Source organism: Miniopterus schreibersii, assembly GCF_964146895.1.
Source record: "Miniopterus schreibersii genome assembly, chromosome: 9".
Lineage (NCBI taxonomy): Eukaryota > Metazoa > Chordata > Mammalia > Chiroptera > Miniopteridae > Miniopterus > Miniopterus schreibersii.
The window spans coordinates 1,405,232-1,527,267 of NC_138118.1; the positions used below are offsets into that span (position 1 = coordinate 1,405,232).

At 58.2% G+C, this 122,036-nt stretch overlaps 2 protein-coding genes across 2 annotated transcripts; one reads left to right on the forward strand and one right to left on the reverse strand.

Moving 5' to 3' along the window:
* Positions 1-589: 589 nt before the first annotated feature.
* CNPY1 (canopy FGF signaling regulator 1) lies at positions 590-34,681 on the forward strand (the record flags this gene model as incomplete). Its single annotated transcript, XM_081147703.1, has 5 exons — positions 590-674; positions 9,955-10,067; positions 28,327-28,530; positions 30,185-30,281; positions 34,644-34,681. The coding sequence occupies 5 exons, from the start codon at positions 590-592 to the stop codon at positions 34,679-34,681; spliced, it is 537 nt and encodes a 178-aa protein (XP_081003829.1).
* Positions 34,682-61,902: 27,221 nt separating this feature from the next.
* Positions 61,903-66,070, reverse strand: EN2 (engrailed homeobox 2; the record flags this gene model as incomplete). The annotated part of the gene is made up of 2 exons (XM_081147107.1): positions 61,903-62,219; positions 65,416-66,070. The coding sequence occupies 2 exons, from the start codon at positions 66,068-66,070 to the stop codon at positions 61,903-61,905; spliced, it is 972 nt and encodes a 323-aa protein (XP_081003233.1).
* Positions 66,071-122,036: the final 55,966 nt, after the last annotated feature.

Below are 122,036 nucleotides of genomic sequence, written 5' to 3' on the forward strand. Positions count from 1 at the left end.
GGAGGGGGGCTAGATGGGCAGGGACTGGTAATGACGGGGTACAGGGCACGCGGAGAGTGGGCTGGGGAGGGGCAGGGCGGGAGCCTGGAATGGAGACCCGTGGGGTGGGGGTGGGGGGGTGACCCCCAGCAGGAGGAGCTTCTCTGAAGGACATTCTCTGGCTTGTTGCAGCCCTGTGGAGGTCAAGGTCAAGGTCAAGGTGGAAGCCAGGACCCACAGGCGAGGGTCTGCACTCAGGGCTCTGTGCCCCCAGCCCGCTGTAGCTCACACGGGCTGTGGCTACCCCGCCCCACCCCAAGGCCCACCCGCCACAGGGACCGGGCAGGCCAGGCAGGAGATAAAGGTTGGAGACAAGGATGCGGGTGGGGCTGTGAACGGGGAGAGGACCGTGGACAGGATGGAAGCTGGAGAGCTGGGGCGGGATGGGGTTGGGGCCCGGGGCGGGGCGGGGGAGGAGCCAGCTTCACGCACCTGGACGGCGCAGGTGCAGCCCCTCCAGGTGAGCACAGGTCTCCCCGGCGACGGCGACGGCCACAAGGCAGCAGCCAGGCCCGGCTGACACTCCTTGAGGAGGAAGCCCCGGGGAGGGATGGGGTCCCTGCTCCTGCCCTGGGTCCTGCTGGCGCTGCTGGTGCGGCCGGTGCCTGCCCGGGACCCTGACGTGTTCTGCGGAGGTGAGTGTGCACCCGTGGTCAGGCGGGGCAGCCCCCTCCCCACTGGGGACACCCGCTGGGCAGGCCGCCCACCCCAGGGCAGCAAACGCAAGCCCTCTGGGGTCCCACTCGGCCCCCAATAGCCCAGGCTCAGCGTCCAAAGGATGTGGGAGCTGCTGGGAGCCGGTGGGGCTGAGCCCCCTCTGTCTCCCCCCTCCGCCGGGCCTGGGGTCTGCGGCCTATTTCACCCCTCTGAGCCCCATTTTGGGGGCACTGGCTATGGGGGTCAGGCTGCCTCATCTCCCCTTGAGCACTTTTGGGGCTACTAGTTACTGAGTGTCAGTTACAACCGGCCTGAATAAACGCAAATCCCCCCCCCCCAGGTTTCCTGGCTGTGAATTAGCCCTTTGGACAGTAGAATCCACCCGGGACTTGGTGGTTTAGAGAACAGAGGGCAGGAAGGGCGCCGTCTCATCTTGTCGGGATCGCGGTGTGGTTACCGGTACCCAGGTGATGGGCACTGTCGTGGTGGGGACAGTGCAGGGAACGAGAGGCCGCAATCCCGGGGCAGGAGCTTCAGCGGCTCTGCACCCAGCGTTGACTCTAGCTCGGTGGCTGGCGTCTGCACCTGTCTGGCCCTCGGGTCTCGCTGGTCCAAGCCTCCCCCGGGGGGGCAGTTAGAGGCCTCTTCTCTGACCCTCCTGCCTGCCTGGCTGTGGGATGGGGAGGGCACGGGGCGGGGGGGCTGTGGAGGGTCCTGCGGGTGTCCTGTGTGGGGCCGAGGGCTGGGAACGGGGCGGAGAAGGGAAGGTGGGGCTGGGAGCCCATGAGGACTGTGTGAGCCCCAGAGAGGGGGGACACTGAGCGGGGCGCCGAGGGGTGAGAGCCACAGGGGTGTTACGGAGGAGGCGCGTGTGTAAAAACAATTTTTTTTTGTTAATCCTTGCCTGAAAATATTCTTTCCATTGATTTTTAGAAAGAGCTGAAGAGAGACAGAGACAGAGACAGAGACAGAGACACATCAGTGTAAGAGAGACACATAGATTCTTGCCTCCCACAGGCACCCCGACTGGGGCCAGGGATTGAACCTGCAACCCCTCGGTACTCAGGCTCTAACCACTGAGCCACACCGGCCAGGGCCAGGCTCCTCCCTTAATGATGCTTCCCCAGGTGCCTGCAAACGGCGCCCGCTCCCCGCCGCTCACGAGGGGCCCGGATGGGCAGGCCGCGCAGCTCTGCCTCCGGCCCCCGGCCCTGCGTCCCCTGGCCCTCGCCCCAGCCTCTGTGGAGGGCACTCCAGGACCTTCCAGGGGGCATGTGAGCCGTCGCTGTGACCGGCCACTCCGGCTATTGATTTAACGACAGCCGTCGCTGCGGGGAACTGACCTTATGTTTTCATTTACACTAAAAATGCTTTAACAAGTTCATTCGGAATTGGGCCATGGTGCGGGTCTCCTGGCTTCTGGTCGCGGTCCCCGAAGGAGGGTGACTTGTAGGGTGCCTGCTGGGGTAAGGGCGTCCCATCGCCTCCCTCCCTAAAGAGACTAAGGGACCTCTCCTCCCCGCCAGGCCTTCCTCCCGTGACAAAGAGGCTCCCTGGGGTCCCATGGTCCCTGCCCAGCAATGGCCCGAGATCGTCCTTGGCAGCCCCGGCCTCCTGTCTTGCCGTCCGCTCCGCACCTGGGCCCTGGCCTTTCCACCCGGTGTCCTGTCCGTCCCTCCCGGCTTTTCCGGAGTGTGCGCCTCAGCTAGGGCCTGTCTGCTGTGTAACCATGGACGAGATCCTAGTTCATCAGGAGGCCGAAGCATTCGGGCAGGTGACCCCATGGCTAGAGTGTCGTTGTCTCGATAGGTCAAAGGTTGCGGGTTCAACTCCCCCCTCCCCCCGGTCAGGGTACCTACAAGAATCGACCTGCCCTGGTTGGCGCGGTTCAGTGGTTAGAGCGCCGGCCGGCACCCCGGGCGGTCTCGGGTTTGATTCCTGGTCAAGGGCATGCACCTGGGTTGCAGGTTCGCTCCCAGCCCCAGCTGGGGCACGTGCCGGAGGCAACTCTCTCTCCCCCTGCCTTCCTCCCTCCTTCTCAAAAAAGCAATGGGAAAAATATCCTCAGGCGAGGATTACAAAAAAAAAAAAAATCCGCCCATCGAATGCATCACTAAGTGGAAAAACAAATTGATGTCTCTCTCGCTCTCCCCCTCCATCCCTCCCTCTGTCTCTAAGATCAATAAATTTTTAAAATCACGGCGGCCTGAACGGATAACTCTCCCTGCCCTGTGCCTTGTGGAGACAGGCGGGTGAAGCCCACCTTCTTCACGCGGTTCGCAGACTTTTCCCAGCGTTATCAAGTCCTGCAGAGGGGAAAGCTAGTACTTCACAAAACCCAGAATAAAAACGCTCAGAATGACCGGGCGAGAATGGCCTGAACAAAAAGAGATGCCACGTGAGGTTTAAAGGCCGCGCTGGGTTTCCCGTTACCTGAAGGCCGACCGGAGGGGACCCTTTTTTTTTTCTTTCTGTGAGTACCAGGAATCTTCAGCTGGGCGTTCACCCACATTTCCCACAAAGTCAACAGCCTTTGCTGAGGCCAATTATCTCCTCCCTCGGGGGCGAAAGGCCATGATTATCTCGAACTCAGGGACGGCGGAGGGAGACTGGAGGTAAACAGAATACTCCCCGAAACAGTGTCACCCCCACCAAGCCCTGAGGTTGCGCCTCCTTCCTGAAAGGATACGGAAGGAAAACGCCTGTGGTTTGGGCGCTGGGTGACCAGGCTTTGCCTGTATGATTAGAAACGATCATTCAGCCCTGGCCAGTTGCTCAGTGGTTAGAGCGTCGGCCTTCAAACTGAAGGGTCCCGGGTTCGATTCTGGCCAAGGGCACAGACCTTGGTCACAGACTCAACCCCCGGCCCCGGTTGGGGCACGTGCGGGAGGAAACCCATCGATGTGTCTCTCTCGCCACATCAATGTTTCTCTCTCTCTCTCTCTCTCTCCCCCCCTTCTACTCTCTCTGAAAAGCCATGAAAAAAATATCCTTTGGTGACAATTAAAAATAAAAACTCTCATTTACAAGCTTTTTCTTTTCTGCGCTCCGTCTCTCCTCCTGGCCTCCCGTCCAGAGCACCTCCAGGTTGTTGAAACATGTTCTTCCTCTCACAGCGACTCCGATGTTAGACCTGGAAAATGTAATTTGGGTTAAAACTCGATGGGGAGCCGCTGGTGCGGATGGGTTGCCGTGGTGATGGGTTGGGGAGGGGGAGGCACGGTCGGCGGGATTTGGGTATTTGCAGAGCCTCCGGGCCGAGCTTTGTCTTTGCACCAGCTGGTGGGCCTCCGCCTTCCAGCCCCCCCACCTGCTGCCTCCCTGAATCCCTGCCCAGTATTGAGATCAGCCCCGAGCAGGACATTTCCTGGGGTGGCGGCCAGCACATCCTCACTAACAGAACCCCGACTTGGCCCGGCGATGGAGCGGCCGCCTGTGTCCTAAGACAGGTTGTGCCCTTTCTAGCCCCAGAGGGGGAGTCGCAACTGCTCTAAGCTAAACATAGCGATTTTGTTTCCCTGCCGGCGACTGGGGGGCCAGGCCGTCCCCCAGTTCTGGCCAATGAGAGCGGGAGGAAGCCCGCCAGGGGCCTGGCGCCTGAGACTGTCCCCTGCGAGTAGGAGCGGCCAGGTGAGCAAACACTCACCTGTGACTGTGGATGTAGGAGCCTGAGGAGTCGGAGCTTAGAACCACGGGTGGCATCTCATGACTGTGCGAGGACAGACAGAAGGACAGCCGGAGCTGGGCGTCGCGAGGGGTGGAGTTAACCAACGCCGAGGTTGCTGACCTGTGGATGTGCTGACACGTGGAAATAAACTGTGTCCCCCCCTAATTCACATGGGGAGTCCTACCCCTTCGTAACCATACTGGGGACAGGTCTTTAAATAGGTAATTACATTAAAATGAGGTCTTTGGGGACCCTAACCCTAATGAAGATGAAGGTTGTAATCAATAACCAATGAACTATAATCAATAACTCACAATCCAATATGACTCCTGTCCTTATGCGAAGAGGAAATTTGGACACAGACGTGTGCCCACGGGGAGGGCCGGCCGTGTGAGGAACCAGGGAGAAGACAGACCCGCGGGGCACGGAGCGAGGCCCGGGACGCAGCCAGCCCGCCCGCTCCTTGATCTCGGGCTCCTGGCCCGCAGAACCGTGAGGACACCCGCCCCTGCCGTGGTAGCCGCCCCATCCACCGTCCTCACGGCAGAAGCCTGGGGAAACGAACCCAACGCGGGAGACAATACAGGCCCCGGAAGCCAGTGACGTCATCGCGGACTCAGAATGGCCCCAACAGTGGGAAAACTGGTCAAAGCACCTGTGAGAAGGCACCGTCGCCTGAGACCCAGGCCCCCCATCTCCCTGGCCCTCTGCTTGGGGCTTGAGCCTTAGGGGGCTCCTTGGGGTGCCAGGGTGACTGCCTCCTGCAGGTGGCGCTGTGCGGCGGCAGGAATGAGCATTGGCCCGGCCGTCCCTACGGCCAGCTCTGTGTCAGGGAGGAAAGCCCTCTGGTCAAGTCTCTTTAGCCAGAACGCCGGCCCACGCCCATCGCAGACCAACGGCTGGCAACACCGAGTGTTGAACGACTGTGGTCGGGTTGACCTGGGAAGGAGCCAGTTTCCAGGCACACGTAGCTGCCAGCAACTGGATGAGGGTGGCAGCTGAGGAAGTGGAACGGAAGTGGTAGTTGGGCCCAGCCGTGTGGCTCAGTGGTGGAGCGTCGACCCATGAACCAGGAGGTCAGGGTTCGATTCCAGGTCAGGGCGCGTGCCCGGGTTGCAGGCTCGATCCCCGGTCGGGGGCGTGCAGGAGGCGGCCGATCCATGACTCTCATCATTGATGTTTCTGTGTCTCTCTCCCTCTCCCTTCCTCTCTCTGAAATCAATAAAAATATTTTTTTTAAAAAAAGAGAGAGAGAGAGAAAGAAAGAACTGGTGGTTGGGATGCAGAGTCTGCCCCCACCCGCGTATCCAAACATCACCAATCCTGTCGATGGTATCGCCCCAAGAGCTCTTGAATTCACGAACTTCCCGCGTCTGCTCTTCCAAGCCACAGCCATCTCTTGCTGGGACGGCTGCAGTAGCCAGTCAGCAGGCTTACCTACATGCACCCTGTCCCTTCTAGCCCCTTCCCCAAACTGTAGCCTAAATGATCTTTGAAAAATACAGATCTCATCAAGTCTCACCTTCCTCGAAATGCTGCAATGGCACTCACGCCTCGTCTGAGGCTCCAGGCTGCTCCTGCATCACCCAGTCCTGAAGGGACCCAAGAAGGCTGCCCGTGGCCAGGCACACGGCCCCAGACCACTGATCAGGAACCAAGGCCGGGACCCGGCTCTGTGTCTCAGCAGCTCCCTAGGTGAGTCGGGTGGTCACCTGCGCTTGTGGCCGGAGGAGTGATGATCACACGAGGTCTCTGCGCCCACAGGCTCCTGTTCACGTCCGTGAGCTCGCTGACCCCCGTCACCTGCTGCCTCCCTGGAGGGTCTGAGGAGACGCCTTCCTCCCTGGCCGCCCGAGACCGCTCAGCCCCCTGAGGACAGCGGTGCTCAAACACTGGTGCTGTTCGCCTGCCTCTCCGGCCTGCGCCAAGCGGGGGGCGGTGGAGGGTGCCCGATTCGCAGATTTGTGTGAATGCGTGTACCGCGGTGGGCTCAGGCCACCTGTGTGATGTCACTGACAGCAGGGCCGGGAAGAGGCGCACGTACAACCTGCCCTTGTGAGCCCCTTCGAGACGGCCTCCGGGGACCTTGGAACCTTCTGTGACTTCCACCACCATCTGCTCCCCATTTCCACATCTCAGAGAGACAGAGAGACAGAGAGAGACAGAGAGAGACGGAGAGAGAGAGACAGAGAGAGACAGAGAGAGATGGAGAGAGACAGAGAGACAGAGAGAGACAGAGAGAGAGAGACAGAGAGAGAGACAGAGAGACAGAGAGAGACAGAGAGAGACGGAGAGAGATGGAGAGAGACAGAGAGACAGAGAGACAGAGAGACAGAAAGGCAGAGAGAGACAGAGAGACAGAGAGACAGAGAGAGATGGAGAGAGAGACAGAGAGACAGAGAGAGACAGAGAGACAGAGAGACAGAGAGAGATGGAGAGAGAGACAGAGAGACAGAGAGAGACAGAGAGACAGAGAGGCAGAGAGAGATGCAGAGAGACAGCGAGAGAGGGGAAGGAGGCAGACAGGCTGGGTGTTGGCGGAGGTTGGCGCCGGCTGGGAGGAGGGCGTGCCCTCTGGCTGGCAACGTGACCTGCCAGCCTCCCCAGGAGGCCCCAGTCCTCCGCCTGCTCTAATAAACCCGAAACTCCAGTGACTGGAGAGCAGATTTCAGATTAACATTTAAATTAACGCCGGACTAGAAATCCGAGGCCTGGGTCGCTAGTGTGACTCTGTTAACTTGTTCTGTGACCTGGGGCAGAAATTTAAAATGATCTTTTCTCATCAAGCCGCACCCCCCCCCCCCCGCCCCCCAGCTCCGTGGGGAGGTCAGGGCCGGGCAGACACGGAGGACTCACCCCTCCTGGCCTGGCCTGGCAGCTGCCTTCCGTGCGGGTCACCTTCTCACCTGCAATGTTCTGCTGGGCCGGGGAGCTGGCCCCTCTCTGGCCCTGGGGGCTGGGACTCCCTCCAGGCAGCTGGTCCAGAGGAGAGAAAGGCAAGGACCCCCGGCTACCACCCTAACCAGCAACGGAGCTCGGGGACGTGGGTGACATGCCGTTAGCTCAGGTCTGTGGGGGAGCCTCCTCAAGGAGCCCACCTTTGTCTTGGTACTCCCGAAACTGGCACTGGGCTGAGGGGGGCCCCACGCATACCCAGCGCCTGCCTCGTGGGCCCGGAGAGCTCAGAGCAGCCCCCCTGCCAGGGCCTGAAACAGTCTGCAGGCAGCAGGGAGGTGCTGGGGGGCTCCCAGGCGGGCGCCAGGTCGAGCTGGGGGTTCCGGGAACCTGGGCTGGTCGGGAAGCGGTCCTGCTGCACACAGGCGCCGGGTGCTCCCTAGACTCATGTTCTCCCGTAGACGCCTGCGCGGAGCAGCAGATGAACCGACACCAGGCCGGGCAGCAAGCGCAGCCCAGGGCACCTCGGGGCCACATCCTCTCCCCGGCCCTGTGCCCAGCTCACAGCCGTACCAGGCAGGGCCGAGGACCTGCCAGAGGACCCCTGGTGCTGGCCCCGCTGGACCAAACCTGCCCTCTGGGGCCCGCACACCAGCCTGCCCCTCCCCCTCAGACCAGTGCCACCCTGGAGCCCAAGGGGCCACCGCTCCTCACTCTGACTGGTTCCTTCTCTGCTTCCGAGGGACCAGCACCCACTGTCTTCCCTCCGTGTGGCAGGAGCCAAGGATGCGAGAACCTCTAAAAAATCACTCCCCCCTCTCCCCCACTCCATCTGGCCTGGGCACCAGCCCATGACCTTGGCCATCAGCAAGGACCCAAAGTGGCCCTCAGCATGCCATGGTCACCCTTGCTTCCCCTTACGAGCCTCCTCACGGAGCCTGGTGCCCCTGGTGGATGCTCTCCCATCAGCCCGGCACCCACGGGCCAGATCCCCATGGCTGCTCAGGGTCCCCACTGAGAGGGCTGATCTGGACCATCTCTGCTGATTCCGGCCCTGGGGGCAGAGGGTCCCACTGGTCTGGGTGGTCAGTAAACTGGAGGGAGCCATGCTGGGCAGTCCCAGAGGGGGTGGGGAGTCCCTGTCCAGGTGGGCACCCTTCAGCCACCTGCCCTGGTCCTGACAGCCCGAGCCAGCTCCGTCCAGGCTTCAGCAGAGGGACAGGGAGGGACACGCCCGGGCCATCCATGCAACTCTCTGTTCAGGAAGGTTCCAGACAAGTGGCTCTAGAGCAGGCTCCGTGGCTGTGGCCGGTTGTGAAGAGCTGGAGAGGAAGCGTGTGTGGGTCCGAGGCTGTGGGTTCAAGTTCCTTTCCTGGGGATGCGGGGGACCGGCTGCGGGAGGCCGCGTGTGGCCCTGGCAGTGGGCAGACAGACCTTCCTGCTGGCAGAGGCCTTGGAGAGAGGAGCTGCTTTCCTGGGGATCCAGGGACCCAGAGAGACTGGGCGCCCCTCACTGGACTTACCGTTCCATCGTAGGTAACCGTGGTTACCGACTACAGTTCACACTGACAAGGGTCATCTGGCCAGTAAGGGACGGAGTCAGGCCAGCCTCTGGGGCTTCTCCGGCGCCCGGCCTGAGCCCCCGGTCCGGGTGCTGAAATGGTGGCTTGGGCCCCGGACCTCAGTGGACACACTCACGGGCGTGCACACTCAGAGGGGTGCACCCGGCACCTCCCATGGAGAAGAAACCCGGGGCGGCTGCACGCGGAGGGAAGGGGGGTGCCCCCCACAGCACAGCTCCCCCATGACTGGTTGGCCTTTGTCCTGGACGTAATTGCGATGCCTAATTAGGAAATAGTATTGACCTGAGGGTCACTCTGCGGATCTGAGTTCAGGTTTTGGACACCTCCGGGTTCTGCTGTTCTAACGAAAGTCTCTGAGATACGGTGCCCGAGGGAGACAGACTGCGCGCTCACCCCAGTCACACCCCGAGGCCCCTAGTCCACAGTTGGGCAAAGACGGCAAGTCCCAGGTCGGCTTCCCGCTGAGCAAACGAGGCCTCAGTTCTTGTTTTACGGGTGAGAATCCTCAGCTGGCTGAGGGGCCTGCCAAGGAGGCGGCCTCAAGCTTAGGAGAGCTGAGTCCAGAGGTGGGGGCGGCTTTAAAGTTAGCAGACGTGCATCTTCGGGAGCAGGGCCTCCTCAGGTGTAATCAATGCCATCCGGCGGGTGTCAGGATCTCCGGGAGACACAGAGCGCGGGACTCTGTCTTCTTTAAAAAAGCAGACTTTAGCTTTCCTTTGACTGATTGCTTTTTTTTTTAGAGAGAGAGAGAGAAACATCGATTTGTTGTTCCACTTACTGATGCCTCCATTGGTTGATTCTTGTATGTGCCCCGACCGGGGATCGAACCCCAAACCCTAGCACGTGGGGATGAAGCTCCAACCAACGGAGTTACCCAGCCAGGGTCTAAATAAAGCAGATTTTAAGTGAAAAGGTCAAACACATGTGGCTTAAAGAAACACAAAGGGTACAGGGGTGTAGAGAGGAGACTGGCCCCGTCCGACCGTCTTTGGAAACCTCGCACGTGCTTTTCTGCGGGTACAGAGCCTGTCGGGCTCCCGGGGAGCCCGGGCCCACGGATGCGCGGCCTGGGCGCCGAGCCCGGAGCTGACGGATGCCCTGTGCCTTGTTCAGCCTGCAGGGCCCTGATGGACGAGGTGGAATATGAAGTCACCAAGGCCCGGCAGAGGAAGACCACGGTGGGCTCCTTCCGCGTGAACCCCGACGGGACGCAGGAGAGGAGAAAGGTAGTGGGGAGGAAATTCTGTGTCGGTGTATAATTGCGGATGTGGGCAATTACCAGCCATTTATCCAAACAGCGGTTGGTCTTAATCTTCTAACCTTTCCCTTGTTCGGGGTACCGGCTCTAAATTGCTTCCGAGTCCTGGGGGACGCCAAGTAATCTTTAAGCTTGAAATTGAAGTATCTCTCCCAGCACCTAAATTTTGTGTCTTGTCGCGTCGGAAGACATCTCGGCACTATTGTTCAATCAGGATAAAAATAGCCCTTCCATGGTCCTTGGGAGAGGCCGGCGGGGTGCCCAAAGCGGCCCAGCGGCTGCCTAGAGTCGCTCCAGGGTGGGGCACCCACCCCCGGGCTCCCCCACCTCCGAGATCTGCAGAGGCTTCCCGTGGGGTCAGGATGCAGGATGCATCTCTGGGACAGACTCAGGCACTTGTCCCAGGGGACAGAGGGATGTTTTTCCTTCATGGGGACAATTCAGAGAGCTCTCCCCCCTCCCCCGGGCCCCCCCAGCATGTGATGGCAGAAGGCTTGGGGACAGGGTCTGAAGATAGGAGAGGGAAGGGATGGGGCCTCTGTGAGTCCAGCTCCCATCTCATCCCCCCCGCCCAGCACTCAGGTGTAGGTCCTTAGAGCAGATGAGCTGATTTCGATGTCACCCAAAGCAACTATCCCTGGAAAAGTGACCCGGGATGGCACCTGCGTCACTCAGAGCTAAGCAGACACTGGCCTTGGATCTCCCTCTGTTCTGCCCCAGCTCCGTGCGCCCTGTTTGAGGGCAGATACTCGAGGTGGGCTGTCCCCCTTTCCCACCTCTTTCCGGAATCCTGTGCCCTTCGAAGGGGATGGGAGTGAGCGTCGGAGCCCCTTACAGGAAACTGTGATGTTTTATTGATTATGTTTTTAAAATTTTTGTTTTAATTGATTTTAGAGAGAGGAAAATAGGGAGGGAGAGAGAGAGAATATCGATTTGTCTTCCCACCTGTTCATGATTCATTGGCTGACTCTTGCGTGTGCCCTGACCGGGGATCGAACCCACAGCCTGGGTGTATCGGGGCCGATGCTCTAACCAACTGAGCCTCCCGGCCAGGGATAACCACGATGTTAGATCCCACGGCTCCATTGCAGGCCTCGTTTCCCGCACCCAGGTGTCCCCAGGTGTGGTCACAGCGGCCTCAGGAAGGAGCTGCCCTGGTCCCTGACCCCCCTCACCACCGAGGACCCCACTGTCAGGCAGGGCCGGGGAAGATGTGTGTCCAGGCCAGCGCGGCTTCAAAAGTGAATGGAGTGTTGCCCGGCCGGTGTGGCCCAGTGGTTGAGCCCGTCCCATGCTCTGACCGGCTGCAGGTTCGATTCCCGGCCAGGGCTCGTGCCTGGGTTGTGGGCTCGATCCCTGGGCAGGGGGCCTGCAGGAGGAGGCCCATCAGTGTTTCTCTCTCACATTGATGTTTCTCTCTCTCTCCCTGTCCCTTCTTCTCTCTCTCAAAATCAATTTTAAAAAATCTTTTTTAAAAAAAAAGTGAGTGGAGTGTTGCTGTTATAACAAGTTTAAATGTGGATCACCTGACCCACTGGCCATGCCCCTGGACCAGGAGGAGGGAAGAGGCCTTTCTCTAGAGGGTTAAAGAGCGAAAGGGAGGAGCTGGGGGGCCAGGGGTGGGGGGACGGGCCAGGGATGGGACTCGGGTCCCTGAGGAGGGCCCGGGGGAGGCCCACGGTCCTTTCTTGAGACCCTGCAGTAGGACAGGGAGCCTTTAAACAACTCCCAGTCCTGACGGCAACCGGCAGAGGGAATGTGAGGCCCACACTCTCACGCACACGCTTTCGGGTGGACGGCCACGAGGAGGCGGGGCCGGCGCGGGCCTGGGCCCTCCGTTCCCCGCGTGGCTCCGGGGCCCGGCTGGAGGTCAGCTGTCCTGCCTCTGGCTGAGCCTTGGCAGAGTGGCCTGGATGACCCCCGTCCTCTAAGAACCCACGATTTACCCCAGGAAACCACTGGCTTCGCCCACTCGCAAGGCCCTCCCCGCTGAGGCCCGACCCTGTGGCCCTGTGCTCTCGGGCCGGCAGGCTGCTCGGCCGAACTGGGAACGCAGGGGCCGGCAGCGGGCAGCCGGGGTCTTCAACCGCCCTGCTGCCGGGGGCCAGGCGGGTGGCCTGTGGAGCCGATCTCGCAGCAGGTCTGTGCCTCTGCCGGGAGCTCCGCGTGGTGGTCGGGGGACAAAAGAAACGCTTGGTTTGGGCGGCTGCGCGGCCGGGATGGGCCTCCCAGGCCAGGGGCGTGTCCTGCGTCCCGGCGACAGGGCTGGCCAGAGGGACAACACACACCTTCCCGCCCGTTTCCGACTGCCTTCCCTTCCCATTCTTTTTCCGTGGCGATGGGAGGACGCTAATCCCCACGGCGTGTCCTCAAGCCCCAGTGGCTGCCCTCCCGCGTCCTGCGGGGCCAGTCACTCGTGTCCATCTGGTGCTGGGGCAGGTCTGGGAGGGCGGACGGGGCTGTGACCTGCCGCCTGGGCCGGGTCTTGCCTGCTGAGATTTGGGGGCTACAGTTGTATGTTCTGCCCCAGAGGATGCTCAGGGCAGGGGGAGGGGGAGGAAAGCTGCCCTGTGCAGTCCCCTCTGCCCCAGCTGCTGGGTCCCCTGGGAGGCCACATGTGGGGGTGCGGGAGACGCCCAAGGGGCCGCGTGCCCTCCAGTCAGCACGGGGATTCTGTTATCATTGGCAAACCTGCCCTGTGACTGCAGGCGTCTGGACAGCCCTCGCCCTCGGAGGCCGTGCCCCTCACACCTCTCTCTCCCTCCCCCTCGGGCATTTTCTCCGCTCTCTGTACTCTGCCACCAGCAGCACCGGGGCCTGTCGGGAAATCGCTCGCCCAGTCCCCCTCCAGGAGTATCCTCTGTGTGTCCTGGCTGTGGAGCCCAGGGCCGGTCAGGAGGCCTGGGGGAGCCCTGCCGGCACTGGGGGACCTCCCGGGGCCGGCAGAGCAGCAAGCGGACGGCAGGGCTGCTGAGCTCGCCCTCACCCGCGGCTGGCGTCCGGCCCACTCTCCAGCCCCACAAGGGGCCCTGGCCCCTGCTGGAGGGGACGGCTCTCCGAGTGCCAGGACCCCCCGGGGCTGTGAGCGGGACCTGGGTCAGTGCAACTGGCTACACCCCGGCCGGACTGCCCCCTGCAGCCAAGTCCCTCGTCTTTCTCAGCCTGAGAAGGCTCCAGAGAGGCCAGGAGGGAAACGCAACACGGGGGGACAGGAGCTAGCGTTTGCATGCTGTGTGTGTGCATGTGTGTGCGTACATGTGCGTACGTGTGCGTGTGCACACAGGCGACCAGGGGACTGTCTGTGGCCCTGGGGACAGGCTCATGTCTCCTGCTAACTTGCCACTGGCTGCCTGCGGCCCTGGTGGCCCTGGTGGCCCCGGGATGGAAGGCCCCAAGTGGGGGCTCAGTGCTGTTCCCGGCAGGGCCAGCAGGGGGCCCTTTCCCCCAGGGCTCCAGTCGGGGTCCTGGGGCCTCCACAAGGGGTTAACCCCCCTCCCCCGCCCGAAACCTCAGGGATTAAAAATTCATGGGGGCCCCCGGGGACTGTGGGGCGGAGGAGGGGTGGGCAAAATTAAAAGGGAAGATTATTTTTAATCCTTCTAGTGGGTGTGGGAACAGTGGAGAAAGCAAAGCCGGGAAGGTTGTCCCTATGGCTGGAGGCCTGAAGGACAGACGGACCGCCACCAGGAGCAGGTGACACAAACCCCTTGGCGAGAAAGCAGACGATGCCCCAGGGGTTGCGTCCGTGGCCAGGGACGCCTGGTTTTCATCGCGGTTGACACGGGGGCGTGTGGAGGTCGGGGCTGACGTGGGCTCTGGCCTCCTAGACAAGGACCGTGTGTGGGTCCTGGAGACGGGTGAGGGTCCCCGTAGGCACCCGGTTCTCATGCCTGGGCCGCTCTCTGCCCGCCGGTGAGCTCGGGGGTCTGCAGCCTCCCCTCCCCTCCCCATGGGCGGGGGGGGGATACACTTAAAAATGAAGGGAACAAACGTCAGCTTGGCCGTGGGAGTCCTTTGGGAACCGGCACGGACGCGTCCCCTCCCTCTCGGACTGAGGGGCATGTTCCAGGACTGGCCAGAGAGCTTTTCACTTGTTTTCACTAACAGCACCTAAGGTTCTGGGCGGGGTGGGCGGGCGGCTGAGGGGCTCATGCACCTCTGTTGGGGTTTAGCGGGCGGGGGGAGCGGCGACAGCCGTCGGGCGATGCTGGGGACCCCTTTCCTGCGGTTACTGGGCGAGGCGTGTGCCGGCCGTGTGTTCGCCATTCTGTGTGGTTTATTTTTGGTCCCTCGAAGGGCAACTCCGGGTCTCTAGAGGCGTCTGCTGTCCTTTATCTGTAAGTGAGCTAGCCGGCCCGGGCCCCGCGGAGAATCGGGGCGGCCGGTTACTGAGTGGTAGGGAGACGTTCGTGCGTTTTGTTTTCTGGCTGTAGACTGAGGAGGAAATGAATTTTCCCTTGTGATTCGCGAGACAAACTTTGTTCGTGACGCGCTCCGAGGCCTCGGGGAGCCGAGAGAAGGCCCGGCGCACGCCTGGGGTCGGACCCAAAGACACTCCGTTGGCCTGGCAAGGGTCCCATCTTGTGGGACGGGGTCATTTCGCAGAGATATTGCGGGATTTTTTAATGCAAATTCTCTTCAGCTGGATTTAAGAAACATGTCCAGCAGCGTTTTTAAGAGGAGAAGTTAAGTGACAATACACAGCCACGGCGCCTAAAGGCATCCTGGTTCCAAACCGGGAAGACTGACTTTCAAAGAACAATTTTAAGAGGAAACGACCCAGAGAAAGAACCCGCCCTGGGGCCTGTCCACCCACAGAACTCGCTCCCGCAACCACACGGGTGAAACTTCGGTACAAATCAGCTATAAAAAGGTAATCAGGCTGCCCTGGCTGGTTTGGCTCAGTGGTTAGAGCATCGGCCAGAGGACTGATGGGTCCCGGGTTCAAATGAGGCCAAGGGCACGTGCCTCGATTCCTGGCCTCAGTTGGGGCCCCTGAGGGAGGCAACTAATCAATGTCTCTCTCTCTCCCTCTCCCTTTCCCCTCTCTCTGGAAAGCAATGGGAAAAAATATCCTCAGGTTATGATTAAAAAAAAAAAAAAAAGTCTGTGTATAATTAGAAGCCCATTAACCAATAGAGCATATAAGTGCGTAACTAGCAGGTGGGTCTGTGTTGGGCTCGCCAGCCAAGGACACCGAGACCCGCCGCCCGAGACGGTCAGATTGGTGGGCGGACAGTCTGGTCCCATCGAAATTATTCAGCAGAAGCTTCTACCTGTGGAACTAGGTGCTGCGGCCCCAGGGAACCTGCGACGAAGTCTGCAGATGTTTTTCGTTTTCGTGATTGGAGGGGAGAGGGTGCCCCGGCATCCTGTGGACCGAGGCCAGGGTGCTGCTGGATGTCTCTGAGCACAGGCCGGGCCCCACGACAGAGGATTATCTGGTCTGAAATGTCAGCGGCGCCGAGCCTGGGAAGCTGGCTCTATGGAAATCGGGGATTCTATTTGCTCAGGTCCGAACTGCCGTGTCTGGAGGAAGCTGCGGCTGTCGGTCTACAAAGAATGACCCGCTGGAGCTGCTGTGTTAGGACTGAAAATCATTGCGGCCAGGTTTGGGCCTCAGCTGACGTCAGAGCCAGCCCGGAGCGGTGACACATCCCCAGGTCGTGAAGGTGCATAAAACACGGTGTTAAATCCGGTGAGGTGGCCCTGGCCGGTGTGGCTCCGTGGATGGAGCGTCGGCCCACGCACTGGAGGGTCTCGGGTTTGATTCCTGGTCAAGGTGCCTGGGTTGCAGGCCCCGGTGAGGGCGCATGCGGGAGGCAACCAGTCGATGTGTCTCTCCCACGTTGATGTTTCCCTCTCTCTCTCTCCCTTCCACTCCCTTCCACTCTCTCTAAAAATCAATGGGAAAAAATATCCTCACTTCTTGGGTGGAGATTAAAAAAAAAATCTGGTGAGGCAGTGCACTGGGCTGAATGGCGCCCCCAAATTAAAAATTCACGCCCGCCAGGACCTCAGAGCGACCTTGTTAGGAAATAGGGTCTTTGTAGATGTTTTTAGTTAAGATGAGGTCATCTTGGATTAAGGTGGGCCCTGATCCAATGACTCTCATCCTACAAGGACGTCCGCAGACTGAGGGACACCCAGGGGAGATGGACCAGGGACAAGCCGATGTCACCGAGCATGGCCAGGAGCCACCAGACTCTGGGAGCCAGGCCAGGAAGGATCGTCCCCTGGAGCCTTTGGAGAGAGCGCGCCCGATGCCACCTCCGTGTCAGCCCCTGGCCTCCTGAAGTGTGAGACCACACGTTTCTGCCGCTCGCAGCCGCCCCGTGTGCGGGACCTGCTGGGAGCCGGGCCAGCGGGGACGGTCAGGGGCTCCGCAAGGTGAGAGATGGGAGGCCCGGCCGGTCCGGCCCACGGAGTGTAAACGCCAAACCAAACAAAACCACGAGCCAACGATTACGTATCAGCTTTCCTATAAAGAGGCGTGTTTCTGGGTTCTCTTGAAGATCGGGAGACCGGCCACTCGGCACCATCCCGGCCCCTGTCCCCACGTCTCTGACACTGTCACAGCCCCTCCTGTGGTCTCCCGGGGGCCCCGGGGCTCACCTCTGGGCACAGGTGTTTTCCTTAGAGAATCTTAGGAGACGCTTTAAAGGACCGGATGGCACGTGCTGGGAGGAAAATGGGCGCCTCGTGGTCCTCATGGGAGGAAGCAGTGGCAACCTCACCTTCAGGGTTTGGCTCTAGAGCAGGGGTGGGGACGTCCGGCCCGCGGGCTGTCAATGGCCCTCGAAATCACTTGGTCTGGGCCCCGCCAAGGCCTCGCCAAAGAGAAGCAGTTCCAGCCAGCCCATTAGGGGAGGGCTAATTAAATGTTTGACCAAATATAGCAGGCTAATTCTCTTAAATATATATTTTTAATTGGTTCAGAGAGAGAGGAAGGGAGAGGGGGAGAGAGAGACATCAATGATGAGAGTCATGGACCACCTGCCCCCTGCACGCCCCTTCCTGGGGATCGAGCCCGCAACCCGGGCCTGGGCCCTGACCGGGAATCGAACCGTGACCTCCAGGTTCATGGGTGGACAGTCAGCCACTGAGCCACACCGGCCGGGCCTGAATTACATCTTTCACCTTGTCTCTCAACCCCCACAATAATTTGCCCGTAATGCATTCTCGATTCCGAGGAAACGAAAGAATGGAAATGCACGCGTTAGCGCGATGGGTGTGCCCTTCTCTGCTGGCTCTGAGAGGCGTTTGGAGACCGCCCCTTATTCTGTGACGACCTGAGGAAAGGGGCGGAAGGTTGAGAAAGACAGAGGGTCAGTCGGTCACCTGCACGTCCTGGTGTCTGCTTAGACCAAGGAGGCCTCTTGTGACATCTGCTGATGTTACCGTGTCTGCGTATCAGGCTCATGCTGACTAAGCCTCGCAGCATATGGAAGAGTCTGTGGGAGCCAAGCGGCAGTTTCCAGGCGACATTCGAACACGTGGCTTTGTGCCCGGGTCGGTCCTGTTTTCCCAGAGAGCAGCTTTGAGCACGGTCCTGTCCCCTTGTCCAGGGGGTGAGCCTGAGAGGGTTCCCTGCATCCCCAACACCACCTTCTCCCCTGGGCTCCCAAACACACTCCGCTGTTCCCCGTGTCGGCCGGGACAGACCCGAAAATCGATAACAGCGTCTGCAGTGCTCTGATTAATGCAACATTCTGGTTAAGGGAGGAAACGGCGACGTTGGCATTTGGGTGCACGGGGAGATGAAATGCTATCTCATCCCCAGGGGGAGAGAGGAAACAGGTGATTCGAAACCTCGGAACAGAAAAGACGGACGGTCATCGCCCTGGCCAGCTGCTCAGTGGTTGGAGGGTTGGGCCCTGGACTGACGGGTCCCGGCTTGGATTCCAGCCACGGGCACAGACCTGGGTTTCAGGCTCCATCCCGGGCCGGGCGTGTGCAGGACGCAGCCAGTCGATGCATTTCTCCTCCCGCCCCCCCCCCACTCTCTCTGAAAAGCAATGGGAAAAATATCCTCGGTGAGGACTTTTAAAAAGCAAGAGTAACATTGATCACAGGGCAGTAAGTGAGGGGAGGGAGTGAAAGGTTAGAGTCGCCGAGCACAGGATTGGGGCTCATTAACCACAGCCTGGCCACGCGGGCGTTTCATTCTATCGATACCGAGACGATGGTCGGTGAATGTGCTCCGAGGCCTGCTAGCTGCTCCCTCACTCACCCACGTCCCCCCCCAGGCCCTGAGGGGGATGGAAACCCCTCCGGGGTCACTGGGACCCTGGAGGGCATGGGTCCGGTCCCCAGCAGTGGGGCTGGAGCGCCCACATTGACACCCACCTCCAGCCCGAGGGGCCTGGACTCCACCCGTGGGTCCTTCCTTTCTGAGCCCAGGCCTGCCTGTCTCCTGAGGCTGCAGGAACCGGTTCTCTCAGATTCGGGACGTGAGAAGCCCAGGAGCCAGGGGGGGCAGGGCTGCTTCTTTCTCAGGGAACATGGGCTCCCTGCCCCTCCCAGCTTCTGGAGGTGGCTGGCAGTCCTCGGGGTTCCCTGGTTAGAGACGTGTCCCCCAGCCTCTGCCTGTGTCCCCACAGCCTCCCCTCTGGGCATCTCTGTCTGCTGTCCAGTTCTTATAAGGACTCATCTTGGATTGGAGCCCATCCTGTCTGATTATGACTCATCTTAGCCAATTACATGGGCAAAGACCCCATTGCCAGTTAAGGCCGCATTCCCAGGTGCTGGGGTTGGGAGGCGGGGGACACAGCCCCCCTCTTTTGGGGGACACTGTGTGGCCCACAGCAGGGTCTAGCATTGATGACCCCCAGCTCTGTCTTTCTGATGTGGTGAGGCCCAGTGGGTTTGTCTTCCCACCGCCCCCTCCCACCAGGCAATCTCAGTGATGGGGGTCCTGCCAGGGTGGGGTGACAAGCCCTCCGCAGTCCCCCCACCATGTTCATAGGCTTCAAAGTGGTTGCAGGCTCAGAGCCACCAAGTTGGGGCTCCACTTTGCACCCCTACAGGGCACAGTGGCGGCTGGGCCCTCTCCCTCCAGCTCCACGGTAAAGGGCTAGGGGTGCCCCCGGCGCTGACCTGCAGGGCCCTGCTGCTGGCCCGGGGGCGTCGGGCACTCACCACTGTCCGCCCTTTTTAATTTTTTAAAATCTTCATTTTTTTGCAACTGACTTTTAGAGAGAATGGACGGGAGGGAGGAGGGGGGAGAGAGAGAAACATCGATTGGTCGCCTCCCGCAGGCTGGAGATCGAACCTGTAACCGAGGTACATGCTCTTGACCGGGAATCAAACCCAGGACCCTTCGGTGCTCAGTCCGACCCTCTCACCACTGAGCGACACCAGCCAGGGCCAAGGTTGATTTATTAATAGTCTCTTTTCCTTTGCTACAGATGTAGGCTGGGTTTGGTCTTGATTGGTCCTTATATATATACTTTTTAGAAAGTCACGGAGGTAAAAGAAGTGAGCCAGCTGAGCTGCGTGGGCTCAGGAAACAAGTTACAGAAGCAAAAGGAGGGCCCCTGGAGCTTAGGGGAGAGAGGGGGGCAAGGAAGACGCCCTGGGGTGGGGAGAGGGTGGGGAAAGGCACAGGAGTGCACCATAGAGAGAGAGACGGCTGGTCCCTACATTTTGCACCCCTTCTTTTGAGGCTGGAAGAGATGGTGCGGACCTGGAACCCGAGAGGCATTAGAAAAATGAAGACACAGAGCCTTTTCCTCCGGCCCCAGAGGGCATGGCGGTCTCCTTGACACATCAGGAGGTGACCAATGACCGGCCCCCGGTGCACCTGATGCTCCAACAGTCCTGGTCACCACCCCGAAGCTGACTGGGTCAAAACTGGGTGTTTCTGGGACAAAGAAACGTCAGAGCCAGGAGGAGAGGTGGCATCTCCCGTGTCAGGTGCGCTGCTCGGATGGGACCTGAATTTCATTCGGCAGAGAAAACACGCCCACCGTCTCCTCCTCCCAGCGTTTCTCACCCGGCGCACTTCCAGCCTGTGGGCTCTGGAGCGGAAGGAACAGGGAAGATCAGAAGCTCGCGTGGGAAACGCCACGCCGCGGAGAACGGGCCGAGCTGCTCTGAGGAGAATGTCAGGCCCCGTCACACAAAACAAGACCTTCCTCTAAGACGGGAGCCGAGGCCGTGCCGGGGCCCTGTGCCGCCCTCGGTGGCCGCTCTCCGTCTTCTCGAGCATCGATGGAAGATCGGGGGCTGTGTTTCCTGCGTGACGGGTGGGTCGCCATGCTCAGCCCCGTGGAGACCACAGGAGCGCCTGGCTCTCCCTAAGGTGCCGCCGGGCGCTGCTCTGGGCCGAGGCCGGGCCTCCTTTCCAAGTCGCCGCCGTGTGTTTCTGAGGCCGAGCCCTTGGCCCGGTGCCCTTCTCCACGGCCCAGCCTCTGGCCCCTGGGGGCTGCTCCTTCCAGGCAGAGCCCAGCAGCAGAACGTCAAAGGGCAGCTCAGCCCTGGCCAGTGTGGCTCAGTGGTTAGAGTGTTGTCCTGAGGACTGAAGGGTCTTGGGTTTGATTCTGCCCGGCCAAGGGCATGTACCTGGGTTGCAGGCTCCATCCCCAGCCCCGGATGGGATGCGTGGGGGAGGCAACCCATCGATGTGTCTCTCTCACATCAACGTTTCTCTCTCTCTCTCCCTTCCACTCTCTCTGAACAGCAAAGGAAAAAGTATCCTCAAGTGAGGGTTAAAAAAAAAAAGGCAGCTACGTGCTAAAAAAGGAGCGTTCATCAGAGGAAATGCAAAAGCAACACTTCTGTGTTGTTACCTGGCCCCACCGGATGCAGGGGAAGAGGCTATTTTTGCCCCCGTCTCACAGGCGAGGTCTCTGGAATTGCAACGAGGCCACAGCAGTTGAAGGTGATGCTGATGAGCGTGGGGTGTTGGGGGGCCCTGGGCAGCACCCCCCTGTGCCACACCTGCCCCAGCGCAGAGTAGTCGGCACCTGGCCCTGCTCAGCTGCCAGGGTCTCTGTGGGACATTTGGGTTCTCCGGCAGCCCCAGCCCCCTCTTTGTAAATATTCCGTTTGGTGGCTGCGGGTTAGAGCTTGCAGGGTGTCCGGATGGGGACTTTGTGGTCTGTGACTGTATCGGTGGCAGAGTCACCGTCACCAGGTACCGCAGACTGGACAGCTCAAGTAGCATCTCCCAGTCCTGGGGGCTGGAAGTCAAGATCCAGGTGGGAGCGGGCCTGGCTCCTCCTGAGGCCTCTCTCTCTGGCGCGTAGGCGGCTGTCCCTCTGTGTGTCTGCGCCCTCATCTCCTGTTCCTGTGCAGACCCAGCCGCATTGGATCAATGACCTCATTTTACCTTAATCACCTCTTTAAAGGTCCATCTCCAAATAAGGCCGCATGCTGAGGTCCTGGGGGTTAGAACTTCGGCGCAGGAGTCTGGGGTCATAACTCAGCCCTCCCTGAATTGCTCAGAGCGGCCCTCCCTGCCCTTTGGTGGAGGGGGACAGGCTATCCCGAGGCGCAGCAGCCTCGTCTCACCGCTGGGTTCCAACCCTGGCTCGGCCCCGGGTCCTTGGGCAAGTGGTTCTGTGCCTCAGTGTCCTCACTGGGGAGTGAGGGGTTTGCTGTGGGGGCTCCCAGCTCCCAGCTCCCAGCTCCCAGCTCCCAGCTCCCAGCTCCCAGCTCCCAGCTCCCAGCTCCAGGGTTGTGCTGGTGTCCTCAGGTCTGGGAGCTGGAAGGATGTGGACAGCGACGGCCAGGGGTGTAATGGCCTCAGAAGGAGGACTCTGAGGGCTGGGCTGTGGCGGGATGGTCAACCCATGGGAAAAGGGCTTAGAAACGCTCACCCTCGCCCACTCAAAGCTATTGCGACAATTGTTACAAAGCTATTGTTTTGGGGTAGAATTAGGTGAGCTTTATCCAAAACTGCTTTGTAACAATATTCCAGGGAGAGTTTTTGTAGCTCACAGTGGTGGGGAGCTCCTCTTGGATCCAGTCCTCAGGATGAGTCCTGCCCCAGGGGAGGGATGTGAGTGCTAATGCCACCACTGTGGGTGGCCTGCCTTCAGCGACCCAAGAGCAGACGGTCCCCAACCTCCTGGACGTGACTGAATGCTCTTATCCCCAAGTGTGTGCACTGTGCTCTAATGTGTGTAAAAACAGAGGGACACACACCCATGCACACATGGACACACATGAACATACATGCAGGCACACACATGTACACACATGCACACAGAGACACACCTGGACATAAGCACGTGTCCACACATGACACACACGAACACACGTGTGTGTGTGCGGGCATAGGCACACAGGGGGGTGCATGCACACACTGACCCGCCTATACACCAGGACACACACAATCACATGCATATACACATGAACACACATACACGCAAGTTTGCACATGTGCAAACAGGAATGCACATGGGTACACATGTACATGTATGCACACACTGGCCCACCTATTCACGGGAACACACGTGGTCGCACGTGTGCACACAGGAACACACATGGGCATGCACAGACCTGCACATACACACCCACACATACTCACATGTGTGCACACATGGGCACACTGAGGACACACACACTCATTCACACACGTATAGCCGTGCACTGGAATACTTCAGGAGTGAGGACAGCGGGGCCGCAGGCCCGGGGTAGGTCGGCCTTACTTTTCCCTCGACCCTTTCCTTCCTTTGGGATGTTTGTGTTTTTAACTCCAGCGAGTGTGTCACTTTTTCCACGGAAACTGTTTTTAAGGAGAGTGGGCGCTTTCTCTCTGCCGGTGGGAGCTGGGGCAGGCCTGAGGCCACGTCTGTGGAGATGGCCCCAGAGCCTCCTAACGTCCGGCCCGATGGTCCCTTTCCTCCCAGACCCCGACCCTTCTCGGGAAACCACCCACTCGCCCACAAGCACGCCGGGGGCGAAGCTGGAGAAGCCCACGGTCCTTGCACCCCTTCTGTTTCGGGAGGTGCTCTGCAGACGTGGCCAGAAACACGAGCAGCCACCCGCCACCGTCTTTAGTAACTAGACGGCAGAAAACACGCGGCGCTTGGGGCAGAACCTGTAAAATCAGGACAGTGTTGGGCTTCTGTGAACTTAGCTGATGGGCAGACAAGGCTCATGTCACCAGCTAGTGCTTCCTGGGCCCCTACGGGCCGCAGCGGCTTTTCCCAGTACTTCCTTTTAATTCTCGGTCAGAATCTCAGAAGAGGGCTCTTTAAAAAGCGTGGATTAGAGGGGGGGGCCCCGACCTGTGGCTGGGGTCCAGTCGTACTTACTGAAGGGGAAGCTCAGGTTTACCCCGCTCCCACGGCCTCCGCCCCGGGGAGCACCTCGTTTCCTTCCATCATCATCATCATTTTGAGCCTGCGAAGCCCTCCCGGGAACGCAGCGAGCGCAACGCCCCGAAACGGCGTGCAGGGGGCTCCCAGGCCCTGCTCGGAGCCATTTGTAACAAGGTGACGCAGGGGAACGTTTTTCACGTGGACGGGCCCATTTCTGTTCATTTTACCGAAAATGTTTGAAAATGAAAGGTTTTGGGGGGAGGCTAACAGAGTGCTGTTTAAAATGCGAGGACAGACGGCAGCGATAATTTTGTATTCGATAACGAAAGTAAAGTGTTTTAACTTTAGGAAAAAGTCAGATGAGTGGGATGACCCCCCCATTTGAAGGTCATGAATGAGGATCCATTACACGATTTTTCTCAAATTCTGCTTTGTCCCTGTTAAGTTGAAAATAGGCTCTGAAATGAAAAAATTTAATTGAAATTTCAATAGTTCTGAATTCTGGGCAAATTTCCCCCCAAATCACACTGGTTTTTTTTTCTCATATTTTCGTATTTTTCTCACATCCTGACATGATCAGTCCATAAATAAATAAGAACAGGAAACAGGAAACACTTGTAAAATATTTTATTTTAAGCTTTTCCCATTATCCGAACTAAAGAAGGCGACGTTTGGTGTTATTTTCATACATCGACCGTGTCGTTTGTGGTAAACTGTGCTGAAATCTTCGTATTTTGGTCCAGGAGGTTTAATTGATTGCACAAAGTTGCCTGTTTTCACGTCGAATTCGGTAACTGGGAAAAAAAACTAATATTCATTCTGTTCTACGTTGGCGGGCTCTGGCTCTGGAAACAAAGGCTCCTTAAAAAGCCTCTTATTGATTAAGTCCAGAAGCAATTGTTTTTCCCTGATACACAGACCACTGCATTGAGATGAGCGCCTTCGGGTTGGGAATCATACTCTCTAATAAAAACGAAACAGCCGATGCTATTTGCATATCATATAAAGTGTCGTACAACAAACTCATAGCAGTCAATTAACATAAAAGCTAATTACATATCATCAATTTACGAGAGTTTCCGAATCCAGCTTCCCCTGTCGTAGCCCAGAGCGAGTGGGGGGCGAATGTTCACTTCTAAATATTGACTTTTAACTAATAGCAGGAGGGATCCCCATGTTTTTATGGATGAAAACTTAGTGATGACACCAGATGCAATACTTGCCACAATGCCATTAAATTTCCTACGTTAGCTAAACCTCTAGAGAGGAAATCTTTGCCACCGTGTGAAACTCACTACCGGCCACTCGGCAGCCGAAGTCGTGGCTTCCTAGCTGAAGGACGCCCCAAAATGACCGCGAAGGGGAGCGGGGTCTACCTGAGGCTGCCAGGCTGTTCTGAGAAAGACAGGTGCTGTGGCAAGGACCGTCCCCAGGTCCGGCTGTCACCGTGACATAATTGTATTCCTGCCTGATGCTGATGGCTCTCGAGCAAGAAATTTACAACGAGATTAACAGAGACACAGTAATGAAGGAACGCGGGAGCCCCCGTAATTGACTGTTATTAAAATGTTGTCCTAGGCGTCCCCACGCCTCCCTAACTCCAGCTCACTGGGGAAACTGAAGCCAAAACTTTCAGCTACTTGTTTCCATTTTCGAGTTGGGATGGGGGGGGAGACCTCCTCCCACCCCCATGTCATCGCTCACGTAACAGCGAGCACATGGTCTCAAGAAGCCCAAAGGGGGAAAAACCCAAGCGAAACAAAAACCACCGCGCCTACTAAGTATGATTCTGAGCAGTAAGCAGGTTTCAAAATGAGAAAAGTTAGGATTTTCTTGGATTTTCTTGCTCCAAGAAAGCAATGCAATGATAACAGATCCCTGCCATGTTTGTAACTCACACCGAGGGAGTCCGGGGGTGGAAGCCGTGGCTGTAAGGAAACCGGGCCAGCGAGCCCGTTTCCCCCACACAATGGTGGCGACTCCCCCATTCATATTTTAATGAGGTTGGTATCTCCGAGCCAGTCCTTCCAGGGCGGAGGCAGCCGGCCCGGAAGATTACAATAGGAGCCCCTTTATTGACAAGTACCATTCAGCGTCCTCGCAGCGCGGACTGAAAGCCCTAGTTTTATTCCACTCGTCCCAGGACTTACTGCACCCTCGTAGGGAAACCTTGCTGGGGGCAGAAAAAGGCTCGGTTCTTCTATAACCAAGCTTTAAATTCACTGAGGGTCGTTCAGCTCTGTGGAATCATTTTAAACTCGAATCACATGCGTTTTAATAAATATCCGAAGGGCTGCCGAGCATAAGCAGCGTTTCCTTAAAATTTTTCTTGCGAAATTGGATGCTTGGGGATTTTTAAGTTCAAATATATATATATATTTTATCTTCTGTAAAACAAACTCTACTAGTCTCACTCTGGGTGTTTTTCCTTTCTGTCTTTTAGTGGAGATTGTAATGTAGCATTTTCAGAGGTAGTATCCTGCCAGCAAACATTTTCTACTGTGAAAGATTGTTTACTCGAAGGAGCTGGCTCGTTACATCGAAAAAGCCCGTTAGTTTTCAAGGACATAAACTCCACATGTTGATCCCTCCATAGAACATGCAGGGTGTCCCCTTCCAAAAACGTATACACTGTAGCAGCTGGTAGCTCAATTTTGAAAATGAAATGTATGTTAATAAACACTGCTTTTACAAGTATTAAAAGTGTGTGTGTGTGTGCATTTTTTTAGGGGGACACCCTGCATTTGTGTTAAAACGGGCACAATGCCACTCTATTCGAACGGGTAAAATCACACTTTCCAAATAAGAAAGACAGCCCCGCTTGCTGGGAAGTCTTAATGGAAGGTCTGATTTAAAGAAGTTCCCACCCAGGAAATAAATAAGCCTGGGTCCCCAGTGAGGGTGGGAGCCCTTTCCCAGGCAGACGCCCCGATTTTCTCAGGCCTTCTGTGCTCAGCGATTTTGCACAGGGCTCAGAAACAGGGGCTCAATTTTACAAAACATTTCTGAGAGGGGCCTGCACTCAACCTGGAGCCCCGGGAAGCTTTAGGACGGGGCTGGGTTCCAAAGGCTCCAGGGGCAGGCAGACCCCCCTTGTGTCCCCACCACCACCAGTGTTTACTTTTCCAATTGGGGGAGGGGGAGAGAAGGGGTTCTTCATTACTATAGATTTTTTTTTTTTTAAATGACTCTTCCCTTCTCTTTGAAGTAAAAGGCTACTTTGTAGACACACAGAAAGTACCACGAATGTATTTCTTATGTATCCGATAAGGAACTATACTGAAAGCGCAAGCCTGGGCAGGGAACCCCCACCATGATCATTCTGCTTCATTGTAACTTAAGAATCTGCCCCGGTGTCTTCTCACCTTCCAGCCCCAATAGGTATTTGTAAGTGAAACAACAGCAACAACACATGTTCAGTTTGCTTGTTAACCGATGCTTTTTTTTTTTTTCTGCTTTTTTTTAAGAACAACTTCGATGCGGGAGTGGCATCCTCAAAGGTGTTAAGAAAATGCAAGTTGCGTGTGGGGTGTGCATTGTAAGCCGCTCACTTTCGGGTGTTTTGACTGCAGACATTGAAGAAAAAAACAAAACGAGCCCACGCATGCGTTTTTGAAAACTTGATGTTTTGGCGAACACAGGGGCCTCGACAGCAGCTCAACATCCCGCCGAAGTCAAGTTTGGGGGGAGAAGGAGGGATATTGTTGCAGAGCGCGCGGCGGGGCCTCTGAAAGTCAATTAGTGCTGTTTTTCTTTCCTCTCCGCATGTTTCTTTGAACTTTTTTTTTTTTTTTACAAAGTTGGTTCCTTGAGAGCCGGGCGAGCACGGCGGGGACGCGGCCCGGCCCCCCTGCAGCCGCGCTCTGGGCGCGTCCCCCGCGCGGCCGTGCGACTCCCGGCCAGATGGCGGCGAGGCGCGGAGACCCTTTGTGCGCCCGGAGCGCGCCTGTGAAAGCCGCGCGGTCGCCGGCACCGGAAGGGTTCACACTGCGCCTGAAAGGGGACAATGGGGGCCGCCGAGAGCAACATCCCCGAAATCGAGACCGTTTGTGATTCAGCCCCTTTCACCGCGGTTGTCATGCAAACTTCCTACTTTGATCAGCGGAGGGTGGAGAGGGAAGGAGCCCGCGGAGGCCGCGCCGCGCCGCGTCCGGGCGCCCTTGGCGGGTCCCCGCCCCCTTCCGGAAGGAGCGGGGGACCAGCCCCCTGCACCTTGACCCGTCTAGACGGGCCCCCAAGTTTTTTTTGTTTTGTGTTTTTTTTTTTTTTTTGGTCTCCGTTACCAAGGGCGAGGGGTGCTCTTTGACCCCCGCGCGGGGCGGAGGTGGTGGCCACAGGGTCCTCCGAATCCTCGCTGGATTCCGGAGGGAGAGGGGCGCATGGCGACGGGCACCAGCTGTTCGCAGGGCAGCCGCGCCGGCGACGGGGGCACGGGAGGCTCCGCGTGTGCCCCGCTCCACGCCACGCGGGGGCCACTGCGCGGTGCGGGGGTGGGGGAGGGGCCGGCGAAGGCGAGCTTGGGTGTTGGGCTAAGTTCTTCCGAACTGATGGAGAGGTCTGGAGCCTCTCTCCAGCTCGCCTCTCCTTCCTCTCCTGTCTCCCCCGCCCCCCCATCTCCGCCGAGTGGATGGAGGGTAACCGCCCGTTTCCTCGCTTACTGCCCTGTTCTCCGTGTCCAGTGACTTTTACACAGTATCTAACTCTGCTCTCGAGTTCGAATATGTCTTTTCCTGTCCACTTGCAAACATACGCACTTTTTAAAAGCCAGCCTTCCATCGCGTAAAGAAGACAATCGCGCGCACCTTGCCATTTTAGGAACCGAGCGCGTGTCCCCGTTCCTGGGGGGGGGGGGTGCGCGCGCGGGGAGGGAGGGGGGTCCCCTGCGCATCCAGCCCTGCTTCTTTTAAATACATTCCCGCTAAGACGAGGTTCCTCCCCGCGTTTTCCTGACAGGTCCCCCTGGCCCAGTCCGAGGCCTTCCTGACCGACCTCCTGGACAGGGTGTGCCAGCGGATGAATGACTACAGGCTGGAGCAGGACCCCGCGACCAAGGAGAGGACCTTCAAGCGCTTCGCTCCGAGGAAAGGAGACAAAATATACAACGAATTTAAGAAATTCTCGTTTTACTCCGAGGCCTACAAGCCTTTGAAGTTCGCGGTAAGCTCTCTCCCCAGGCGGGTCCCTGTGCTCCCTGAGCAGGTCTCTGGCTTTATTTTTATTTATTTTTATGTTTTTGCTGTTTGTTTCCGTTGTTGTTGAGTTTCGGGACATTGAGCCTTAGAATGCTATCTGCTTGCTTCGCTGCCCTGCTGGTTCCCGGGGGGACCACGCGTTTAGCGACGTGCCTTTGGAGACGCGGGAGGGGCTGTTCTTTCCCCTCAGCGGACACAGTTCGGTGGTATTTTCTAGAAAGCGCTGCTACGAATCCCAGCGACTTTAAGGCACATTTTGCACGTTGCTTGTCTCCTGGGGGGACTCGGGAGGGGTCTCCGGCGGAGGGAGGTCTCTCACAGGTTCAAATCCAAATTAAAATGAACGTCGTTTTCAAATATTTAAGGCCAACCGGCGAGGGAGCCGGACGCGCCTTGCCCCCGCCCCCCCTCCCCCAGGTTTCACAGAAGGGAGAACTTTGTCCCTGAGTTAATTCAAGTGTTTTAGCACCAACTAAGTTAAACAAAAGCTTAGGCGTGGTGGCCGGCTAAATGCCAAATTTCCTCCCCAATCGTGTTTATTTTGCGCGGACGCTGGCCTCCCGCTTGCCCGGATGTGCCTGGCCAACGGCAGTTGCAATATATTTCCCTTTACAATCCACGCGACGGGGAAGCCTGTTTGAAAAATGCATTAAATTCACGCCTTGGCCCAAATGTCAGGCGAGCTGAAACCCCGAAACCCAGGCTTTAGCTGACTTTGGAAGATTCCATTTTAATTAAAAAGTAAAGGCACTGGTTCGGGGTTAGAAGGTCTATGGGATAGAAATCGCGTGGAGCAAGCGTGCTTGTATTTCACAGGTTTTAAATGAACATAGTATAGTGGAATTTAAATATTTTTAAATGCCAGGTAACATTTTTTAGGGTCTTGCTTAATGCACTCCGGAGATGATTTCCAAGTCTCCAGCGAATGCCCCTCGGTGGCGTCGCAGTTCCTAAAACTGGAACCTCGCGTTTCTCTGATCACAGCCTCCGGTTAGAATTTAAGGTTTTTAGGTGTGCGGGCAAACCTGCGCTCCCCCTGCGCTGAAGAGCCAGGTTTCGGGGGGCAGGGAAGTGAACTTGCGGAGGGATCCCTAACTGGTGTGAAAAGAAACTTCCCCGGGGTAACTGTCAGGCGTGTTATCCACGGTGAAATTAAAGATGCAAGTCTTCTGATTGCTGAGAAAGCTTAATTGTTTCACACTCCGGGTCCTGGTTTAAAACCACAAAGTGGATTATTATGTTACATCGGAAGGAAGCTGGTTTAACCATTGCCAGGAGCTGGCTTCTTTCAAGGGCGTTAAAAAAAAAAAAAAAAAATCCCGAAGGCTTTTCAGCTCCTTAAACAGGGGACGCATTTCTTCCCATTTCCCACGTTCCAATTTAAGGCAGAGAAACAAAATACCACGTTCTCGCGCCCGTCTTTCCACGCGACTCCTCGGGGAGTTCAGTCCCGGGAGCCTGATGCCGTCGACACGCCGGGAAAGGGGTTAATCGGGCGCGGAGATAGATGCCTTGCGCGTCGCGTCGGCAACATTGTTTCAGGTTTCGAGCTGCTACAATGTTGCCGCGACGCCCCGCGAGCGCGCACCTACCCACACGTGCCGTTGCTTTCCCCGCAGTGCGAAGCCATCCTGGAGAAATACGAGGAGGACATCTTCTCGCTGGTGGCGCGGGACGCGCGCTCCCTGGCCGACCGGCTGTGCGGCGCGAAGCCAGGTACCGTGCGGGGTGCGGCGCGCGCCCCGCCTCTCCCGCGCCGCGCCCCGCAGCACCTCTGTTTTCCAAACCGAGCCTGGCTGTCTCCAGGCCACCCCTGCTTCTGCGCTGAATCAGAAGCGACACCCTGGGAGAGAAAACAAATGCACACAGCCACGGGGGCTGCCTGCGTGGCCGGGCCGGGCCGGGCCTGGCCTGGCCTGGCTGGCCGCGCGCGCCCTGCCCTCCGCATTTTAAGTGAGTTCAGAGAGATGTGGTTTCCGATAGTTAAGCGGGAAGCCCATCCTCTCCGGCGAACCCCAAACCCTTTCTCACTTTAAACTTGGAGAGATTTAAAATCTTCCTGGGGCAGGAAAGGAGTCTCTCTGACTTGCCTAGAGCCCGCCCCAACAGGAGGAGGGGGTTTTGTTTAGTAAGACATGTTAAATGGGCTTTGTTTGTTTGTTGGCCTGGGTGCTGGATTTTTTTTTTCCCCCCCAAGTTGATTTCCCAGAATATCTCCTTCTTAAAAATTAATTTTTTTCTGGCAGAGGGTGTAAAATAATACTTGGCTTATGTTCTTACACACACACACACACATGCTCAGAAGCTAGAAAAAATTGCCAAAACTTTACTTACTATATGCAAAGTTGAAACATGATGTTACCATGGACTCCATCAGTTTAGCTAAACATGCACCTCCTAACATTTCAATAATTTTTAATACATTTACAAGAGCGTAGGACACGTTGTGCGGTCTTTTCAGATGCCTTTTTAAAAAATAATTTTATATATACATCAATATATATATCTATGTATACATAGATACAGGGTGTCCTCCCAAAATGTATACACACACTTTGAATAATTATAAAGGCAGGGTTTATTAGCATACATTTCATTTTCAAAATCGAGCTATCAGCTGTAAAAGTGTATACACATTCTTTGGGAGATACATATATACAAATAGATACACACACAATGATTTAGAGCCAGGGGAGTACTTTTTATGCAATTGTGAAAACTTGAAACATTTAGCATTTAGCAATTGTTTATAATAAAGTATAGCCACCTCCATCCACAGTATCAGATGTATTGCCAAGGTTCTTAAAATAATACCGCACCCCTGTGGAGGAATATTTATGTCATCCAATGTTATGAAACAAGAAGGCTGGTTCCGAGCCCCATGAACAGCGTGGAGTTTTCTGATTCCGAGTAGAACGTGGGGTGGCTTCTGTTTAAGACCCAGTTGGGTCGCGAGTCTGAACTGATCCAGCCAGGAGTGTCCAGGAGTCCGGAGCTTTTCTATCCCTGATTTTGGCTAAGTGGTGAAATTCACACAGATGAGATCATAGCTGGCGGTTTCCCAAGAAGGTACTTGTGAGGTTTTCTTGGGGTTTTGGGTGGGCAGTGCCCGCGGACACCTGCGCAGGCGTGGGGAGCGTCCAGGCCCTTCTCCTGCCGGTGCCAGTCCCGGTGCCGGTGCCCTGGCCGCTGGCGCTGGCCCGTGTCCCCCACGGCAGGTGCGGGAAGCTGGCCACAAGGCCGTCGCTCAGCTCTCACGAAGGACTCCACAAAGTTTCTGCAACCCTTTCCTGCACTAACTGCCCCCAATAACAAGATTTCGGGGAAAGACTTTGTCCCCGAGTGTGCAATCTGACTGCGTCTCAAGAATATTAACAATCTCTTCATTCCTTCTGCATATTTATATTGGAAATAGGAATTAACATTAACCTCAGGAAGATGTAGGCCCAAAGCCTAACCCCGAGATCTGCGCAGTGTTACTAATAAAAACATGATTAGATCATTAGTTCTTAATAGCATTTAATTTTTTTAAAACCTGGGTAAGTACTCACACTATACACAGAAATATCAGTGCCTTGGAGAAGACAAGGTGACCACCCCCAGGGAGGGGACGGTCACATGGCCGCTGCGTAGTGGAGCGGGTGGGCTTTTTCACGTTTTGTTTTCCTATGAAACGTGTTTCTGGCTGTTCTAAACTGCTCATAAATTTCAAACTGAAAATATACAGGGGGTCCCCAAAAATGTATACACACATAACAACTGATTCTATTACATTTTGAAAATGAAATGTATGTTAATAAACACTGCCTTTATAATTATGCAAAGTGTGCATGTACATATTTGGGGGACACCCTGTATATTAATTTTTAAAAAGACTCCCGGTCCTCCCAAGGCCCTCACCACTGAAGTGAGTTAACACCACATAACAAGGCTGAGTGTTTTCAACCTGAAAAATTATCGCCATAATTTTTAAGCTTTCGCATAACGGGGTGGTTTCGGGTAACCACATAAAATGTGAGCCTCGCGTCCTGTAGAAAATGCTGGGGGCTTTCCCGCACAGTCACAACTCCACGGACAGGAGCTTCCCACGGCCGCCCGGGAGCAAGGTCTGTGTAAAGGCCACACTCGACCTGGTTCTGCTGCCCAACAACCTTGCTGTGGTTGAGCTCCACCACTTCATGATGTTCTCAAGACATGGCCGCGAGTGTGAGTGTGTGTGTCTGAGTGTGTGTGAGTGTGTGTGTGTGTGCTGGAGGTTACGAAACTGCGTTAATACCTCTTCACCCGGGTCCACTCCGTGTGAGATGCGAGACTCGGAGCTGTTCACTTGTCCACATGTTGCTTTTAGGGAGATAAGTAATGTTTTCACCACTAGGTATTCCTAAAACTAGAGGCTTGATCGGAAAGTTTGCCCCTTCTATACTTTATACGTGATGTCCCCAAAAAATGTATACACACTGTAACAGCGGATAGCTAGGCTTTGAAAATGAAATGTATTTTAATAAACACCACCTCTATAATTATTCAAAGTGTGTGTATACATTTGGGGGGGACACTGTATGTATATTTTACATACATGGACATGTCTATAAATGCATATATGAATTTTCCTTTTTTCCTATTTAATGTAGGCACTCCCCTTTATTTTTAATAGTTATGTGGGAGCAGACGAGGGCTTGTTCACCGACTTTGACAAATGGCAGCCTTGCTGAGGCGCCGCTGATGTGGAAGGTTGTAGGATGTTTAGTATGTGTATCTGAGCAAGCGGATGCCCCCTCCTCCAGCTAATTAACTCATATCTGACTTTAAAATATTAAGATCTCAAGATTCACCCCCAACACACAAACTAACAAATGGGGGGCAACAGAGAAAACATCCGACAAATGTAAGATACTATATTTGGATTTTAAAATAACGCATCGGTGAGATTTTCGTAAATTTCCTATGTCGCCGTTTCCATGAGTGATGAAATCTCAGGGAAGGGCCGGGCGTGTGGATGGGCCTATGGCCCCCACAGTTTATTTACTGCTCAGAATAAAAGTATCAGATACACCTGTCCGTGGGGTGAGGCCGGGAGGGGGAGGGGCTATTCCTGTGGAATCTTTTTTTTTTTTTTTTTTTTGAGGCAAAAATTAAAAGTGAGTTCCTTAGATTTTCCTCCTGGAATATTTTGGGGCACATCACCCGAGCTCCTCCAGATCTTCATTTTAATGTCTTGAAGTCAAAACGCTGTTCTGAAGTCTTAGGAAGACATAAGGTAGGGATGGAAAGATTGGTATATTCGCTCAGGGGAGAGAACGTATCCGTCCGGACTGTGACTGAGGGGACGCTGAGGTTCGCGGGGGTGACCGTCAGAGCGTGTGAGGGAATAGATTCAAGTACACACGTGTATTCTGTATGCACATGGCTTTGCCGCTGAAATCAGACCTTAACGTGTAAACACATCAGGGTGGTGAACTCGTCACGTGATTGTTTCGAATGCAACCGATGGAATAAAGTGAGATTCTATAAAGGTTCAGCCCGCCTTTAAACCGAAAGCCCTCTTGCCTTTTCGTATAGACTTCCCGTTGCGGACAGGGGTTTCACATTCTAATATTAAAAATAATTGCTCTCAAGGTTAGCTGATTCCCCATTGTAAATAAATCGTGTGGCCAGAATAACCCGTGGCCTTTCTACAGAGGGAGGTGGCTGTAACTGCTTCCAGCCGGGCAAGGCGTGTGTGCCGGAGCCCCCGCTCCTTGGACTGAGCGCCAGGTGCCCGGGGCCCCTCCATAAAGGGTCCCTTGGATACTCCACGGCCGTGGGCAACCGGTACAGCGCCTGGGCTTGGTTTCAAAACACTCCAGGAAGAGCACTGGGGGCTGGGGCAAGAACGGCCAAGCACGGGCCAGTGTTGAGGCCAGGTTTGGGGTGCAGGGGAGGGGATCACAACCTTCTTTTTACTTCTGTGTATATTTGAAATTTTCTGCAATATCAAAGTCTTAAAAATGTGCTTCCGCAGGAAAGCGCTTCTTGCAGAAAGTCAGTGACGTACGGCGGGTTTTAAACGTGATGGTGACGCTCTCTCTTTCCCTCCAGATCTGTGTGCGGCGCCTGCCAACCACACTGAGCTCTAGGAGGGACGGCCCCGGTCGGGAGGCAGCCAGGCCACGCCAAGGTCAATGTCTTCCTGTTTTTCACAAGAAATTGTATGTCTCTTGTGTATATCACGTTGTCTTGCGGGTGAAATTTTTTTGAGAATCTGTTGCATCATAAAAAAAATTACCGATTCTTTTGATAGGTGGAGCTGAGGGCCTAAAACAAATGACCTTTGTGGGTTTTGATAAAAATTGGTGTGGCGAGAAAGTATTTAATTCGGTAATAGGAGAAAGGGGAAGCCATTTCATAAATGAAACAAGGATTTAATCATGGGCGCTGGATATTTTATGTACATACACAGGTGTTGTGTTCTATCTGATAAGAACCTGATTTGATTCCTAAATACTCGATGGGTCATAAAATTCATAAAATTTATTGCCACAAACTCCAGATTATATCCTCCGGGTTATATATGGTTCTATACGAACTCACCCTGTATCGAGAATGACACTTAAATTTCTAGAAATCATAAATTTAAAAACTTTCTAATCTCCAAAATTTAATGAATGTGTAAAAAAAATAATAAAACTTTCATAGTGAACATTATTACCTTGGCCTTTCGTATGCATATACTCTGAATTCAAATGACTTAGAAAGTCGATTTATTATTACATCGTGTACTTTGGAAAGATGACTCCAATGACCAGGTTTTGTTTGGCTGCAAACTCTCCAGTTGTGTTTTGGTTTTTAGAAGAATTTCTGCTCACATTTCGGGTGTAGATTTGACTCCTAACTAAGCTCTCATTCTCCTACGTGTGTTTTTGTAGTTGTGGAGATGGGAGGGGCAGGGGGACCTTTTGCAAAATCGCCTTTTGACCACCCTTACTACTGAGAGTAGCAATCACCTCCCTTTCGAACAGCTCATTGTTGCTGCTAAATTTACATTCAGTGGAATCTGACCTTAATTATTTGAAACGGCTGGGTGTATTCTACACTTGCTTGAGAAAAGAAATTCTTGCTGTTGTCAGTGAGAATTTACTGGGTAGGATGTTATAAATTCTGCCCTAAAAGAGGAAAAATCTATTTGCCTTATGTTTCCCAATTGCTTAGAAAGCACACTATTTACACCAGTCAACTCACTCCTCTTCCGGTGGAAACAGTTCTGAAATTTAGGAAAATTTACCATTTGCATTTTCCTCTCTCCCCCACCCCAACTCTGATTAAAAGTCAGGTTTTTTTTTTGTCGGTGTCTCGTATATTTGGGAAAACTGAGGAGGTGTGTGCTGTTTGGATCTGTCTGAAGCTGGTTATACCTACTGTGGATTTTGTAGCCCCAGGAGCCTGCAGCAGAGAGAAAATGGACACAGGATTGAGGAATAATTAGCTCCATCTTCCAGTAGGGCAGTAAAATTGTTGTTGAAAACATAGTCCCTATGTCTTTATGTAAACTTCTCTATTTCAGATGAGTGTAGCATTTCAAATGGTACCTCATCAGCATTTGACTAACTTGGGCTTTCTTGGCAAATGCACCAAAAAGAAACATTGTTTCTTCTCAGGACCAGCCCAGGCCCAAAGCTTCCACTCCAACTGCAACACTTGTGGAAGTGTCAGCAGGCCTTTGCTGACTCTCACTGGCAATTGTTGCAAATTCTCAAATATAAGCAGTGCTCATGCTGACCCGGGAATTGAAGAGAGCTGGGGCTCCTGTTCACAACCTGCGGGATCAGGCACAGGTGCGCCTGGTTTCCAGGGCGATCGCGCACAGGTGTGCCTGGTTTCCATGGTGACCGAGCACAGGTGTGCCTGGTTTCCCTTGATGAGCAGTCATCATCTTACCTCGGAGCAAATAGCTAAGGTTTTGCTAAACAGGACTTTTCAGCCTTTTCTTATTTCCCAGTCAAAATAGTCTTGTCTCTTCCAAGATTTTTGCTATCTCAGGACTTACAGGTTTTTTTCTTTCCAGAAATTTTTTCCAGATCAAACTTATTCAACTCATATAAATACAGGGTATCTCAAAAAATATATATAAACACTTTAACAGCCGATAGCTCAATTGATGTTGCTTTCTTTTCAGATTTAACCCATTGGAATGAATAATCATTCAGAGTGTGTATACATTTTTGGGGACACCCTGTAGTTGTAGTTCGCTACGTTGCTAATGGAAACCACATTTGCTCGATGGACAGAAGCCACTGTGTTTCTCAGGTCTGTCCACAGCGGTTCCTGGGTTTCCCTCTGGTTCGCAGGGAGGTCGAGCTGTTTTCGCTAATGAGCAGTAATGAGGCAGAGTGGCCACTTGCTTTCACATCCCTCCTACCTCACCCCTGCCTTTTTAATGACGTCAGTGACAAAAAACAAAAGTAAAAAGCCTGGAAAAACCAAACAAACAACACCCAGGATGTGACAGAAAAGTTTCTGAGTCAAAGGGAAGCAACCCAATTCTGTCAGAAAAACTTCTGAAGGTGGGAAAGGGGTGGGGCGACGCTTATTAAAATCATGAGTAGAGAAAACATGTTTTGAGGCGGATGGCTTCACATTGTGGTTTTATGAGATGGTTTCTTTGGGTCTCCGTGGAAGACATCTGTGAAGCTGTTCTCATAAAGAAAAGGCCAAATTGGTTGAATGAGCGGTTTATATTTGTTGTGTGGGTTGCTATTTGCAGAGAATAAACTAAGACCAATGAATCCATTTCACTGAGGGCTGCGGAGTGCAATTGAGCCGAAGTCCCAAATGGGAGAGATCGATACTTTATTTACTAAGACAAGCCCTAAATCTGAGACTTGATAGCTGCTTATATTTTTTTAATACTTGTTTCTTTGCTTAGGTTGATATTTATTTATGTATGCAATAGCTTTATCTAAATAAAAAATTTTTTAATTATATATTAATCTTAAAATTCAGACTCATCCTGATGGAATATGAGAAAAAGCTGCTCTTTGGTGTGGCTTTGCGGCCTGTTTTAAAATCAGATACAAATCTGCAAGCTGATCTTAGGTCTTGACACCCACTCTCGGTGGCATATGGCCCAGCTCGATGCCAGAACGCAATTAACCGTGATGCTAAACTGTCACAATAAAAAGGTACCTGTTAGATGTGAGTGTGTTTTCGTTATGATTTTCCACCTATAATTTCATGTCCCTTTATATGTTTCTTAAATTCCTCACATTATTTGTTTCTGGAGCAAGGAATTAAATGATCAAAGATCAAGTGGTGTCCATGAAAGTTAAAGATGAAAGTTGTAAGAATTCATCGCCCTTAAATCTCCCAGGAAAAGCCGCAGTAAATGACATTGTGCATCTGGGGAACATACCTGCTGCCCTTCGCCCTAAGTGTACCTGCTGAGGAGGGAGGGCCCGCTCTTTTCCTGTTCTTCACACAAAGGACACGGCCAATTACATTTAACGCGCTATTAGCTCATTGGTCTGCGGGACCGTCACCTGGAAGCCGAGCTTTGCTTCCCAAGGTCAGCGTGAGGCCAGATACAGGCCTCTGCCCTCCCGGAGGGTGCCCGGGCCCGGGGGACAGGCGGGCAGGTAGAGACGTTGGCACAGAGATGCTCGCTTCCCAACCTACGTCCCCAGGTAGAAACAAAGTCGGGCCACGGGGGGAGGGGGGTCAGCTGAAGCTTCGACTGCTACCAGCTGAGACCCCAGAGGAAAAGTGTCTAGAAACCTCTTTAGTTCCTCAAAGAAAAAAAAATTATTTCTATGTGCCCCATCTTGCTTTTCCAGATGTTCTGGAAAGAAAAGGGTGCTGTGAGTTACGGCACACGTGGAAAAAGTCTCACCTCACGACAGCGGCCTATCGGCAAAACGTAGTCAACCAGATAAGAGTCCTGGCCAGGGTGGCTCAGTGGTTAGAGCATTGGCTCTAACCCGAAGGGTCGTGGGTTCGATTCCTGGTTAAGGGCGCATACCTGGGTTGCAGGTTCGATCCCCAGCCCTGGTTGGGGTGCGTGCGGGAAGCAACCAGTCCATGTGTCGCTCTCACATTGATGTTTCTCTCTCCCTCCCTCCCTTCCACTGTCTCTAAAAATCAATGGAAAAAAATACCCTCGGGTGAGAAAGAACCAAAAATAAAACTGAAAACGGTACCGGAAAACAAAACACGCCATGAGGTTGCATTGGGAATATATTAGAATCTTATAATAATACGGCTCATTATTAGGGGAACACAGGTTTCAAGAAATCATGGGTCAAAATTGTGTCCCTTCCCAAACATAATAGGACCGAGTTCAAGCCAATACAATGAGGTGAGCGATTAAATACAGGGTGTCCCCAAAAATGTATACGCGCTTTAACAGCTGATAGCTCAATTCTGAAAATGAAATGTATTTTAATAAACACCGCCTTTATAACTGTTTAAAGTGCGTGTGTCCATTTTAGGGGGGGCCTGTAGGTAGAACAGAGCGCGTCGGGGGTGGTCCCAGGCGGTGCTGGAGGGAGTCCCGGGCGGGGGGCTCTGCTGGTCTGAGGAGCCGGCAGCCCCGGCCTTGCTCCCCTCGCAGCGGATACGGGTTTGACCAGCGCCCATCTCCTGCGGGGCTGTTATCACACCACCGTCGAAGGAAACGCCAGGTACAAACGGAACCGTTCAGTGCCCAGCGTCAGCTCATTAGGCCCGGCTGAGCCTCGGAAGAGCCTGTAAGTGATGAGCTAAAACATTAATACCCGTTTCAAACCCGACGAGCAGCGACAGGGGCGCCTGCGGGGTCGCGCGGACTCCTGACACCGCAGGAAGGGCTCGCCGCACAGGTGGGGATGTCCCGGCGGCGTGTCCTCTGATACCGGCCGAGGAAGAGTGACGAGGGTCCTCCAGGTGACACCGCCGTTGACGGAGAGAGAGGAGATTTCAATCGGGGGGGGGGGTTTCATTGTGTGGTGGCCACGCTCTTCCCGGCCCATCAGAGGTGCTGACTGAGGCACCTGCGTGCCCCGCGGCGCGGGAGGAAACAGAACCAGAAAATGGACTATCCGGTCCCCGCTGAGGACGGCCCCTCGTTAAAGCGACGTGGTATTAAAACCGGCTGAGATCCGATACAGGGCTCCACGAGTGTTATTAAATTATTACACCTTTAGGTGAAAAATACCCCTCAGCTGCCTTTATATGCAATCAAAGCCCTGATTAAATATTCATGTCCTGAGATTAAAGGGTCACTTGAATGGGTTTTTGTGAAAAGCAAACCCCCGAATGCTGAACAGGAGCTGCTGTGAATTAGCTACATTTGTATCCTTTGTGGATGCCGAGGCCTCGGCCCGCGTGGAGGGCGAGGGGCCTGGGGCTCCCCGTGGCTGCCGCCCGGGTGCTTGGGGTCCGTCGTGATCCTCGCTGGCCGCTGGCCGAGCCACCGGGAGCTCAGCGACTCCTGCGCTGCCGGCTGGGAGCGTCGCCGGGCCTCTGCAGGGAGGCAGAAGCGACCTGGAGAGGGATTCCTGTTACAACAAACACCTTTAAACTGAGCGGAATAAACGCTGCTGGTTTTCCATACGAATGGCTGTGATACATTGAATCTAAGAAAGGAATATGTATACATTTTCATCTTCACCCGAGGATATTTTTTCCATTGATTGGGGGAGAGAGAGAGACATGGCTGTGAGAGAGACACGTCGATGGGTTGCCTCCCGCACTCGCCCCGCCCGGGGCCAGGGTTGGAGCCTGCAACCCAGAAACGTGCCCCTGACCGGGATTTGACCCCTCGACCTCTCGGTGCGCTGGCTGACGCTCTAACCACTGAGCACACCGGCCAGGGCCTTTTCGCCCTTCTCGATGCCTGCATCTCAAATCCAGGACAGCCTTAGGGTCTCTAGTTCCCGTGATTTATTCCCAAACGGTGGCAGTTTTCTGTTGTTACGCAGCTAGGTCACCGCACAGTGACCCCACCGGTCAGGGTGGGCGGCAGTGGGCAGGGACCCCAGCCATCTCCTGGGGAGGGCAGTCTCGCGCCCAGCCCAGGGCTCTGGCTGGCCCCGAGCGGCGGCAGGTGGGGGAGCTGGCCCAGGTTGGCAGCCCCTTCAGCTGTGGCTTCCGGGATTCCCACACTGTCCCGTGTCCCTGCTCTGAGTAGGTGGCATCCTTGAGCCCTGTTGTCCTGTCCGGTCCTGGCCTCAGAGGAGCAGACACCTGGGCCTGCCCCTTAGGCCCAAACAAAGCCTCGTGGCAGAGGCGTGGTCAGCGGCCTTTTTCCCGTTTGTTCTCTCTGACGTGAACCTCGGGCCTTCTCTTGGGTTGGCCGTAAATCCAGGCTCACAGTAAGACCTGACCTAGCAGAGTGCAGCCCTGGAGAAGTTGTCTTCCTCCCCACCCAAGTCCTTTCCGCACAGCCTGGCAGGCCCCTGGGAAGGGGCTCGGGGGTCTCCCAGCACCTGCTGCGGCCCCCAGGGCGGGGACACGCACGAGGGCCTGCACCTCCGCCAAACACCTGGGACCTGCCTGGCCTCCCTCGAGTAAGCGCGCATCTCGTGTAAACGCCCCCGCCGAGCTAAAATGCCAAGGCTGAGCGGTGCCCGGACACCCGCACGCACCGTCCTCTGGACATTGGTTTGCCCCACTCTGTCTGGTGTTGTGCACATGGGCACCTGTCCTTCAACACCTGGAGTCCTGAGGCCCCGTGGTGGGCAGTGAGCCGACAGGACAGAAGGTGGAGGTGGCCGGGCAGAGCACCCTCCAGGGTCAGGACCCCGCGGCAGCCACACTGATTGGCAACTGGCTGTGGGGTGAGGGAGACGCGGAGAGAAACGCCGCCGTGACCGTGAAAGCTGATGCCCCCTCGTGTTAGACAAGGAAGGCCTGGGGTCCTCACCTTCCTCTCCTGAGGGCTACCTGTCCCCAGAGAGCTCCCCCCAAACAGATCAGGAGAGTAGGGGAGACGGAACAGACCCAGGCCGATGGCAGCAAGCAAATGCTGACGCCGGACACGCCGGTAGGAGGACCTGACCTTGGGACCTGTGTTCTCTGGCCGGTGGTCTTCAGTAGGAGTCGGGCCGGGGACCTCTGGGTCGACGAGATCATAGTGACTCTTGTTCTGAGAACAGAGAAGCAGGGACCCCTAGTGGGAAGGTCAGAGCGACCTTGGGGACACCTCGGGGGAGGGGAGCATCTCCCCACACAGCCTGTCGTCCTGGGCCAGTTCTGGGTTTGCAGGATTATTTTCACTTTTTTTCATTGTGAGCCGTACGGAGAAGAATTTTGTCAGCAGAATCTCCAAGGTTCAAAATTCCCCTCAGACGTGCTTGCGGGAGGGTGTGTGCCAGGGACATGGGTCCACACTGTGAGCCCCCTAGTGACAGGTGACGCTGCCTCCAGGCTTGTCTGGATTCTTGTTGTTCTAGGAAGGTCTTGGAGAGCCTTGGGTTTGTGTTCTGATGGCGCCGTCCGAGTCCAGACCAGTGCCTGTCGGCCCAGCATGAACTGGCACCCCCGTGGGTGAGGCGACCCGAAGCCCCCTGTCCCCCTTGAGAATGCCCTTGGACAGAAGTCAAGTGAACCTGGACTGACCCAGGCCCCTCTGAACTCGGTGCTCAAGCCGCTGGGTGATGGCAGGTTTCCCGTCCTAGCGGGGCGGTGGTCGAGCCCCTGTGAGCCCTGCATCCCTCTAGTGATAGCTGGTGATGAACATGAGCACAGCCCTTTACAGTTTGCAAATCCCCTCCTCGGACACCGCCTCACGTGGCCCTCACAGCGCCCTCATGTAGAAATGCAATTATTATCTCCACCTGTGGATGAAGACACCAGGGCCTGGAGAAACATGAGTGACCAGGGCCAGAGGCCCAGGTGTCCCGGCTGCAGCACCAGTAGGCTCCCCGGGTGGGGGTGGGGGTGGGAATCGGACAGGACGGTCCCCAAGGTCCCCTGATTCTGACGTAGAAGCAGGATGACAGGAGAACCGAGAGCCATAGGGGGCCCTGGATTGGTTCATCGACTGCAGTTTCCTTTGCAAAGAACAGGACTTTGGGGGCAGCGTCGCTCCCGCTCATGGAGGCAGGTCGGACGTGGGCTTGTCCACCGGTGACGGCTTTCTTCAAGATCACGACAGGAAAATGTACGTCAGCAAGAGGCGGGTGACAGTGTGGGTGTGCGGCTGAGCGTGGGAAGGGGCAGCACAGCACCTGCCATCCTCCTGGGGCAGGTGGGTTGTCCAAGTCACCGAGGCCACATGTGGCAGGTGGTGGTGGCCAGACACGGTGCCCACATCCGAGTGGCCCAGAAACCATCCATTAGCAACCGGCTGCTCTGGACATAACGATGTAGGATGTCACCCCAGGGTTGGCCTCTGATCCCCTCAAGGCCATTCCGTCCATTGTGGCCACTGTCAGAACAACACTTGGAACTCACCTTTGCTCCCTAGAACCTATGGTCCTTCAGCAAACCGTCAACATCCCTCTGCCATGGGGCCTCGGGGAGCCTCGGCCACACTCTTCTTCCACGAATATATTTAAATGCATGAAATGAAAGGCACCAGATCACACGGAAGCCCATGAGATCGGAATTGTTACGAAATGAAGTTTAATTGTGATGTGGGTTTCTTTCTGGGCATGTGAAAGAGCAGGGCCGAGCAGCAGTGACGTCGTCATGAGCAGAAGCGGCGTCCTGTGATGTCGCCTGCAACTGCCGCGTGACGCGAAAACGTTGGTGATTTAAGCTGGCGACCTGGTCACGGGCAACGCCGCATGCCCCTGTGACATCATCTTGTCTATTTCGCAAGGAAAAGATGGGACGCATTTCCGCTAGAGACAGGTTAGCGAGAGCAGGGGCGAGTTTCTCCCACCCCAGTTTGCAGAACCCAGATTAAGAGGTCCTCCCCGAAAGTGAACAGCTGTAAGTAGTCCTGTTTAGAGGGGAAACTGAGGCACAGAGAGGCTAACAGCGAGTCGGAGCCCCACACAGGACCTTTTGTCGACTGTGCTGACTACTTGGCCCTCCTCAGTCTTAAAATAATACTATCCCAGCCCTGGCCAGGGTGGCTCCGTTGGTTGGGCCTTGTCCCACGCACGGAGAGGTCATGGGTTCCATTCCGGGCCTGGGTTGCAGGCTCTATCCCCGCCCAGTAGGGGGCGTGCAGGAGGCAGCCCATGGATGTTTGGCTCTCCCCCCAAATCCACCACCTCCCCAGCCACACCCTGCTCCTGGCTCACACAGGCACCATGGACCAAGGGCTTCATGGCCCCCCACCAACCTAAGCAGTCCGTGCTCGGCCCCGCCTTGCTTCCCGCCCGTGTTAACCCTTCCGGTTCCCTCGCCGTTACTCCTGCCCCTCCCAGGTCTCCGCATCCCAGGACTGGCTGTGACCAAGTATTTAAAAAGCAGGCTGAACGTAATGTGAAATCATCACCACAGTAACTGTAGTTATCGGCACCACACACCATTGCCACGTTTTCTGGTGGGGAGAACTTTTAAGAGCTACTCTCTCAGCAACTTTCAAATATGCAACACGGTGCGGTTAACTGTAGCCACCTGCTGTGTGAGCTCACTTCTGAGTCCCCTACTGAAATGGATACAATGTGTCAGTTGTACCTCAATGAAAGTAAAAAAATAAATACTGAATAGAAGCAGGCCAAGCCCGGGCCCAGTGGCTCAGTTGGTTAGAGCGTGGTCCCTATACGCCAAGGTTGCGGGTTCAAGCCCCTGGTCAGGGCACATACAAGAAGCAACCGGTGATGCATCAGCAGGTGGAGCGGCGCACTGATGCTTCAGACCGGCCGAGGGGCACCGGGGGAGAGGCTGAGCAGAGGGACCGGAAACCCGGCCGGCGTGTGACCCCGGGCAGTCGTCTGGCCGGTGGCTTCAGTTCCCATCCTCTCCTGGACTGGGTGACGCTAAGCTCTTTAGATTGCCCCAGGATCCCAGGAAGTCGCCACTCTCCTCAGTGATGTTTGTGTGGATACTTTGTTGCTGTTTGTCCGTTTGTTTTGCTCATTTTTGCTCGGGCCCCCAGCTTTCTCCCTCCTCCACCCCAGTCCTGGAGGGGGGTCCGCTGGCTTCCACAGGGGCCTTCCCCGGGCTGGGAGCCCCGCCCTTTGCTCCTCTGGCCTCGGAGGGATGCTCTTCCCTTTTCTTCCCCTTCTGTTTCTCTAAACTGTTTGCACATTTGAAAAAAGACTTCCGTCGCCTGTCCTCTCCCGCTGCACGGGGGCTACAGCCCTGCTTCCTGTGGCCCGGATGCCTGCCGCTCCCCATGGCAACCGTGGGGCCCCCGCTGCTGCTGGACCGCAGCCGCTGGGCCAGCCCAGCCCCGGCTTCCCCTCCTCGGAAGAGAACAGGCTCCAAGGGGCCGGGACCAGGGGGTAAAGGAAGGGGGTTCGGACCCCGGCCCGGGTCGAGGTGCGGAGACAGCTCTGACCTCCGCGTCCCAGGCCAGTGGCCTGCCAGGCAGCCAGGGGAGTGTGGTGAACACAAAGGCCCCGGCTGCTTAGTGACACCGGGCAGGTCATTGGAAGCAGGTGAGAACACCTGAGTTTCCCCTCCTGTAAAGTGGTTAAAGATTTTATGGGCCCCACAGCCCTGCCGTGAGGAGCCCAGGAGGTAACTATAGAGTTCGCGTGCACGCAGTGACGTTAGTTATAAGGGGACCCCACAATTCGTCCTCAAATGGAGCCACATAAGAGGGGCGGCTGGAGTGAGCACGCCAGGCTCAGTCGCTATTTCTGGACTAGAGAGGTTTGAAGCAATCGGGCTTCTATTAGACAAAGGGAGACCTGAAGGCGAGGGTGACCTGATAGGTCTGGCACCCAAGGGTCCGCGGGGCACAGGAGGGTTAGAGACCGGCCGTGGCCAACAGGTGGCCGTATGGCTGCAAAGCTCAGAGCCAAGTGAGAGGGAGGAATGTTCTGGAGAGAGCCGGAGGACCCTTCGGATCAGCTTCCTTTTGGGGAAAGTGGGGAACCCTCTGTGCCCCTCAAGGCTGCTGGAGGGGAAATGAGATCAAGAACTGGCAAAGCCCTTCGACAGCGAAATGCCTGATGCACGGGAGGATCTCCAGCTGTCCTGCGTCCAGGGCCAGGTGAGGTGTGCCCAGGGCTGCAGGGACCTGTCTCCAAAGCAGCTGAAACCCAGGGGGCAGGAGCCCAGTGAAGGGTCAAAGAAAGGCCAGTGAGGGGAAGACAGGGGACCCAGCTCGTGGCCCTGCACCTGCCGCAGAGCTCGGGGTTGGCTGTGCCTTTGGACTAATGAAGGAGGGCTGAGCAGGGGCTAGGCTGGGCACAGAGCCCTGGGTTGAGCGGTCACTGCCAGGGTCCTGCACAGCCAGACTCACCAATTAGCTCTACAGACGGAAGAAACAATACGTGTGAGGTTGTGTAGCCAGACCCACAACTACCCACCTCACCCTCCTCTCCTTTCAAAGACGGACACGGTGACCAGTTCGAGGCTGCCTGGTCGGTCCACTGCCCAGCTCCTGGCACCCAGGAGAGACCCCAGGACTAAGTTCTCCAAGAAAACGTGAGTACAGACAATGCTCCTTTCTGGGGCCACCTCCTCTGTGCTGACAACCGGCTTGCAGCTGAGCAGGGTCTAGACAGTGGGGAGGCAAGCCACAGAGTGACACGGGCCGGTGGCGAAGGGACCCAGGGATGGACAGAGCCTCACCATTTAGCACAGTGGCCACAATGAAATAAAACAAAAATTAAGTAAATGAAATTTATTTATTTAATTAAATAAAATTAAATAAATAAAACTAAAAGCCAGCTCCCTGGTTATTCCAGCCACATTTCAAATGCCCAAAAGCCACCTAGTCTGGCGGCCAACACACCGGACATTCCCATCCTCAGGGGAAGTCCCATGGGACAGAGCTGGGAGGAACGGGCTTTCCACAGGCTCCTCAGGGACACGGCTGCCCCAGGGTCCAGGTCTCCTTCCCCACAGTGGTGTCCTTTCTGAAAGTCAACTTCCAGACTCTTTGCAGAATGCACTGTGTTTTGGGGTCTCCATTATAGCACCCTAGCTTCACATAGCTGCAGCATATTTGTGGGAGTATATATTAATATATATATATCTGTGGTGTATGTACTTGTATATATATTTTCATGTGTATGTATTTGTATACAGTCAAACCTGGTTTCTCGAAAGCCTCCCACCTGAAACAACTCTCTTCTCAACCTGACAACCCTTTCATGCTGACACCTGTGTGATCACTCACGCGTCTCTCAGGCGACAAAGGAGAGAATTCGAGAGTATGAGTCAGTTTACTGCTAAACCTCACGTTGTTAACAGCTCAGGAGATTGTGCTGTGAATACTTTCGTGTGGTTTTTTTGCTCTTGTTGCTGCTTATTGTTAATAAGTTTTCATTTTTTACTGTGTGTTTCATGTCCATTTTGTTAAATTTTCATTTACATTTCATGTCCTTTGTGTTTTTAGAGTGTTTATTTATAGAGCAAATAGTACACTCAACATGTACTGTATATAAGAAAGGTTAAAACGGAATCGTTTAGGGGAGGTCTGGAAAGGATTAATTCAATTTACATTATTTCTAATGGGAAAAAATGATTCGGTTTTCGAACAGCCTTCTGGAAGGAATTAAGTTCGAGAACCAAGTTTCCACTGTATATATATATTTGTGGGTATATATATTTATACATATATTTTTGTGGGTGTATGCATTTTTGAACATCTATGTTTGTGTGTATACATATATACACACATATACCTTATGCCTCAAATAGGTGTGGATCTAAGGTAATCGATAAATGCAAAGTCCTTTAAAATCTCCACTGACCTGCAAGTCATTGTTCACCTCTGTTTTCTCAGAAAGCGCTAAAACTGTAGCTACTGTCAGGTTACGGATCTTGATGTCTCTGGGTGTTAAAAAAAAAAAAAAATCCTTTTACCCGAAAAGGCTGGGAAGCGATGGCCAGTGAAGCAGGGCACGTGGGGCTGGAGAGGAGGAACAGGTGGTGTGGGCTCCACAGGGTGCTGGCCCCTGACCTTGGGCTCAGGCAGCAGGTCCTGGGGTCTGGCTCTCAGAGAAGGTGATTCACCGCGGACAAGGCAAACCAGAGTGTGTGTGCGTCTGGCCTGGGGGTGCAGCCCCACAACTTGATGAAGAAAACACCAGCCCTGGGCGTGCTCAATGGGCTGGGCATCATCCTGGGCACCGGAAGGTTGCCCGTTTGATTCCAGGTCAGGGCACGTGCCCAGGTTGCAGGGCTCAGCCCCCAGTAGGGGGCGTGCAGGAGGCAGCTGGTCGGTGTTTCACATAGATGTTTCTCTCTCTCCCTCTCCCTTCCTCTCTCTCTAAAAAAATCAATACAAGCCCGGCCGGGCGTGGCTCAGCGGTTGAGCATCGACCTAGGATCCAGGCAATCAGGGTTCGAGTCCCGGTCAGGGCACAAACCCGGATTGCGGGCTGCAGCCGATCAATGACTCTCATCATTGATGTTTCTATCTCTCTCTCTCCCTTTCCCTTCCTCTCTCTGAAATCACTAAAGATATATTTTTTAAAAAAATCAATAAAAATATTTAAAAGAAAAAAAAAGAATGGACCATAATGGGGAAACTGAGGCACGGATGGGTTGAGAGACACTCCTAGCCTCACACGCTGGGCAGGGGCAGACTTGAGATTCAAACCCAGAGTCCTGCTCTTGGCCTTCCTGCCAGGCGCCCTCCCAGAGGCGCTCGGGGGACAGAAAGCGTGCACACCAGTCCCCAGGCCTCCCGCTCCCTCCCCTGAGGCCTTTATCCGGGCTGTCAAATCGCAGGAGATTGTGTGCATGGTTCTCTCTGATGTGCAAACACATCCCCTGGGAATTCCCGTGACAGCCAAGAAATTCATTCTGTCTCGCTCACCCAACACCTTTCACTACGTGACACTAAATCGTGGTCCTCTCTGTGCCTCAGTGACTGGGACACCGTGAGCAGAGTCTGAGTTTGCTTAGCAGGACCTACAATATATGTGCGTCCCCTCCCACAGCCCTGGGCCCCCAGGTCAAACGACCTGGTTGTGACCCACAGCCTGGGAGGGTTCTCGCAGAAAGACCCCCCCCTTCCCAACCCCCTGCTTAGGGTTCCTCCAACCTGCCAGGAGCAGGAGAGACCTGGGCATGGGCAGAGGGGCCCCTGGGTGGGGGTGGGGGCCGACCAATCGGGGCAGAGTTCTGGAGGGACTCCTGGCTTTTCAGGGGGACTGTGGCCTTGGGAAAGACAGGATAATGCAATCGGGGTGGTGGGCTGTGAGTATGAGGTGGGGAGGGCCTTCCAGAAAAGGAGGGCCAGTGGCAGGAACCACGTAGGACCCAGGGCAGAAGGGGACAGTGAAGTACCTGCAGCTTCCTAAAGCCCAGAAAGAAAGACCCATCACTCCCCCTCCCAAGGGGGGAGCCTGATCAGGTGAGTCTCATAGGCTGGCCAGTTTTCATTACATCTGTGCCCAAGGGCAGGTGGTGACAGGTAGCCCAGAGGGCAAAGGGGCTGTGTCCTTCCTGGGGTAAAAACGGGACCCAGAAACTAGTGACAAGGGACAGTGAGCTCTCCCTGGCAGATCAGTAGTTTTCTGCCACCGTTGTCCCTACTGGGGCCTCAGGCACTGGGGAATAGGCCCCCCTGGCCTAGAGCTTCTGGGGTCCCCCTCACCCCATGCTGGATACCCTCAGCTCATCAGGCTCCTTGGGTCTGGGTCTGTGGCCCCCTCCCCCACCGGCAGGCTGAAACTGCCCATCCCCTGGTCTATCAACCCCATGTCCAGTCTGGCCCTACCTGCAGGGCCCCACCCCCACCCCTCCAGCAAGGTACCTTCTCGGCCTTGGCCCACATCTGTCCCTCCAGCCTCCACAGAAGCCCTCTCACTCCTGGTACCCCACCCCTTCTGGCTGTGCCCCCCACCCCATAGATCCCCCATGTGCCCCTGGGGGTGTGGGTGGGGGACCACAGACAGCTATCCTCCCAAGCTCCAGGGGTTAGGAGCACTGTCTCTCCTTGGGCCTGTTTTAACATCCAGTTGACCTTGACATCGGTCTCCACAGCCCCGGGCCCTGCAGGGACTGCTGGCATCCAGCATGCACAGGCCTCCCACCTCCCCACCCCAGCTCTGGACGCCTAGCCATCAGCCTCTGTCGTGGTGCACACGGCTCAGCGGCCACCTGTGGACCTCCATCCCCCAGCACCCGGCCCCAAGGTCTGCCCAGCTGCAGCCACTGAAGCCCTGCTCACCTGCCCCCTAAGCAGGGCAGCTTCAGGTGGCCTCTAGCCCCTGGTCTGGGGGAATATCTGTGTCCTGCACCCCCAGCTCCCCTCACCCCTGGAACAGTAGGGCCGGTGGGATCCTGTCCCAGAGCCGCCGGTTGGACACAGACCCTGTGTTTCCCAGCGCTCCGGGGGCTGGGTGGGGCCCTGATGAACTGTCCACGTGGGGCTGAGCCCAGTCCCAGGCATGGCGGGTCAGGGATGCCAGAGGCTGCGTGACTGCCCACGGCCAGGCGCAAAGAGCCCTCCGGGCACAGCCTCTGGATGTGGCCGTGAGGTCCCGGGCCCTCAGGGCACAGCCACGCCTCTGCCATCGCACCTGTTCCGCCCCTTCTCCATCCAGGAGAGACCCCGCTACCTGATGGGCTTTAAAAGCGTCACCAAAGAGGAGCCGGGGGAGTATCTCAAGGGGTCCCTTGCTCCTACTGCTGTTGGGGGGCGCCCCCAGTCCTGCCTCCCCCCAGGTCTGAGCGAGGGAGGCTGAACCTGGTCTCACTCCGCCGGTCCCAGCTCTGTCTGGCGCCACCACGGGCTTGTGACTATGCGCGGCCATCTTGTTACTCTCTTGTTACACGGACTTGAAACATTGTTGCCTGTGCTGTGTGGAGACGGTTAAGCACAGGAGGCGCCGTCTCTGCTCTGCCGGCTTCCAGCCGGATCCTGAAGGATGGAGAGTGGAGGCCGCCCATGCGCCGCGCGCCCCCGCCCGTCGCTTCCTGGGGGCCCCGCCTCCGCGCCCCAATCCCACGATGCGCCTCCCTCCCTGGAATGAAGGCGACAGGTCCAGAGCCCGCAGTGGGGGGAAGGGCAATGACCCGAGGGCCGGCTCTGCTCCATTCGGTCATTCAGGGATCCAGGCGGACTCGGGCGTCATTGCCCTGTGACGTCACTGCCCTGTGACATCACTGCCCTGTGACGTCACTGCTCTGTGGCGTCACCGCCCAACCTGGGACGTGTAGAGGCGGCAGGAAAGACAGAACCCAGGGAACTCTCACCGCTCTTATGACCTTGGACCTGAGGGTCTAAGTGGATCTCTTTGTCCCAAGACCATTGGTCAGTGCGAATCTGGGCTCCCTGACTAACTCCCAGGGAGGCTGGGAGATACACGGGCACCCGCGGAATGTTTGGGGGGCACCATGTCCCCGCCAGTTCATTTTATTTTATTTTTAAAAGATTTTTTATTGATTTTTAGAGAGGAAAGGAGAGGGAGAGAGGAACATCGATGTGATATGGCTGCCTCCCACATGCCCCCCACCAGGGATCGAGCCCCAAAGCTGACTCCCAGCGTCCATCACGGGGACTGGCTCCTGGGGATCGGCTGCACCTCTGCCTGCCCAGGGACCCTCTTGAATCAGACAGCCACCTTCTGTTCTGTCCAAACCAGAACCTACAACAACAGGGTGTGTGACTGGGCTCCTGGCACCTGGCCGTGTGTTGCGTTCCCTGTGCCTGTATTTTGCAGTCTCCCCGTGAGGCCTCGAGCTTCCAGTTTGAGAACCGCAGCTGCAGACTTGACTGGGCCACTTACGTGAGCTGGATTCACTCACACGGGGTTAGTAAGACAGTAAAAAGGATGGCAATGACGACAGCTCCGCATGAACACCGCGTGCTGGGCACCCACTGGGCAGGTGAACCGAGGGCAGTGTTTCTCTGTGCCTGGCTAAGTGCAGAATTTCAACCCCCCTCTGGGGCAGATGAAATTCTCCCTCTTCTTGGGGACAGCAGGGCACGGAGCGGACCAGGGTCTTGCCAGGAGTCCATGTGATTTCCCGGGCAGGTCTGGCCGATTGCAGAGCCGGGGGGGGGGGGTCCTCTCCTCCTGCAGCTTGAGCCTGGAGGAGAGTGGAGGAGGGGCTGAGACTCACCCAAAACAGCAAAACCCGGAGGACAGCACACAAGGGTTTATACCTCGACATTTTTACAATGAAAAGACCATGGGTGCCTTGGCTGGTGCACTCAGTGCTTAGAGCATCATCCCATGCACCAAAAGGTCAGGGGTTCAGTTCCCGGTTGGGGCACATGCTGGGGTTTCGGGCTGGAACCCTGGTGGGGGGCGTGTGGGAAGCAGCCATATCACATAGATGTTTCTCTCTCTCTCCCTTCCTCTCTCTCTAAAAATCAATGGAAAATCTTTTAAAAAGAAATAAAATAAAATGAACATACCCTCTCTCCTTGGGGAAGGGAAACAACAAAAAAATAAAAACGGGACTACATCAAATGAAAAAGTTAAATAAAGAAACACCGAGCACATAGTAGGACCTCAGTCAATGTTAGGTGTGGTGATTATCGATATCAGAAAGACATAACAGGCCAAGCGTCTGGGAAACCTGGCCACTGTACTAAAAAGCGCAAAGAGGCACTAAGGATGCCCCTTAAAGGGGTGGAGAGAAATGAAAGAGAAAAGGGGGGACCCAGGACATTCCTCGCTGGCATCTCTGGCCACTGGCCACTGCCCTTCACACGGACTCACTGCCCTGGAATTCTGAGACCTACCAAGTCCCCTTTGGGCACGTTCAGAAGTTACCGTGCAGGAGGACGGCTTCATCCCCTGAAGGAGGCGAGAGGATGGCAGAAATGGACATTCCGAAGTCCTGGCCACCAGGGACAGTCTTGGGGGTGGGGGTGGGGCAGGTGGAGGCAGACACCAGCCAGGCCTTCCCAGTCCTGCTGGGGTGGGGGGGCTGCTGGCAGGCTTCTCCTCACCCCACAGAGCCACCTCGCCCCCCTCCACTGCCTCCCCTGGGGGCCCTGGGTCAGCCCGGATGCAGGAGGCCAAGGGCTCCTCTTTGCAATGCAAGGATGTGAGGCGCTTTAGTGGGAGGCAGGTTTTACGCCCGAGGCAGAGGGAATCTAACACACACTGGAGCAGAGAGACAGAAATTGCCTTTTAGACGGCTGCCATCAGCAATATTTAGCACAGACAGGTTCTGCAGGGGAGTTTAACCTTCTGTAACCTTACAGCCAAGCTCTCTGGCTCGCTCTCTCTCCCTCTCTCCCTCTCTCTCTCTCTCTCTCTCTCTCACACACACACACACACACACACACACACACACACACACTCAGATGTTCAGACATAGCTGCGATCGTGTGCGATATTTTACCACCACCCCCTTCTCGGAGGGGGAGCTCCGCAGACTGACGGCCTTTCTTCTATACACACCTGATGTCTTACCTAGGCCTACGTGCCCATCCCACGTGGTCCCGCAGAACAGGGACTGAAACTCGGAGATGCAAAAAGCTGGAGCTGCTTGCTAACCAGGGCGCTACGGCGAGTGCGGCTGGAGCTCAGCAAATAATTAATAGTAATGAAAATTGACGTTGTAAAAATTGAAGTGAGAGGGGCTGATAGCAAAGAATTGGTTTGGTTGTCAAACCTCGGGCCTAGAGGGAAGCAGATTGCTTTGGAGGATCTTTTAATTAATTTCAGAGTTTCCCTGATTCTTCCCCGCCCAGTGAGCCCAGTTCCTTTCTGGGCCGGGAGGATGCTCTGTGGAAAGAGGGAGGGAGGGCGGGGAGAGATGAATGCTGTCAGGAATCGGCGCATCCGGGCAGCCTCTGGAATCTCCGCCCCCAGCCCCGAAAGCTCAAGCTGGGGATGACTGGGCCCAAAGCTGGGGTTCGGCCTGTAATTTTACGTTTCCCACCTATGAATAAACCAGGTCTCCTTCCTCCGTGGCTAAAATAAAAACGGGGATCTCTGCAGTCTGACCAAGTTCAGCCACTGAGCTGCAGCATTAACTTGTATTCTAACAAGATTAAAATATATTTGTCCTGGGGATTAGCATACTTAAGGCCCCCTTTGCCTTTTTCTCGGTTGCAGGGCACTTTGATCTGCCTTCCGTGGCCGGAGCCGGCCTGGGCCCGGCTCCCCGACTGCCAAGTGTGAAATCGGCCTGATGTCATCCCCCATTCTTCCAGTTTACTTCTTTCACCAGTTTAATTATATTTCCGCCACAAAGCTCCGGCGTCTCATTGCATATGCAAGTTTGACTAGGAAGCATTAAAAAAAAAAAAAAAAAAAAAAAGGTGCGATTGAAATACCCCTGTGGAAGGGAGGGAGGAGGGAAGGAGGGGGGCCGGCAAATCTCCCTGTGCAAAGCCAGTGAGCCCCAGCCCTCGGCTGGCTCGTCCCTAACGGATGCTCTTACCTGTGTGACAGTGTGTGTCCAACTTTGTCCGGCTCTGCGCTGTGCCTGGCTCCCTCCTTTGACGCCGGACACAAAGGCCACGGTCATGCCCGTGTGCTGGGCTTGGGGCCGTTCGGCTTGTGGCCCCAGTGGGTTTGTATTACATTCCTTCTCTGACAGGAAGATTTTGTTTCCTTCGAGTCCAGGGATCCACGGGGTGGCTTGTGTCCCTACCTAACGGCCACCTTTCTCAGTTCCCAGTCAATCGCCCCCTTTGAGGCAGATCAGCCCGAGTAAACTCTAGGGCCCACTCAGCGCTGGAAGGGAAGGTGTCTGGCCCGCCTTCGAGCGCCTCAAGACTCAGACAATTGAATTCTGCATCCAGGCCTGGTGTTGTGGCCCTCCAGCCCTTCAGAAACCCCCCAAGGACTGCTCAGAAAGGCCCGCCTGCCAGCGGAATAGGCCTTGAGTTGGCCCCAGAGTGGCACCTGCTAGTGTACCTCGTCTCCAAGGCCACCAGAGCCTCCTCCTGATGGCTTAGGGGCTGGGGGACAGAAGGGAGGGAGGCGGCAGGGGAGACGGATTGGGCGTTACAGAGCCAGCCCTGCCGGTCCTGGGGGCTGCCCTGCGCAGGGCACCCTCCGAGGGCACCAGTGTTCAAGAGAGGAAATGAGCCGCCTGCAGGGGCGGCTGGGGTTCTGACCTCCCCGCCAGGCCCCGGCCCCAGGCTCCATTCACACCCCACTGGAGTGTCTCAGAGGCTGGGGCATTCTCTCTCCTGGGGTGGGGGGGCTCTGGGGACATTGGGTGTTACTTCCATACACACTGCTGGACAGAATAGAAATGCAGATGGGCTTCTTTAGCATTTGAGAGCAGGTCGAGCTGGGAAAGGCCTCCTCGGACAGCCCCCTTTGTCTGAGATTTTCCAGGGTTTTCCACTTTGCGGGGGGGAGCGCCCACAGGTAAACAGACAATAGGTAGCCTGAGTTGACTGCCCCTTCTGCCCTGGGGGTGGAAATGAAGCGCCAGCCCCGTCCAGTCTTTTAAAAGGTCCGCGTGTAGCACCGTTTTTATTTCGAATCATTGGTTCCTGCTCAAACGGGAGGTTAGCCACACGTCGCTCCTTCAATGGAATGATAGAATTATAAAATTATCTCCACGTAATTAATTCAGGATTAGGTTTCATTTCGTTAGCATGTAATCAAAGCCTGTTATGCTTTTAGCTATAGGAACAGCAATTAATTTTAAAGCGTCACTTACACCCTCGCTATTTAGACAAAATAGGCTTCAGCACCACGAGGCCGCCCACTCGCTCTTAGAGGAGGAGCTGCCGCCCGGGTGGCAGGATGAGTGCCAGGCGGGTGGGGGGGGCACACAGGTGCCTGGCAGTGTGGTTTCCAGCCAACACCGTCCGGTGGGATGACCTTTCCTCCGCTTTGAATCAAACGTGTCTGGTGGCCGTGGGACTGGGGCGTGGAGCAGTGACCCCCATAGGAACGGACACTGGAGTAGACCATCAAGCCACTGGGGTCCTATAGGAACCCGGCACAGTGCCCCGCACGCTGTGAGGTCAGGAAACTGGCGGGTCCCGACCTGAAGATGTGCGAGTAGGTGCGAGGCCTGAGACAAAGTGCACACTTAGCAGTAGTTTGAAAAGGGGGCCCGGGAGGCGCGTGTTTTGGGAAAGTGCTAGAGTCCTGGATTTCGGCGGGCCCCATGGACCTCCACGGTTACACGCGTCCTATAACCACGTGGGTGTTGTTTGTCCTGCGCACTCACGATTCTCTCCTGTTTTCCTTTCCTTAAACAACTCCACAGAATCGAGGAAGGTGTGGGCGCCCTTCCCCGATGGGACTGGGCTGTGGATGGGCATCCTGAGCTCTACAAGGGTTTCATTTGGGGGGAGATGGTCCAACTCCCAGTGTGGGGCCCACGCAAAAGAAAACCTCCGAGGAGGCCCTCTAGGTGGATGTTCTTTCTGCTCTGGGTGGGCCGCGGGGAGTAACACGCTGAAGGCCTGGTTACAGAACTGTACTTCCCAATTCCTCTGGGGCTAGGTGATGTTTTACAGGTATTTGCATGAAAAAAAACGTGAACCCTGAGCCATCTGGAGCGGAGGAGTGTGAGCTGGACTTTGGGGCCTGTGGAAGGAGCTGGGCCAGCAGTTTCTTTGCAGGTTTGGGGATGGAGAGCTCCCGGTTTCCGTGCAGACGTCTCGCGTGGAGAGACATAGTGGGAGAGTCGGCAGGGCAGCCCGAGTCCCCGTGGAAACGCCCGCGGGGCCGCCTGACCTGCAGTCGCGCGGGAACAGCGCTGGCGGTGGCAGGGGGCGAGCTGCGCAAAAGGCTGGGTGGTTCCGCCGCGTCCCCGGCTGGCTGCCGGAGTCTAAAGAGATGCCAGCGAGCGCGCTTCGCCTTCTGCCGAGGGGCGCGGGAGAGCAAATCTATCGGAAACCGCGGGACAAAGTTTTGGCCCGAAGGGAAAACTGAGCTGCGACGTGCCGCGGCCGGGGAACGACGCCAGGCGCGCGGGGCCCGGGTCTGGGCGCAGTTGGAGGGGCGCGGAGGGGACGCCGCCCCGGGACCCGGGCGGCGCTGGCTCCTCGGGCCCCTCGGCAGCTGGAGCCTGTGATCACCCATCCAGAGAGGAAAGAAAAGGGGAGTTAGCGCGGGGGCAGGGGCTGGGGGGAGGGCAGGCCCCGCGGCAGGGCCTGGCGGTCCCCGGGCAGACAAAGGACTTGGCGGGAGCGGAGAGCCCCGAGCGCGCGGCCGCAGGGCGTTGGGCGGCCCTTTCCCGGGCAGCGCGCTCCGACCGCGCGGCCAAGTTTCTCAGCTCGACAGATGGGGACGCGCAGGGATCCCCACGCTCCCGGGCCCCACGGAGGACCTGGGCTGCGTCGGGGTCCCTCCGGGGCCTTCCCGAGCCCCGCCGCCCGCGCTCCCCTCCAGACCCCTCCGCGGAGGAGACAGCGCAGCGGGCGGGGGGCCCCCCGCAGCCCAACCGGGGCCTTGGCTCCTGTTCCCTCCGCGGTGCCCGGGAGACTGGGATGGGGGGACGCCTTCCAGGCCGAGGGGGAGCTGATTACAGCCTCTCTTTGTTTCTGGAGGGCAGAGCGCGGGGCTCAGCCCAGAAAGAGGGGCGGGACGGCCAGCGGGGCCGGTCGCTGGCTCCGCACCCCAAGGTTCGCCCATCCCAGAAAACCCGGTCTGGCTTCCCTCGGGGACACGGAAGGCCTAGGGGTCTGAGGACACCCTACCGGTGCCCAGCGTCGTTGGCCAGGCCTGGCACGGCCTGGCTGCGTTGGCGAAGAGCAGCAGGCCCGAGTCACACCTGTTCCCCCAGACTCTGGAGTCGTTCGCCCCCTCTCATCTCCCCCCCACCCCAATGCCTCTGCGGGGGCTGGTCCCAAGCTGCAGAGGTGGCCCTCACCCCAGGAGCTGAGCACGTGGCCAACAGCAACAACTACAATAATAATATCGCCGTCACCGGCAGCCTCACCAGCCAGAGCCCAGCGCGGCGGCCCACGCTTGATTTAATCTCGTAATTAGGAGCCACTTTAATGAATATTATTATGTCATTTCAGGCGATTTCAAGAATGGCCTTTTATTTTTTTTGTGGGCGGGCCGTATAAAGAGAACAGAGTATTAGAGATTAATAAAACCATGAATGGTGTGCGCGGGGCTCGCGCGGCGTGGGCGCCGAGGGCGGCTGGGCCTGCAGCCCCCGGGCCGGGGACTCGGCGCCCCTGTGACCGCCCCTCTCCACGTCCCTCGCCCCACCCGCCTGCGCAGCTCCGAGGCCTGCAGAAGCCTCCTCGCGACAGAAGCGCAAAGGGGTCCCCGGCCCCAGACCCAGCGCGGGGCTCAGCCTGTGTGCAGGGCGGCTGGGCGCGGGTGGGGTGGGACCGTCGGTCTTCCCCGAGGCCTTTGGCAGCGAGGCCCTCGGTCGCCAGTCGCTATTAACCTCCCGGCGCGCGACTCCCAGGGGCGCGCTGCGTTTTCGGTGGAGCCGGGACCCTCCCGTGGCGCTTGGGGAGCGGCCGGGCCGGCTGAGAGCGCGAAGGTCGAGTGTTATTAAACCAGCGGGAGAGAGAATGACTTTCAGCCGAGCGGGAGCGAGCGCACGCCGCCCCCCTGGCCGCCCGGGGCAGCCGCGGGCGTATTTGCATAGATAGTGCCAGGGTATTTGTGAGCCCCGTGCGCCCGGGCACACCTGTGCCCAGCGGTCCGGGAGCCCCGACGATTTGCCTTTCACTCCAGGAAAAAACAGAACAAAAAACGGAGCCCTCTCGGCGATGGGAGTGGTGTCACCCCGTGTGGCTCCCTCCTTGGCTCCCTAAAGAAAGCGCACAGCGGGTCCAGGCTGGGTGCCCGTCGCGCCCGCGTTGATCTTCGGATTCTGACTCCAGCCTGAGGACCCGACTCATCCGACCTCTCCAGGCAGCAAAAGCGGGAGGCCTGGGAGCGCCCTGCGGGAGCGCGGGCTCGGGCAGGCCCCGGCGGCCGCCTCTCCACCGGCCCTCAGCCCGGCCACCGGCCACCGAGGATGATGGACACGGCCAGGCCTGGCTTGGAGGTGGTTCAGCTGCTAAGAGCAGGGGCTTCTTTATACGGGAGCCTTCCTCGGAGGAGCGTTTAGGGAACCGGCCTCCTGCGGCCGGACAATCTGGTCGGCGTGGTCCCCCGACTTCTGCTGCCCCGTTGGTCCAGATCCCAGGCACCCAGAGGCCCAGGTGGAACCCCGCGGGCCGCCGGGCTTCAGAAAGGAGCCTTGGCTGCCCTGCAGGCCCTGCTCTGGTCTCCACTGGCCCCTCCTGAGAGCCGGTTGGCTGGCGCAGCAGGGCCTCTCGGAGCTTAGATTGTATGCTGCTGATTTTTAAAAATGTAATAAACATAGGAGCAGAACCAGAATCTCAGTGCTTCAGGGGTCTAAAATCTCACTCAGGTTAATCCCCTCCCAGAGACAAAAAGGCAAAAAAGAAAAAAAAATTTTTCCCTATGCCACTGCAGGCCTAGTATCTGCTTGCACACCTCTGGGGACAGGGATCTCATTACCTGACAAGACTGTACCTTGCCCCTTAGTAGTGTTATGTTTTGCAAACAGATTTAAAAAAATGATTGTTTATATTGTCGTTTCATTAAAAAGAGAGTCCAATGTTGTTATATTGTCGTTTTATTAAAAAGAGAGTCCAATGGGGCAATAGCAGTAGTGCTGGTGGGCATTTGTTTTTAATCTGGGACCCTCAGAACTGCCAAAGCGGGGAGTGAGGGAGGAGGGAGACTCTGGGAATGGCATCCCATTGGTGACGACCCTGGGGCGCTCCTGGAACCGGGAAGCTGGTGCTCCAGGGCTTCCTGTTGAGCTAGGTCTTTGTAAATTTGGGGAGCATCCCTGCTCCTGCCCAGAGGCTCAGGGACCCCGGGAAGCCTGCGTGGAACAGAAGCAGCCTGAATGATCCCCTTTGGCAGCACGTGATCCTTTGAGTAGTCTCTGAGTTTCTTTTACTGGGAGAAGAAACTATTTTTTTCCAGCCAAGAAAGTTTGGCAATAGAGCAGCTGGGTGTGCAGGGTGGACTATCCTGCGTGGCCTTGTGGAGGTGGATCCCAGCTGCTTCTCTGCTGGCCGGGCGGCCTGGGAAACCCAGGCATCTGGTCAGCTCACAATACGCCTTGGGATGTTGTCCATGTCCTTTACTTTGAGGGTAAAAGCAACAACGAAACATAAAAGAGGAGAGCCGCCCACGTCTGTCCAGTAAGAAGAGTTCCTCCCGCCCCCCCTGGAGGGTGGGTGCCTGTTGCTCTCCGAAGAATTTTAAATATTTATTCAGTGGGATAGCGCCATATTTTGAACAGTTCCTTCTGGTCAGGAGATGTGTACTTACATTACTTTGGTTGCTCTGTGCTCACATAGAAAATATCCGAACGGTCTTCATTATTTTAAAAAGAAATTACCTATGGGGGTGGGCCTGGGTACCCCCGGCGGGACTGAGGCAAAGCCTCCAGTGCCTGCGCTGTGGGAGGAGGCCCATGGCAGTGGCCGGGACTCAGCAACACACCGAGAAAAACTAGTCACTCCACCTCGGACAGCCAGTATTTTACAATAAACCGGGGTTATTTTTATTTAATGTAACTTTCAAGATTTTAAAACACACAAAAAATGCAGAGGGAATGTTCACAATTTCGATAAGCACATTTGGAAGTAGAAACATTCATTTCTCATAAGGTTATAAATAGTTGATACTGGAATTGTAAAATGCACGTGTTTTATAAACTAAAACAAAAAAACAAAACCTTTAAAAATGAAAGCCCAAAAAACTTTGCTTCCTGCGAAAAAGGCATGTCATTCATTGAGTTTCCTAAGCAGCAGATGGTTACTCACAGAATGTTAAATTACAACGTCTTGTCTTTATAGTTTCCTTTTTAAAAAGGTTCACACTAGAATATACAGAGCGAGTGTTGTTGTGGTGAAGTTGAGAGGTTTAAGGCAAAGAGAGAAATTCACCCTCAGTCTTGGGGGGGAGGGGCCGTCGTGACTCCCGCCTGGGCCATGGGCACCCCCGCTGTCCCGGCTGCAGATGGACATTTGGACACGATTCTTTTTCTGTACACTAAACAGAAGACAGCGTGGAGTTATATAGAGAGATAATGTGTTTGTTTATATATATATATGTACTTGGCAGGGGTATATTGAATATATTCAATTTACACTGTACCACACCTTCCAAAAATAAAATGTATATTTAAAAACAAACAAACAAGGAAAGACAAAAAGCGATAAGAAATTATTATTTACACGTTTCCTTCCTTCCTCTGGATCCCGGAGGATTCCAAGAGCCTTTAAAAGTCACGGTAGCCACACGCGCCAGAGCTGGGGGCTCCTGAACACCTGCCTGCGTGAGCACACGCGCGCACACATAGGTACGCACGTGCTTTGTCTCGAAGGAAAGCTCTCTGGAGCAGGGGTGGCCGCTTACAAAAAAGGGGGTTAAAGAAAAAAAGGAAAGGCCAACTCTGCCTGGAGCACTCTGCCTGCCCGGAGATGACCCAGGGGCCCCGGCCGGCAGCTGAGGGGCTGGTGGAACCTCAGCCTGGGCCCTAGAGGGACGAGGGTCACCCCTCTGCTCGTGGGCCCATCTGCCCCTGGAAGCCCTGGAGCCCAGAGGCGGGAGAGTTGGTGCTGGCAGAGGGCAGAGGGACAGGGGACAGGGTCACAAATACAGAAGCAGACGGAAGCACGCAGGGGCCTGGTGAGAGGACGGGTGGACAGGGAGAGGAGGCAGGAGGGGGGGGAGGGAGTGTGGCCAGGCTGAGGACCGCTGCGGGCCCACGGCCCAGCACAGGCCCGGCGACAGGTCACAGCCACTCTCCACTGCCAAGGCCTCCCGCTCCTCCGAGGCTCGGGACAGGCCCGTGGCTGCCGTGGCCGCGGCTGGCCGGGGGCCGCCCCTCCTGCTGCTCTTACCAAGACCACACAGACAAAGTGGCGGAACTCGTAGGCCAAGTAGGAGCTATTTATTCGGTTCACAGTCGTGTGAAATGCAGCAATAAAAATCTTTGGACTTCAGCAAGTTGTTTTAATTTTTTTCTTCTTTTGAAATTAAAAAAAAAAAAGTGTCCCATGACCCATATGGAGCTTAGGGGATTTAAAAAAAAAAAAAAAAAAAAAAAAAGATGAAACCCTAAGCAGCCCCCTTCGCAAAAAAATAAAAATAAACAAATTCATAAAATTAGCATAATCTCATAAACATAAAAAAATCAAAAAAAATATTTTATAGTCAGATATTTTGGATTTTACATCACCTGTAAATTATATACACATAGAATATTGCAGAACCGTCGCTAATACACGATCTTTTCCCTAGGAATGCTGGTATAATCTTTATACACTGGCCCTTTTTGATCGCTTTAAATTATTGCATTGTTTGGCGCGCACAGGGACGCGCGGGGCGGCCCGGCCCGCGGCCTACTCGCTGTCCGACTTGCCCTCCTTGGCCGTGGTGGAGTGGTTGTACAGGCCCTGCGCCATGAGGTGCACGGCGAGCGTGTTCTTGCTGCCCGTGGCCTTCTTGATCTTGGCGCGCTTGTTCTGGAACCAGATCTTGATCTGCGACTCGTTGAGGCTGAGCTCCTGGGCCAGGCTCTGGCGCCGCTGCTCGGTCAGGTACCTGTTGGTCTGGAACTCGGCCTTGAGCCTCTGCAGCTGCTCCGCCGTGAAGGCCGTGCGCGGCCGCTTGTCCTCTTTGTTGGGGTTCTTCTTCTTTGGTTTGCGGGACCTGGGGCCTGGGTAGGCGTGGGGGACAGAGAACACCGATGAGGGGCTGCGGACCCGCCTGCTGGCTCGGACCCGGGTCACCCCGCAGGTGCGGGGAGGACCAGGCTGCGGAGGGAGGTGCCCAAGGTCGCAGGGCCGACCTGGAGGCGAGTCGGGGCTGGGCTGGGAACGGGACTTGGGGGGACTGGGAGCCTGGGCTCACCACCACCTCCACGACCCACCCTGGGGAGTGAGGCGAGGGGCCAGCGAAGTCCAGTGAGGGTGGGAGTAGGGGTACAGGGCAGACTTCAGGGAAACGTCTCCAGAAAAAAGGGAAAACTCCTGCAGGGAAGCAGATCCCCCCAACTTTCTGGCCTGGCCTTTCCCAGCCCTTTCCGAGGTTCTGTCCAGAAATAAGGGCTGCCTGGGCTTAGGGGCTGGGCCAGAGGTGAGGGGAAAGGGAAAGAGTAGCAGGAGGAGCCCTGCCGGCTGTGGAGGGGTTCCCACAGGAACCCACAGGGGACACCCACAGGGTGCCCAGGGCTGTGGGTCCTGAGGCCGGGAGGGGCCCAGACGTCTGTCTCCAGCCCAGTCCCCTTTCTGCCTCCCCCACGGGCCCTGTGGGCCCAAGTTCATTGTTTCCTTGAAGGACAGGGGCACACGTGTCCTTCTCTGGGTGGGGAAGCAGCCCCGCCAACCCAGGCTCCCCCTCCAGCCCCCAACCTCTCCCCAGTCCCCCAGCACAGAGAGGAGACCCGTCCCTGCCCCGGAGCTGACAGCCGCTTCCCGCCCGTCCCTGCCCCCACCGAGGCTGCTGGGGGCCCGGCTGACCTTGGGCAGAGAACCCGCAGTTCTGACCCCCACCCAGGCCCCCTCCTGCTAGGACACCTCGCAGCACCAGAGGTGGGTTTGGGACAGAGGCGGCCAGGCTCACAGGACCCAGCCCCAGGAAGAGGCCTGAGCGAGGGACGCGGGGGAAGCATTTTCTTTTTGTTTTAACTCAGCCTGGGAAGGAGTCTGAGAGAGGAGCCCGGACGGGCTGGTGGGGGGCAGGGGGCTGCACCCCTGGGTCTCTATCTGTGAAGTGAGTGGATCCGCTTTGGGGAGCTCCCCACCCCAACTTCTACCAGGCGTCTGTGGCTGGAGACTGCAAAAGGCTAGACCTCAGGCAGCCCGAACCCCAGGTCCCCACCCCGTCCCCAGAGCACCCTGAAGGGCTGGGGGACTGCCCGCCACCCTTTGCGGCTGCACCCCCACTGGGGCCAAGGGTTGGGGAGACAACAGCTCCAAGGCCGCCCTTCGTGATGGGTTTGGGAAGGTCCAGGGACCCAGCCGCACGGAGAACTTCCTCCCCGCGACCCAGCCAGCTAAGCGCTCTGTCCAGGGAGGTAAACTGCCAAAGAGAGGCCAAGGGCCTGTTGGGCTCAGACCCCTGGCCTTTTAGATTATAAAGCGCACCCACACTCCGGCCCGCGCCCCACACGCACACTCACAGTCAGCATCGCACACACGCGGAGGGCGCGGGCTGGGCGGCCAGGCCTTAATCGGCGGGTGCGGATTCGCCCCGTGAGAGGGGGCTCTGGGGGGCTGCGCCAAGGGACCGAGGTGGCTCCGTGAGGCCCAGAGAGGCCCAGGCGGCCCGCACCGGCTGGACCACAGCAGCCTCTGGCCCCAGCAGCCGGTGTCTCCGCCTTGACTCCCTCCCCCACCCCAGAGGCGCCTGGGGACCCCACAACACTCTTCTGCTCCTGGGGCTCCTGCAGACACGGCCCAGCCCACGAACACACACACACACACACCTTTTTACGGAAAAGAAAAATCTTCCCCCAAAGCAGAATTTTTAGTTTCTTTTCTTCCTGGATTTTCTTTCAAAACGAAACACTCAGGAGTCCTGGAAACACAACCAAACCTCCGCAGGCAAACTCTCTGCCTCGCTCTTTCCTGAAACCCCAAGACACATAAACGTGATCTTACGGGGGGGGGGGATTTAAAAAAAAATTTTTTTTTTTTTTAAGTCCAGGAAGACCCAGCGAGGCTGGCCAGGCCGGGCTGCCAGGCTCCGGCGGGCCACTGGGGTCTGGCGCGCTGTTCCTCAGGCCTCACAAAGCCGCCGAGGCTCCTCGCCGCCCCATTGTGCGCCTCTATGTTAATTAAATATTAACAAAGGAGACAGGCCAGAACAATGGACCGAGTTCCAGGTCTAACTGGAGAAATTTGGGTCTCATCAGAGAGAGACACGCGCGTTTCTGCGGCGAGGCAGCCGAGGAGTGCCTCGGTTGTGCTGAGGTTGGCCAAACGACCCCCCCATTCCCCCGCAAAACAGTTGAGGGTTTGGGGGCAAGGGGTCCGGTCAGAGTTGTGGAGTCGGTGGCCGCCACAGACCCGCGTTGAACGCGGCTGCTGATGTCCACGAGGACTGGGACCCGGCTTTTTTAAAACCCCAGACCTATGAAAAATACACCCAGCACCTCTACACACCCCGTCTCCAAACCTGCCCCCCCTACCCGGGAGCAGCCCGGGGAAATCTCAGGGAGCAGTTCCCTTCTTGGGGGGAGAGGGGAGGAATTGCAGGCCCCCCGGCCCCCCGGCTGTGTGCGAGATGGGAGCTGCGCTCCTCTGAGGGCTCTGCAAATAAAACCGGGCAGAGCGCAAAGGGCCCCGTTCTCAGCCATTCCCTCTCACGATCCCCCCCGCATCCCCGGGGAGCCGCAGCCACGCTCCCCCTTCCCCGGCTGCATCTGGGGTCGCAGGATGAATCCGGGTCTGAGGGTGGCTACCCGTGGGTCCCGGGTCTAGACTGAGTCGCAAGGGCCCGAGAAAGGGGTGAGCGGCGAGCTCCCGGGCCTGTCTTCCAGCCACCCCAGTTTCCCCACCCCATGAACTCCAGGCACGGGGTGGGGAACTCGGGGCTCCGCGGAGAGGCCCCCAAAGGCAAGAGAGAGCAGGTCCCGTCGCTCCTGCCTTTCTAAGAAGTCTGTACCCCCCTGGAGAACCGACGCCGTCCCCTCGCCTCCTGGCCGCAGCCCGGGCCAGCGTGGGCCGCGCACCCTGTCGCTGTGTGTGCGTCTTTGTGTGTGTTGGGGGGGGGGTGCGTCTGGAGTCTTCTTTCTCCGGGTAAGTTCCCGCGCCAGCGCCGCCCGCAGCCCCGCAGCCCCGCAGCCCCGCAGCCCCGCAGCCCCGCAGCCCCGCAGCCCCGCGCCCGGCGGCCGGTCCCCGCGCGCTCACCTGACGAAGGCCGGTCCGAGTAGCGCGTGCAGTAGACCCAGGCCGGCCAGAGCATGGGCTGCGCGCCCAGGTTGGCGCCGGCCTGCGAGCTGTCCGAGTCCGAGCTCAACGACAGGTCGCCGCCGCCCAAGCCGCGGGCCTTGAGCGCCCCGTCCAGGGGGCCGCCGGCGTCGCCGCCCTTCTTGGCGCCGCCGTGCAGCGAGAGCGCCTTGGACCCTCCTTCCCCTTCGCCCGGGGAGTCCCCGCCGCCGCCGCCCGGCAGCGACCCGCCGGCCCCGGGCGCACAGGGCGCGCTCTGCCGGGGCTCGCGGCCGGACCCCAGGAGCTGGTCAGCGCCGTCCGCGCCGCCGCCTCCGTCCGCGCCGCCCGCGCCGCCTTCGCCGCCGCCTCTCGCCGCGCCCGCGCCCGCGCAGCACGTCCCCGCGTCCTTTCTCCGGCCGAACTCGGGCCGCAGGATGTTGTCGATGAAGAAGTTGGTGATGCGGTGCGGGTGCTGGTGGTTGCCCGGCGCCTGCAGGACCGCGGGCAGCATCAGAGCCCGTCGGCGGCCAGTGTCCGCGTCGCCTCCGGAGCCGCCGCCGGGGCTGGAGTCCGGCTGCCGCTGCCCCTCCGCCGCCGCCGCCGCCTCGCCGGGCTTGGGGTCATTCTCCTCCATGCTGGTCACGGCAAATCCCAAACCGGTTCTCCGGGGACCCCTCCAATCAGCCCCCGGCACGTACGCGGCGCGCACGGGGATCCCGGCCGCCGGCCCGCGCCCCTTCCCCGCCGAGTCGTCCGAGGGCGCGCGCCGCAGCCTCGGCCAGGGCTGGGGTCCTCCGAGCCGCCGGCCGCGCTCGGGGCGGAGCCGTTCCGATCCGCGAGTTGAGTTCGAAAACGCCAAGAGTCGCCCCGCGCGCGGAGCCAGGAGCCGCGGGAGTCCGGCGCTCTCCTCGGCAGCGAGCGCGCGCGCGGGCGCCGGACAGTCACAATGGTCCGGCGGGGACCCGGGGCGCCTCCGGCCTCCGCGCTCCTCTCCGCGTGCGGCTGCCTCGGGCTCCGGCGCTGCCGCCGCGGCCGCCCGGGGCTGGAGCTGCGCGCATGCAGGCGGCGCGCTCCTCGGCGCTCACGCCCGCCCGGGCCCGCTCCGGCCGCCGCCGCCGCCCGGCCGCCCCCGCCCGCGCGCCCGGGCCGGCCCTCGAGGGTGCGGGGCGCCGGCGGTCAGCGCGCCCGCCGCCGCCAGCACGCACATGGAGGCCCGCGGGCCCGCGCTGCGCTCGGCCGCCGCCCCGCTGCGCGCCGGGGCGCCCCACGGGCGTGCGGCCGCGCCCCCGCCGAGCCCCCCGAGCCCCGCGGCCCGAGTCGCATGGGGGAGAGGCGGGAGGCCGGGCCGGGCCGGGCCGCGCTGGGCCGCCCGCGCTCCCTCGCCGTCCGCGCGCCCTCGCCGCCAGGCCTCGGCGCCCGCTCGGAAATTTCCAGGCCACTCGGCGCAGCCCGCGACACTTTCACTCTGGATCTTGTTCTTATTTTTAACAGAGCCCCCTCGAGTGACGTCGCGGGCCCGGCTCCTGGACACGTGCCTCGGGCCAATGGCCGCGCCGCCGCGCGCCCACGTGACGCGCCGGCCGGGGCTCGGTGACAGGAGGCTCCCGCCGCCCCTCCCCGCCGCCGCCGCCCCTCCCCCCCTTAAAGCAGCCGCGTCCGCCGCGCCGGGCGCGGGAGCCGGGACCCGCGAGGCCGTGGCCGCGTCGCTCGCTGGGCGCGGGGACCGAGGGAGCCCCCGCGGCGGCCCCTCGGGGTCGCCCAGACGTGCGCCCGCGCGCGCGCCCGCGCCGGGAGGCTGCTGTTTTTTAACATTTCCATATTGTTTACCGCGGGGGGAAAATCCCACAATTCCTTGCACAAAAATGCATAAATCATATTAAACGAGCTGCCGAGATACAAAGGACTTTGGCAGCCCCGCGCCCTTCGCCGGCGGAGAGGGAAGTTGTCACTTACGTTGGACTTGGGCGACCCGGCCGATGCCCGCGCTGAGCCGAGCGCGCTGGCGCGCAGGACCCTCCTCCCGCGGACACTTCGGGTAAGTGCGCGTGTGAGCGCGTGTGGGCGCGTGTGCGTGTGCGGGCGGCGCGAGCGCCAGGCAGGTGCCCCTGGGGACACCCGTCCTCGGGAAGCGCGCGTGTGGACGCGGCCGAGCGCAGGGCCGGAGCTCGATTTCGGCTCCGCGTGGGGCAGAAATAAGGGAGCGTGGGGGTTGGAACCGAGTCGTCCTGTGTGGGAACTACCAGCCGACCACACGCCCTACACACACCCCAAGTCTCACCCGGATCCAGGGGCTCCCAGGCCTTTCCCCTGGTCTTCTTAATTTCCTTTAAGGGAGCAGGGCCCGCCCGAAAGGGGAGTTAGGAATTAAGCGGGGAGGTGGGCGTTGGATTGGTTCTCGCCTCCCCGCCTTTCCCTACCCTTTCTAAACTTCCTCCACCTGCTGTCCGAGGTCCCCCTGGAACCCCCATTTCCTTGTCTCTTCCCCGCCTCCCCCAGGCTCCTGCCCCGCAGCTCTTCTCTCCTAGCTCCATCCCCAACGCACTTTGTCGCCCAGGTCTGCTGGTCCCTCATTTAAAACGCGTGTTTATGGAAATTTGCAAACCTCGAAAACACCCAAAAGGACAATTGTGAGGGTGCAGGAGCATTGGCTGGATGGAAGTGGGGGTGGGGAGGGGAGAGGAAGTGGGGTCAGGTGCCCCAGGACTGGCTGGCTCAGGCGGCTGCCGGGTGCCAAAGGGCTGAGGCCCACCCTGGAGCGCGCTCTGGGCCTGGGACTGCCAGTGGGTGCTGCCAGGAGAGACCGGGTAAGGTCTGGGCAAGCTGCCCTCCGGGCCACCAAAGCTGCCCCTAATCCAGCTCAGCTCCCCCCCTGTCCCCACCAGGTCCTGTCCTCTCTCCACTCCAGCTCTGTTCACCCACTGCAAGCTCCGGGGTGCAACAGTTACCTCAGGCTGCTCCCAGCAAAATTAGCCTGAGGACAAGGGTCCAGAGGGGTGGGAGGAGGCCCTGGACTGGTCACTAGAGGTGGTGGAGGCAGGTAGGTGCTGGGTGTGGGTCAGTTCTAGAGACAGAAGGGGAGGCTCATGGGTCCCCCTTGAGATTCGAGCAGGGTGGGGAAGCCACTTCTCACTTGGGGTAACTCACATCTCTTCCTTGTGTGTGTCCCCCCCCCATTTGGAAGGGTTCTCACCAAATCACCTGGCTAGGCACACACCTGCCAGAGACCTGCCTGCGTCTCCAAAAATGAACCCCCAGCCTGCCTGCCCCTAGGAAAATGGGGCTGATGGGGTTTGTGGGAACAGCCTATGGACACATGTTTAGGGTTCGGGGAAGTTTTCCTGCAGCTCGGGGAACCCTAATCATCACCAGCCAGGGAACAATATCCAATTACTTTGGGTCTTGGGAAGGCAGAGCCGGTGGAGGGAGAGCCCAGGGCCCCGCTCGGCCCAAGCCGCCAGGTTAATTTCTCAGCCGGCCCCTGAAAACCAATTAGGCCGCCTCCTGAGAAACATTTTCCAGTTTCCTGGGCACTGTTGCCTCTGATTGCCTCGGCATTAAATGAGCCCAAGGCGGGGACTTCTGTGCATTCTTTCCTGTGACCCAGACCCCAAGTCACCGCAAGTTCTCTGCTGGTAAACCTGGACCCTGGCCTCCAGGCTGCCTGGCCAGGTGGGGGGAGGGGGGTGCAGGAGGAACGGACGAAAGAGAAAGGAATGAAGAGAGAAATAATTGGGGGGTTGCAGCTCAGGTGTCCCCAAGTCCACCCAAACATTAAAATAACCCGGGAAAGTGCCCTTTGAGAGTGGGGACCATCCAAACAAGCCAGGGGGGGGGGGCAGAGAGGATCCTGTCTTACACAGAAACCTCAAGCTGTTTCTGGAACATTTTAAAACGTGCTGGAGGCCCAACCTGGCCTCCTGCCGGATCTGGGACCCCACCCTGGCTGTGCTTTGGGGGGGGGAAGCCCGCATTTCCAAGCCTCTGCTCATGGATGGAGATGCGGCCCCTCCCTGTGGCCCGCGCCCGGCCCTGCTGCCCTGCTCTTGGTTGGACCACAGCCCGCCCTGGCCCTCAGGGTCAGTCGCTCTGTGCAGCCAGGCCGGCCACTTCCGGATACGCGTGTCTCCCCAGCGACGCCCGGCTGGGGAACCCCATCCCTTCTTCTCTGGGAGGTTCAGAGGGTGACTGCTTAGGGAGAATGGTCCTGGGTCCCTCTGGGGTCTGCACAGACGAGGCCTCGCAGAGCCGGGAAGAGGCCTCTGGATGCGGGGTATTTATAACACCCATGCAAGTGCCACAAATAACCCCTCATCCCCCAGGGCAGCAGGGGGCTCCGGAGACTCTGGGTGCCTGGCCGAGGGTCCAGCCCCCCCATTTCTCTTAAACAAGAAGCCGGAAGAGGGTGACTTTTCCGCCACTCTGCTGTCCCCTCACTTCCCACACTCCTCTAGATGGGCGTGGGGACCCTGGCACTGGGTTGGTAGAGACACCCTGCAATTCAGAGAGTGAAATCTTGACCCCAGCACAATCGGGTGGGGAGCCCCGAGCCTGAAGGACCACCTCTGGCCCCTGGGAGAGCCACCCTGGGCTCCTTGTGAGGCACCAAGACCCAGCCTGGAGACAAAGGGCTGGAGAAGGGGCACCGGGTGGGGTGCGGAGATGTGTCTGTGCACAGGCCTACAGACCTGGAGGCCAGGGACCGCCTCCAAGTAACCCCAGGAAGGAAGGGGTTAAAAGCAGCAGTGTTGGCCGGGAGAGGGGAGAGGGGATCTGGAAAGGGGAGTGGGGAGCTCACCCTTGTGATCAAGACCCGGGCCTGTCCCTGCCCCAGGCCACCCAGGGGCCCAACTCTTCAGAGGCACCCTGTGGCCACAGAGAGGCTGGTGGGTGGGTTGGCAGCAGTGACACCTGGCTGAAGAGGGGGGGCATTGGCATTCCTGGTCTGGGCACTGCCCCCAAGGGCTCAGCCACAGCTACCTGGGTGCTGGGGGTGCAAAGTGGATGAGGCACCCATGGGAGAGTGCCTCTTGTCCGGGCCATGGGAAAAAGACCTCCTTCTGACACTGAGTCCCAGTGCTGGGCTGGGCAAAGGGCGGCAGGTCACCAGAGCTGGAGGCTTTGATGCAGGACCTCCTATAACCTGGTTTCTCCTGAGGCCCACACCCAAACTCACTCCCACGCCCTGGCCCTGGCCCTGGCCCTGGGGGTTCTCCAGGGCTGGGGACTGCCTTGGACATCCTGACTGTGCTTGGGAACCACCTTGTGCCCTGGGAGCCCCTTTCCTTTCCTGGGCCCTCACCCGGATTCACTGCTGTTCTTAATCCCAGTAAAACAGGCCCCCTCTGGAAGATGGGCCACTTCCACCATCGCATCTTCCACGGAGAGACCCTGGGGGGGGCCTGGGGGGAGCTGGCTGGGATCTTTTTTTTTTTTTTTGATCAGCTAGTGCAGGGCCATGGTTGGGAGTCATAGAGGCATTTCCCCAACCTGACACCTCCTGGAAGAGAGATGTCCCCTCAGAATGGCAGGGACCCAGAAAAAAAGGCGCATTTTACACAACCCGGGGGCAAACAGGCTGGTCTCGGGGAGGAATTTTAAGGATAGTGTGTGTAGCTTGAGCTGGCCTCACAGACCCCGCTGAGAACAAAACCCTAGAGAGGGGAAATGGGGTCTGAGAAAGTCCCCCGCTCTCTCCCGTCTCACAACGGCTTACAAACAACGCACAAAATTCTAGTACCCCTTCACCGGCTTCCTTCCGACCTTTGGAAGAAAAACAAGCTTTTCAAAAGCAATGCCACAGCCCGCAACACCTGCTTCCCCTCCCCGGCGGAGCAGAGCTCCAGGCCGCCTGCCTTTCTTTCCCCGAAGAAGACACAGGTTGTCCCAGAGGCTTGGGCACCACAAACTCTATCCGCCGGCTCTACAGTCGTTTTAGAAAAACGATCGGAGCGGCTGGAGGGTCCAGAATTTTAGACGAGTTTGGGAAGAAAACACCTAATGAGCAACTGAATACGGCATCGTGGGGGGATTCTTGCATGTGCCCTGGGTAGGACGGGGAAGATCGATTTTTAACAGTGACCTACGTTTATGTGAGTCATAGAGCTGATTTACAGAGCTGCTTCTTTATCAAATAGAAATATATCAATATTATATCAAAATAGAAATATATCAATTTGGGGGTGTCCCCCAAAATGTATACATACTGGAACAGCTGATCGCTCACTTTTGAAAGCGAAATGTGTTTGAGTAAACACTGCCTTTAGAATTAGTCCAAGCGTTTTGGGGGGAGACACCCTAGATATTAAGATTACGGTTTCACTATAAAGTGGGAAACTAGATTGTGAATTAAGTTTATAGAGTTCCCTGGACTAGGTTAAATGGTTGGCCGGTTCCCCCGAGTTTTATGAAACTGGTCATTTCTTTCGCCTGAGTATCTGGTTGATAAACATTCTGTGTAGAGGATGGGGGAGTCGGGCTGTGTCCCAACCCCATCAGTTCCAGCGCTCAGAACAGAAATGCACTCGGGGGGCCAGTTCTGGCCTTTTAGGAGCAGGAAGGCTCCCTCGTGGGCTCCGAGAAGGCCCAGGCCAGTACTCACCCGGCATCAGCCCGCTCGGTGGGCGCCCGCCTGCCCTATTCACTGCATTCGAGGCCCTGGGCAGCTATAGGGTCCGCTCCCCTTAGGGCCTGGACTCACTCTCAGCACCTCCCCCCTGCAAACCCCATACCCCCCCCTCCTCCCAGGTTCATCTACTGCAGGAAAAGCCCAGCAAAGCAATCTTGGAAAGTTAAGGCACATGGTGCAGGGGCTGTTTCTCTTGGCAGCCGTCCCTCCCCTTCCCCGTCGCTCTAAAAAAAAAATAATTCCATGGCTCTGCAGACAGCCTCTCTGCCCCGCGCTTCATGCGATGGATGGGGTTTCAGACTTGTGTGTGTCTCCCACCAGCTAATCCCCTAAGACACAACAGCCTCTGCCAGGACGGCAAAGTTCGGGAACCGGGACCATCTGGAGTCTTAACGGCGGCCAGCAGAGAGAAACGAGATAGGCCCGAGGATTTCCCACAGATGCAGCTAATGCCCCGAAATTCCTCGGGATTTACACATTCCCATCAACCGGGAGCGAGAAAGGCGAGCTGCTCTAATTAACCGGCTACCTTAGCTCCGGGTCCTCGCTGCCAGGGCTGACTTGGGCGGCGGCGCAGCCTCGGGGTTGCTGATTTGGGGGCGGGGGGGGGGCGGGTAGGGGAGCTCTGCGCCTGGGAGCGGGGACTGAGGGCGCACCGCGGTGTCCCCCAAACAAACCACACACTTTTGCTACGCTGAGGTTTCCCGTCTTATTTGCAGATGAACGACTTGGGCCGCCCCGCGCGCAAAAGCAGCCGCGCAAAAGCGCAGCCTCGCACATCGGAGGTGAAACCCGGGCTCGGTCGGTTTGGAAACCTCGCTCCGCGCTCGGCGGCCAGCATGGAGTTCACCAAAGAGGCGAGCATCTGCCCGGGTCCGAAACTGGGCTGAATGCAGGCCTCGGCCTCTCCACCCGGGCTGGAATCTCCTTTCCGCGGTGGAAACAACTGGAAAGCAGGAGACCGAGAGAAAAGACAGCGCTGATCACGCTCGCGGGCGCCCGGGCGCGAGCAGAGCTCCCTCTCCGGGAACCCAGGCGCCTCGCATTCTCGGGTTCGGGGCTGGTGGGGGCGGGGTGGGCCTTGCTCGGGCCTGGAAACAGGAGGCGCATTGCCGGGCACCCACCGGAGGGTGCTGACCGCTCTGCGGGAGCGGGAGAGGGAAGGGGCCCCGCTTTCTCCGCATCACCCAGGGGTGGCCTGGAGGTGTCCGTGGCGAGCGGGAACACGGGGCTTCCCGCCGGGGGCAGTGGTCTCCGTGCCGGAGGCGCAGGGGGAAGCCCCACTCTGGATTCCCCTGGGCGCGTCGGCCTGGCCAAGCGCGCGCGCAGGCGGGAGCGGGCTGTGGGCCGGTGGTGGGGGTGGGGACACTGGCCTTTGCTCGCTCGGGTGTGACCCGGTCTCTTCCTTCCAGAATCGGCGGCCTCAGTTGGGGTGCGGCTCCTCAACCCCTCCCGGAACTCTCCTCCCCACCTCGCGGCTGCAGCGGGCATCCCTCCGGGGGGCCTCCCCCAGGTGGCCCCGAGGAAGGTTTCCTCCGAGGGTCTCCCTCTCCCCTGGGCATCTGAGTTCATCAGCGAACCCCGGGGTAAGCGTGGTTTTAGGGGAGACTCCTCGGTGTCCTGCGGCGCCCCGAGATGGAGGGAGGGGGCGCTGTGGTCCCGCGCGCGCCCTGCCCAAAGAGGCTCCTGGGGATGCGCCCGGGCCACGCTGCGCGGCCAGGACTCTTGGGGCCTCAGCAAGGGCCCGGGAATCACAGCGCAGAGCCAGCGGGAGGGGGCTCCTGGGGGGCGGACTTCGCCCCCCCCAGGTGCCAGCCTGTGCGCCCACCTCCGAGCGCCCCCTCGGAGGCGCGGCCCGGGGCGGTGCTGGCCGCCGGGTGGGGCCGTCAATGAGCCGCCGAGCTCGCCGCAGCTCACAGATCAGAGGCCGCCCCCGGCCAGGGGCCCTGGTCCACTGAGCCGAGCAGTGAGCGCGCCGGACAAAGCGGGGGCCCGGCCGTGGATCTGCGGGGCGCGGGAGGGGCCCGAGCCCTGCAGTGAACTCGGTGCCGCCAGTCCGGGCTCAGTGGAAAGGTGGCTCTGGGGGAGGCGCGATCTGAAACTGCGTTTCCCGCCCCCTCCCCCGGGACACCCCCAGGCAGGCCTGTCCCTGGTGACCCTGAGCTCGCGGGGCCTCCGGCCTGCGTCCTTGGCAAACCTAGCGTCTGGGCTCCGTCACCCAGCCCATGACGTCCTCACGCAGGGTCTCCACAGCTAAGCAGCTGTTTGGTCCAAAAGCTCTCCCACTGCCCCTTTTAAAATCAGACTCCCTCCCGTTCCCGGTATGGGGGGATCAGGCCCCCACGTGCGCGCCCAGGGGAGGGGAGCGGGTCCGGGAGGGACTGTCAGCAAGCCTGGCCGTCCTGTCTGCGCACCCGGGCCCTTTCCCGGCCGGGCGTCCCCACTGCGCGTCCGAAGCGCTCACCTCCAGGAGGTGCGGTCGCAGCGGGTCTCCTAAGTCTCCCCCCTCGCACTTTAAATGCGCTATTTCTCCGTCCAGCGGAGAAGGGGGAGGGGAGGCTGGGGGCGCAGTGGGGGTGGGGAACTTGCTTAAAAGGAAGGAGAGAGAGGTCAGAGGTTAGAAGGGATTAAGGGCTCCGTGACCCCTCTCATCCCCAGTGGCCCAGGGGGGGAACCACTGAAGCAGGGTGTCCGGAGGTCTTTCATAAAACCTGAATTTGTGGGGAGGGGGTTGGTCTAGTGCAGACACCGAAGAGTGTGAAGGACGTGAAGGGCCAAAGTGGACAGGACAGCAGCGGACAGCAGGGTCTGGGGGACCCAGGCTAAGGGGGCAGAGGCCTGGAGAACAGGGGCGTCCTGCTACCGGCTGGTATTTTTGCACATGGGTGCCAATGTCTGAGCAGGGACGCGGGTAAGAAAGGACTCGGCACAACTGTAAAAAACGGTTGCCTGTGGACCCCCTGGAAGGGTCTCAGGGACCCCAGGATCTGCAGAGCATATTTTGAGAACTGCTGCACAGAACAGTATGTCATGAATAAATGACTGAATGAATGAATGAATGAATGAATGCATTTTACTAGTCTCCTGAGGTGGACACTAGGTGTCCACAGTCCCCTAGCAGCGGATGCATTCCAGAGCTGCCTTGATTTTGGAAGGTGTGGGCATGTGTATGACTTGGCCCCGCGGGTGCTGTCATCAGGCCCATTAATGTTTCCACAGTGAGGGCAGGAACCTCACCTCAGTGGTTCAGGTCGAGCTTTGCCACCAAATGAGATTTGTTTTTGTTTTAATATGTTTTTATTGATTTCAGAGAGAGGAAGGGAGAGGGAGAGAGAGACAAACGTCAATGATGAGAGAGTCATTGGTCGGCTGCCTCCTGCAGGCCCCGTACTGGGGATCGAGCCCACAACCCGGGCCTGTGCCCTGACCGGGGATGGAACCTCCATGTCCTGGATCCTAGGTCGGTGCTCAGCCGCTGAGCCACGCTGGCTGGGCTCCAAATGAGATTTGAAAGTGACTTTCAGCTTTGAACTTATTTGGGTTTTTGGAGTTGTAGCTCTGTCTTTGTCTCCACCCCTCAGGTGCAGCTGGGGACAGAAGGCCAACGCCCACCAGCTGGAGGCCCAGTGGCGGCGAAGGCACGGGACCCCAACACAGGGCCCTCCTGACGCGAGGCTCGATGGCAGCCGGGCCTGGCGTCCAGGTCTGGGGGTGCACCCAAGGCCTCTCCATCTGTGGGTACCCCGCACATGCTGACCAACAGGTCTGATTCCCTGACGCGCCGGGCACTCCCCACCCTCTCCAGCTCCCAGACTTTTCTTTTTTTCAGCATCGCCCATGAGAGCCCAAGTTCCACCAGGGCTTTGGCGGCAGTGAAAATTATAAATTTTTCTGAGATTGAAAAGGAAATTTTGCCTCTTGGCAAATTTGAGTTCTGGGCTGTCTGATACTGCTCGGGAGATGGTTACTGTCTTCAAAACGTTAAGACGTATACGTTTTATCCAATAATACAGCCAGGAGAAACATTAAGTGGGGAAAATGGTTGTGTGTGTTTCTGATTTAAAATTTGATTTCATGTATTGTTGAAACGAGGTTAATTTTTTTAATTATGAAAACTGTATAAAATGGATCATCTTGGTTATTTTTAAAATATGTGTTCTTTTTAAAATATGTTTTTCTTGATTTCAGAGAGAGGAAGGGAGAGAGATAGAAACATTGATGAGAGAGAAACATCGATCAGCTGCCTCCTGAATGCTCCCTGCTGGGGATGGCGCCTGACCCCCGGGTATGTGCCCTGACCCCCAAACCAGGACTCGAACCAGCCACCTCCTGGTGCACGGACGAAGCTCAGCCACTGAGCACACCGGCCTGGCAGAATTTCCTTCCACTTTAAGGTGAATAGTATTTCCTTGCGTGTCTGTGCATCCGTCCACCCCTTAGTGAAGGCCTGGCTCGTTTCCTCCTGTCGGCCCTTGTGACTGATGCTGCTGTGAGCCTGGAGGGCGCACATTTCCCGGAGGCCCTGCTCTCGGGCCTGTGGGGCCTACACCCAGAGGTGAGCTCGATGGACCATATGGTAACTCTACCGACCTGTTTGGAAGACCCGCCGTAGGATCTCGGCAGCAGCCGGCTGCAGCCTTTCGCGTTCCCACCAGCAGAGCACCGGGGGGCCAATTTCTCCACATCCTTGACACTTAACTATTTTCTGTTTGTTTTTTCTATAGTAGCCATCCTAGTGGGTGTGAAGTGACACGAGCTTCCAGACTTTTGAAAAGTGCTCCTTCCAGCCCTGGCCAGTGTGGCTCAGTGGGCCGCGAGTCATCCCCTGCAGAGAGGCTGCCGGTGGGGCCACAGGCCCGGCTCGCGGCCTCGATCCCCAGGAGGGGCTGTGCAGGAGGCAGCTGACAGGTGGCCCTCTCACCAACGTTTCTCTCTCCCTCCCTCCCTAGAATCAATAAAAACATAGTTTAAAAATATTTTTTTTAAAAGAAAAGTGTTCCTTCCACCTAGAATACCCCCACTCAGTGTCTGTCCTGCTGTCCCCCGCCCTGAGCTCCCTGCTTCCTGCCCGGTGCTCCCCAAGATCCATACACGGCCGGTCTGGCCGGTCCTCGGGGGAGGTCCAGGGGTGCAGGCCAGAGCAGAGCTGGGTAACGGGGGGGCTGGGCCCCAAGGCTCCTGTCCCACTCACTTTCTTGGAGGAGGGGACGGTGGGGGGAGGGTGGGCACAGCATCAGGGACAGTGGCACCTGGAGGGGGTGCAGCTGCCCTGATCCCCCAGCCGCCTGTGGCACTGAGCCCTCAGAATTCGGCTCGTGGGCCTGAAGAATTGAATTTTTTAATTTTCATGAACTGGAACCTAAATGTTAAAAAATGACTTTCAGCTCGACTCCTCAGAAACGCCTGCCCCCGTTCGGACCCACGGGCGCGTGGACGCCTCTCGCTGTGAAACACGAGTTCGCCGCGGGCCAGTGTCTGCAGCGGGCACGGGAGCCCCACAGACGAGACCGGCGCTCGGTGTAAAACGGACCGTGAGGCGAAGCCTCAGGGCCAGAACAGTCCTAAACCGCCCAGTGACGAGCGTGTCGCCTACACATTGAAATATTTCGGATGTGTCAGGCCAACTGACTATATTATTAACGTTAACTTTACCTGTTTCTTTTCAGTTTTCTTCCCGTGATTGATGAGTAAAGTTACAATGACACCGTGGTGTTTTCTTTATTTTTTAATTTACTTTATTTTAATTTTTTAAAAACATATCTTTATTGATTTCAGAGCGAGGAAAGGAGGGGGAGAGAGAGAGATGGAAACATCAGTGATGAGTCATTGATCGGCTGTAGCCCGCAACCCAGGCCTGTGTCCTGACCGGGAATCAAACCCCGATCTCCTGGATCCTAGGTCAATGCTCAACCGCTGAGCCACGCCCGGGCGGGCTTATTTTTTTAAAAAATGTTTTTGTTGATTTGAGAGAGAGAGGAAGGGAGAGAGAAACAGAGATAGTAGAAGCATCGATCGGCTGCCTCCTGCTCGCCCCCGACTGGGGATGGAGCCTGCAACCCGGGCCTGTGCCCCGACCGGGAATCCAGCCTCGAACTGGGGGCCTCCTGGTTCATGGGCCCACGGTCAACCACTGAGCAACACCAGCTGGGCCATTTCTTTATGAACAGCTCTGGGGTCCAGAGAATGAGTCTGAGTCCGTCAGGGGAGGGAAATGAGGGGGAAAATATTAAAGCCCCAGACAACAGCAGGGGGAGGGAGAGGCCCCCAGCGAGCCCCAGCTGTGACCTCTCAGCGGTGAGAGCAGGTTTGCTTACTTGCTTTTGGAAGTGGGGGGCAGGGAGGTGGCTTCAGTGTCTCCCCCTCCCCCTGCCCCGTGGCTGCCGGCACAAAATCCCACAACCTGGGGGCTTAGAACAATATAAATGTATTCCCTCATAGCTCTGGGGCTAGAAGTCCCAGGTCATGCTCCTTCGAAGCCTCCAGGGGGATCCTTCCGCCCCTTCCAGCCTCGGGCGTCACCCACAGTCCTCAGCATCCCTTGGCTCGTAGGCACATCCCTTGGTCTCGGGGTCTCCAGCGTCACGTGGCGGTCTTCCCGTGTCTCTCTGCCTCTTTCCCTCTTCTAAGGACAGTCACATTGGAAGGTATCGATGTTCACGTTTGGGGCTCACAGCCTGAGCTTGTCCAGGGCCTGACCCCCCCCGACCTCCTCTGCACACCCAGAAACCCTGCCCCAACCTCCACGCTCCCTGACCTTGGCCCGCCTGTCCTGTGACCGACTCAGTTGTCCTTCATGGTGATCTAAGAAGCAAACGCACACACGTTCAGGCGACAGCAGGGACACATTCGCAGGTGCTGGGGACTGGACTGTGGACATCTCTGGGGACCCGCTGTTCTGTCTGACACAGCAGGTCTGTGGGATCTGGCAGGAATTTCCCCAGAGCTGCATATTTTACCGCTGGCTACAGTGACCGGCCTGTGCCAGGAGCCAGCATTCACGTCTCCACGTCTAGACACGAGACTGAATTCTCTAGGCCGGCGTGTCTCCCCTTGCAAGAGTCACCTGGGCAGTTGTCTAAAAAGCACAGTGTGGGCCCCAATGGAAATCTGCATTAATTTTTTAAAAATATGTTTTTATTGATTTTTACAGACAGAAGAGGGAAAGGGAGAGAAACATGGATCGGCTGCCTCCTGCACGCCCCCTACGGGGGATCGAGCCCACAACCCCCGCATGTGCCCTGACCCGGAATCGGACCGGCGACCTCTCAGTGCGTGGGGCGACGCTCAGCCAGCTGAACCACATGGGCCAGGGCGGCAACCTGCATTTTTAACAAGCTCCTGGGTCATTTTCACACATAGGAAGATCTGATCACCTCTCCTCTACACAAAATGAGTTGTTCACCAGCAAACTGGGAACTAGCAAAGCTGAGGCTCCCAGGCCCCCTCTACTTTGCTCCCCCAGGCTCCAGGGGGCCACCAGCTCCCCTCACCCAGCTACCTGCGTGCTCCCCGTTTGTCCCGACTAGACCGCGGGGTCCGAGAGAGGAGGGTCTTCCCCACAGCTGCACCCTGTGGTGTTGGCCGGCCTGGAGCACCCATGACGCCTCCCACGGACCTGAGGGGATTCCAGAAGCAAAACTGACCACGATTAGCCCTGGCCAGTTGGGCTCAGTGGTTAGAGCCTCCGCCGGAGGACGGAAGGGTCCCGGGTTTGATTCCGTGCCCTCGCTCGGTTGCAGGCTCGGTCCCCAGCCCTGGTTGGGGCTCATGCAGGAGGCAACCCATCGATGTGTCTCTCTCACCTGGATGTTTCTCTCTCTCTCTCTCTCTCCCACTCTCTCTGCAAAGCAATGGAAAAAAATATATCCTCGAGTGAGTCTTAAAACCAACACCACTGACCTTGATTAGGCCTCAGGCCGCCCTCCGGTTCGGAACGTGAAGTGGGAGCCGCTCATTTATTTCAGGCTCATCTGAAATGTTCTGCGCACGACCCCTCTCAAACCCGCCTCCTCGGGGACAGTCGGTGCGCTGGGCTGGGGCCCGGGAGGGGTTCTAGCTACCGATCGTCATTAAGCAGAGCGGCTCTGGGTGCATCCCCACTCCTCCACGGGCTCCCAGGATGAAGGTGTGGGCCGGGTCCCCTCTGCCACGGCATCCCCCGGGGAACGCTCCCTTCCACGGGTGGCCACGGAGGGGGTGTTTTCTAGGCTAATTGAGCCCTGCCCCCAATTCCACCCTCTCCGAGAAAAATCTCCTGATTATCCACGGCGGAGCACAGGGCTTTAAATAGCACCTCAATTTGCTTCCTCACCCATCCCGCAGGGTCTCTGCGGAGGCGCCGTGGCCCACGGGAACCTTCTCCGCCACAGCCGAGAGGCGCCTGGCCCAGGGAGCCGTCCCCGCAGCCCCGCTAGGGACGGGACCTGCTTCCATCTCATTTCCAGGTGGTGGAGAGCCTCGCGCTATGACAATTAAAAGGGAGAAAAAAACCATTTGCATTTTTCCTGGGTGTTAATGACCTTCCAAACCAGCGTTCAATTGTCTGGTTAAATCGCGAGGGCGCACGTGGCATGAATAATTCAGCCGCCACGGAGTCCTCCCCCCCGCGCGGGGTGAACGCCTCGCCGCTGACCTAGTTCCCGAGGTTGAATCCGCTGGCGTTGTCTTCTCTACACACACTCGGTTCCGGTTTGGGGTTTTGGGGGGTTTTTTGGGGTTTTTTTTTTTTTTTTTTTGGTGTAGGTGATTTTTTACCCGGAGATAACACATCCGAAGTATGCTTCGCTGTCAAGGTTTGGGGACGTTAACAGATGAAGCCGAGACCTAATTTGTGTTACAGCACCTGAAGCTTTAAATTTAATTAACTTTCCATCTTGGGCACAGAGGCACCTACTGGGTGGCTGTGGCCTGGCTCAAGCAGGCATCTCAGGCGCACAGACAAAGGGAGACCTGGGGAGTCAGCGGCTGCGGGGGGCCTGCCCACGGCGGGGTTCGGGCCTCACGGCCTCTCCCGTTGTTCTCAATTCATAGACGGGGACACTGCCAGTTGCTTGACTTCGCTGCACAACCAGGGAGTGGACGTCCAGCGAGTCCCTCCTGGCGGGCGAGCCCAGCGTCTGTGTGTCCCCGTGGTCGTCCTCAAAGCGGCTTGAAGCTAAACCCAGAACGTTTTTCCCGGCGCCCAAGGGAAACATAGCGGGTTTAGTTTGCAGCCTCCACTGTCCACGTCGGACGCCCACCCGCAGTCCTGCCACGGGTGACCGGAGACCCCGTGGACATGTGGCCGGCCGGATGGAGACGGGCAGGGATGCGATACGGGGTGGGGGCTGCCTTTCTCCTCCGGCTGCTGCTGCAGAACCCCGCAGAACCCCGCAGAACCCCGCAGAACCCCACAGAACCCCGCAGGACCCCGCAGAACCCCGCAGAACCCCGCAGACGGGGGCTGACAAGCAACAGAAGTTTCTTCCTCACTGTCTGGAGGCTGGAAGTCGGGGTCGGGGTGGGCAGGGCGGGGTCCGGTGGGGCTGCTTCTCACTGTCCTGACGCAATAGGAGGGGCGAGGGGGCTCTCTGGGGTCCCTTTAAAAGGGCACAAGTTCCATTCATGGGGACCCCACCCTCACGACCTCATGACCTCCCTGAGGCCCCACCTCCGGATACCATTACCTTGGGGGTTAGGATTCAACATAAGACCATTTTTGGGGGGTGTGGGGTGGAGTTGGGGGGGTTCAAATATTCAGAACACAGCAGGTGGGATCTGGGATTAGAGATGAGAGATATCAAGTAAACTATGACGTCAACCCAAGAGAAAGGGCCGGCAGGGCCGCTGGGAGACCTGGGACGAGCACCTGGCCGAGGGGACAGTTGTGAGCAAGAGGCAGAGCCGTGGTGACCCCTGTCCGAGGAGCTGCAGGGAGCCTTGGAGGGCTGGACGACAGGTCAGGGACACGCCTTCTGAGGGTGGTTCTGAGAAGGACCCCGGGAAGCCCCGCGTAGACCACAGACGTCACCGTTGTCAGTAGGAGTGGGGTGGCAGCTGGGGACAGGACGAGGCAGGGTCCCCGTGCGGAGGAAGCTGGGGAAGCAGGTCTCTCTCCACCTTGGAGGCCCCACCCTGCTGACTCCGCCACTGTCCTGTGGAGACCTGTGAGTTTCCGATCCTGGAATCGGGCCACGCTCCTACCTGAAGCAGCTTGGAACGGGCAGGGCACCCACACCCGCACCCACACTCACACTCACACCCACACTCACTCACAGCCACACCCACCCCGCACCCACACCCACACCCACACTCACACTCACACCCACACCCACACTCACACTCACACCCACACCCACACCCACACCCACACTCACACCCACACCCACACCCACACCCACACCCACACCCACACCCGCACCCGCACCCGCACCCGCACCCGCACCCGCACCCGCACCCGCACCCACACCCACACTCACCCACACTCACACTCACACTCACTCACACCCACACCCACCCCACACCCACCCCACACCCGCACCCACACCCACACCCACACTCACACTCACTCACACCCACACTCACACTCACTCACACCCACACTCACACCCACACCCACACCCACACCCACACTCACATTCACTCACACCCACACCCACACCCACACCCACACCCACACCCACACCCACACCCACACTCACACTCACTCACACCCACACTCACACTCACTCACACCCACACCCACACCCACACCCACACCCACACCCACACCCACACCCACACCCACACTCACACTCACTCACACCCACACTCACACTCACCCACACCCACACCCACACCCACACCCACACCCACACCCACACCCACACCCACACCCACACCCACACTCACATTCACTCACACCCACACCCACACCCACACCCACACCCACACTCACACCCACACTCACACCCACACCCACACCCACACCCACACCCACACTCACACCCACACTCACACCCACACCCACACCCACACTCACACTCACACTCACTCACACCCACACCCACACTCACTCACACCCACACCCACACCCGCACCCACGTGGCTGCAAGTCTGAGAAGCCGGCAGCCGGCGCCTCTGAACGGCCCCCTGGGCTGCGCACGCCTGCTCTGTAACAGTGTCCATCCCTGGGGACTGCTTTCTGCAGCCCCCCTGGCCAGGTTCCCGCGAGGCCGCTGCCCTCTCGGCCGCCAGTGCTCCCAGGCTCTCCCAGCTGCTCGGGAGCGCGGCTCTGATAAGTCCGTCAGCTCCAGTGGCGGATTCAGGCCACTTGACAGGCGAGTGGCTGCTCTGAACCCCGGTCCTTAGCGCTGAGCCCTGGATACTCGTGAAACTGGAGGCCTTATAGGAAGAAGGTATCTTCTTTTACATGCAGCACAATTCCTTCAAAACCATCTGTGCGGGTTTGCTGAGCTGCTGGAGACCCAGCCAAGGCGCCCCAGGCGGTAGGTCCCAGCTCCCGGGGGCCTCCAGCCTCCCTGCCTCAGAACAGACTTAACTGGTGTGAGAACCCTGGTGTCTGGAATGTGCTTCCCCCACTTTTTATTTTTTATTTTTTATTGATTTTTACAGAGAGAGGAAAAGAGAGAGAGAGAAACATCAATGTGAGAGCAAAACATTGATCGGCTGCTTCCTGCCCGGCCCCTACTGGGGATCGAGCCCGAAACCCAGGCATGTGCCCTGACCGGGAATTGAACCAGCGACCTTTTGATGAGTGAAGCTCAACCACTGAGCCACACCGGCCGGGGCATGATCTGTCCCTCTTAACAAGACACGTAAAAGCACACGTCCCCTCGAGGTGGAATCCCACTGCAGGTCCGCGTCCTATAGAAACAGAGGCCACCTGCACAGGAGGTCAGCGTGTGCTGGGCAGACGGGCTGTTTCAGACACAGTGGCCCACCCCAAGGCCCACAGTCCACGCGGCTATGTCAGGATGGCCGGCGTGGGTGGGGTTGGCCCGGGGGACGTGTGACGTGTGGTTCCGTCACAGCCACCTTGGGATGGATTCCCACTCCTCCAGGCCTTGACGCCGTGGGTGACAACCAAGTCTGGAAGTCTCCACGTCCTCTCCTGCCGGGAGGAGTCCCACCTAGTGTCCCCAGCCCCGTCCCCAAGCGGCCCTGGGGCAGAGGAGGTAGGAGACTCTGCCTTCCTGGGAGGAGTGACAGGCCCAGGGGCAGATGCTCACCTGTCCTTTCAGGTGGCATTGGCCTTCCCTCTGTGTTCACCCACTTTAATAGACAGCATGCCCGGCCGGCGTGGCTCAGCGGTTGAGCATTGATCTAGGATCCAGGAGATCGCGGTTCGACCCCCGGTCAGGACATATGCAGGGTTGGGGCTGGATCCCCAGCAGGGGGCGTGCAGGAGGCGGCCGATCCATGGCTCTCATCACAGATGTTCCTCTCTCTCCCTCTCCCTTCCTCCCTCTGAAATCAATAAAAACATATTTTTAACAAAAATAGACAGCGTGACTTTTCATTATGTGAAAATGTTCCCAGCGCAGAGGTCTTTAAAAGTCATTTTGTGAGAGTAGAGACCCAGACAGGACACAGAGCCCGCGGGTGCTAAGGGCCGAAACCAGCGTGTCCCATTTCAGGACGAGCCCCGTCTTTAAACACAGACCGTTCAGGTGCGGGAGAGGAGGGAGCGCCTTCCGTTTTCATTTCGTTTCGTTTCCATCCAGCTTGGGACTCGGCTTCACCCGTGATCGGTCGGTTATTGTTTGGAGCTAATTAGGCAGCTAATTGGGTGTCGGGCTTTTTAAATTTCCGAGTCGGGCGTAGACGCCTACCTGCGGTTGCCGTGAAGAGAAACAGGAGAAAGCTGGTGATTGTTACGGGGTTCAGGCCCCGGGCAGACGTTTTCCTCTGTTCACGGCTGTGCTCCTAGCGCCCGGGATAGAGGAGGTTCCCGGAAACGGCTGTCGCTTCGGTGTCCGGCCGACACTCTAACCACTGAGCCACTGGCCAGGGCAAGAGCGAGTTCTTTAAAAAGTACAGGCCGCCCCGTAGTGTCCGTCAGCTCCCCCATCCGGCCTGCGAGCGGAGGCTGCACCCCAGCACCCGGCACAGGGTGGCAGTGAGTTGGCTCCCGCCAATATCTGTGGGACGAACGAACTTGGTACAGCGGTTACCGTCTGACCTCGACTGGCTCCCCCCCGGGGGCAGCGTCCTGAAGGAGGTACGAGCGCCCCTGGGGCCACACCTGGGCCCAGCCTGGAGGTGAGGCAGCTTTGGGAAGCAGACAGGCTCCTGACCGCCCGTGTCCTCTCACCCTCCGTGACTTCGAGAGGGGACCAAATGCCCACCTCACCCGCCCCGGCTTCCTCACGTGCCCCTCCTCACTGGGCTCTCCCGAGCCTCCAGCCCAGCAGCACGGGGCACACACATCCCAGCCTTCTGTGCCGTGACCGCGTCCACGCGGGGGTCTGCCTCGGGGTCCTGAGGTTCTCCAGCTCGGGAGACCCCGAGCCACTCGGGCCCCCGTCTTCACAATCCTCCTCTGCAGGTGGGTGAGCTTCCAGGGACAAGGTGAGACTGTGAAGTGAGGGTTGAACCTGGCACGTGGAGACCTGGCTTGGGGGTCTCGGGGGTCTGCAAGACTGGAGGTGGTCCGTCCTGGCAGGTTTGGCTCAGCGGTTAGAGCATCAGCCCCAGGACTGAAGGGTCCCAGGTTTGATTACGGCCAAGGGCACGTATCTCCGTTGGGGGCTCGATCCCCAGCCCCAGTCTGGGCGAGTGCGGGAGGCAACCAATCAATGTGTCCCCCTCACATCAATGTTTCTCTCTCTCAATGTTTCTCTCTCTCATCAATGTTTCTCTCTCTCATCAATGTTTCTCTCTCTCATCAATGTTTCTCTCTCACCAATGTTTCTCTCTCAATGTTTCTCTCTCATCAATGTTTCTCTCTCTCAATGTTTCTCTCTCTCAATGTTTCTCTCTCTCTCAATGTTTCTCTTATCAATGTTTCTCTCATCAATGTTTCTCTCTCTCATCAATGTTTCTCTCTCTCATCAATGTTTCTCTCTCTCATCAATGTTTCTCTCTCTCTCAGTGTTTCTCTCTCATCAATGTTTCTCTCTCTCAATGTTTCTCTCTCTCAATGTTTCTCTCTCTCTCAATGTTTCTCTCTCATCAATGTTTCTCTCTCATCAATGTTTCTCTCTCATCAATGTTTCTCTCTCTCTCTCCCTCTCCCTTCCTCTCTCTCTGGAAAGCAATGGAAAAAATATCCTCGGGTGGGGATTAAAAAAAAAAACAAAAAAACCTGGAGGTGGTCAGCAGAATAGTGGCCCCCAGGATGTCCACAGCCTGGTCCTCAGACCTGCAGTTTGTGTTACCTGATGTGGCAAAGGGGACTTCACAGAGGTGACCAAGGACCTTGAATGGGACAGTGCCCAGGGTTACCCAGTGGGCCCTGTCTGGTCACCAGGGCCCTGGGGAAGGGCAGAGCCTTTTCCAAGGCGATAGATAGTCAGAGGGATGCAGAGGCGCTGGCTTTGAAGACGGAGGAGGGGGCCACCAGCCAAGGAACGTGAGAGTCTCTGGGAGCTGGGAAGGGCCCAGGACTGATTTTCCCCCCGGAGCCTCCAGAGGGATCCGCGTGGCCGAGCCCTGACTTTGGCCCAGGGAGGTCACGTCTGACTCTGACCTGCAGAATCGTAGGTAAAAAGTTGGCATCGTTTCAAGCCAGGGACGTGTTACAGCAGGAGCGGGAACAAATAGGATACGGAGCGTAAAGCTCAGACCGGTTTCCTCCGAGCCTCCCGCAGGCTGTGGAGGAGCCGGGAGTGTACGGTCCTGCTCATTCCACAGACAGGAAGGACTCGGGTGAGGCATTTCCACTACTACCTGCCTCCGGAACGGGGTGCAGGAGGGTGGCTTACCCATCCCTTGCCTCTCCGGCCTCCACTGCAGGCAGGTCCAAGGAGAGATGGTATCTGAGCAATTTCCTTTGCGTGTGCGCTCTGGTGACTCCCGGGCAGGTGGGCCGGGTGGGGGGCAGGGGAGGCTCAGGGCTCTGCAGCTCCCCCAGTCGTGGGTTGTCTCCGGGCCTCACGGGGCTGTAGGGAGCCCCAGGCGGAGCCAGGAGGAGTGCGGTGTGGAAGTTGGAGCCTGGCCGTCTCTGCGGGCACCTGTGGGTCTAGACAAGGCCGATGGGACACAGGTGGAGGGTATTTGACAGTGTGGCCAAATCAACGAACCGACTGCACTTCATCCAGGTCCAAGACTTACAGGGATCCGGGCGGGGGGCCAGCGGAGCAGAGCCAGCCTCTCCCCGGCTGCGAGGGTCCCCCCGAGCCCATGTAGCCCCCCAGCCCCGGCTTAGGGGACTGACCAGGAGACGGGGATCCTCATTAGAAGAGGCCGTCCCCGAGGCAAGGACTCACCCCCACACACGTGCACACACACTCACACTGACACACACACTCACACACATACTAACATATACTCACTAACACACACTCAAATAGACACACGCTCAATGACACGCTAACACTCATACACACTCATACACACTAATACACATACACTCACACACAACACACACATACACTCAAATACACACACACCGCCACACACACATTCACACACACATTCACACTAACACACACATTCACACACACACATTCACACTAACACACATTCACACTAACACACACATTCACACACACACATTCACACTAACACACATTCACACTAACACACACACTAACACACATTCACACTAACACACACACATTCACACTAACACACACATTCACACTAACACACGCTGACCTAGTTCTACCTGGTGCCAGTTCCTTGCCGACCCGTCACCCCAGCCCCCAGCCCCAGCCCTTCTCCACTCTCCTTGCTCCCAGCGTGAGGTGACCTGAGGCGACACCCTGGTCCCCGCACCTCCCTGGAGGAGTCCTGGGCCTGTGCTCGCCAGCACTGCCGTGTGGTGTCTCGGTGACCCTCCTGGGCACCCCCAGGAGCCATGGTGCAGAGGGGACACCCATCCCCACCCACTGGGACCAGCAGCCTGCAGCGCCCAGGGGACTCAGGCGCGTCCTCCGTCCCCACCCCACGCCCAGGGCTGCGGCCACATGCTGACTGCCCGCCTGCCCCCCCCCCCCCCCCCGCCTGCCTGGCGGTCCCTGCTCCGGGGTCTGGGAAACCGTATGAAGTTATGTGCTCGAGGAGCTGACAGCAGCCTCCGGGCTCAACTCTTGATCCGCCTGTCTGCTGACATCTTCAGAACAGAACGGTTTCCGTCTCCCGCTCCCTTGGCCGCGGTGGCGGCCCTCCTGCGGGTGTGGCAGGGCGCCAGCTCCGTCTGGGGCGTGTGGGGAACCTGGGGGGCGCTGTCACACCCAGGGCCACTCGCCCCGCAGGGGAATCTGGGGGACAGCCACCCCCTCCCCTCGGCCCCTCCCCCCTCCGTCTCCCCTGTCCCAGGCCCCCCGTCCCTCCCTGGCAGCTAGTGACTCAGGCTCAGGAAGGTGATAAGTGGGGAAGTCAGGTCGGGGGCTCCGCGGGGACCCGCTTGACGGGCCTCCAGGGGCGGCCTTGGGGGCCTGTGGCGGCTGGAGGGGGCTGACCCGGATTCCTCGATGGCACAAAGAATGACCACGACTGGGGGCTCCTGAGGAGCCAGGTGGGTCTTTGCTGAGTGCGGTGGTGGGATTGGGGAGCAAAGATGCTCGGGGACAGACGGGGGCTGGAAGTCCGAGCTCAAGGTGTGGGGGGGCTGGTTCCTCCTGAGGCCTCTCTCCCTGGCCTGTGACATCCACAGGCGTCTGTGTCTTCATCGCGCCTTCTTATAAGGCCCCCAGTCCTACGGATAAGGGCCCCCTAAAGGGCTCGTTTTACCTAAATTGCCTCTTTCAAGACCCGTCACCAAGTACGGTTACATTCTGAGGTGCTGGGGGTTGGGGTTCGGCATATGGATTTGGGGGACATAGTTCGGCCCAAAACACACCCTTCTTACATGATTTTCCCCTCCTGGGAAGACTGTTTGGTCCCGTCCATAGCATCGCCCAGGAGGACACACGGAGGTGACTGAGACACAGGCTTCTCTCTCAGGGGCTGACGACCGATGACAGTCACGCTTGTGCCCAGAGCAGGTCCCAGTGCAGGGACGGTCCAAACGGGCCTGCCTTCGGCTGGCCCCTAGGGAAGGCAGCGGTCAGTGGGGGGTTGTGGCCGTGGGAACAGGAGGCCTTCCCAGATGTGGCATTTGCTCTGGACCCCGAAGTGAGCAAGTTTGGGCAGCGAGGCCGGAGGACAGGAACCTGCCCTGAAGGGAGTCGCTGGAGGGAGGGGTGGGGCTTAAACATCTTTTGGCGCCCGGGGAACCGTGGGCCAGGAGAGCTGGGGACAGGCTCCCAAGGTCTTGCGCAAGGTGGACCTTCGAGGGCGGTGGGCACTGCACCAGGGCTGGACTCTGGTGCCCCCCTCGATGGAGGGGCCCCAGCTGAGGCTGGCAGCTCTCGAGCCCCATGCCCGGCCCCGGGCGGAAGTCTGCAGCGTGGCCAGCCGTAACCATCATTATGAGCATGAATATATTTTGCTTTTTGAGAACAAAAAGAAAGAAGAATCGAGGGAAGGCGACTGGGCTTGGTTCTAAGGCAGCAGGGACGGTGCGGCTTTGAGCTGGAGGCTGTATCGCGACATTGTGGGGACCCCTGTGCCGGGCTCTGCAGGCTGGGTGCGAGAGAAAACGGACACAGGAAACCTGGATTTTTATTACCTCTCTTAAGTTCAGTTGCACCTGCCCTGGCTGGTGCGGCTCAGTCGGTTGGGTGTCGTCTCCTGCACCCCAAGGGCACTGGTTCCATGCCCGGTCACGGCCCAGGCCCGGGTTGCGGGCTGAGTCCCCAGGAGGGGGCCTGCAGGAGGCAGGCGATCAGTGACTCTCGTCATTGAATATTTTTCTCTCTCTCTCTTCCTCTCTCTCTCTCTCAAAAAGAAAAAATCTGTGGCACCCACCTCGTCAAAGAATTTTCCCCTTTGGTTTTCATACTGTGCTTCAGTCCCCCGTTGAAGGACCCTCAGCCCCGTCATCTCCAGGCTGGAGGGGGAGGCCCTTGGCTGGTGGGCGGCGGGGTGGGGGTGGGGGTGAGGCCCAGCCCTGACCCGACCAGCCCATTGTGCTGTGTTCATCTGGCGCCCAGAATGGTGCCCACCCCTCGCCGAGTCCTCACGCCCTTCCTCCCCTGGCCGTGGGGACAGGGGCCTGCCTTAGGCCTCTGTGGCCACACAGAGGGGACAGAGCACAGCGGGCTGCTCGGGGCCGGATTAGACACCTGCTTTCATGCCAACCGGGCTTCGGACAGAAATGCCACCAGCTGGCGCCTGGCAGCGTTTCTGAGCTGGCAGCTCCCACGTTGGCGCCTGCAGCATTTTCCAGGCTTTCCCACGTGACCTGCGGTTTGAAACGGGGACAGTGCGGAAGGTCACGTGAGGTCGCTCCTGATGCGAGCCGGAGGCGCGGGCGTGACCGGAGGTTCCGGGTGTTTGAATGGAGCGTGACCAGCTCCTAAAGGTCTCAGCTCTCCCGGGGAGCGGGGCTCACTCCTGTCAATCAGTAAACGGTGCTAATGCTGATTTTTTTTTTTATGTCTTTATTGATTTCAGAGAGAGGAAGGGAGAGAGAGAGAGAGAAACATCCATGATGAGAGAGTCACTGATCGGCTGCCTCCTGCACGCCCCTGACTGGGGATCGAGCCCGCAACCCGGGCCTGTGCCCTGACCGGGAGTCGAACCCCGATCGCCTGGATCCCAGGTCGATGCTCAGTCGCTGAGCCACACCGGCCGGGCTGTTTGTGCTGATTCTTATGGCCGACTCGAGGAGGCCCGGCACCCTGGGGTGGAGCTGGGTTCAAGTCCTGGCTCCGCAAGGTGCCGATTGTATGACCGGACACAGATGTTCCTGCCGTGAGAATCATCGAGAAAATGGGCTGCTCTCAGGGGCCCCCTGGACCCAGCCAGTGGCCCAGAGAGGCCAGCATGGTGGCTGCGACCAGGCTGATTGGTGAGCGGGCTCCGCTGAGAGGACTTCTACGTAGGGGACGTGTCTCGGGACATGGAGACCCTGGGATGGGGCTGGACGGAGCCTCACTCTTCCTGTAGCCTCTCCCTCAAGGTCGCCGTCACCTTCAAGAAGTGACATTTTTGTGCTCCCGTGGCCCAGTCTAATTGTCCCTCAATACCGGTCTCCCCACCTTCGTTTGAGTAACAGAGCCCCCCCCAACAAGTGTCAGAGGGACCCTTGACCAGAGAGAGAGCGAGAGCGCGTGGCGGGGTGGCCAGCGAGGAGCTCCGGGCCGTGGGAGAAGCAGAGGCCGGTCGCCCAGGACAGTCCTCACGGGGGCGGCTGCCTGCCTGTGACTTTACTCTCCCCCCTTCCTCCACCTCGAGCAGTGACGGGCGCCACCCGAGTGGGGACGACACACCTGAGCAGGGCGCAGAGCGGCAGGGCAGAGGGGCCTGGACGCCGCGGGACCTCCGGGCGCTGCTGGGGCTCGAGGGCCACCTGCCCATCGGGGCCACGGGGCGGGAGAGGGAAAGGGGGAGAGGAGCATGGATCTGTTGCTCCGCTGAGGGTGTGGCATTGGCGGTTTCTTGTATGTGCCCCGACCAGGGAGCGAGCTCACAACCGTGGTGTATCGGATGGCGCATCGGATGGCGCTCTAACCTACGGAGCCAGCCGGCCGGGGCTCGTTGCTTTATTTTATTATGAGTCGTTGTTGTTAGTCTCTTACTGTGCCGAGCTAGACGCTAAGCTTTGTCACAGGTGTGTGCACAGGAAAGGCTCCGGTTACGGAAAACACCCGGGAAGCGCCGCCCGGCCCAGCGCTCGGTGAGACCGTGACCGTGGTGAGATGCGTTTCAAAAGCACAGCCGGCCGGCCCGGCGTGGCTCAGCGGTTGAGCGTCGACCTGGGATCCAGGCGACCGGGGTTCGATTCCCGGTCGGGGCACATGCCCGGGTTGCGGGCTCGATCCCCAGTCATAGGTGTGCAGGAGGCGGCCAATCAATGACTCTCGTCACCGATGTTTCTCTCTCTCTCTCCCTCTCCTTTCCTCTCTCTGAAACCAATAAAGATATATTTAAAAAATAATAGAATAAAATCAATAAAGATATATTAAAAAAAAAAAGTTTTAAAAGCACAGCCAAGTGGGTCAGCCTCCTGGGGGGGGGGGGGGTTCGCTATCTTGCCGGCTCAGGGCGGCGGGGACCCTCTGTCCGCAGCAGTCACAGGGCCCGATGTTTAGCTCAGATGCCAGGCGCCGCTCACACCTCCCAGCAGCCACCATATCCTCATGCAGCCGAAATCAAATGTCACAGGTTCGGCACAGCTGCGGGGGCACCGAGGGCCTCAGAGAAGCAGCGAGCGGTGTGGGGGGAGGGGGGCTGGGTGAGTCGCCCTGTCCTCCAGCAAGATGGGTGCCGCCGGTCCTGTGTCGCCCCTGAGGACAAGCGCCCTTCGAGCCGACCTTCTGGGGGGGGGGGGGGGGGGGACGTCAGTCAGTTCCTGGAGCCAGAACAGCCTCAGCAGGAAACAGCCTTTGGGTGACGCCCGCTCCTGGGCCCTGCCCGAGCCTCCCCCCACAGCGCCCTGTTGAAGGAACCCGAGACCCACGGGCATCCCGTCTGAGCCTCTCCTGCCCTTGGGGAGCTCTTGGCATCGGCCCCCTTCTTCCCTGTGGGGGCCCCCTGCCCCCTCCACTGAGCCCACCTCCTGCTCACTCGGACCCACTCCCAGGACTTGGGCGAGGCCTCCCCCCAGGAGGGGGTCCCGGGCGGGGCCCTTTCAGCCAGTGCCCGGTGCCTGGGTCCTACCTGCAACCACCCTTGTTCCTTAACTACTTCCACCTGCCATCAGGTCCAATCTAAAAACCCACCCACGGCCCTGGCCGTGTGGCCCAGCGGTTGGGCTGTTGGCTCCCACACGGAAGGGCTGTGGGTCTGACTCTGGTCAAGGGCACGTACCTGGGTTGCAGGTTCGATCCCCGGCCCTGGTCAGGGTGCGTGCGGGAGGCAACCAACCGATGTGTCTCATCTCTCCCCCTCTTTCTCTCTCTCTCTCACTTCCACTCTCTCTAAAAATAAAAATAAAAAAAATTAAAAAAAAAATCAGTGGAAAAAATATCCTCAGGTAGGGATTAGCAAAAAAACAAAAAGAAACAAAAAAAAAACATGATAAAATGGAGACACAGAGAGAGGTTGGGGTTTCCAAAGGGCCTGCTGACTGTCCCGGGTGCCCCACCCCCACTTCTGCTTGGGTGTCTGTGGCGTCTGACTTGAGGCCCCCAGCTTGCTGGTTTCCTGGGCCGCCCTCGGGGACTTAGGACCCCGGCTGGGAAGGACAGGGTGTTACTGACCCTGCATCCCAGGCCGCGCATAGGAACATGGCTTTCTGAGGTTTTTAAAGACCCCACAGCCTCGGGCTCTTCCTGGGAGGCGGGGCCCTGAGCTCCGGGCGCAGCAGGTGGCACAGGACCCTCTTGAGCAGGGGGTGTCACGCGCATATCTTAGTGAAATTGCAAAATGCGTGCCCTGTGCTTTCTATTCGGCGGCCTTTTCCAGGAGATGCGGCGCGGCGGGTTTGCACGATTTTCCCGCTCGGACCCTACACGGCTGTGGCAGGGCTCCCGCTGGCCCACGAGATCGCGTTGACTTTGCATTTGAGTGTCTGTATCCGAGGGATCGGACCCCCACCCTCGTCCCGGTGCGCCAGGCGGGCTGAGCTCTGAGGCCGGTGAGCCATCCGGTGGCGTCTGTCTGGCCGCCTCCGTCCCTCCGTCCGCCTCAGGAAGGCCGCTCCCACGGACAGTCCTGTTCCCACGGGCCAGGGACCTGCTGAGGAAGCAATGAAACAGCCCTGGCCGGTGTGCTCAGTGGTTAGAGCGTCTGCCCCCCCCCCCCGCACTGAAGGGTTGAGGGTTCGATTCCCTGTCAAGGGCACGTACCTGGGTTGCGGGTTCGATCCCTGGCCCCCGAGGCATGTGCAGGAGGCAGCCCATCCATGTCTCTCTCTCCCCCTCCCTCCCTTCCTCTCTAAAAAGAAAAAAAAAATCAATGGAGAAATATCCCCGCGTGAGGATCGACAACAGCGAAAACCAGTGAAACACGCAGCGGTGGCCTGGGGAGCATGGGTGTCCCCCACTTACCCGGAGGGCCTGTCACCTCGGGGTGGTGACGTCACGCCTGCTGCCCTCTACGTGACACCTGTCACCTTTGCTCGGTATGCCCCCCCCCCACCCAGGAGGAAGGTGGGCACCCTGAGCCTTCCCAGGAGGGCAGCTGGTGCTGGGTGGTCCTGGGGGAGGCGCCTCCCGGGGGGGACCCCACGCGCCTGTGTGAGCACCGGCCTGTCCTCCGCAGCAGGGCCAGGGGGTCGCCCGAGCAGAGAGGACAACCCAGGAGTGAGCCACTGGAGGGTTTTGTGTGTGTGTTTCAGTCCTCACTGCGGGATTATTTTTCCCCATTGGTTTTTAGAGAGAGTGGGAGGAAGGGAGGGAGAGAGAGAGAAACATCGATGTGAGGAGACACACAGTGGGTGCCCCGCACATGCCCTGACCTCAGATTGAACCTGCAGCCCTAGGTCTGTGCCCTTGACCGGGAATCAAACCCGTGACCCTGCGGTGCTCGGGGGGCCGACACTCTAACCACTGAGCCACACCGGCCAGAGTGAGGGGTTGTTTTTGCAGACGGATCATTGTCACAGCAGATAGGTGGTCTCCAGGGGACCAAGGCCTGGTCAGGTGAAGGGACGCCCTCATCACAGGAGCGGTCCCCCAGCCTCTGGGCGGGGTCACTCCCACCGGCCCCGCCCCCTTGACCTTGGGCTGCAGCTGGGTTGGGCAGTGGGCAGAACCAGCGGGGGTCGGAGCGGGAGGGCAGTGAGGGGGCGCTTCCTAATCCGGGCCTGTAGGGTCGCTGAAGGCTGGGGCCTCACCCACCTGCTCTCTCCCTCTTGGTCCAGGTGACGGTGTCCCCTCAGACCACGGGGTGGAGACACTCCCTGCCCCAACCACCCGGGAGCCTAAACGGCCACCGGTTCCGCCCTGTGCCCACGCCTGGACGCGCCGCTCCAATCGCCCTGCGAGGCTCATCTCTCCCCTTGGGAACGTGACTGGTACTTCTCACAGTCTGATCAGCAAGGCAGCTCCCTGTCCTTCACCGACCTCCTTGTCACAGATCATCACTGGCCACCAGTCCACGCAGCCTCCAGTCCACGCAGCCTCAGTCCACGCAGCCTCCAGTCCACGCAGCCTCCAGTCCACGCAGCCTCCAGTCCACTCAGCCTCAGTCCACGCAGCCTCCAGTCCACTCAGCCTCCAGTCCACTCAGCCTCAGTCCACTCAGCCTCAGTCCACGCAGCCTCCAGTCCACGCAGCCTCCAGCCCACTCAGCCTCAGTCCACGCAGCCTCCAATCCACTCAGCCTCAGTCCACGCAGCCTCCAGTCCACTCAGCCTCCAGTCCACACAGCCTCCAGTCCACTCAGCCTCAGTCCACGCAGCCTCCAGTCCATGCAGCCTCCAGTCCACGCAGCCTCCAGTCCACTCAGCCTCAGTCCACTCAGCCTCAGTCCACGCAGCCTCCAGTCCACGCAGCCTCCAGTCCACTCAGCCTCCAGTCCACGCAGCCTCCAGTCCACGCAGCCTCCAGTCCACTCAGCCTCAGTCCACTCAGCCTCAGTCCACGCAGCCTCCAGTCCACGCAGCCTCCAGTCCACGCAGCCTCCAGTCCATGCAGCCTCCAGTCCACTCAGCCTCAGTCCACTCAGCCTCAGTCCACGCAGCCTCCAGTCCACGCAGCCTCCAGTCCACGCAGCCTCCAGTCCACTCAGCCTCAGTTCACGCAGCCTCCAATCCACTCAGCCTCAGTCCACGCAGCCTCCAGTCCACGCATCTTCCAGTCCACGCAGCCTCCAGTCCACACAGCCTCCAGCCGGAGGGAGTTCTCCAGGTGCCGTCTCCCCACCAGAAAGGAGCTGAGGGAAGATGCTCGGAGGAGACTCGAGGAGGAGGTGGCCGTGTGACCTGTGACATCAGAGGCAGGGCCTGAACGCTCTAACAGCAAGCCAAGGGGATGGCGAGAGACAGCAAGGGTCCACGGCGGCCACAGGAGCCAGGAAGAGGCCGGAAAGGCCCCGCCCACAGCTGGGCCTCAGACCTCCAGCCTCCAGGCCTGTGAGTGAACGAGTTTCCATTCTGTTAAGTCACCCAGTTTGTGCGACTTTTTTACGGTGGCCCCAGGAAATGGATAGAAATGGGTTAAGTGACAACTGGGGGGCAGGGTGTGGCCAGGGAGGCTGGGGACGACTGTCCGGTCCACCTTCAGCCCACAGCTTGTGAGGAGGCTGCCCAGGAAGATGGAGGCAGGGAGACACTGGGAGGCGTGTAGTCCACACCCCCTCGGGCAGGACGCGGCCAGAGCAGGAGGACAAGGGGGCTGGGAGTCCTTCCTGGGAGGGGGGAGATGCCTCTTGTCACCTCGGCCTCCCAGCCCTGACTGGTACCTGAGACACAGAAAGGGCTCAGAAAAACTGGGTGGCTGTTGGAATCCCTAGACTGGCTGCACCCACGCCATGCCCCTTCCCGCCCCCAGCCAGGGCCAGGGGCACTTTCAGCCCCCTGGGAACGTCCTGAGGGCCCAGCACCAGAGACTTGGAACAGCGACAGGGAGGGAGGCCTTGGCTCTTGGGGTTGGAGCCGGAGAGCTCAGGACCAAATGCAGCTTTATTTTCATGAAGCCTCACAACCCACAGGCCCAACTGGCCGGGCGGGCGCAGGGTGCCCCCCCGAAGCCTCCATCCCGCCCCCCAGGCTGGCTGCTGTCTCAGTGAGAATGTCCCTGGCTTGTTTCAGCTGGAGAAATAATAGTGTTGTTTTAACTTCCCTTCATCAGGTCATTTCTTAAGCAAGTTGCCCCCCCTCCCCTCTCAAGTAAGATCATTTTCTATGTTGCTCCCCCGCTCCCCCCCCAAACACAAGGACCCCAGGTCCCTGGGAACACGTGGGAGGTTGTCGAGGTCAGTGGAGCCGAACGGACATGAGCTCCCACCAGAGAGCGAGGCTGGACCTTTGCACAGAGAACACGTTCCAGCCGGAAGACCAGCTCCACAGAGGAGGCCACCGGGGCCTGGACCGCTGAGAGGCCTTGCTCAAGGTCACACTGGAGGTCACAGGGTCGTTAGTGACAGAGTGGTGTCAGAGGTGTCACAGCCCCCCCCATGTTCCATGGCCCATCACCTCACGCAGCCCCTGGCCCCAGCCCTGGGGACCTCCACCCCCTCTGGGGCATCTTGGGGCTCCAGGGATGGAAAACAGGCCCCAGGACCCCGGGCCAGGTCTCAGCACTGCCCTCGTGCCCGGGGTGCCCGCCTCTTTGTCCCATGGCCGGCTGCAGTGGGGTGGGGGTGAATTCTGAGCTGACTCCTCCTCCCCCCATCACAGAAACTCAATTCCAAGGTGAGGGAGACTGACAGTGACCATTCCCTGCCTCCTCGCTGCTCAGGACTGTCCTCTGAGGCCTGCCTTCAGCCTTGACTGTCCCCATCCCGCTCTGAGCCCCAGAGGCATGGGGCCCAGGCATGGTGGTGCAGGCTCCAGGCTCCCTGGACACCCCTCTCCCCACCCCACTCCTGGTCCCACCCCGCATGACCCACGCAGAGGCCTTGACCATGAACTAGGACCAGGAGCAACTCTCAGCCTAGAGCTAGTGTCCCTCCAGCCGGGTGGGTGGAGTGGGCACCCAGGGGAGGGAGGCCCTGTGCTGAGGGGGGTAGGAGGGCAGAGAGGCAGCAGCCCACCTCACCCCCACCATTGGCGAGGACACAGGGCCGAGGTTGCTGGAGAGAAATGTCCCAGACACAGAGGACAGTGCCCAGGCGGCAGGGTCCTGCTCCCAGAGCTCAGGAGCCACAGCAGGAGCTGCAGCAGGCTTCTGTTTCACGCCTGCGCCCCTCGCGCACACACACGCACACACACACACGCACACACACACATGCACACACACGCACACACACACACGCACACACATGCACACTCCCACTTAAACACACATACTTGCACATGCGCACATGCTCACAGGCATGGGTCCCCCCCCCACAGGACCACAGGGGCTGCACCCCGGGAGATGCGGGGGGCCCGCAGCCCTTGGGGGCAGGGGTCGCAGAGAGCAGGGCCACAGCCTGTTTCCATCCATGTAAAGGAACCTGAAGGACGGCCCAGGCTGAAGACCCTGGAGCAGATGGGGGATGAAGCTGCAGCCTGGAGGCCTGGGGAGGGTGCAGAAAGGGGGGGGGGTGGGAATGTCAGGGCAAGGCCAGCAGGGTGGGGTGGGAGGGTGCTGGGGGCTGAGACCCTCACACCTCCCCCAGCCCCCGCCCCACGGGGCACCCCAGCACTGTATCCCGGGCTCTGCCCAGAGCCCCTCGGAGGCGGAAGATGGAAGTTGGCTTTTGTCTGGCTGGGTCAGACAGCCGTTTAGTGGGATAAAAGCTTAACGCTGGGTGAACACGCAGAAAAAGCGCCGCTGGCCCTCTGACAACCCCATTGTCTGCGGCCTGAGCCCCGGGGTTGGGTTTGAAAGCGCCAAGTTCATGACATTTCAAAGAGAAATGATAGGGGGAGGGGGAGGGAGGGTGGGCAGGAGAAACAAAACCCCAAAACACCGAGATAACATTTGACTCCGTCACCAGGGTGCCCCCTCCCCGCACACCCGGTCAGACCAAGCCCCTTCCCTGGGACAGACCTGGACACGGGAGCCAGGCTGACTGAGGCAGGGTCACTGGGGCTGCCGTTTGTGAGGTGAAGGTGGAAAAGGTGCCCAAAGCCCAGTGGGGCCCCGGGGGGGGGGGCATTAGCAGGGTGGTAGGGGCCGGGAGCACAGACGCCCATTGTCTGCACTGCCCCGCAAGATGAGAATTTGCCAGAAGGGCTTCGGTACAAAATGCGTTTATTTTGCTAGAGTGCTATTGTCTTTTGTTTTTATTATCGTTATCGCCGTATCCTTAAAACAAAAAATGATTTTCTGAGCCGGGGAGCAGAGGGGGTTCCATTTTTAGTGTTTCATTTGTTTAATGTGCCTCCGTAAAAGCAAATAATTCCGGGAGAGAGAGCCAGGAGCCAGGAAATTGAATGTGTTTTGTCTCCAGCGAAGTTTCCCTTGAGTGGTTTCGTTTGCTTTCTGTCTGGCCGGGCAGGCTGTGCGCTGGGACCCCCAGTGTGCAGGGGCCCAGGGCTGCTCCCCAACCTTCGGCGGCAGAGTCTCTGCGCCCCGCAGACCCTCAGCCCATTGGCCACGAGAGCGTCCTCCCAGGGAACAAAACAGGGCCTCGCAGAATCATCCTAATGCGGGGAGAAAATAGGATTAGGCCCGAGTATCAGCAAGGTAAGTCGGATTACCCGCAAGGTTCAGTACCTTCTGGCAGCCTCCTGCGGGCTTTTTAATTGTACAAAGGTAGATGTTTCCCTTCCCTGGTTTTATTTAAAGAGGCTGTTTGTTTGTGCCCAAGAGGTAAATGGTGAGCGATAAGGTTCTGTGTGGAATTGGAAACGGATCACCTTGCAAAATGACATTTCGCCTTGTTCCCTGGGACACGCTCCGTGGAGCGCCGCGTCCCCCCCCCCCTCGCCCGCCCGAGCTTGGCTGACGCCGCTGCCCCCTGGCGGCGCTCTGGGGAAGGACACCCCACGCGAGGCAGAGGGGGCCGCCGACTGCGCCTTCCCCACTGGCGACTCATTTTTAAACACCCCAAGTCGGTGTTTAAAAACCTTAGGAGCAGGGCGTAGATCATTCAACAAGGGAGGAAAGCTTGATGGCAATACCCGGTTGCCGATACAATGGAAATAGATACAGTATCCGTGTTGCATTTGGCCCCTCACAAAGGTGGTCTCAGTTTGCTAATCAGGCTCGTGTGTGCGTCTTCAAGTAACAGAGTTTCTTTGGGGGCGAGACAAAGGAGCGTTTGTCATTGTTTATAACCATTTGGCAATGAACTTTGGGGGCAGGGGGAGCTGCGGTTCCCTGGGTGGCCAAGGCCCCCACCTTCGACCCGTGGAAAGCGGTTGAATCTGATGGTCGACGGTGTTTTCTGAAGGTCTTTTGCAGGGTGAACTGCAGGCAGCAGCCAGAGGGGACAGAATCAGTGCAAAGGGCTTTTGAGGTTCGGGCTGAGAGTGAAACATTTGCAAAGGAAAGAAAGTTACACTGTATCAAAGCGCCCTGGCTCTGGGGGAGGCTGGGACAGGACCACCCGTGGCATTGGGCTTCCATTTCAGACTCTGCAAAAGGCGACCGGCATGGCGTTGGAATGACGATTTCCACAGACAGAGACGGGTGCCCCCTAAATAACGCGCAGGGTCGGAATTCTGGGAGAGCGCAGGGGGTGTATGTCTGAGGGCTCCCGTCAGCACCCCCCCCCCCCCAGGATGCTGCCTTGGGTCGCAGGAACAGAAAGAGAAGTTTGCTTTGCCCGCCTGGTTTAGCTGGCAGCTGAGAGCTTCCCGAAGCCCTGCCGGAGATTCCCTGGAGGTGTCCTCCCATAGTGTCCCCTGGAGACGGCTGAGGCCAGCTCAGGGCGTCTGTAATTCCATTTTGATTAATGTGGTGGAAGGAGAGACAGCATTTTGTCCGTTTTTAAATTCTTTCCCTCTTTTCCACGTTTAAGGGAGCCGTGAGTGTGCACCTCGCTGGTGCCACGACTTAGCGCCTGGCTTTGCGGATTCACGCACCGGCGCCTCTTTAAAAGCTGATCCACAACCCGGCTCATCGCTGAGGCTCTAGAGCCTGGGACGGGCATCTTCTCTGGGGGGGGGGGAGGATGAGACTCGGGACCTGCTGGGTCTCACCTTGGTTCTGGTGACGGGGTGCGTTCCCTTCTAAAGCCCTAAAGGCCCGGAGAGTCTGACCTCTCCGCCTCTCCACTCCCCAGCTTTCAGCTACGAAATCTTCGAGTGGTTTTCCTTAACTGGAGACCATATCCATTCGTAGGGTTTCCATTTTCCTAGGGGTCCCCACCAGTGCCTGAGACTCGGGGTGCAGATGTGTGTGGCAGCAGAGAGAGGGTCCCCCCTGCACCCCGCTCTCCTCCTCCGGTTCATTTTCGCTGGAACCCTGAGCTCACTGTGTCCCCAGACTGGGGCACAGGGGAGAAATGTCCCTGTGGAGAGCCGGCCGGGGAAGGGGAGCTCCAAGCGCCTGTGAGCGACCAAATGTGGGGAAAGCATCAACATATACTGGGGTGCGTGTCCCTGGGCGGGTCCCCAAGGCCTGTTCCCGCCAGCAGACACATTCATTAGAGGGAGACGGTCCTTGTACCTATTTACAGTATTGTTCGTTTACTTAGAAATTAAAAGCAGAGGAGAGCCAGGCTCCGAGGGGAAACCACATCCGCGGAAACTCCCCGAGTTGAGACAATAGGGCGCAGTGCTCGCCTCCACGTGTGTTCCGAGTGGGAGACAGACTGGGGACGGGGGTTCCTTACAAACCGGGTGCTGGAGAGACCCAGAGGCCAGGCCTTTTCCTCGGGGCCTTCGAGTCTCTGCACCCCCTACCCCCGTCTCCAACACCCGGGCACTGGAAACAATGATCGGCGGCATCGCAGAGGCCCCTGCATCTGCGCCCGGGCCCCGCTCCGATGACCCAGGGCCCGGGGCTGGGCGCTGGGCTGGGCGGCCGGTTGCCCAGCGGCGGCCGGGGAAGCGCGAGCTGCTTCCGGGCGCACCGGTTACCGAGCGGCTGCGGGTCCCAGGCTGCCGCTAAGCAGCCCCTGTTTGCAAAGGCCCTGGCCCCGATCAGGCCCGATCCCGAGCCTGGGGGCCCTGGAGCTGTTAAGCTTTTGTTTTTGCTGGGAGAGGGGAGTCTGGGGACGGGAAATGCGCTGGCGAGTAGGGGAAATGTTAGGAGATGCTTGGGAGGGATTCGGCCCTGGAGCCAAGGAGGCCGGCTAAGGTCAGAGTGTAAGGAAGGAGCCCAGCCAGGTGTGCACCGGGCCGCGCAGGGACGTGGCCGCAGGTCTGTGGGGTTGACACATCAGGTGGCCCCACCTTAGAAGCCACCTTCCTGTGCGAGCTCCGAGGATGGGCACCGGGCACAGGAGAGGTTCAGGCGGCCCAGTGCCTGCTCCCCACTGCCTGCCCGGCTACAGAAAATGAGAAAAACTCCTTTATCGGGGGAAAGGCCCCGCATGGAAAGGGAGAGATGGGAGGCTTTGGAAACCCGCCACACTGGTGCTGAGAGCCCGGGGAAGGGTCAGCTCTGCCCCAGTAGCTGGCTGTGGAAATAACTTTCAAAAAAAATGAAGCAAAAACATAATGCTGTAAGTTTGCTAATTTATTTAATATTTGTCTGCTCTAAACATAGCTTCACGCTAAGTCTGAAAACCCCTAAGCTGAGCGACATCCAGAAGTTGTCTCTTGGCCAAGTTCTCGCACCAGGCTCGCCCCTGGGCTCCTCCCTGGGCTCCCCCGCCCCCGTTGGTTGTTCCCCCGGTTGACTGGGACTAACATTTGAACCCCATAAAGACAGCTCTGTGTGGCCAGCAAGGACTGTGTTGAACTCCTTGCCTACGCACGGTAAAAGTTTCCCAGGCAAACGCCAGCCCCGATTCCAACCCGGGGAGGTTCAATATTTGTTTTTAATTTTCTGGCTCAAAAAAATGTTAAGTAACAGAAATGAACCTCTCCGCTCCGACCTGCCTGGGTAGGTGGGGTTCGCATCAGCACCTGCCCCTCCCTGGGACCAGCGCGCTCCGGGCCCCGACACACTGTGCAGGGCAACTCCGGCTCTTTGGAGAAATTTTAACTCGTGTAAATAAAAGGCGAGCACTTGACCTCAGCCAGTTTTGGCGCAGAGGCTTCGAGGGGGCAGGACTGTGAGAACACGCATCCGTGTTATTATCTGAGTAGCCGGATTATAGACAAGTCTAAACAAAAGAATGTATTTTGGGGGAGAAACTGCAAAAGAGCTCGCCTTACAGAAAACATTGGCACCAAGGGCCCCTTCGAGGGTTGTCCTTTTTAAATATAATACATTTACATTGAAGGCTGAATACGTAACTTAACATTTAGAATTCTGCAAAGAATTTCGAGGTTCAGTTCGCCACATAGTTTCGCTCTGTTGCATTATTTAGCGTTTGCCCGTTGATACAGGCCCCTCTGGTAAATTAGGCAAATTGCTCTTTTCTTCTCCGAATGCAACTGAGGGACAGAGGACAGGCACAGGGGTGGAAGTGGCCTGGGGCTCAGCCCGCACACCGGCGGGAGGGGAACCAGAGGGAACCCTGCCCCCTCTGGTCCATTCCCAGGTAAACCAACTGCAAAGGGTTCAAAACACCTGCTGAAACTACTGCTCGCGTGAGATGGTGGAAATCGGTGCTCTGCCCAGAAACCAAATGTGAGCCGTGATGAGGAATTAGTATTTCAACTGTCCTCACGTCTGACTTTTTTTTTTTTTTTAAACAAGTGTGCACTTTCGGGGAGCAGGTCCGGCTACAACGTGGGGAGATAAGGAACGCACAACCACAGCAGCCGAGTTCTACTTGTGTCCTAACCAGGGTGCCACTCGCTCGCTGCTTCTCCACTTGACCCGAGATGCCTCCTCCCTGCACTGGGGTCTCCTGCAGTGACCAGCACAAGGCAACCAGAAGGCACACCCAGGGCCCCATTTCCCCCTAACTTGGGGTGAACTCCTCAAAGCGAATGCCCCTGCACCCCCCAGAGTGACCTGGACTGCTTACAGCATCTTTCGGCCTAGGAGGGTGTGTGTGAAGTCCGCCCTGCCTGGCACCCACACGTCGCAGTGTGTGGGAGGCGGCCACAGGGCTACACCGGTGGTAGTGGGTCCCCTGGCAGCTGGAACCCCTGGTCTCCTCCTCCCTCGCTGTGGGAGCCCTGGGAAGGAGAGAAAAGAGAGGCACAGCTTTCTGGTTCCCGAGGTGGGCAGGGGCGGAGGGGCTGCTAGGGGCAGGTCACTGGGCCACTAGGTAACTCGTTCCGCTGTGTCATCTACAGCCAAGGCCATTTCACATCGACCAGGGGAACCTTCCCGGGTGCGCCTCTCAGCTTCCTCCCTCTGTCTGAGCCCCAGCACCTGGGGGGGGGAGCCCCGTCTGCCCGCAGCTGAGGCAGCCTCCTCTCTGGGCGCCCGCTTTCTGGACCACTTTGTCTCCTCTCCCCATCTTCGGGCTGCTGTGCTGGAGACAGGAAATCCTTGCACCCCACTCCTGTCCCTCTCCCGCCCTGGTGGGGCTGGAGACGGAAAGACGGGGTCCAGTGGGAAGGGGTTAAGGGTATTTCCCTTTTATTTTTACTTAACCCATCCTCTTAAAAAAAGCTATGGGGAGGGTAGGCAGGGATCTTATCTATCAGCTTTCAACCTGGCAGGTAGGGAGGAGCCCCCCCCCCCTTTCCCGACTGTTTGAACCGCTGCTGTGAGACTTGGAGCTGAGCTGCGAGGGTGCGTCCTGTGTCCACGGGGCTGCGAGCTGCGCCTCTGAACCAGACCCAGCTCCCCAGCCGACAGCAGGGGACACTGGCCAAGGGAAAGCAGAGGGACAGGACTTCGGGGCACCCGCAAGTTCCCACCGCCCCTAAGCGACCTTTAAACGGCGCCGATGGGGCTCCTCCCCGGCGCCGCGCTGGGCGCCTCTGCGCGGAGTGACCCGCGGTGGACGCTGCGCCCGAGCGCGCCCGAGGCCTCTCCCCATTCACGTGTCCCCGCGTAATGAATTCGTCCGTTTAGAAACATTACAGGGAATATTGGAATTGACTGCCAGAGGAAGTGACACTTGACCCTTGCATCCTGCGCCCCGGAGGGGACAGCCACCGATTTCAAAATAGCAGCCCCGGAGCAGCGCCGCGAAGCGGTGACCCGCCGCCGCGCTCCCCAACCTCTCCAGGTCCCCTCCGCGGCCCGGGCCCCTTCCCTCCCCGCGGCCCGTCCTCGCCCCTCCCGCCGGGCACGCCGCGTTTCAATCACACTCGCTGGGCTGGCACCGAGCGGGCGCCGGGCACAAGGGACGCGGCGCGGCGACAACGCGCCAACAAGCCCAGCCGCGCGCTCCAGCGCCCCGGGCCACTCGCGCTCTGCTCGCGGGGACCCTGCGGCCCGCGCCCGCGGCAGCAAGAGCTGGGGCCACAGAGTCGCCCTGGGACACAGGGTCGCCCTCGGCTCCCGCGCCCCTCGCACCAGCCTAGGCGACTGCGGAACGAGCCATCCGGGAAGCTTCCCCTTGGGGAGCCGCGGCCTGGGAAAGGGGGTGGCCGGGAAAGGGGGAAAGGGACATAGCCCCCTAAGTGCCGCGCTCCCACGGGGACCCGCGTGAATAAAGGACCGAGAAGCAGAGAGGGAGGAGAGAGAGGAAAAGGGAGGAGACGCGAGGAAAGAAGGGCCTCGGAGCGCGCGCAGGGCGAGGCCGGGGAGCCTGGGGGACCGCGGGGCGCGGATTTGGGGCACTGGGCACGTTCAAACCACAAGCGGGTGCCAAGCTGCGCTGCTTCATGTGGAAGTCGGGGCGGGCGGGTGTGGCCGGGGCGCGGAGCCCGGGACTCGCATCGGGTCCTCCCGCCTCCCGCGCGCAGCGCGACCCGCCGAGGCCACTGGGCCTGGGAGTCCGGCTGCGCCTTTTGTTCTGGCCGGTGGCCGTAATTTAACATCCGATGCCTATTAGAATGACCGCCGCAGCAACACGGGTTTCTCCCTGTTTTGCTACTAAGTAACAGGATGAGCCAACAAGAGCGAGATTTCAAATTAACCATAAAAATTACCAATTGCAATTCATTTAGCTGCCCATTTGCTACATTAAAAAAAAAAAACATAAATAAATGAGGCTGTGTGTTCCGAGGGCTGAGACGCCGCGGAGGGGAAGCGGGAGCCGTGGACCGCAGGCCTCGGGGCTGCAGAGCTGGGGCCTGGCGCCGGGAGAGCGCGGGACATGGGCAGGGTCCTCGGAGGGACCGGACAGAGGCCCTTTGGGCTCCGCAGGTCATTGGGGGACTCGGACGAGGCAGGAGGCCGCTGAGCCCGAGCAGTTTCAGCACCTGAGCTTTTCCCTAGGAAGGGGCTGTGTGGGGGAAGAGGGGTGGCCTTGGAGGGGTGGCCTAGGGGACCCGGCTGGGCCCCAACCAAGCTCTCAGCAGGAAAGTCAGGAAAACCTGGGGAATTGAGACCTAAAATTCTGGGTGGGGCGGTTCTCCGGTGGGGCCTGGAACGCAGGAGTGAGGTGAGGGCGAATTTCGTTCTGCATCCGGAGTGGACATGTTCTGGCTACGTTAATTCCAGACCGACTTCACGGTCACCCCAGGCCCTTTTTTTAGGGATCAGGGCTCTCTGGTGCTGCGGGGTGGATGTGTGGAGCCCTGGTGACCTCTAAAACCCAGTTTCGGCTCTTGCTATTATAGAGGTTTTTCGTGTTACAGACACCCAGGATTTCTAAGTTCTGTCTGAACAGAGGCCTGGTTTGTGTGTCTCCAGATGGATCTACCTTTGTGAACACAGAGGGACCCCCCCTTTGTTGGGGGAGGCGCCTAAACTGGAGTCTCCATCTCCTGCCCCTCCCCCCCCAGCTGAACATCACTCTGAGAACTCTGATGTGCTTCGCTCCCACCAGGTTAGTGTTTTTTAAAAAGTTTAAATGTTTTTATTGATTTTAGAATGAGAGGAAGGGAGAGGGAGAGAGAGAGAGAAACATCAGTGATGAGAGAAACATTGGTGGGCTGCCTCCTGCAGGCCTCCTACTGGGGACTGAGCTAGAAACCAACGGAACCGCTGACCTCCTGGTTCCTGGGTGGACGCTCAGCCACTGAGCCACACCTGCCCGGCTCCCACCAGGTTAGTTTTTTGTTTACTTCGGGAGATTTCGTTCCAGACCCAGCGGGTCTTTGGTGATAGGCCCGCGCTTTCCTCCCCTCTGCCGTGGGGACTCCGTCTCCCCGGTGGAGGTGGCGTTGCCCCACCCGTTCGATCGGCAGGGGGCGCGCTGGGACACCCTCGCGGTGCCGGCCTCCAGCCCCACCCGCCCTACAGCTGCAACGAATGGGGAGCCTTGAGCTTCTCTACCCAGGGAAAGGGGACCCCGCCAGTCCCCCTGCGCCCCCGGGGGCTTCTATCCGACCATGAGGACCTGCCCCAAGAGGCGCGTCCCCAGATTGCGGGAGTGGCCTCCTCGCGAGGAGCACGGAAGAGGGAGCCCAGGGCAGGTCGGAGGCGGGCCCGGGGACCCCAGCTGGCGATGTGCGGGGTTTGGTCCCCGCTGCAGTGCCCGTGTTGTCTCTGGATCGGAAGAAAGAGAACTAGAGAGAGGGCTGGGTTCCCCTGGTCACCTCCAAGACCTGCCGCCTGGTTCTTCCCGGGCGCACAGCCTTTGCCGCTCTCCTTCCCTCTCGGCCACTCCTGCCCGAAAGTCCAGGCCAAGGCCAGAGGCAGACATGCCTTCTCCCCAGAATGTTCTCAAATAAATCCCGAACAAGCAGCCGGATTCCTCCGGAGCCAGGCCTGCACCGGGAACGCGGGAGTAAGGAAGGCCCGTGGAGGAGGCGTAGGCTTGGGGTGCCAGGGGATGCCACTGTCCCCCCCAGTCTGGCCTTTCTCGCCTTCCCGAGCCGGCTCACGGGTTGGACGGGGCGCCAGGGAGGGCGCCTCCAGCGGGGAGAGGCTGGGACGCAGGGGCCCAGGCTTCTCCAGAACCTGCGGAGATGTGGGCGGTTGGTGTCGCCCCGCGAGGCCTTGGCGCTCTGACGGTTCCCAGGAAAGAAGGTGCGCCCCCCACCCCCGCACCTGCAGAGCGCCACACCGCAGGTCTCCAGCTGTCCCCCCACCCGGGACCTCCAGGCCCCAGGGCAGAGGGGCCCGCCCAGCTGAACCCCACGCAGTGGGGCGCGCTGGCCCTGGCAAAGCGGCGCCAAGCGGCCACCAAAGTGCTTCCCGGTCTCCTTGAAGGGGTGCGCGGAGCCAGGGACACACAGGGGTTTGTTCTTCAGCCCTCGGCCAGCACCCGCGGCTCAGATGATGTTCATTTCTCCCCTCCGCCTGGCTCGCTGCGATCCAGGTCCCCGTGCAGGGAGCGGGAGACAGACGCCTTTGTTTGGCTGACAAAGGCCGGAAGGCTCCCCAGCCGGGGTCGTTGCGGCCTGGATGGGGTCCCCCGTCCCTCTGCGGGGTTTCGGGGCTGCTGGGCTGACCCCTCGCGGGTGGGACAGGGGCACCTCCTGGGATCCTGACCGTGTTCTCCGGGGCTCACGCGGTTCCCCCGGGCCAGGCGCAATCCCCGCGGAATCGTAGCAAATATCCTTCTGCCTGCGACACAGGGCCCGCAGCCGGGGCTGGGAAAGTCCTGCGGCCACAGGAGGCCTCTGCTTCCCAGCCGCCAGGTGGAGAGTGGGCGGTGACCGGGAAGATGGAGCCTCCAGGCCGCTTCCAACAATGACCGGAGTTCACCCACCCACTAGCCCCAGGTGGCTTTTCAGGGCTCTGCGTGGATTATTTCGTCCAATCCTTCCAGCCACTCCATTGCACCCACCGGGAAACTGAGGCACAAAGAGCTTAAATAACATGTTCAACGCGGCACAACCAGCAGGAAGCCAGACACTGACCAAGATCTGCCTTTCGAGCGGCTGCAGTCTGCTGCCCACGGGTAACCCCACAGGGGGCCTGCTCTGTGCCCCCCGCAGACCCCCGGCACGGGCCTGCTCTGCACTCAGGCTCCTGGCCTATAAAAGCAGGTGACCCACCTGCTTCACCAAGGAGTGGAGCCGCGCTAACGGGAGGAGACAATACTCGGAAAAGCACAGGTTTGCTCCCACTGGGATCGTGCGGGGTATGTTTTGTTTCCTGGCTCCTCGCGAGGCCTGATGTCCAAGTGTGGGTTGAACTCCTCTCCGCAGCAGCTGCTCTGCCCCTGGGAGCCTCGGGACGCTTTGCACTTTGATGAATTTTAAACCGTTGACGGGATGGATCAAAGGATGTCTGCGGGAACTCCTCCACTGTCAGGGGCTGGGGAGACGAGAGGGGAGGCGAGATCGAGTCCTACAGGGGAGATGGTGCTGGAATCGTAGAGATTTCTGGGGATCAGCAGTCACCAGACTTTATGAAGCACCTGCCATGGGCCGAATATTGCGTTAGGTGCACTGGGCACCGGCACAGGTGTTGGCACAGTTGGCACTGTAGCCCCGCCCCCAGCTTGCTCAGCAGAGGTGCCCTCGGGCATAGCCTCCTAGTCATGGCTTAAATGAATGGAGCTCCAGCAGGCCTGTCTAGAACCCCCCACAGTGTAGCAAAAAACCTGCCTGTGCCCCGTTACCCCCCTGCCGGCCAGCGGCCACGTGGGGAAGCTTGGTGCTTGGAGCTTGGTGCTCGGTGCTGGGCGCTGGGCCGGACAGCACCTCTTGGGTTTCGGTTTCCCACCTGGGTGAGGGAATGACAAGTGATGGGAGGGGAGCCCAGGGGATATATATGGATGTACGTGCACCAGACGGTCACTCTCTGGAACATTCTGAGGAAGACTGACCCTTTCCACACCTTCGGGCGTCTGAGTGAGCTGCCTGCGGCTGCCTGGCTGGTTCCAGGGGGATTCACCTGCACCCTCCCCACCTGCTCTACCTGAGTCCTGACCCCTCTGGACCACACCCACTGACCTAGTCTCTGGCCTCGGAAGCAAGGATCCCCACCTCCCACCACTTCGAGTGCCCGAGTGTGTCATCTATGGACGTCAAGGGCATTTGGAGGGCAGTGGCCTCGGAGAAACGAGCGGCAGAGTGGAGGCTGAACTCTCCCAGGTCTTTGCTGTGGCTCAGAAGCCTCCTGTTCCTGCATCTCCGCCCCATAGACTGTGAAGTGAAACCCAGGACGATGGACTGAGGGACTCCTAGGATGGCCAACCGGGGGCCTGGGAGAGCGGAGCCCCGTCTGCTCACAGTAAGCTTGGGCCCGGTGCTCCAGGCGTCATTCCTGCCCCCGTGTGAATGCAGCCCCAACACTGAGCCTGAACATAGGGGCTAGTCCCTGATTCCCATTTCACAGGTGAGGAGACTGAGGAAACACGAGCTTTGGTGACTTGCCCAAGGTCACACCGCCTGGTAAGTGGTGGGACCTTGATTGGTCACCAGACCATCTGGCCCTGCACAGGGCCACCTGTCACAAAGAGATGGCTGGCCCAAGGAGGAGCCCTGGCCTCGAACGTGCAAAGATGAGACAGAGAAGGGGGCAAAGGAAGGCCCAGCCACCCCCTGCCTGCTGGGACCCAGCTTAATCCTCAGAGCCCCTCGGTCCATCCCTGAGGTGGACTTGATGAAGGACACCTCCAATCTTCCCAGATAAAAGGCCTCAGCTGGCCCCACGTGCCACCGGCCCCTAACCCCTGCGGGGAGGGGAGAGGCCCCAGACCCTGACCCGGCTCCGCGCCCCTGGCCCTTAGCTTTGATCTCAGGAGCCCTAATCCCCGCTGGCGACCTGGCCTCTGTCCATCTGTTTCCGTCCGTGCTCTCCCGGCAGCCCTGCCAGCCTCTTTGGGATTCTTTGGCCTAAACACCTGTTCCCAGCAGTGACTCCTGTTCCCGAGACCTCCTGCCTTCCCACAGGGCGGCACAGACACAGCTGGAGCAAAGCTGTCACCGTGCCCTAGGTAAGCGATCCCCAACCCATCACAAAAAAGTCGAGGGTAGTTACTGCGCCACAGTGAAAAGGCAGGAGGTGTGTGTATAGCACGTTAGTGATTCCCTCCAAAGCGGGGAAATGGTGTTCAAAGTGGAGGTGCTTTCTTATTAGACACCTCAGAAACATCCCTCCCTGAGAAACAAAGGGTCTCGCCGGCTGGCATGGCTCAGGGGGTGAGCATCGGCCTATGAACCGGGAGGTCACAGTTCGATTCCTGGTCGGGGCACAGGCCCGGGTTTCAGGCTCCATCCCCAGTGGGGGGCAAGCAGGAGGCAGCCGGTCGATGTTTCTCTCTCCCTTTCTCCCTTCCTCTTGCTCTAAGATCAATAACATATTTTAAATTTTTTTTATTGATTTTTATAGAAAGGGGGAAGGCAAGGGGGAGAGAGAGAAAAGTCGATGCGAGAGCCGAACATCCATCGGCTGCCTCCTGCACGCCCCCTACTGGTGACGGAGCCCACAACCCAGGCGTGCGCCCTGACCGGGAGTCCAACCTGTGACCTTTTGGGGTCCAGGATGACACCCAACTGAGCCACACCGGCCAGGGCTCATTGTGTTTTGTGTTGTCTGTGCTGAGCAAAGAATCAATACCTTCCCGGCATGACTGAGCCAGGGGGTCCCCACCTTACCTCCTGGCTTGACAATGGCACCCCAGTTGCCTGTAGAACAACACTGCACTTTCTTTAGGGTTCAGGTTTCAAAGCTCTAGAGGCTGCGAGATGAGAGGTAGAGGGAAATCACCTGTGTCCAACCCCTGCTCCTTTATCACATGGTGTGGACGGGTGGATCCTGCTCCCTGATTGGGACCCTGTGGGTCTCAGTATCGTCCAAAAGAAATGAAGCCCTGGCCAGTGTGGCGCAGTTGGTTGGGCCTTGGCTTGTGCAGCGGGAGGTCATGGTTTGATTCCAGGTCAGGGCACACGTCCGGGTTTCTGGCTCAGTTCCCAGAAGGGGGTGAACAGGAGGCAGCTGATCAGTGATTCTCTCTCTCTCCCTCTCCCTTCCTCTCTCTGAAATCAATAAAAAAACATTTTTTTAAAAAAAAGAAAGAAAGAAGAATACCATTTTATCTGGATCTTAAAGGCATAAGGAGTGTGGCCCAGTGGTTAGAGCGTCCACCCGGGCACGGAAGGGTGGATGGTTTGATTCCCAGTCAAGGGCATGTGTCTGGGTTGCAGGTCTACCCCCAGCCCTGCAGGCAACCAACCAATGTCCCTCTCACATCAATGTTTCTCTCTCTCCCTGTATTCCTCCCTCTCTCCCACTCTCTTTAAACATCAATTGAAAAAACACCCTCAGGTGAGGCTTAACAACAGAAAGCATTGCCTGTAAGTGCAGGCTGTTTCTGGAGGTCCGCTTGGCTCCCCAGCGGGGTCTCCATGGCACCTGGGGTGCAGCCCTCCACCCAGAGCCTCCCCAGGACCTGTGTGCTCCCCGAGGGCAGGGCCACCTCAATCCAGAGGCGCGGGCTGGAGAAGCAGCCGCACCCTGGGGTTAGCCCCCCTGATGTGTATCAGCTGTGCCCCCCGTGTGGGCACCTCAGCCTCACCTGGAGCCTCCAGGGACCCTCAGCTCCAGAAGGGCCCGGGAGGGCGGGGCCTGCGGGAGGGCGGGGCCTGCATGGGGCGGGGCCTGTGGGAGGGCGGGGCTGCAGGGGGCGGGGCCTGCAGGAGGGCGGGGCCTGCTTACAGCGTGTGCTGGCACGTGCTCCGGTGATTGACAGCACGTGGCTCACTGATTGACAGCAGCCAGCTCACTGATTGACAGCACCTGGCTCACTGACAGCATCCATCCAGCTCACTGATTGACAGCACCCTGCTCACTGATTGACAGCACCCAGCTCACTGATTGACAGCACCCAGCTCACTGATTGACAGCACCCTGCTCACTGATTGACAGCACCCTGCTCACTGATTGACAGCACCCAGCTCACTGATTGACAGCACCCTGCTCACTGATTGACAGCACCCAGCTCACTGATTGACAGCACCCTGCTCACTGATTGACAGCACCCTGCTCACTTACTGACAGCACCCTGCTCACTGATTGACAGCACCCTGCTCACTGATTGACAGCACCCTGCTCACTTACTGACAGCACCCTGCTCACTTACTGACAGCACCCAGCTCACTGATTGACAGCACCCTGCTCACTTACTGACAGCACCCTGCTCACTGATTGACAGCACCCTGCTCACTGATTGACAGCACCCTGCTCACTTACTGACAGCACCCTGCTCACTGATTGACAGCACCCTGCTCACTGATTGACAGCACCCTGCTCACTTACTGACAGCACCCTGCTCACTTACTGACAGCACCCAGCTCACTGATTGACAGCACCCTGCTCACTTACTGACAGCACCTGGCACCCTGATTGGAGTGACGAAGCCGCGCCCAGGAGCCTGGAGGAAACCAGAGCAGGTACCTGGCAAAGGCTGAGGGGGGAGAGGGGGTAGGCGTTGGGGTTCCCGCTTGTCCTTTCCGGGCCTCTCTCCTTCTGAGCTTTGCACCAAGTCCCGCGTTCGGGTTTCTAACTTGTCGGTCGCACAGAGGAGGGGAGACGGCTGCTTGAGCAGCACCGGCTTGTACCGGGGCACATAGCGCCCCCCAATCACGTCCTTCCCAGAAGCTCAGAGCGGGACCTCATTTGGAAACAGGATCTTTGCAGCTGTCATTAGGTTAAGGTGAGGTCACGGGGGTTAGGATGGCGCTAAATACACTGACTGGTGTCCCCATAACAAGAGAACACAGTCACCCAGGGGATAAGGCATGTGACCATGTGGCAGAGATGGGGTGGCGCATCCACAAGCCAAGGAACGCGGAGGGCTGCGGGCCACCCCCCGAGCCAGGGACAGGAAGGACCCTCTCCTCCGCGGCCCGGCCTGCACCTGGGTGTCTGACCGCCAGCCTCCAGGCCGCTGCTCAGGCTGCCTGGCTGGTGGCCCGGTTTCGGCCGCCTCGGGAGCTGGAGGAGACCCGATGGCGGGGCAGCCAGGCGGGCGCCCAGGAGTCCCCTTCCTGGGGCCACATCACTGCGGTCTCCAGACACCCGGTGTCCTGCCTGATGAAGGTGAGCGCTCGGCATGGGGAGGAGGGTAGGGGGATGCTGGACCCTCCCGCTGCCTCGCCTCCCCTCAAGCCCAGCCCGCGCCTGAGGAAGTCCGCCTGGCCTGCGGGTGCTCCAGGGGGGCCGGGCTGGGGCTGGGGCGGCACAGCTCGCGGGAGGGGACGGAGTCTTGGAGGAAGGCGTTTCTTATACCCGCAGGGCCCAGAGGGGCCGCTGCACACCTCGCAGGGTCACTGGAGAAGCACAGGGTGCCCCAGGGCGGGGACAGCTGAGGGCGTCCCCAGGGAAGGCAGGCCGGGCATGCTGCTTGGGACAGGCCAGCTTGACCGTTCCGCGGGGCCGGGGGTGACTGGGAGGAATGCTGCCTCCTGGGTTCCTGCGCAGACGGAGGCCCGGCTCCCAGGCTGGCCCTTTGCTGTCTGAGAAATGGCTCCCTGGGTGCTGGGGGATAGCCTCTCCCCAGCCAGGAAGGTGGTGAGATGTCAAGTGTCATAACATAAACACACGCACGCCCCGCACACAGTTCCCGAGCGGCTGGTGTGACTCCCGCCAGGACCTGTGTCACCCCGCGTGGCCAGCCGTGCCTGTGACCTCAGAGCTCCGCATCCTGCAGAGGCCGGCATGCAGGGCATGGAGGTTGGGGTGAGGGACTGAGAGAGGAGGTGGACGTGCCCTGTGTTGGTGGCTTTCGCAGGGTTTGTAAAGCTCTGAGTGTCAGCATCGCGGGAGTGCCCGGTGCCCATGGTTCGGAGACCACAGGGGCCCCCGTGGGTCACCCCAGCGCCTGAGGACGTGACATTGCTACCCACCTGCCGCTGCCCCCCCCCGGGTCCTGTAGGAGGCTGCCCAGAGCAGGGAGGCAGCTCTTGACCTTGAGAGCGGGACACGGCCTCGCGTGTGCCAGGCTCCCTTCAGGGGCAGGCACGGCCTGGCTGCACATCTGTCCCGAAATGAGGGGATGAGAGGTGTTGCTGTGGGGGTGGTGACTGCACAGGGGGGGACGGTGCACCCTGGGTCTCCAGCCTGGTCCCTCCACAGCCAGGCTGCTGGGGGCCTCAGGAGGGACAGGAGGCCAAGGCCCGGGGAGAACAAGGGAGGTGCGCTGGTTTAGGGGAGCACAGGGGTGGGGGGGCCGACAGTGCCCAGCCTCCTCCACTCACCCCCCCCCTTCCCTTCAAAGGGCAAGAGCTGTGGCCGAGACATGTGTGACAAAGTGCGACACTTTATCTTTTGTGGACCTCGGGGTCTGCGGCATCTTTGCACAAATGACTGACACTGTCACTTAGGTCCAACATACACTTAGGTCGCCCGGTGCCTAATTATCTGGAAGGGAGGCCAGGGAACGTTCCGCTTGGTCCGAGCCTCCGTGCCAGCGTTTCCCAAACGGGGTCCCTAGAATCTTAGTGTCTCTCGCCTTGAGTGTTGTGTTATGTGGAAAGAAAGGGCAGGTTCCCTGGGAGGAATCGTTGGGGCAGGCCACCCGCTGTGGCTCCTCCTGGGGGTTACGATGTTCAGGGGAGCGTGTTAAAGGCTCTGATAAGTCCTGAAGTTAACAAGCTTGTGTGGTTTATTTAACTGGGTGTTTTCCCTGGAGTCTTGCTCCCACGTAGCCTCTGACACTTGAGTGGCTTACAACATTCAGAGGAAGTGGTCTGGGAGCAAACCAACAGGGCGTTTTTGCGACCACAATAGGGCTCTTGGGGAAAATGGAGACACGGTTTGTCTTCATTGCCTGTGGCCCTTCCTTTTGTTCACGTCTCTGCTGTTCTCTCTCCTCGACCGGCTCAGACACCTGGTGTTCCGATTCCGCCCGTCTTTCCTCTCCTTGAAGTGATCTTTCATGACTAGAATGGAAAGCTTGCTTATACTAATGTGTAAATGACTACCCAGCTGATATCCCTTAAATTTGTTGTGTCCGCATGCCCTGGGATGTTTGCCTTTCTGTCCTGCCTTCAGTGTTCTGGGAGGTGGCGGGGGTGCTAGAAGAAGCATCTGAGAGGGTTTAGTGAGAGTGTTTGTGTGTATGTGCACATGTGTGTGGGTGCTCTTCCCGTGCCGAAAGAGACAGTCTGGCCCAGCCAGTGTAGCTCAGTAGTTGAGTGTCCACCCATGGACCAGGAGATCGCAGTTTGACTCCTGGTCAGGGCACATGCCCGGGTTGTGGGCTCGATCCCCAGTTGGGGGCGTGCAGGAGGCAGCCGATCAATGACTCATCATTAATGTTTCTCTCTCTCTCTCTCTCTCCCTCTCCCTTCCTCTCTCTGAAATCAATAAAGATATATTTAAAATAAAATATACAAAAAATAAAAATGTGGCTGCACCTGCCCTGGCCGTTGGCTTGGTTGGTTGGCTGGAGCCTCGTCCCCGGTCAGGGCACAAACCCAGGTTTCAGGTTCAATCCCAGCCTGGGTGCGGATGGGAGGCAACCCATTGATGTTTCTCTCTCTGCCTCTCTCCTTCCTCTCTGTAAAATCAATAAGAACCTATCCTCAGGCGAGGCTTAAAAAATTTTTTTAAAGGTGGCTGCACCCCACGTGCGCGGGAGCAGGTTCCCCGAGTGCCCGAGGGCCATTGGGCCTGTTCGCTGTGTGAGGCGGGGGCTGCCCAGGGCACTGTGGAGGCTGTGCCACCAAAGATGGGGCCCTGGGCCCTCTCCTGTGCCTGAGCCCCGCGCAGGGCTGCCTGGTCAGGGCTTTGACCCCCGCTTTGGGATAGAGGGGGCAGATCTGGGGTAGGGAGACACCTGAGTATCTTTCCCATCTTCTTGATTTCCCAACGGTCTTGATTGGGCCACATACTGCTGGGCCTGGGGGGGCGGCCCCCACAGCCGGGCCTCTGGCCAGAAATCTCAGGGTCTGTATCTAGAGCCACCGCCTCTCTGGCCCCGGCTATGCCTGTGTCAGAGGCCCCCCGGGTGGTGTGGCTTGTGGAGACCTCGGGTGGGCAGTGTCCCTGGGGCCTGCGGGCAGTGCGTGGGGACCCCCCCCCCGCCTGCTCCTCTTCTCTTCTCTGAGGGCTCGCCTTCTGTTCCCATCATCTGCAGCCCCCAACAGGCTAAGAGTGTCAGCCTCTGCCCTGCCTCCAGACCACAGATCTGTCCTTGGCTGCAAAGGGCAAAGAGGTGGAGTGACAGTGTGAGGACAGAGAGGAACGCCAATGTGCCGGAGGGCTGGGGCCTTGTCGTCACCTCCCACTCCCCCCGAGTCTCCAGGAGGAACCCGAAGCCTTTTCTGTTTCCCTTACTAATAGGATTTCCAGCTGTTTGCCCCCACGAATGAAACCGCACCTGCTACCGAGAGCCTCGTTTAAGATTCAGCCGGCGGAGGCGCAGCATCTGTTTGCATTTTTACCGGAGCCCCGAGGGCAGAGGCTCCTACCTCGCTGGCTTCAGGTGACGCGCAGAAGCGGGTTCCCTTCCTCCCCGGGTCTCGACAGCAGGCGGAGCAGCTGGGGATTCACGGAGGCCTGTTTCCCCACCGGGTCGGACAGACAGTTTGGCAGCTGGAGACACCTGAAGGCAGGTGGGCACACCTGGCGCCCCTCCCCTCGCGCCTGAGCCCCGACAGTGCTGCGGGGTGGAGCCCCTCCACTTTAGCAAGAATCTGCCCTCCTCCCGCAACACGGGGGCCCTGAGGCCTCTCTACTGGGGCTCCGGAGTCCCTGGAAACCCAGGAGGGGGGAGGCAGTTGTTTGCAATCCAGGTGTGAGCGGCTGCCTAAGGAAAAGCCAGCAGACCAGAAGCCGGCCGAGGAGGCAGTCTGGGTGGACCTGGTGGCTCTTTTCGCTGCATTATTCATTCGACCTCCTGGTGGTTTTGGTTTTGGTTTGGTTTCTTTCTTAAACACTCATTTTCAGCAATCTGGGCAACAAGCCCCAAGTCCCGGTCAGCGAATAAATTGCCCAAAGCTCCGTTTCATTTCCTTGCAGTTTAGGAAAGAGGCTAGATTGCAAACTCCCTCCGAGGTTGCCCTTTTTAAAACGACCTGAAGGCGGATTTACCTCCAGGAGGGAGTGGCCTGGGGAGGCGCAGGCGGGGCCGTGGCCACCAGGGGGCGCGGGTGCCTTTCGGCGAGAAGCACCAGCCGGTGGTGGGAATAGAGGTGATCCCTCTAGATTGGGGGGTGCAGGGGCCGAGGGGATGGAGAGTCCTGGGCCCCAGCTCCCTTCTCCTCAGACACAGCCATGTCCTGCCCCGGGAAACACCAACCAGGGGGCAACTCCTCAGGGCCGTGGGAACATTTCAGAATCAAGTTCAAGTCGGGCGACGTGAGAACTGGTTTTCAGAGACGGGAGGCCCAGCTGGGGTTCCCGGGCTGGGCCCTGACTCGCTGCTCATCGCAAGGCCGGAGGGAGGCTCAGCCACTCGTTTCCCTGGGGTAGCCGTGGGTCCCTTGGGAAGGGACAGCTGCCTACCGGGCCTGGGACAGGTGATTTGGATGCCACCCCGGGAGGGAGACATGTCTCTGCCTGAGGCTCCTGTGGTTTTGTTTGCTCGCTGGAGCCGCTGCCCTCAGGGTCAGCTGCAGATTAACGCGAGATTAAGTGTTGAAATTCTACCTGGTGAGGTGGTTTTATCCTGAGCCGATGATGGTCACACGAGCACCAGCACACTTTTCGGGGTTGACCAAGCGGCGCCTCTGCGGTGTTTGGTTTGGTTTCCCGTGTGGTTTGGGCGGCGCTTTCCCACCATCTCCACGCATCGCCTCTCTCCTGCCTGGGATGCCCAGTGGGTCCGCATGCGAGAATTTTCCAAATAACAGAAATCTAGGACAATAAATTCCTCAGCAAACCCCTGACTGTCCTTGCCAGCTATCGGCAATATGGCACGGATGTCCCCACCTCAGGACCCCGGGGATTACTTGGGTCAGATGTGAATAACTTGAGCAGGACAAGAACGGATCGTGGGCCCAGCCGGGGATGCTTGGCGTCCAGGTGGATGGGGCCTGTAGGAACCAGCAGCTCATGCTCCTGGAAAAACAAAATTGTCATAGGAAACAACAAATGTCCGAGAGAGAGATCGTCTCCCGGTTCTGGAGGCCAGAAAATGAGAAGTCACAGAGTGTGGGGACCCCACACACCTGAAGGGTGTGTCCCAGGCCCCTCTCCCGTGTCTGTAGCCTCAGGCGTCCCTGATGTGTAAGAGCCTCGCTCCAGCCCTCAGTCGGCACATCCTCACTTTGCATATCTGCGTCCATGGTTCCCCTTCAACAAGGACTCGCGTCCTATTAAACTGGGGCCACCCTAAGACCTCATCTTGACTCAGATCTGCAAAGACCCTGTTTCCAAATAAGGTCACATTTGGAGGTGCTGGGGTGTGGGCTTCCACATGCCTTCTTTGGGGGGGGGTCACAATGTAGCCCATGGGACTGAGGGTACAGAACAGTGAATCTCCGGAGAAACAGCTCCATGCGGGAGGAGCCTCTGGGTTAGAAACACTATTTGGAGAAAGGCAGCTTTTCCCTACTATCTTTTTAAAAAAAGTTTTTACTGATTTTTTTAGAGAGGAAGGGAGAGGGGGAGAGAGAGAAACATCAATGATGAGAGTCATTGACCCACCGCCTCCTGCACGCCCCCCGCTGGGGATCGAGCCCGAAACCCGGGCACGTGCCCTGACCGGGAATCGAACGGTGACCTCCTGGTTCGTGGGTCGATGCTCAACCGCTGAGCCACACTGGCTGCGCCCTAGCTGGGTCTTTGCAGCTGGTGTGCTTGATGAGAAATCCAGGGAAAGGGCGATGGGTCAGGAGCCCCTGGGCGTGAGAGGTTCGGATGGGCTGGAAGCAGTCGGACAGGACGGTCAGAGTACACGGCCTCCTGCCCTGAAAAGGCGACTCCTCCACTCCTCGGGTGGAAATGTGCTCGCTCGCGAGAAGGCAGGGCAAGCAGGTGGGGCTGGTGCGAGGCGCTGATGACATCCGCCATCCCTGTGGCTAGGCCCGCCTCGGCCAGGCACAGGGCGGGAGGGTGTGGATGGCCCAGGCGCCCCACCCACACCTGGGAACATCACCCAGGCGCTGGCCAGCGCCCGAGCGAGCGTGTGCACCGGGTGGCGCGGTCACCCAGGGCAGGGCCTTAGTCTTGGTGCATAAAGCACACCCGGCCGTGAGGGCCCGGCCTGCACTGACGCGCGGCCGCTTCCCCTGAGGAGCCCTCCTGGAAATGCAGCTGGGACCCTGGTGTTTCCAAGGGGTCCTACGGTGTCTCCTGCCCTGCGGGTCGGAGGGATTAAACTGGTGGCCTTTGCACCACCAAGATGAAGGGACTGTGTCTACCTCAAGGGTGGGACGCAGGGCACCACCGCGTGGCTCAATTATATCCGATTCTAGTCTTTAATCTGCCAGAAACGTCCCCTAGGTAGGACCGCAGGTGACTTTGAAAACTGGCTGAATGAAGACCACGCCCTGTCCACCCCGAGTTCCTGCTCCCGGGGCCTTCGCTGGCGGGAAGGAGCCCTGAGCCCGTGCAGTACCTGCCTGCCCTTGAACCGAGTGGGGTCAGTCGGTTACCTGCTCGGGCACCAGAAACCTTCCAGGAGCCTTCCCGCCCCCAGCTTTATTCTAAAACGCGGGTTCAGACTAGCGGGGTGGGCACTGCTGGGCTGGATGCACACGCTGAGCTCGTGTCGGCCGGTTCCCAGTCCTGGCGACGAGCTCCGGTCTCCAGGTCTTCCTCCCCGGGCTCAGCTCACGGCCTCGCGCGTGGAGCTGGGAACTTGGGCGTGCGCGCTGTTAGGAGACGTATTGGGTCGAGGGTAATATGGTGAACTCTTCTCTGTCATTGAAAGGCTATTTCTCAACTTAAAATGGAAGCCTCGTGAAACGCAGCGAGTGCGGGGGGCCCCTGGCGTCTTCTCGGTTCTGTGGGGCCACAGGGCTGCTTTCTGGGAAATGTGCACCCTGGGCAGCGGCAAGGGCAATGGCCCCCGGTCACCTCTGGGCCAGGTCCCTCTCCCTGCCCCCCTGGGGCCTCCTGCCTCCCGTGTGTCCCTCTTTCTCTGGAGTTTCCTGTCACCCCCACCCCAGGGCAGGTCCAGAGCCCACTAACCCCAGTGGAGCCCTGGTCCCCGAGGTTGGTCAGGCCCGTGGCCAGGTCCCTGCCCCTCAGTGGTGATGCTCTCAGCCCTGCGGTGAGGCTTCTCTGGTTACTTTTTAAAATAGAATTTGATGTCGACCCCCCTCCCCCCCCCTTCTCGGCTGCCTTACCCGGCTCGGCCCTGTCTGGGCCCTGGAAGGAGAGCCTCGGAGGCCAGCTCTGTCTCTGTCCACGAGCTTGGACCCCGCACCGGGCAGAGCAGGCAGGTACAGACGTGGGCCGTGACCAGGTTCAGAAGGCAATCTGCCCGATGGTGGAGAGAACGCCTCCAGTCACCCGGGCACCTTTCTACCCAGCGGGCACGCGGGAGAGAGAGCCCAGCTCGCGGGGCCGCCGTCCTGAGGCTCGGTCCCTTTCCTGGGCCCAGAGGCCCCCAGACACCCCCCAGACCAGGGAGAAAGGGCCTCTCACCGCAAGACGGGACAGTCAGTGGGCGGGGAAGGAGGGAGGTCAACGGTGGCCACGAGGAACCACAGTCATGTGGTGGTTCCCACGAGATTGTGTGGAAACCGACTAAAGAGCAGGCAAACATTTCCATTCCAAATTCTAACACCCCCCCCACCTTTTAAAGAAAAACCCATCAATACGATGGTTGGTTTTGAACCTTTAATAGAAATTAAAAACAACAAAAAAAATGCAAAAAGAACACAATGCCGAAAACTTAGTACGAATGTGAACCTCACGCTGTTCCACCTGGTGTCGTGCTAAATGTGTTGACACGATTTTGCGTTTTTACAGACTCGGGTCACTTTGGTTCAGGTTCTCGCTGTGAAGTGTTGGCAGAGGACGTCGGGTTCACAGTTTTGGCGACACTGTATCTTAGAGATACAGGCTGACTTCCAGTTGGAGAGAAAGAAATATTTGTTTGCCCTCATCAGGTAGATTCAAAGACTCCACGCCGGCTTCTAGTCTCCGTGGAAAGGTTTTTCCACGTTGCAATATTTTCAGAAAACGCATTAGGGCTCACTCACTGCAGAGTTCAGAACGACCACGTTTCCTCTCAACAAAATCTTCCTAAAACAAATTAGCCGTATTAACTTAGAATTTACTGTAAGAGATTTTCTTCAAAACAACAAAACCACTGAGACAAGGATCGTCCCGGGACACTGAGCCCCCATCCACGGACAGGCCGCCCCGTA